The sequence below is a fragment of the Theropithecus gelada genome, chromosome 8 (assembly GCF_003255815.1).
Source record: "Theropithecus gelada isolate Dixy chromosome 8, Tgel_1.0, whole genome shotgun sequence".
Taxonomy (NCBI): domain Eukaryota; kingdom Metazoa; phylum Chordata; class Mammalia; order Primates; family Cercopithecidae; genus Theropithecus; species Theropithecus gelada.
This window is the reverse complement of record NC_037676.1, coordinates 742,416-885,336: the sequence shown is the minus strand read 5'-3', so window position 1 is coordinate 885,336 and position 142,921 is coordinate 742,416. Positions and strand designations below refer to the sequence as shown.

General features: G+C 47.0%; 3 protein-coding genes and 1 pseudogene across 9 annotated transcripts; all 4 read left to right on the top strand.

The window, feature by feature from the left end:
• The first annotated feature begins 52,467 nt into the window (after window positions 1-52,467).
• Window positions 52,468-109,412, top strand: GATA4 (GATA binding protein 4). 2 transcript variants are annotated; one of them, XM_025394014.1, is made up of 7 exons: window positions 52,468-52,816; window positions 56,403-57,499; window positions 98,087-98,253; window positions 99,268-99,393; window positions 104,177-104,264; window positions 106,379-106,527; window positions 107,713-109,412. In XM_025394014.1, exons 2-7 carry the CDS (start codon window positions 56,884-56,886, stop codon window positions 107,893-107,895), a joined length of 1,329 nt encoding a protein of 442 aa, XP_025249799.1. In that variant the 5' UTR covers window positions 52,468-52,816; window positions 56,403-56,883; the 3' UTR covers window positions 107,896-109,412. The 2 variants fall into 2 exon arrangements, with proteins under 2 accessions (XP_025249799.1, XP_025249798.1); XM_025394013.1 differs by having other exon boundaries at window positions 98,084-98,253.
• A 1,725-nt stretch (window positions 109,413-111,137) lies between these two features.
• C8H8orf49 (chromosome 8 C8orf49 homolog) lies at window positions 111,138-119,956 on the top strand. The gene is given in 3 exon segments (XM_025393413.1): window positions 111,138-111,399; window positions 111,402-111,859; window positions 119,681-119,956. Coding segments are annotated over 3 exon segments (996 nt in total).
• On the top strand, window positions 119,580-138,391 carry NEIL2 (nei like DNA glycosylase 2). Of its 5 annotated transcripts, XM_025394992.1 has the most exons (6): window positions 119,580-119,746; window positions 120,458-120,619; window positions 121,731-121,870; window positions 130,927-131,279; window positions 134,266-134,462; window positions 137,007-138,391. In XM_025394992.1, exons 3-6 carry the CDS (start codon window positions 121,733-121,735, stop codon window positions 137,315-137,317), a joined length of 999 nt encoding a protein of 332 aa, XP_025250777.1. In that variant the 5' UTR covers window positions 119,580-119,746; window positions 120,458-120,619; window positions 121,731-121,732; the 3' UTR covers window positions 137,318-138,391. The 5 variants fall into 5 exon arrangements, with proteins under 5 accessions (XP_025250777.1, XP_025250776.1, XP_025250778.1 ...); XM_025394991.1 differs by lacking the exon at window positions 120,458-120,619; XM_025394993.1 differs by lacking the exon at window positions 120,458-120,619 and having other exon boundaries at window positions 121,731-121,875.
• A 2,779-nt stretch (window positions 138,392-141,170) lies between these two features.
• LOC112630496 lies at window positions 141,171-141,816 on the top strand (annotated as a pseudogene). The gene has a single exon (XR_003120883.1). The product of XR_003120883.1 is annotated as an activated RNA polymerase II transcriptional coactivator p15 pseudogene (transcript).
• Window positions 141,817-142,921: the final 1,105 nt, after the last annotated feature.

Sequence of the window (142,921 nt, the reverse complement as noted above, 5' to 3'; positions counted from 1 at the left end):
TTGCACCTTTTGGCCGTTGTGAGTAATGCAGCTGTGAGCCTGGTATCCAAATATCTCTTCAAGACCCTGCTTTCAATTCTTATTGGTATATACCCAGAAGTGGGATTGCTGAATTATATGATAATGCTATTGGAGGAAACTCCATGCTGTTTCTCACAGTGGCTGCACCATTCTGCACTCCCAACAAATGCACAAGGGCTCTGATTTCTCCACATCCTCACCAATACATATTTTCTGTTGACAGTCGCCAAAGATGGAGATAAGGTAATATCTCATTGTGGTTGTGATTTACATTTCCCTAATGATTTGTGATTTTGAGCATCTTTTCATGTGCTTGCTGGACATTTGTATATCTTCTTTGGAGAAATGTGAAACTTAGGGCTTTTAAGTAACTTGCCCAAGGCTATTGAATTAGCAGTGGCAGGACTAAATTTATACCTAAACATCTACCTGCAGGAACTTGCTCCTAACAACTAGCACTGAAATGACACATGTAGAGATCTTGAAACAGTGCCATGGATGTATTTATTAGTAAGTGCCCAATAAATGTGAGTTATTACTACTGTATTAGTTTATTCTCACACTGCTATAAGGAACTACCTGAGACTGGATAATTTATAAAGAAAAGAGGTTTAATTCAGCTCACAGTTCTACAAGCTGAATAGGAAGCATGACTGGGAGGCCTCAGGAAACTTACAATTACGGCAGAAGGCAAAAGGGAAGCAAGCACATCTTATCATGGTGGAGCAGGGGAGAGAGAGCAAAAAGGAAAGTGCTACACACTGTTAAACAATCAGATCTCATGAGAACTCACTCATTATCATGAGAACAGCAAGAGGGAAATCTGCCCCCACAACCCAATCACCTTCTACCAGGTTCCACACCCAACACTGGAGATTACAATTCAACATGAGATTTGGGTGGGAACACAGAGCCAAACCATATCAACTACCACTAACATTACTGCTGTGGAAGTCCTAGCAGCACAGTCAGACAAGAGAAAGCAATAAAATGCATCCAAATTGCAAAGGAAGAAGTCAAATTATCTTTGATTACAGGTGATATGATCTTATATTTAGAAAAACCTAAAGACTGCAGCAAAAAAAAAGCTATTAGAACTGATCAACAAATACAGTAAAGTTGCAGGACACAAAATCAACATACACAAATCAGTAGCATTTTTATATGGCAACAGCAAATAATCTGAAAAAGACAACAAGAAAGTAATTCCATTTGCAATAGCTACAAATAAAATTAAATTCCTAGGAATTAACTTAACCAAAGATATCATAGAGACAGAGAGTAGTTGAGACAACAACAGCAACAACAACAACAACAACAAAACTTAACTGAAGAACTGTAAGATCTCTGCTCTGCAATGAAAATTATAAAACATTAACAAAAGAAATGGAAGAGGACACAAAATATGGAAAGATATTCCACATTCATGGATTGGAAGAATCAATATTGTTAAAATGTACATATTACCAGAATGAATCAACAGATTCAATGCAATCCCTATCAAAACACCAATAACGTTCTTCACAGAAATAGAAGAAACAATCCTAAAATTTGTATTGAACCACAAAAGACCAACCACAAAAGCCAAAGCCATCCTGAGCAAAAAGAACAAAACTGGAGGAATCACATTACCTGACTTCAAATTATACTGCAGAGATATAGTAACAAAAACAGCATGGTACTGGCATAAAACCAGACACACAGACCAATGAAACAGAATATAGCACCCAGAAACAAATTCACACATCTACAGTGAACTCATTTTCAACAAAGGTGCCAATAACAGACATTGGGGAAAGGAGAGTCTCTTCAATAAACAGTGCTGGGAAAACCGAATATTCATACCCAAAAGAATGAAATTGGACCCCATCTCTTGCCATATACAAAAATGAAATCAAAATAATTAAAAACTTAAATCTAAGACCTCAAACTATGAAACTACTACAAGAAAACGTTGGAGAAACTCTCCAGGACATTGGACTGGGCCAAGATTTCTCAAGTAATACCCCATAAGCACAGGCAGCCAAAGCAAAAACAGACAAATGGGATCACATCAATTTAAAAAACTTCTGCACAGCAAAATAAGCAATCAACAAAGTGAAGAGACAACCTGCAGAGTGGGAGAAAATATTTGCAGAATATTTACCTGACAAAGGATTAATAACCAGAATATGTAAGGAGCCCAAAAAACTCTACAGGAAAAAATATAATAATGCAATTAAAAAATGGACAAAAGATCTGAATAAACATTTCTCAAAAGAAGACATACAAATGGCAAACAGGTATATAAAAAGGTGGTCAACAGCATTGATCATCAGAGAAATGCAAATCAAAACTGCAATGACATATCATCTTGCTCCAGTTAAAATGACTTTTGTTCAAAAGACGGGCAGTAACAAGTGCCCGCAAAAATGTGAAGAAAAGGGGACCCTTGTACACTGTTGATTGGAATGTAGGTTAGTACAGTCTCTGTGGAGAACAGTTTTGAGGTTCCTCAAAAAACTGAAAATAGGACTACCATATTATCCAGCAATCCTACTGCTAAGAATATACTCAAGAGAATGGAAATCAATATACTGAAGAAATATCTGCACTTTCATGTTTATTGCAGTACGATTCACAATAGCCAAGATTTGGAAACAACCTAAGTGTTCGTCAACAGACAAATGAATAAACCAAATGGGTACATATAAACAACGAAGTACTATTCAGCCATTAAAAAAAGAATAAGATCCTGTCATTTGCAACAACTGGATGAAACTGAAGGTCATTATGTTAAGTGAAATAAGCCAGGCACAGAAAAACAAACTTCACATGTTCTTATTTATTTGTGGGAGCTAAAAATTAAAACAATTGAACTCATAGAGGTAGAATGATGAAATGAGATAGAGTGTAGAGGCTGGATGTGGCGAGAGGCAGTGTGGGGACAACAGTATAATTAGAATCAATAAGATCTACGGTGACTACAGTCAACAGCAGGAACAGCAGGATAACTACAGTCAACAATTACTTACTGTACATATAAAAATAACTAAAAGAGTATAATGGGATTGTTTGTGACACAAATAAAGGTTAAATGCTTGAGGTGGTAGATACCGCATTTACCCTGATGTGATTATTATGCCTTGCATTCCTGTATCAAAATATCTCATGTACCCCACAAATATATACACCTACTATGTACCCACAAAAATTAAAAAATTTTTAAAATTACTGCTACTATTACTACCATTAATGTTACTACCACCATTACTACTATTAATAATCCTACCAGTTCTGCTGCTGTTACTACAAGACTTCCCAAGACTAGAGCTAGATAGTTCTATCTCAAGACACAGTGGCAACTCCACATCTGTAAACAGGGGGATTTTAGCACGGTTATGACCAAAGGAAAATAGATGAAGGGATTTGTGATTATTCCCTATTTCAGCATTTCTCAAAGAGTGGACTGTGGACTGGCTGGAACAGAATAACATGAGTCACTGGGTTTAAATCAGATTCTGGGTCTCCTTCTCAGACCTGCCACACTGCAATCACTGAGTGGGAGCAGCTGGACATTTGCAGGACACAAGCCCTCAGGGGACTCTGCTCAGTTCGATGAAGCATCTTGGCCCACTGGAGCTGGGACTAGAGTCTTGCTCACTGGTGAGCCCTGGATGTCTTTTTTTATGGTAAAAACGATCCCCCCAACATACACAAAAAACGAAATGAGTGATTGATCTTCTTTTTCCTGCTTTCATAAATTTTTAAATTTCTGATTATCCTGTGTTAGTTTTATGCTTTAGAAACATACACTTTTAAAGCAACTAAAATTTTTGAGGCATCTATATTCTTTTTAACAGCTTTATAGAAGTAAAGCTGATATACAATAAACTGCACCTATTTGAATGTAAAATTTGATAAGTATTGACACATGTAGAAACCCATGAAACCATCACTATGATCACAGGGTAAATATATTAATCACCCTAAATGTTTCAACCTGTCCCTCTGTAGAGATGCTTGTATCTTGTGCCTTCCTGCTGTTCCCTTTACCCATGCACTCTCCACCCTTCCCCCAAGATCTTCAGTATTTGAATTTGTGGATTATAAGGCTGTACCTTTTCCCAGTGAGCACTGCCACCAAAACAACCCTGGTGACACTTCCTAGAACAACAGACTAGGTCTCAGCCAGTGGGAATAAACTAAGCAGGCCCTAGAGAAACTTGGACTGCAGCAAACACAGTACAGTTGTACCAGAAACAGAAAGGATGGGACAGATCACCTGCATGAGCAGGTGCTGGTCTTTGTGCCCAGAACGCCTTCCTCTGGCATCATCAAATTTTCAAACTCCTATTCGTCCTTTATAACTCACTTCCTCCTCTAGGAAGCCTCCCTTGGTCCACCTGCCACAAGCAGCCTTGTCCAAGGTGATATCCAATGGTGAGGGGCATTTTCTGCCAAGCATGAAACAAAATCAGAAGGCTTGGGACATCCTCCCAGCCACTTTCCAGAAACTGTGATTTCCAAACCTGTCCCCAAAAGACAGATGTCTCTCTTCTTTTCTTTAAATCTTCCAAGGAAGAGTCATAAATGCCCACGACAGTGCCTAACAGCCTCCTCAGTTATGCCCAGCTCCGTGCCCACTACAGCCAGTCATTTGCTCGTCTTTCCAACTGATCCCACTTCCCCCCACTCCTGATCATAGTGCTGTTGGAGCCAGGCCAGCAGCCCTTCAGCACCCTACACCTACCTCACCTACCAGTAGGGAGAGGGTACAGGGGAGGGAAGGGAGGCAGGATTGAGGAGAACGGAGTCAGACCTGTTTTCTGAGTATTGTCTGGAAGAGGACAGAAGTGGAGCACAGTGAAGACAAATGGGCTTTTCTTCCTTAATGACATTACATATCTAGCTGTGCACTGGCTATGAGTTCTCCAAGCCAGGGACCATCAGTATAATAGTAGCTAAATTTCGTGGAGCACTCACTATGTAGCGAATTCATTTGCATACAGTATCTCATTTAATCTTCACAACAACCTCGTAAGGTGGGCCATTATTACTGTTACTCTCCACAGGAGGCATAGAGTGGCTAACTCCCCCAAGTCACCGAGCTAATGTGAGGCAGAGCCAGGAGCCATGTGCTGACAGCTTGCCTGCTGAGTCTGGGTCCTTCACCCCAGCAGCATTCTGGCCCCAGAACCAGCGTGTAACCAATGGAAAATCAACGTCTGTCTGCACATTTGGCCGTGGAGCTCTCAGTCCATGACTTCAGCCTCGGTGCTGGGAGTACCATACCCAAGCCTTTGAGAATGAGTCCAGTTCCCGTCCAGTAGCAGAGCTGAGGACAGACGAGAATGCCCTGGGACATCTGGTTACCACTCACAGCTGTCTGGCTACAGCTCCAGGCCCACACAGCCCTGGGAGCAACCCACAGGCAGGTAAACATGAGGATGGCTCCTGTTGGTCCAAGCAGCGCTCTGCGCTCTCCAGGCTTCGCCACATGACCGTCTTTCCTTCTCAGAAGACGCCTGCGTGGGTCTTCCGGGAAGAGAAAGGTGAGTGGCCCCTCCCTCCCTCCCCAGCCGTGACCTGTAGAGGCCAGGCAGCCTGACTCGGAGCTGCCTCGTTATGTTATGCGTGATAAAGTGGAAGGAATGCCGGGTTTCCAGGCAGCCTCAACCAGGGAAGAGAAAAGGTGAGAATAGGAGGAGAGTGGGGAGAGTAAGGGCAGCACATCAGCCCCTGGGGGGTTCTCAGAGCAAAATCCGCTGAGGGGGCGGCCAAGGAACCCCAGGGCAATCATGTCCAATATTCGATTTAGATCCATGTGCTGTGTGGTCCTGAAAGGTGAGTTTCCCTCTCTGTTACCTCCCTAGACTTTAGTAAAGCCGGTCTCACACAGAGCTGGGATGTCCCTGATGCTTTGTGAAGCAAGAGGAATGGCATCGGCAAAGGAGAGCAGAAGAGGGTGGCAGCCATACAGGTTGCAGAGGCACCCCATGGCGTGGGCAGGTGGGGGATGAGAGGGGATTTATGGGAAACGCAGAGAAAATCTGGATCCACTGACGGGAACATAAGCCCCCGAGACTGGGACACATCTGATTGCATCGCACCAAGTCCCCCTGAGGATTATGGAACCAGGGGGTGGAGCCACGTGCCGAAAGACAGGAAGACCAGAGAACTTATGTCATAGGGATAATGGAGAGAAGGATGTCCTACAGCTACCATTCTCCAGATGAGAAAACAGAGGCTTCTGCCCACTTGCTCCAGCCACTCAACCACCGCCGCTCCCACGTCTCCTAAATAAAGGAGACAGGAATCTGGGTCCTCCCTCCCGTGCTTCAATCTGGCTGCTCCGATGACCTGTGGCCACCTGTGTCACCCTGTTGCCTGTCCCCTGGTGGCTGTGGGAGAAGATCCCTCTCTTGGTCATTCCTTGAAGGTAGAGCCATGGTACCCCCCACAAGCCCGGGCTGTCCTGGCTGCACCTTTAGACTGCAAGTGCCACATGGGCAAGGACTCTGCTGTTCGCCTGGGCTCCACCTTCTTAACTGATTCCCTGCCATCCTCATTTACAGCCCCATAAAATGACACAATTCGAAAGAAATAAATAACCAAGTGGCCGTTGGCACTTCCTTTTCAAGAGAGAGGTTGAGCAGGGTTCTACCTTCCAAGTTCAGAAGTGGAAATACTACCTTTCACCCACATAAGAATTGGCATCCAAGATGCCTTGCCAATCTCATAGCACTCTGAGCCCTATCCTGCCTGCTTCCACAGGGCGTCCACCCGAGGGAAGTCATCTTCAGGGCCCTCTACAACCCCCACTCATCCATCTCTACCCTCTGACTCCCGGCCTCCTCGTGACTTGTCCCTATCCAGAGCTGCCCCAAATCCCCAGAACCCTACTATCCCCTGCACCTCCCTGTTTTCCTTCCCTGTGATCCCAGACTAGTGAAGTCCTTCTCCCTTCATCAAAACTCTTTTGCTCCTTTCCCAAGAATTTCCCTCTATGGAGACTCTCTCACCTTCTTTGTAAGTGAAAAAGAATGAAACTAACAGCCCTTTCCCACTTCCCAGAAGCACCTTCCTCATCTCCCCAGAAGCACCAGCTGGCACCCTAGGCCGCCTGCCCCTGCTGCTGCCCGGTGGAAAGCACAGTGGACTTTCTCCCCAGGGCACCTTTGGGGAAGTGGCTGGGTCAGCCTGCTCCTTGGTTCCCTGAGGAGCCTTCCAGACCTGTGGTCCCCACCTCAGCAAATTTGGTCTGCTCCAAAAGACCCACGTGACTCCACCTCACCATCTCTCCGAGTGAAAAATGTACCTTATGAAATAGGAGAAAAGATTTGGAAGCCATATAACATATAAGGGGTAAATATTCATAATATATAAAGAATTCCAACAACTCAACCACAAAAAAAAATCCAATTTTTTTTAAATGGGCAGAGGACTTGAATAGACATTTCTCCAAAAAAGATATACAGATGGCCAGCACACTCGTGAAAAGATGCTCAACATCACTAATCTTTAGGGAAATGCAAATCAAAACTTAGAAAGGGGAGTTTAGACTACGTAGTTGGTGGGAAGACGCGGACAGGCCCATGAAGTTCTGAAGAAGTTACTCAGGGAGAGCGAGGCGCCCATTTCACTGGGGGGCGGGAGGTTGAAGCGTAAGATTAGACACTCCTCTGGGTGGATAGAGGTGACATGCCAGTTCACACAGGATGTTCCACTGGGTGACTGAAAAGCCATCCCCAGGATTTTCACTCTGACCACCTTGTTATTCAACCAAGAGCACCTAGAAGTGAGAGAAATGGCAAATTCAAGGCTGACTAACCGCCTGTGCTCGTCCAGGGTGGGTCCCAGGGACGCGTGGCTCCAGCAGGAGCAAAGAAGGAGTGTGTCGCTGCCTTCCTGCATCCCCGGGACCAGGCAGTGTGGATCACACTCACGGAAGACCAGCTCTGAAGCCTGGAAGTTGGAGGGGCTTGGTCACGGTCTCTCAGCAGGTTAGGAGCAGAGCCTGGCACAGGCCTCTCACTCCACCACACTGCATCCCCTCACAACCCTCAGCCTGATACCAACCATCTCAGAGATGAAAAGTGGTCCCCAAATTTCAGCAACTTCCTCATGTCTCATGTAAACTACTCTCCCTCCTTTGACCTTCATCACCTTTCTGCTTCCATCTTGCCTTATTTCTTTATCATCCAACTGAAGACTTCCTGCCTTACCCAAGGCTCCCCGTGTCACACAATTGTCACTGGCATTATTTTTTTCTGTAGGTGTTTGCAACCGACCTGACGCAGGAACACCCTCCGCTTGGAGTCTGTGCTCTCTCTGCACCACGGCCCTCAAACTGCATGAAACAAGTGCATCACATTATGCACATGTACCCTAGAACTTAAAGTATTAAAAAAAAAAAAAGAGTGTAAAAAAAAAAGAAAAAAAGAAAATCACCTGTTAAAAAAAAAAAAAGAAAAGAAAAAAGAAACAAGTGCATCAGTTTGTGAGACTCCACTTCTTAAAGGCTTATTCCATCTAGAGAGACGGTACCTGTTCTTTTCCCCTGGGTAGTCTAAACAAGCATCTTAAGAAAAAGGCATTTACTGCCAAGACAATTGGAGATAAGGGAAAATCATCTGTCTGCCAAAATGGCTTGGGCTGGGCCTGAGCTGTGGCATTGTCAGAGTGATTTTAGCACAGACCCTGCTAGACATGAGCCTATTACAAACGCTAGATAAGGCCCTCGTTTTTATAGAGCTCGGAGGAGTAGAGGGGAGACGGGGAGTTGCAGTGATAGTCGCCACTGCAGATAAGAAGAATATATATTTTGTTTAACCAAACCTGTCCGTTGGCTAGAGACTCCAATGCACTGGTATCCATCAAATCCTTTTCTGATTTACACGAATACCTGATTCCCCCGATAAGGAAAAGTGTAAGTCAACACTGCTCTGTTGTAATTGGGTGTTACCTGCCCCGATACTGGACTTTTTATCTGCAGCTCCTTTTTCAGGCTCGCTCCAGCTTTATCTGCCTCTTAGGCGTGACCAAATTGTCGTGTGTGTGTGTGCGTGTGTGTGTGTGTGTGTGTCTGTTGGCTCTAAAGGTTTATTCATGAATAGATTCCACAGAAATGTCACAGAGAAATAGTGACTTGAAGTCCAAAGAGGAAAAAAAGGGAGGCGGCAGGCACATGATGGATCTGTGCAATGGTCATACGTAAGCCGCCGTGATGTCCACGCCACGGCGACCCGTCAGCTATGCATCACCCACAGCACCGGCAGCCGAACCCCAGGGCTGCCCTGATAAGAGGCCGAAACTGTGGTAAATCATCCCACACCTCCATCCCACACCTCTGGACTCAGTTTCTCCATCTATGAAAGGGAAAATTCGGTCCACTGCCAAGTATTTATTATGAGGATAAATGAACTGCATTGCGCCAAGTGATCTTGAAACAGGAAGGCTGGCGGATTAAATAAAGATTTACAAAGAATTATGTCCAAATGATCCTTATTTATGATGTGCTTGGTGAAGGTAATAGATGAGAACTCAAAGAGACCCTAAGAGAACCTGCTTCCAGTGCCCTTTTTTCCAGATGGAAACACACACACACACACACACACACATATACACACCAAAATTGAGGCCCAGAGAAAAGAAGGAACTTGCCCAAGATAAACTAACCCCTTCCCCACCTCCATCTTCCTTAGCTGGGTAAGGCAGGGCTCAGGAAAGACAAGCTTGTGCTACAAGCTGTCCTCAAAGCCACCTTCCAGCCCTGAAAAGGATGTGCTCAGAAAGAATTTTTAGCAATGCAAAGAAAAATTGTAGTAAAATGTTAAGGAACACAGCAGAATAAAAAAAATAGCTCACATCCTATGAACTGCAAAAATTGTGTGTGGGGGGGAAACTATTTCAAAAGATGAAAATAGTTGTGTTTGGGGGTGGGTTTTATTTTCAAATTTTGTTTCTATTGTCATTGCTTTGTTACTGGTCTGTTACAAATTATTAATATTACATTCTCTTTGTAAAAGCTTTTGTTTTCAAGCAATGCAGAAGTGAATAAAATGTTTTTAAATAAATAAATAAACAAAAGCACTGCCTTACTCCCACTACCCAACCTCCTAATCTCATTCTCCCAGAGTAACTATTTTTACATTTGCAGGGTCTTTCCAGACCTTTCTTGGATACAAACTTGAACCTAAATGTTTGAATTTCTGTGTTTTGTAATTTAAAGGGGATGGTGGTGGTGCTGGTAGTGGTGGTGGAAGTTCCCTGGTACAATCATTCAACAAACAAGAACAAGCCGTTCTGTGACCCAAGCCATTCGAGGGAGGCGAATGCACTCTTAGAGCCACCAGGAAAACGTGGCTTGTGAGCTGGGTGAGAACAGAGTTCATTCACCTCCCTCAGGAGAGACATTACTCCCAGAAAGACTGACTCAGGCCGGTTCCGGGTGGCCTGGCTCCTTCCCCCTCAGCCCACAAGGCCCCCAAGTTTATTGGCCTCATGGACTCAACTAGTACCATTGTAGTCAGAGGTCAGTTTAATGGGGGTGGCTCTGAGACAGCAGTGAATTGGTGTATTTGAGTGACTCGACAAAAACAAATAATAAGACAAGAATTCTGGAGAGAATAGGTAGAGCTGACATTATGTCCAATATACTGTAATGTGTGTGGATAATATTCCTGGGAAATCCACTGCCTTTCAAATACCATCTTTGTAAAGCATTCACTTATCTTCAACCCTGGGTTGTCCTACTGTGCTAATCCGAGCTTTGGAACAGGACACTTTCATGTTGCCAGTAGCCCTGTGTAGGACCCAACCATTGATACAGCATCCCCATCAACACTTACCCATCCCTTGATCCCAAAACACTTGGAGCAGGCTCTCCATATTCAGGGTTTCTAACTGTAGCAAATAAAAATGCAGGATACCCAATCACATGTGAATTTCAGATAAACACCCAATCATGTTTCTTAACTAGTTAGTGTTGGTATGAAAGTTAATTTTTTCAAATACTTCTTTTATAACCAGCTACCATATAAAACTATCTTATAAGCTGGGGTACCAGCCAGGGACCAGTCAGGAGACAGAAACTACATCAGTATTTTTAACAGATAATTTAATAAAAGGAATTGTTAATTAGGCATGGAAAAACCAATAAAGCAGAAAGATGATCCTAACATATCATGAAGGTAGAGACTGCAGAGGCAGATATTACTTGTAAAGTTGGGCAAGCAGAAGAAAAAGGTTGAAATTATTAACATTTAGACACTTGGAGGAAAGGCCCATGGGGCTGGAAACATATGTCTGAGGAGGGGGTGAGTGACAGACAGTACTGGCATCTCTGACAGAGTCTTGATGAGTTTGTTTCTGCAAGAATAAGAAAAACCAGGCTGGGCATGGTGGCTTATGGCTGTAATCCTAGCACTTTGGAAGGCTGAGGTGGGTGGATCACTTGAGCTCAGGAGTTCCACACCAGCCTGGCCAACATGGCGAAAACCCATCTTTACAAAAAATGCAAAAATTAGCTGGGTGTGGTGGCACATGCCTGTAATCCCAGCTACTCGGGAGGCTGAGGCAGGAGAATCACTTGAACCTAGGAGGCAGAGGTTACAGTGAGTTAGTATCGCACCACTGCACTCCAGCCTGGGTAACAGAGTGAGATTCCATCTCAAAAAAAAAAAAAAAAAGAAAGAAAGAAAAGAAAGGAAAAACTGAAAACTGGAGTCATCTCCTGCCATAAGAATGAACTGTTGCTGCCATGATAGAGAGGCTAAAGAAGGGCATTTATGACTAGGAAGCAAACAGAAGGTGTATTTCCTTCACCTCCACAAGCCTTGTAGTCTCCCTCCATTGTTCTCTATGGGCAGAACCTGACATAGAGCCAGCCAGAAAGACAGAAAGGTGGTTTACAGAATCTCAACCCCACAAGCAAAAGACAGAAAATAGAAAGGTGGGTTTGAGGCAGGAACTACAGCTTAGACTTGCACAGTGTGTAGGTAAAAATGATTTTGCTTCCTCCCTTCCAATTCTTATGTCTCATGTTTTTCTTATATTATTGCATTGGCTAGCATTTCCAGAATACTGATGTTGGGCATCTTCTTTTTGTTCCTAACAAGATTGAGAATATCTCTTCTGGTTTTTCACCATTAAATAATGCTAGTGGTTGGTTTGAGTCAGATTTCAAACTTTTTTTTTATTTCAATAGCTTTTAGGGTACAAGTGGTTTTTTGGTTACATGGATGCATTGTACAGTGGTGAAGTCAGATTTTTATGCACCTGTCACCCAAGTAGTATACATTGTACCCAATAAGTAATTTTTTATCCCTCACCTCCCTTCCTTCCTCTTTCTTCTGAGTCTCCAAGGTCCGTTATACCACTCTGTCTGCCTTTGCATACCCCATAGTTTAGCTCTCACCTATAAGTGAGAACATACAGTGTTTGGTTTTCCACCCTTGAGTTATTTCACTTAGAATAATGGCATCCAGCTCCATTCAAGTTGCTGCAAAAGACATACTTTCCTTTTTATGGCTGAGTAGTATTCCATGGTGTATATATTTGCTTTCTCTACTCATTAGTCAATGGGCACTTAGATTTGTTCTTCATCTTTGCAACTGCAAATTGTATTGTAATAAACATATGCACATGGGTGTCATTTTGATATTACTATTTTTCCTTTGGGTAGTTACCTGGTAGTGAGATTGCTGGGTCAAATCATAGATCTACTTTTACTTCTTTGAGACATCTCCACACAGTTTTCCATAGAGGTTGTACTCATTTACATTTTCACCAGTAGGGTATAATGGTCCCTTTTCACCACGTGCAGCCAACATCTATCGTTTTTTAATTTGTTAGATAATGGCCATTCTTACAGGGGTAAGGTGGTATCTTATTGTGGTTTTAATTTGCATTTTGCTGATAATTAGTGATGTTGAGCATTTTTTCATATGTTGTTTGGCCATTTGTATATCTTCTTTTGAGAATGTCTACTCATGTCATTTGCCCACTTTTTGATGGGATTATTTGTTTCTTTCTTGCTGATTTGTTTGAATTTCTTGTAGATTCTGGATATTAGTCCTTTGTTAAATGCATAGTTTGCAAATATTTTCTCCCACTCTGTGGGTTGTCTGTTTACTCTGATGATTATTTCTTTTGCTGTACAGAAGATTTTAGTTTAATAAGGTCCCATTTCTTTATTTTGTTTGAATGAGATATTTTTATTATGTTATAGGAATATCCTTTTGTTCTAATTTTTAGTAAGAGTTTTATTTGTTTTAATCAAGAAAGGATGCTGCATTTGGTGAAACGCCTTTTCATTCCTATTGGTATAATTGTATAGTTTTTCTTCCTTTGACTGAAACTGTAATAAATTAGATTGCTTCCTAATATTTTGTTTTGTTTCTTAGAGATGAGAGTCTTACTCTGTCATGCAGGCTAGAGTGTAGTGGTACAATCATAGCTCACTGCAGCCTTGAACCCCTGGGCTCAAGAAGTCCTTCTGCCTCAGTCTCCCAAGTGGCTGGGATTACAGGCATGAGCCACAGTGCCTGTCTGTTTCCTAATATTAATGACCTGGCTCCCTAAGGGAAAACCCTATTGAGCATTGATATTTTCTTTTAATATACCGCTGGATTCAGCTTGCTAATATTTTATTCATTTAGAATAGTTGCATCAATATTAAGAAGAATAATTTAATTAAAATGACTCCAAATTTACACCAGTTTTATCCTTCTTTTATCCTAAAAAATTCAGACTGGATGGAGTACAGTCTGAATCCTAAAATTCAGTCCTAAAATCCCAGCATTTTGGGAGGCCAAGGCAGGAGGATCACCTGATATCAGAAGTTCGAGACCAACCTGGACAAAATAGTGAGACTCTGTCACTACAAAAATTTTAAAGAATTAGCCAGGCATGGTGGCACACATCTGTAGTCCCAGCTACTCAGGAAGGGAGGTTGAGGTGCGAGGATCACTTGAGCCAGGGAAGTTGAGGCTGCAGTAAGCCGTGATCACACCACCGCACTCCAGCCAGGGTGACAGAGTGAGAGCCTGTCTCAATTTAAAAAAAAAAAAAAAAAAAAAAAAAGGAAAAGTTTCATATCAGCTATCTAAGCTCTCACCTCAAGAAACTGGAAAAATAAGAGCAAAATAAATCCAAAGCAAATAAAAGGAAGGAAGTAATAAAGACAGGAGCAGATATCAATGAAATAGAAAATATAAAAATCAAAGAAAAAATAAAACAAAAAGCTAAAAAGGCCGGGCGTGGTAGCTCATGCCTCCCAAAGCCGTGGTAGCTCCCAAAGTAATCCCAGCACTTTGGGAGGCTGAGGCAGGTGGATCACCGGAGGTCAGGAGTTTGAGACCAGCCTGACCAACATGGTGAATGAAATTCAATCTCTAATAAAAATACCAGTTATTCAAAAAGTCTAAAGTACAACCACTTACTTAATATGAAGTAGGCCATTTAGCCCCATAACTCCTTTTAAAATTGAAATTGTAATTAAAACTCCAAAAACACACCAATTCAACACATTTTTTTCCAGAAAAAAAAGAAAACATTTTCCAATGCATTTTGTAAGGCCAATATTACTCTAACACTAAAACCAGACTAATATACAAAGAAAACACTACAGCCCAATATCCCTCATTTACATAGATGCAAATCCTTAACAAAATATCAGCAAATAGAAGGCAGCAATATGCAAGAATTACACACCATGACTAGTGAGATTTATTTCAGAGATGTCTAACTGACTGAATAATTTAAAATCAATGCGATCCACCACATTAACACGCTAAAGAAAACAAATCATATGATCATACCAGTTGGTATAGAAAAAAGCTTTTGATGAAATTTGATGCCCATTCATGATAAAAACTCTGAAAATTAGGAATAGAGGGAACTTCCTCAACTTGATAAAGAATACTTACAAAAGACCAACAGCTAACATAATTAATGGTAAAAGACTAAAGCCTTTCCACAAAGGCTGAGAATAAGACAAGAATTTCCACTCTCACTACTTCTATTCAACATAGCAATGGAAGTTTTAGCCAGACAATTAGGCAAGTAAAGAAAATAATAATAAAAGGGCTGGGTGCAGTAGCATGTACTAGTAGTCTTCCAAGCTACTAGGGAGGCTGAGACAACAGGATCACTTGAGCCCAGGAGCTCAGGCTGTAGTACACCATAATTGCACCTGTGAATACACACTGATCTCCAGCCTGGGCAACACAGCAAGACCCTTTCTTTTTAAAAGATGGTACAAAAAATAAAAATACAATAAATACAGGTCAGAAAGGAAGAAATTAAAGTATGTCTGTTTGGAGATAACATGATCATTTACATGGAAAACCTCCAAGAAATATACTAGAAAAGAAAAATAAAACCTCCTAGAACCAACAAATGAGTTCAGCAAGGCTGCAGAAAACAAAATCAACATACAAAGATAAACTATAATTCCATATACTAGCAATGAACATGTGGAAAATGAAATTAAATGTATAATATTACTTACAGTTGCTCAAATAATTAGATTCTAAAGTGTAAATCCAACAAAACATGTATAGGACTTGTACACTGAGTATTACAAAACACTGGTGAAAGAAATTAAGATTTAAATAAATGGAGAGACAAACCACATTCATGGATTGGAAGATTCAACATAGTAAATATGTCAATTCTTTCAAAATTCATATATAGATTTAATGCAATTCCTGTGAAAAATCTCAGCAAGATTTTCATATAGAGACAAGATTATTCTAAAATATATGTAGAAAGGCAAAAAAAAATTATGTAGAAAGCATAGAAAAACCCACCCAACTAGAAAAGCTGAAACAAGTTTGGGAAAGAAGAACAAAGTGGGATTATATAGCTATAGTAATCAAGACTATTGATAGAGAAATAGGCACTACATCAGTAGAACACAGTAGAGAACCCAGAAATAGACCCACACGAGTATAGTTTTTGACAAAGGTGCAAAAGCAATTCAATGGAGAATAGATAGTCCTTTCAACAAATGATGCTGGAACAACTGGACATCTTGAAACTAAATAAATAAACAAACCTTGAACTCAGCTCATACTTTATACAAAAATAACTCAAAGTGGAGCATAGATTTAAATATAAAATGTATAAGTATAAAATTTTTAGAAGAAAATGTAGGAGAAAATCTTCATAACCTAGGGTTTTATGAAGACTGCTCAGACATGACACCAAAAGTACAATTCATTAAAAAATTGAACTTCTTCAAACTGAAAATGTTTGCTATGTGAAAGACCCTTTTAAGAAACTGAAAAGACAAGTTATAGATGGGGAGAAAATATTTGCAAACCAAGGATTCACATCTAGAATATATAAAGAACCCTCAAAGCTCAACAGTAAAATAATAATTTTAATAACAATAGTAAAACCTAACTACTCAGACAATGGGCAAAAGACAGGAGGAGACATTTCCTCAAAGGATATACAGATGGCAAATAAGTATATGGAAAGATTTTCAGTATCACTAGCCACTGGGAAAATGCAAACTCAAACCATGGTAAGTATCACTACACACCTACCAGAACAGCAAATGCTGGCAAGAGTGCAGAAAAACTCTCTCTCTTATATATTACTGATGGAATGTAAAATAGTAGAGCCACTTCAGATGGTAGTTTGACAGTTTCTTTAAAAAAGTAAACATAAGCTTCATCTCATGACCCAGCACTCACATTTCTGAACATTCATCCATAAGAAATGAAAACTTATGTTCACAAAAAAACCTGTACGCAATGGCTCTTAGCAGCTTCATTTGTAATAGCCAAGGACAGAAAACAACAAAAAGATCTTTCAGTAAGTAAATAGTTTAAAAACTGTGGTACATCCATACCATGGGATACTACTCAACGATGGGAAGGAATGAGCTAATGATATTTGCAGCAACTTAGATGAATCTCAAAAACATTAGCAGGCTGAAAAAAAAAAAGCCAGCCTCAAAAGGTCACACACACTGTATAATTCTATTAATATAACATTTTCAAAAATGACCAAATTATAGAGATGGAGAAATTGGTGTTTGCCAGGAATTAGGCATGCTGGGGAAAAGGGGAGGGGTGACTGCAGAGGCATAGCTCAAGGGAAGTTTTTGTAGTGATGGAATATTTCCACATGTTAATTGCAGTCATGGTTCCATGCATCTACATATGGTAAAATGACATGGCATTAGCACACGCATTGCAGCAATGTCAAATTCCTGGTTTGGGTATTGTACTACAATCACATAAGACATAATAATTGGGAAAAATTGGATGAAGTGTACACGAAATGTGTCCACACTATTTTTGCATCTTCTTGTAAATCTAAAATTATTTCATAATTTTTAGTCCCAGCACTTTGGGAGGCCTACACAGGCAGATCACTTGAGGTCAGGAGTTTGAGACCAGCCTGGCCAACATGGTGAAACCCTGTCTCTACTAAAAATACAAAAATTAGCTGGGAGTGGTGGTGCATGCCTGTAATCTCAGCTACTTGGGAGGCTGAGGCTGGAGTATTGCTTGAACCTGGGAGGCAGAAGTTGCAGTGAGCTGAGATCGTGCCACTGTACTCCAGTCTGGGCAAGATTCCATCTCAAAACATAAAAACTAAAATTATTTCAAAATAAAAAGTTTATATATGTATGTATGCTACACATATGAATCATGGTGAATTAGCAGCCAAAACGCTTCCCTGTGAGTAAAGACTGAAGAGGAAAGAGCCTTTGTGCTATAATGAGAGTCTTTTCCTCACATTTTGATAGCACATATCTCTTTTAATGAAACACAGATGATGATTGGGATGAGAACAGTGATGACATCTTCTTCCTTTTACAACACATTTGTAGCGTCAAAGGAAAGCTTGATCACTTAGAATTTGACGTAAATTGTTTGTCGAACCATAAGAAGAGAGGAGATTTGGTTTATCCAATGCCACAGCTTACTCGTTCATACAGGACAATAAGTCAACAGAATGATGGATTATTCTGTGTTTGTGACCCTGTGTCAGTCAGTACTCTTTCAGTTGCAAGTGTCAAAAAATTCAAATTAGCTTAATAAAGACATGGCTGAATCTAGGCGTTCAAAATATGTGAGACCTGAAGACACACATCCTACCAATTTTGGAACCCCAATAGACAAATGCCTTCTTCAACCATTGTGTCTTCAATCATTGTGGAAGACAGTGTGGTGATTCCTCAAAGATCTAAAAGCAGAAATACTGTGTGACCCAACAATCCCATTACTGGGTATATATCCAAAAGAATATAAATCATTTATCATAAAGACACATACACGCCTATGTTTGCTGCAGCACTATTCATAATAGCAAAGACATGGAATCAACCTAAATGCCCATCAATGGTAGACTGGATAAAGAAAATGTGGTATATATACACCATGGAATACTATGCAGCCATTTAAAAAGAATGAGATAATGTGTTTTGCAGGAACATGAATGGAGCTGGAGGCCATTATCCTTAGCAAACTAATGCAGGAAGACAAAACCAAATACTATATATTCTCCCTTAAAAGTGGGAGCCAAATGATGAGAACACATAGAAGGGAACAACACACACTAAGGCCTATCACAGGGTAAAGGGTGGGAGGAGGGAGAGGATAAGCAAAAATAACTAATGGGTACTAGGCTTAATACCTGGGTGACAAAATAATCTGTAAAAAAATCCCATGACACAATTTATATATATATATAAAATATAACAAACCAGTACATGTACCCCTGAACTTTAAAGTTAATTTTTTTAAGTTTTATTTTCACAATAATTACACATATTTATGGGGATAAAATACAATGTTTAGATACATGTATATATTACATAATAATCAAATCAGAGTAATTAGCATATCCATCACCTTAAACATTTATCATTTCTTTGTGGTGAGAACAATGTCCAGTCTTCTAGCTATTCTGAAATATACATTGTTGTTAACTCTAGTCACCGTATTGTGCAGCGGAACACCAAACTACTTCCTCCTATCTTACTGAAACTTTGTACCAGTTGACCAACTTCTCCTTATCCCCCTTCCACCCTCACCTGCCTGCCTCTGGCAACCACCATACTATTCTCTACTTCTATGAGTTCAGCTGTTTTAGATTCCACACATAAGTGAGCTTGTGCAGTATTTGCCTTTCTGTATCTGGCTTATTTCACTTAGTGTAATGTCTTCCTGCTTCCTCCATGTTGCCGCAAATGAGAGAATTTCCTTCTTTTTGTGGCTGAATAGTCTTCCATTGTGTGTATGTGCCACATTTTCTTTATTCATCTGTTAATGGACACTTGGGTTGATTCCACATCTTCACTATTGTGAAAAGTGCGGCAATAAACATGGCAGTGCAGATGTCATTTCTACTTACTGATTTCCTTTTCTTTCCCACTACTCAGTAGTGAGATTACCGGATTACATAGGTAATTCTAGTTTTAAATATTTTTTGAAACCTCTATACTGTTTTCTTAGTGGCAGTACTAATTTACATTCCCATAAACAGTGTGTGAGTTTCCCTTTCTCCACATCCTTGCCAACACTTGTTATCTTTTGTCTGTCTGACCATAGCCATTCTAAATGGAGTGAGGTGATATCTCATTGTCATTTTGAGTTGCATTTCCCTGATGATTACTGATATTGAGCATTTTTTCACATACCTGTTTGCTATTTGTGTGCCTTCTTTTGAGAAATATTTATTCCATCTATTCAGTTATTTTGCTCACTTTTAAATCAGATTTTTTTTGCTATTGAATTATTTGAATTTCTGACATAGTCTAGATATTAACCCTTTGTCAGATGTATAGTTTGCAAATATCTTCTCCCATTCTGTGGGTTGTCTCTTCACTTTGTTGATTGTTTCCTTTGCTATGCAGACTTTTTAGTTTGATGTAATTCCATGTGTCTATTTTTTGCTTTTGTTGCCTGTGCTTTTGAGATCTTATCCAAAAAATCCTTGCCCAGACCAACATCATGAAATATTTTCCCTATGATTTATTCTAGTAGTTTCATAGTTTTGAGTCTAGTCTTCAAGTCTGTAATCCATTTTGAATTGATTTTTGTATTTAGTAAGAGATAGAGGTCTAGTGTCATTCTTCTTCATGTAGCTATCCAATTTTTCCAGCACCACTTGTTGAAGAAAATATCCTTTTCCCCATGTGTTTTCTTGGTCCCTTTGTCAAAAATAAGTTGACTGCAGATGTATTAATTCATTTCTGGGCTTTCTGTTCTGTTCCATTGGTCTATGTGTCTGTTTTTATGCCAGTATCATGCTGTTTTGTTACTATAGCTTTGTAGTGTATTTGGAAATCAAGTAGTGGGATGCCTTTACCTTTGTTCTTTTTGCTTAATATTGCTTTGGTGATTCAGGGGGGTTTTTTGTTGTTGTTGTTCCATGCAAATTTTAGAATTATTTTTGGACAGAGCTTTTTCATCATTAGCCCCGGCTAAAACGTCCCAGGAAAATTCTCAGTGGATCCTCAAATTGGCCAAACTTGGGACACCTGTTGCACCTCAGCCACAGGGAGTGGATGTCCCATAGGAAAGAGGATTTGTCCCTTGAAGAAGGGATGAGAGAGGCCATATGATGGGACAAGCCCTCCAAAAAACCCTCTTGGCCCTTAAAAATGAAATAACCAGATGGCCCTTGGCCCTGTAGACCGTATATCCTTATGTCCCAAGGGGAGCAAGATGAATGCAAATATATAATTAATACATAAACACCAGAGATGGGAGATTGCAAATACGCACACACTCAACTTATGAAAAGACATTGATCTGACTAGGACATTAAAGGCTGAATAATGAAATGTTGAGCTGGTATCCCAAGTGACTGGAGGGTCTGGGATCAGATGAACCTGGTGCAGAGAGACTCCGAGGAGCAGGGTCAAGGGAGGGAAAGTATGAAAACATTCTCCTCGCACACACACAAGGTGGATGGGAGGATCAAATGAAGCAACAGAAGAGAATGCTTTGTAAACTGCAACCTGCTACACAAATTATTGTTGGTATTACTTAGCAAGGAGTGTGAGCTTGAGGGCAGGTATAATGAGTAGATCAGAGTCAGCCTGGCACAGCAAAAATAAAATAATTTTTTTGAGATGAGGTCTTGCTCTGCCACCCAGGATGGAGTGCAGTGGTGTGATCATAGCTCACTGTGACCTCAAACTCTTGGGCTCAAGTGATCCTCCTGCCTCAGCCTTCTGAGTAGCTAGGACTATAGGTGTGTGCCATCATGCCCAGCTAATTTTTGTATTTTTTGTAGAGACAGGATCTCATTATATTGCCCAGGCTGGTCTTGAAGTCCTGGGCTCAAGCGATCCTTCTACTCCGGCCTCCCAAAGTGCTGGGATTACAGGCTTGAGTCACTGTGCCTAGCCACAAGAATATGAGAGTTGAAGCCAGAAGACCTCAGTTCTAGGCTTTCTTGTAAAATTAGATAATAAGAGAGAATGCACACATAGGTCTTAGCACAGTGCCTGGTACCGGGAGAGCCCAAGAAATGGTGGTCATTGATCAAAACCGTCCCGGTTCACCAATGTCCCAGTTCAATGTCAATGTGTAGAAGCCAGAGGGAAAGAGTGTGGCTCAGATGCAGATGTGGACCCAGTAAAGTGAGCCAGCGTGGAGCTGGGCCAGCCAAACTCTAAGGAGCACAGTAACTGCAATACCTGGGATTTTACACAAGAAACTTCCAGTAAACATTTACTGAATCCAATCAAACTGCAGCCTTGGGGGATGAAAATGTTAAGATTTCAATACTGATGATGGTTGCATAACCTTGTGAGATACTAAAAACCACAGACACGTGCATTTTTTAAGGGTAAATTGATGGTATGTGAATTCTATCTCATTTTGTAACAGTGGAAGCCTAACAGGCTGGAACAGAGAGCGTCGCTCATTGCAGGATGGAAATGTGGAGTTCAGTCGGAACCTGGCCCATTAGGCCACTTGATTTCAAATTGTTCTCACTTCTGCCCATGCTGTGGGGACTTCGGGTAACTCCAGGGTCCCTTAGCTCTTCTGGAGACTCCGGTGTGAATAAAGTGCCACCCACCAGCAGTTCATCACTTAGGGCTTCCTAGTCCCTAGGGGACACTCTCTCCAGCAGTTCTGTCACCATGATGGGAGAAGCTGCCTGCTGAGCACTCCATAGCCAGCAGAGGCAATGGGATGTCAGAGGTGAAGGTCAAACACAGGTGCTCTTGTTACTGTACCACAACACTGGAAGTTATGCTTCCTAATTTTTTAATAAAGAAGTGAGTGTTCTCTCTGCTCCACTGCAGTTCTCTAGAGAACTTCATGTTCCACCTTCTTCCTTACTGCACATCACTCACAGAACTTTGGAGCAGACAGGGCAATCTGTCCCTGAATATGACTCCAGCTGCGATAAGCGGATGCTGCTGCTCCCAGTTACCTGCTACATAGACAGGATGATGGAGACCTCCTCTCTAAATTTTGGATCAAAACTCCATGAGAGGTGGAAAATGGTATGGCAATTCCTCGAAAAACTTGCACATAGACAGGTCCTGGTGAGCCGGCAAACCCCCTTCTAAGGATATGCCCAGAAGAATTGAAAGCAGCAACTAAAACAGACATTTGCACACCTATGTTTATGGCGGAATTAATCACAGTAACCAAAAGGTGAAAACAACCCAAACGCCCATCAACAGATGAATGGATAAACACCGTACAGTCTTTGTGTGGCCCCTGCTGCAGCGCAGATGAAGCTTGAGGACATGGTGCTAAGTGAAATAAGCCAGCCACAAAGGAAGACATACTGTATGATTCCATTTATAGGAGGTACCTAGAGGAGTCACATTCAGGGAGGCAGAAAGTTGAATGGGGGTTGCCAGAGGTTAGGGAAAGAGGGGAATGGAGAATTAGTGTCTAATAGGTGCAGGTTTCTGATTGGAAAGGTGAAAATGTTCCAGAGATGGAAGTGGTGATGGTTGTACAACAATGTGAATGCACCTAATACCATGGAGCTGTACACTTAAAAACGGTTAAAGCGGGATCGGGCACAGTGGCTCATGCCTGTAATCCCAGCACTTTGGGAGGCTGAGGAGGGCGGATCATGAGGTCAGGAGTTCAAGACCAGCCTGGCCAACATGGTGAAACCCCATCTCTATTAAAAATACAAAAATTAGCTGGGGATGGTGGCACGTGCCTGTAATCCCAGCTACTCGAGAGGCTGAGGCAGGAGAATTGTTTGAACCGGGACCTGGGAGGCAGAGGTTGCAGTGAGCCAAGATTATACCACTACAGTCCAGCCTGGGCTACAGAGCAAGACGCCGTCTCAAAAAGAAAAAAAAAGAAAAGAAAAAAAAAAAACCACATGGTTAAAGTGTCAGGAGGCTGAGGCAGGAGAACTGGTTGAAACTGGGAGGCAGAAGAGGTTGTAGTGAGCAGACATCAGGCCACTGCACTCCAACCTGGGTGACAAGAGCGAAACTCCGACTCGAAACAAACAACGGTTCAAGTGGCAAATTTTGTATTATGTGTATTTTACCATAATAATCATAAGTAAAAAAAATAACTCCATAAGGGAAAGCTACATGTGAACGAGGCTCCTCCCTGGTGAAAACGGCAGGGCCCCTGGAAAGGCAAAGCCTGGCCCTGGCCTCTGCATCTGTGCCTTGTACTGTTGGGCTCATGCGTCAGGAATTTTAATGATCTGACACCACAGGGAGTTTTACACTAAAATCTTCCTGAGGCATAGTTTCTACGAGTCATTTGGCAGGGGAAGAGTATAAAGCCAGATAACAATAATGGACACTTTATTCATCACTTGCAAAAATATTCAAAACCAAAAATTCTTGGAAGGGAAAAAATATTCATGTTTCCTTCATATTTTTCCTCACTCTTCCCAGCCTGATTCACCTCTCTAGTTCTGTTCCCACCTGATGACCATACATTTACTCTTTGATTTCTGGCAGTTCACTTACCTTTTCCGTTTCAGTTTCCTGGCCTATATTTGTTTTGTTGTTGTTGTTGTTGTTGTTGTTTGTTTGTTTGTTTTGAGATGGGGTCTCGCTCTGTCACCCAGGCTGAAGTACAGTGGCATGATCTCAATCTTGACTCACTGCAACCTCCCCCTCTGGGGTTCAAGCTGTTCTCCTGCCTCAGCCTCCTGAGTAGCTGGGATTACAGGCACCCGCCACCACACTCGGCTAATTTTTGTATTTTTAGTAGAGATAGGGTTTAGCCATGTTGGCCAGGCTGGTCTCGAACTCTCGACCTCAAGTGATCTGCCTGCCTCAGCCTCCCAAAGTGCTGGAATTACAGGCATGAACCGCCAAGCTTGATTTCCTGGCCTACATTTGGAAAAAAATATTAACTTGTCTGGTTTCTCCCTACCTTGCAGAGATTGTTGTAAGGATCCTGGGAGATTGTGAACTGGGAAATATGTTAAAATAGAAAGGTATTGGCTTTCTTCCTTTCCTCCAAACTGCCTTTGGGAGATACCAACTCCCAATAGGGACAACTTCCCTAAATAAAACCAGGCACAAGAGCAGGGAATTCCACAGCAGACCTGTCAAGGGAGATCTGTTTGCCCAGTTCCTCAAATCACATGACAGCGGCAGCTCCCTGTGCCTTTCTGTGTTCCCAGCCCGGCAATGCTGGGTCATTTGGGAAGCAGCAAAGTGTGGTGGTCAGCGGAGCTGCACACGCATGGCACGCAGAGAATGAGCTCCCCATCACCAAGAGTATTCAAGTAGAGTACTGATAATCGCCTTGGAGGGTATTCCTGATTTAAGCAGGAGCTTGGAATTCTGAGGTCTCTTCCTATTCTAAGAAGCCATGGATTTCTTTAATTTGAAATTCAATACCGGCTCCATTTCTTTCTTGCTGTGACTTGGCCACAGGCACATTCCTAACCTCTCTGAGCTGGTCACCTCATCTAGGTTAATAATATAGCATCTGCCTGCTTGACCCTATTGTAAGGAGCTCAGAAACACTGTTATAGCAGTGCTTGCAAAAAAATTGTAATTTGTAATTGCATGCTAGGAGGAATTGCGCTGCTGTTACTATTATTTCCATGCCCAGAGGGCAATCACACAACAGAAGCAATGTCACAAAGCAGTCCTCCCTACCTCAATCTAAAGGCAAGACTAGAGTCTGAGAGGAGTCTTGGGGTGCAGGAAGCACATACAGTGAACTGAGCATTTCTCCCCATGGACGGCGATTCCTCGGGTCCTTCTGAGTGACCTTCCAGAAGCATCTCTGGAACCTTGTGAACGTTGACTTTTTAAAAACTGTCCAGCCAGAACTTCATTCCCTAGCAGAGTTTCCTTCCACTTTAACACACACACACCAAAAAAAAAAAAAAAAAAAAAAAAAAGAGGCTTGCTGAATTAATGAACCACTTCTCTTATCTATTTTTCCTGTTATCTAATTCTGAGAAGGAAGCTGGGAGCTCAGAGGGAGCTGGGAGACAGCTCACAACGTCTCCCTCCCACCCGGCTCAGAACAGCCTGGATTCCCTGGACAGACTTTGCCTCACACCAGGCCTTGAGCAGCCGCAGGGACGCCGCTCCCACCGCGGGTGAGTCCCCTCCTGGCCCTCCTGGTGACCCCTCTGCCGGGGGAGGCTGGGATGATGGGGGAATGGAAGGCTTGGGGAGCTCTCCTTGCTCACCACAGTCTCCAGCTGTGGGGAGAGGGAGGTGGGGGAGGGGAAGGCAAGGCTTCCCCAGCGTGGGGCCGAGGCCGAGGCTGGGTAGAGGCTTTGAGGCCTTTGCGGGACAGGAAGGAAGGATGAGGCTCTGTGCCGGCCGGGCCGCAGACGCCGGGCTTCCCTCCCACTTTCTTTCTGTGTCCCTCCTTCTTACAATTACGTGGCATTTTAGTTTCTCCATTTCCTGATTCAGCTTCCCATTCCCACAACTGGAAAAGGAGAGGGGTGGCTATTCTCTCAGGAAAAACCTAAATAAATACATACACACCAGAAATCCAATGGCTCTGACCAGGTATGCCAGGACCATCTGGCCTCTGCTTCCTCTAGCACACCCAAATCCCCTGGGGTCCCCCGCAGCCGTTGGCGTCCTTTTAAGAACGCACTTGGAAAGTTCAGGCAAACCCTTCCTGGCCCACGTCAGACCCAGCCTAGTTTGCTTTTGGGTCAGCAAGTCTGCATGCTGCTTCCCGTCGGTTGGTTTCATTAGTAGCTAGCTCTCAGAGCCCTCAGGCTGGGATACTTTTCTTTGCCTATTCGCAGATCAAGGGTCGGCGAGGTTTGGTGCAGGGTTTAATTTTCGTTTATTCTGGAGCCAGAGCTGTGATGGGAAAGAGGGGTGGGGGTAGATCTTGCAGGTGGACCGCAGCGATTGTATTTTTCTTCCCCAGGTCCACTGCATGCTTTGCAGAACTTGGTCGCTATGCTTTTGGTTGCACTCTTTTGCATACAAGTCGAACTTACCTCTGCTTCCTATAAAGCCAAAGTCTGGACAAATGAGTCTTGAATCTTATTTGTAGCTGAGAAAAGGACTGAGTCAAAATAATAATAATAATAATAAATAGGAGTGACAGCTTTGAGAAGGAGTGGCTTTGAGAAGGCACCGGTCAGTGTCATAACCAAGGCTCTGAGAGTTTGAAACCTACCAGGTTTCCTGTGCCTCCTCCACATGCTCACAGGTTGAAAGCAGAGAGTGGCATTTGTTCACTCTGTAGCCTCAGGAGGACCCAGCAAGGGCTCTTCTGGAATTGGGTAGGATTGAGGGCAAAGCCGCTCAGTCCTGGTGTACCTACTACAAATATTAGCTTTGCAAAGCAGAGAACAGAAAATTGTTCCCTTTGACTATCTTTCCATTTCCAGCAGCCCCGCCGGCTTCCAGGGGGTGAATTGAAAAGCTCTCACAAAACTTACACTCATCTGCGTTGCTTATCTTTCCCCTGCCCAACTCTCTGGCTTGCTTACCCTTGCTAATGTTTTCCCAGGGCTGATATTCCTGCTCTTCTGTACGCGGTCCAAAAATAAGGGAAATTGAAAGGGTTTTAGCTGGGAAAAGCAGGGACGGGCCAATCTGAGTTGAGGGAAAGCTGTTATTATGTAAGGTTGCTAGAATCCTGTGATTTATCATCACAAAATTGGATTGGCTTTTTAAGTAGTAGTAGCAGTAGTTGTTGTAGTATTTGTAGTACTAAGAAATGTTTTGTTTCTGCTGGTCTCATTTTGATAAATCAATCTAGAGTAAAGGATACTTGAAAGTCCCACTTTATGAACTTCTTTTTACAGAGTTCATTTTTAGTGACATAATCATTGCCACAGATTTCCTTTTTCTTCTAAGAATTTGTCTCTGAAAGTGATTTTGCAGTCACAAGTTCGATTGGAGGGGAGCCTTAAAGACAATTTTGTGTGCTTAGTATTGAGGAAGTGTTTATAAATTACTCTTTCTCCCTGTTCTAGTCTCAAGCCTAATAAAATATCAATTTCAAATAGCTTTCTAATGTCTTGTTATATTTGCCAAGTGATTTATAGGACAGAAAATTAGAGTTTGCGTGTGTAAAGTTCAGAGATATTTTAGAGCTTGGAGCAGAAGAGAGGAGAGGTTTTAGGGTTAAATTCAAGTCATCAATCTCCAGTTGTCTAAACACTGCACGAAGTGGAGGTTCGAGGCAATTATCCGAATAATTGGGGGGGCACTTTCCCCTGAATTATCTAGATAAAAGTGTGACACAGGAGAATGTCCGTGGCCCTGAAGGCCCTGCCTCGAATCTCCCCGGTTGCGTGAATTCGGGCAATTTTTCTGCAGGTTCTCAGACTCGGGGATGGGGGAGGAAGGGGATGTTTCTAGAAGAAGCTTAAAGGGGGCTCGCGCCGCACGACTGGAGGTGGAGGGCGTGCGCGGCGGGACGCCCCAGCCGGGTCTGATAAAGCCCCGAAGCCGATCTAAGGTCAATAAACTACGCGGCGGCAGGCTCGGGCCGAGGGCCGGGAAGGGAGAAGAGTGGAGCCCGCTCAGGCTGGGGGCAGAATGAAAAGGAACCAGGACTGCTGGGGTCCAAGCCCTGGTCCGCTTGCGGGGCGCGCAGCCGGGGAGAGGAGCTGGGCGCTCGGCCTGGGCCCCTCCCCTGCCTGACCCCAGGACAGCCAAGCATCCGCGGCCTTAAAAGTATCCCGGCGAACCCCAAGTGGGCCGGGTCCTGGGCAAACTGCCCTAGCCCTGCACTGAGTTTGGAAAAGCGAACGGAAAGTGACATTTTTACAGGGACGAGGTTGGGGTCTGGACGGAGATGGAGACCCCCGAATAATGGAAACACAGAAGCCTCAGAGACACCACCAACAGGCAGAGAAGTGTCCCTAAGTGGGGAAAATGAGGAAGAGGGTAACAGTATTGTTAATTGGCCATGAATTTTACTCCCTGTTGTGTGTCGCCGAATAGTTTACAAACTCTTTTTGCATTGGGGTTTTGTTTCTCCCACTCCCTGCGTGATGAGAAGAAAGATTGGGACAAGTTAATCGGCTCAAAGTCACGTCGCTGGGGTCTCCTGTCAGGGGGCTTGCACCGGTTGTTAAAGGACTTACAGCCGCAGGTCTTCCCAAGGGAGATTCCCAATCAGAGCGCGCAGCCCGCGGTGAAAACATAACGCGCGCCGGTAAATGACGCCGCTCCCACCTAGGCCGCTCTAGGGCCGCTTAACGTCCCGAATGTCCCGACCCCCGGCTCAATCTTTGGTGGAAAGCCTGAGTGGGCAGGTGGGAGACGAGACGGGGCTGGTGGAGCGGGCTACTTCAGCAGCACGAGGCTGGGAAGATCCTCGCGGACAGGCGCGACAACGCGCCCTGGAGCCCGCGGATCTTTGCAAGTAACTAACCTGGCCCTCGGATTCATTGCGACTTTCCCGCCCTCGGCCCACGAGGCCAAGGAGCTCCCTCTCTTCTCCTCTCCGTTCCTGGCAAGGCCGAAGCCAGATTGCTTTGGATGCATTTCGACCCTTCTGGCGCCACATGGGCCGGGTAACCTTGGACGGGTGTCACGCCCACGTCCTTCGGGTTCGCATGCTGGTGGGCCAGGAAGCCCAGGCCATGCCCAGCAGGGTCCGAGCCGCGGTCGGTGGCGTGACCTCTGGCCAGGCCTGGAGCTTCTAGGAACGTGTCTCTGGTTGCCCTTTACTCCAGAGACCCCCACTTGGGGAGCGCGGAGTCCTCCAGCCGCTGCGCACTGATACCTGGGGCGGCGAGGGGAGCCCGGCTTCTGCGCACTCCTCTCCGGATGCGAGGTGCTCACCCACCCCTCTCCCGGCTCGCCCTGACGCCGCTGTCCCCACGCTCTCGGCAGCGAGACATACAGCGAAGCCCCTGACCCATTTCTTCTCAGTTGCGACTCTCTGTGTGAGACCCCTAAAGAGGCCGAGGATCACAGTCGGTGTTTCATCAAAAAGGCCACTGTGTCCCCAGGTTAGGCTGCTGGTATCTCAATATCACCCTGCGGAGAGACCCCGTACCCTGGAATCCCATACCCCAGTCTGCAAAGCACAGATCTAATGCCTTCTTTCTCTGGCCGGGTTTGGAGGGACATTGAGGGGCATGGGTGGCACCCCAGGCTCCCAGGGTTCGTGGTCCCGAAAACCGAGCCCAGGAAATCGCCAGCTCCGTTGTGTTCGAAGAACCTTCGGGTGTTAGTCACAGGCCCCGGCCCGCGCGGGATCTGGAGGCAGACATTTCTCGACGATTGGGGACTTAGGGTTTGTCTGGGAGCGACTGCATTTCCAGGCCTCTGCACGCTGCGGTTCCGATAAAGAGCACTGTCTTCACCACTTCTCGACCTGCGCCCTAACCCCACACTTTTCCAGCACTCTTCCGCCTGGCAGGAGGTTTCACAAAAACTCCTGGCAGACGCTTCCAGGACCACGCGGGGGCCGTAGCTGCGATCCCCGCGCAGACGCCCAAATCCGGGGCCGGGTCCCCGCGCAGATGCCCGAACCCGGGGCCGGGTCCCCGCACTGGGTGCGGCGCTTGCGGGGGTCGATGAGGCCGGTCCCTCTTGGGAACGGCTGCTGTTGTTTCTTTAGATACTGAGATATAATTTCTCCCTCATCCACCCCACCCGCTGTTCTTAACAATTTTCTTTATTGGTTTGCTATTGTCTTGTTAACGTGTCTTCTCTTCTCCTAGCCTTTTTTCATCCCCTTTCTCTCTTCATTTCTCTGTTTTTCCTTAATTCTGTTGCAAAGTTTCCTTTTCTTGTTTAATCAAAATCCTCCCCGCTTACTTTGTTCTTTGTCCATAGCAGTCGTTCTTCTTTTCTCCTTGCCTGCCTGTCTTCTTTACCGCTGTTCTTGGCCGTGGGCAGACACGGCTGATTTAGGAACTGCAGTTTTTCCCAGGCATACTCTGCGCTTTCAGATTTGGTCCGCGTCTGGCTGCGTCTTTTCCCACCCCAACCTGAGGTCCTTGCCCCTCACAATAAATTCGTTTTTATTCATTCTGATGTTTGCATACAGAAGTTACTCGATAAAGCTGTTTTGTTTGATGAATCAAAGGGCTTCTTGTCTGTGAATTAATTTCTGGATATTAAACTGCACAGTAGCTATTTTATTTGCCTTTAAGAAATTTCTTAAATTTTTATCTCTAACTAATGGCACATTATAAATAATTTTCCAAGCACTAGGTGGTGTCTGACAAGGTTGAGTCACTCAAAAACAATGCAGAATTTCTTAAATGTAGAATCTTTTAAAACGGTGTCAGATGGCTTCTCCTGCTACATCGTTTATTTGTAGCTTTCCACTAACTCTAAAGATTGAACAGGAAACTGATATGGTAGAAATAGATAACTTTTCCCTGTTCACTAGCTAAGATTTGATTTGCTTTCTGTTAGATCACAGTAGTTCTAGCATAATAATGATAGAACAATTAGTCTTTCCTTGTAGATAAATAATGATTTTGAGTGCTTATTATTTGTTTTATGTAGAATTTGTTGTTAGATCACACATGAGAATTTTATTTCACTGAATAGTGCTAATAGTAGATGCTTTTCATTTTCAACAAAACGGAGACAAGATTTTGCTCGTTAGAAGTTTTTTTCCCCTTCAAGAAACTTAAAGCTTTAACTCTTATAAAAAATTCTAACAAAACTTTTCTTGAAGAAACAACATTATTAATAGGTAAAAACTTGACCATGAGAAATTCAGAAGAAAGGAGTGAAAGTCAGCTGTGTCTCCTCTGCTGATTGCAGAACAACAAAAATTAGGAAAGTTACCATCCTACTCGTCAGATGTAGTAGTCCCCGTTTGTGCAAAACACTTCTTGGTCGTGGTGATGTGGGGAGGGGGTGTGATCCAATAGTCCTTCTCACTTCTCAAAGGTTGATACAGAGTCTGTTACCTCTTAGAACTACTCAGTAGGTAGTAGTTAGAATTCAGTAGGTAGTAGCTAGTTTCCACACCGGGGACCTGCTTTGTTAAATGCTGTGAGTGTGGGGACAAGACCCTGGGTTCAGAAAAAGTTCTGGGAAGAGCCTTGAGGTGGAAACAGCCTCGGTGCGCGGGGGTTTCTCGACAGCTCTCTGGTCTCTCTTACCCCCTAGGTTTTCCCAACCTTCCCGCCGGATTGCCTTATAAAGCTCTCGGTGTGGTGGCCACTGCGGTTTGCTCCAGCAAAGATAATGGAGGGGCTCGCTATCTAATCTGGACAGCAGCAAGAACAATCCATTAGACCTCAGCTTTTATCCGGGGCGGGGGAGGACGGAGAGACGGGGCTGGCGTGCTCCACCCGGCCCTGGGAGGCGCAGGTCTGCCCCATAGGTGGCAGGGAGATTAATCAAACAGAGAGTTTAGTGCGAAATCAAAACTCACCACAGCGTATTATGCTTGCTGATGCCGGTAAATGGTAATTCTACCCATTATGACTGTTAGGAAGTAGCAGAATCCCTTTGTGTTGCAGGGGTCTTTTTTTTGTTTTAAGAAGTTCAATGTGCTTTACATTGTCTCATTCAAACTCATCCATCAAGGGGCGCGGTTCGATTCCAACCTTCACCAGTATGCCTTCAGACTAGGGAGACTAAATCCATCCGCCCATTCTTTAATTCATTCATTCAGCAAACATTTACCAAGCTTTCCTCTGCGCTAGGCATTATGCCTTGTACTGACAGGTTAAATTATTTGCCCAAGATGAGGACTAAAGCCGGCGACTGGGGCGGGACGCTAAATCAACTATTTCAGTCCCGCAACTGCTCACTTGTTTGCCCCAAGACACACAAATCGGAGATGTTTGGCGTTGGAAGGGCCCCAGGGGTTATCTAGTCCAGCCTTCCATTCAGTGCAGGAATCCCTCCCCACAATGCCCGGGCCGGGCCCCTACCTGCACTCTCCGCCAGCTCAGGAAACTACAGCTCCCGGGTAGGCTTCCCCTTTGAAAGTGACCCGGTGAACGGGAAATAATTTCCCTGGGAGAAAACGGGCTTAGTCTGCTCACGCCTAAACGTGGACTGCTGAGCCCTTCATGCTGCTGTGACTCCCAGGTCTCCGGATTTATGCACCAAGAGTAAGGGTTCCCCTGCCCAAGGGCAACCCATGTCCTCAACCATAGCTGGCTGGCCTCCACCCGGGCTGCGCCACGGCTCCCATCAGCTTTGCCCTGGTGATGGAGATCCCTGAGTTGCTGAACACTAAAGCCCCTGAAACTTGAAGACGCCGTGGGCCTTAGTCAAGCCAGCCTTCCTCTGTTGCTGTGGTGGGTATTTGCCGTAAGGTGAGAGAAAACACTATAGGCAGTAGCCAAAGAATTGCCAGAGCCTGGATTCTAGATTCTAGTTCCCACATAAACACCTACAAGCTGGGTGACCTTGAGCATGTTATTTCACTTCTATTTCTAGCATAGTCTAAAAATAAGGTGCAGGAATGTGCTTCTCAAAAGTTGAAGATGACATCTTTTTCAAAGATAAAATTTCTCCTTATAATGTGTGCTCACAAAAGGCAATTTCTGAACCATAAACTCATTACAAAGAATGCTCTGGAACCTTTTTATATTTGATAAGATCCTAAATGTACATTGTCCCTAGGTCAGTGTAAGAGTTTAGACTCCAGTGTTAGAATGATGTGATTTGAATTCCATCTCCACCACTCACTGGTTTTCTTGGTCAAATTACTTAACATTTCTGTGTTTCAGTTTCTTATATTTTAAAATCCTTCTAAACCTTAGAAGACAGACAGACTGTCCTAATCCCTGAGATAACCATGTGTTCAGTTGGACACTAATGTTCTCCTTATTTTTGTTTGGCTTTGTGTGTTTTGCTTCTTTACCTATTACTTCAAAACTCTTCAGTAATTAAATACATCTAATAAGAGGTAGAAATTTACCTGACACATTTATAAATATATTTGTTTATTTAGCTTGTCCAAAATTGACTGCTGCTGGTGGTTGTGGAAATTGTGAGTGCAACCTTTCTGAAAGGCAATTTGGCAATAGACATTCAAAACCCAAAAAGTGGTCATATTCTTTGACCCACTTTTTCTGGTAATAGAAATTTACCCTCAGGGAATAATCAGAGGTTTACAAGATGCTTTACTTAGCAAAATTTATGATTTGACAAGGATGCACCAAACATTATTTATTGAGGTGAAAACCAGATAACAACCTAAACTCTAAACAATAAGAGTTTACTTACATAAACTATACTAAATCCATTACATGATCATTAAATTATGTTTTCTTAAGATATTCAATGACATGAAAAGTCTCGATTCTTAAGAAATAAAAAGTAGATTGTGAAACACTTCTATCACAATTGAGAAAGAGAAGAGAGAAGACTAATGTTTCCAATTCTTTCTGCCTAATGTGGCTAAGGATGGATTTGGTTGTCCCCGTTATATTTTTCTGTATTTCCAAATGGACTAGACAAACTCGTGTTTATTTGAAAGTAGAATAAAGAAATATTTTGAGAGAGGTGAGGAAGATTGGCCAGATCCAAGACATGTTAGCCTTCATCAGGCTTCCTACGATGATATGACTGTTGCGTTTTCATAGCAAAGCGTTTGTTCCAGAGGATTCAGTTTTAGGGTCCCCAAAACTCAGTGGACTCAAAACTCCAAGAACAGCCCTGAACTCCTGATTCCAGGCTAGAGATGTTCACAGTTGGTAGGAGTGACTTTTCCACAAGGAAGAGATTCCCCTCCCCATTTAGAAAATGTTTTCAGGTCCAAATTGTCTCAGAATTTCACTTGCAACCTTGAGTGTTTCTGAAATTGAAAACAATCGTCTACGTTCTTGTAACTTTTCCCTCTTCCACGACTCCCTTTTCTGGCAGGAGGATGTGGTGTGATGTGAGGCCAGGTGCAGAGTGGTGGGGGGTGGGGGCGCTGCAAATAGAAGCTGATTATTCAGACCTCAGGGAGGGAGAAAAGGAGACTTGGTGGGGAGGAAAGTTAGACCTTTGGTGGTGGCCAAGAAGCCAGGTGTTCAGAAAGGAAGGCCGTGTGAAGGCAAGAGAGCCAAAGTGAAGGACAGGACTGCAGACTGAATGAATCACAAGACAGCTCTTAACAAATGTCAGGTGCCGGTTTTGAAACTGAAATAGTTTGCGGTTTTGAAACTGAAATAGTTTGCGCTTGTAGAGGAACAAGTAGCAGATGCCTTCCTCCCTCCCGCTTTACAAGCAGGGCGCGGGATGGGGCTGGGTGAGAGTGGTCACAAAAGGAAGTAGAAATTAGGTTCCACCATAAACTTAGGAGACCTTCAAAAGATCTTGTACTGGGTCTTTTTTTTTTTTTTTTTTTAATCTTAATGTAGCACATCCCAGTCAATAGAAGATAAAAGTAACATCAATATAAAGACCAAATTCACTTTTATTAATTAGCAAATAAATATTTAGCAAATAAATTGCATTCTGAATATAGTATGAAATATAAACTTAAAATACCATTTAATAATGGTATTTTCTTTCTCTAAGTCCTACATTTCAAAAAAAAATTTGAGGTTGGCCTTTGTTGGTTGGGTGGGTGGGTGGTTGTTGATAATGGAGTATGAATAGAATTTTTGCAAACCACAGAATTTTCTGACGACTGGATCCAGCTCCTCCTAAGCTCATCTCTCCCCTTCTTCATCTACAAGGCAAGCAGGGTTCAGACAGGCACCACAGCCATCTTCATGTAATTTTCCAGCCCCCTGTACTGCACAGGTATAGTGGTAGGAACTTTCTTGAGGGATGATTCTTGCAGGGGTGAGTTCCAGACACCTTTGTTGACTTAATTCTCTACAAACAAAATCCTCAGGCTGGGCGCGGTAGCTCTAATCCCAGAACTTTGGGAGGCCGAGGCGGTCAGATCACGAGGTCAGGAGTTCGAGACCAACCTGACCAACATGGTGAAACCCTGTCTCTACTAAAAATACAAAAATTACTTGGGCGTGGTGGTGCACACCTGTAATCTCAGCTACTCAGGAGGCTGAGGCAGGAGAATCACTTGAACCCAGGAGGCGGAGGTTGCAGTGAGCTGAGATTGCACTATTGCACTCCAGCCTGGGCGACAGAGTGAGAATCCGTCTCAAAAAAAAAAAAAAAAATCATCAACCACAGTTGTTTTATCTGCCCCTTTTCTAGGAAGGGGATCAACTCCAAAGCCTGAGCAGTGTTCCTGATGTGGAGAGGACGCCTCCCAAAGTAAGGGGTGTGAGAAGCAAGGAGGACACAGCTGGGAGGGAATATTTCCCTTGCTTTTGAAAAATGCTCCATTCTCTGCTACCTAGGGATTCTGGGGTGGGTGGGTCAGTGTGTTGTTGACTGTTTTTCTTATCGCTGTACCATTTAGCATTCCCAGAAATGGCTCCTCAGGCACAGGTTTTTTTAGGCATCCATAGACCAACCCCCCTCCCAGAGAAGTCTCCTAGGTGCTCCATCTTTGTACAATTTTGTAATAATTTCCACCTGTAATCAAAATAGAATGAGGGAGGTCAAGCAATCTTCCTCTTGGCCCTGCTACAAACTGCTGAATCAAACTGCTCTATGCCCTCATCCGTGAGTTGGGGGCAATAAATAATAGTTGTGGTTTATCAAAGTGCTGTCACATATGTCACATTTGAACCTCACAGCAACTCTGTAGGGTAATTGGTGTATTATTAGGGCATTTCCCCCTTTTTATAGATGAGAAAACTGAGACTCAGGGATGTTGTAAAGCCAAAGGTCACAGTACTAATAAGTAACAGAATTAAACTCAAAATGCCTTGCTCTAACTACCAAGTGCTGCCTCCCTCACCCTCCAGAGAAAAGCCAAGGATACAGCAGATTGTCTACATAAGCTGATATATAATGGCTCTGACAAGTTTCAATGGGATCCCTTACTTACCCAAAAATCAAAAAGCAACACAGCTACAAGGCTCCTAGAGCTGATCAAGCCCTGCCCCCGTTTCATTTTGAAGGTGTGGCCCAATGAGGTTAAGTGATTTGCCAAAGGTCACTCCATGAGTTGGTGGGAAAATGACCAATGTCATTTTTTAAAATTAGTTAAAATTACCTTCTACCAAGCCCATTTTTATGGCTTATTTTAAGTGGGTTAATAAGTATACCAGGCACAGCTTAAACCCAACTGAGTAAATGCTGACACCAGTTTATAGATTCGGCAGATAAGTAGCAATAAGGAATTATTCATCTCTCATTTATCATCCAACCTCTCCAAGGTGCAAGTTATAAAGTGAAGCAAATAGCAGTTCAAGAGCCCCCCATACACGTGAGATCAAAACAGTGAAAAGGCAAATTGATTTTCAAAGCTATACATTTATAATGCGTCTATGCCGGAGGTCTCCTGAAATATGAAAAAGAATAATATTTGGGAAAATTTTTTGCATTTCACAAATAGGCACATTTCTTATACAGAGCTCTATATTTGACCTTCAGACATATTCAATCATTAATTCATTCTTTTGAGTATGTATTGGGTACCTACTCTGTGCAGACCACTGTAGGAGATTATAGAATTATTAAATGATATTCCAGCCATCAAGAAATTTTTAAACCTAATGAGGTGACAAAATAAAACACACATGTGTGCATGCATGCACACACACACACACACACACACACACTTGAATCTCAACCCTATAAATCTTTGTGTGGGGACGTTATATGATGCCCAGAGCCAGTGGGTGTCAGGGGGAGTGTGTGCATGGGGACAGGAGGGAATGTGAAGATTGCCTGGTGTGACTAGGGGAGCCACAACTAGGAACACATTGAGGAGGTGGCCTTGCCTCAACCTTCTCCCCAGTGACATATCTTTATCATGAGAAGAGGGTTAGGAAAACTCATAGGCAGAAAATAAGACAAAGAATTGATGGCCCCAATTAAGAACCTAATCCCCAAATCCCCTGAAGCACAAACGGGTGGAGAGATGGATGAGGGACCAATGGGGGCAATAGCAGTTATAATATTTGTAATGTCTGCAGAAAATGAATAAAATCAACTGATGATTTATTTGGGAGGTGAGCGCTAATGAATTCTCATGTGTTATTCAGAAAGGTTGGTTTACCTTATATTTTTATTGCTCCCAGTCGTCTTCCAGTGATGGACCTGAGACCCAAAATTCAATGTCAATAATAAAGCAGCGACAAATCCAAAAAGTGACTTTGCTCTTAGTTGCCCAGACAAGAAGCTGCAAGACGCCTTCTGGAACCTCCCGTGGGTCAATTCACTGTCCCTCCCCAGGGATGAGGCCTGTTTCTTCAGGCCAGTAACCACTTATTTCTGGGCTCTGCATCCATAAAACTGAAGCATTTTCCAGTGTAAAAATAAATGGGAAGACATTTACTCAAGGGGTTTACTCAAAATCCTTTACTTGGGATATTGGGAAACCGAGGCTCAGCAAATTCAAATGACTTATACATAGAGTGACCACATAATTTATGTGAAATTACAGGTGAATGTGTATATCACTGATGATTACCCAGAACAGCAGCATGCACCGGGCCTGTTTCAGGCATCCAGGACATTGGATCACCCCCAATAAACAATGAGAATCAGAACAAGGATCCACCCATTATGCCCCACATACACTTGACTACCTTCTTTTCTTTATTTTGAAGACTGAGTCCACAAGACCATTAGGAAGATATTCAGTCTAGAGATACAATATGTGCCTGGTGCCCATTTTGGCTTGGTTTATCCCCAGTCTAAGTAGGGCATGGAATAACTGTGGCTTTGAATGTCTATGATCTCCCTTTACCTCATCCTCAAGCCCTCACTCACCCCTACCCTTGACTGGGCCAAGGTCACTGTTTCCAGTGCCCTGCAAAGGGCGTGGGCAGCAGCTCTAACCAGGTTGGCAGATTTCTAGGCTCTGCCCCAGAGCCCAGGGCTGCCTTATCTCTGATCTTCTCACCCTAGTGATTGCATCAGGGTGAGGGAAGTTTGGCCTTGGGAGTCAATGTATAGAGGGGAGATATCAATTCCTATAGTAGCAAGTTGAAATGGAAGAACAGAGTATGACCAGGGTGCCAGGGAACCTTGTCCTGGTTGTGCCGCTAAATAGGTGTGTGGCTCTAAAGGGCTCTGTAGCTCTTTCTGGGTACTAATTGCCTCTTCTGCAAAATGAGTGGATTGGACAAGAATCCTTGAAGTCCCTTGCAACTCCAGGGCTCCACATCAGTGTCAGAGAGAGGCTGTCTCAGGACTGATAAACGGGCCAAAGGTACCTGGGGCCGTAATCATCCACCAATGGAGGACGAAGGTGCTGATGAGGTACCACGTGACATCTTCTGCATGTGAGCTTCTGTGTTTGCACACAGTGGAAGAGACCATGGCACCCGCGTCTCAGCCACAGCCATGATACCACATCTTCAGTCATCAAGGATGGGGATTTACACTGTATTAGGACAAAGTGGAAACTCCACTTTTTAAAATTCAATTCAGCAAACTTAAAAAAAAAGTCTACTATAATTAGAAACTGGAAAATACAAAGATGTCAAATATAAGATTTCTGCCTTCAAGGAGATTAAAGTTTTGGGGAAAGAGGTATATACAGAGGCAGATGTGTAGAGAGATTAAACTAAAATACAATATGATAAAGGCTGTAAAAACAGAAGAGGAAAGAGACTAATTCTGGAATAAGGATGGAAGTTAAAAAAAAAAAAAAAAAAAAGGCGGGGGGAAGGGGCTGGCCTAGTGTGGTGGCTCTAGCTCAGGCCTGTAATCCCAGCACTTTGGGAGGCCAAGCAAGAAGGCAGTGGGAGGGTCACTCCAGCCAGGAATTCCGGACCAGCCTGGTCAATATAACGAGACCCCGTCTTTACAAACAAACAAACTAACAAAATAGCCAGGTCTGGTGGTGTGTGCCTGGTCTCCTCACTACTCCGGAGGCCGAGGTGGGAGGATCGCTTGAGCCCAGGAATTCGAGGCTCCAGTGAACAATGATCGCACTACTGCACTCCAACCTGGGTGAAAGAGAAACACCCTGTCTCTCTCTCTTTAAAAAAAAAAAAAAAAAGAAAGAAAGAAAAGAAAAAAAAAGGTTATGTAAGAAGATACCCAGCACAGTACCATTGCCTTGCCCAGAGGAGCAGTTTTTGAGTTCTGCAGTCAACCTACTTGAATTTAAGTCTTGGCTCCACCACCTATTAAGCGGGGCAAGTTACTTAATAGTTTGTGCCTTAGTTTCTTCATCTGTAAAACGGAGGAAATAGAGCGATTGTGTGGATAAGTGATTGTTAATCAATCCATGCAGCATACTTGGCACTGTGCCTGGCGTATAGCAATGCCCAGTGTTACTCAATAAATGTTTGCCTAGTAAATGGATCCCAGTTTTCATCTGCAAACCAAACCTTTTATTTTGCATATTCAAATGGGCCTCCCATTTTTAGTTCCTCACTGAACATATTCATTATGAATGGCTAAGATTGAGTTCAGACTTAGGGTCAGGTGTTCCCACCCTAAGAGATAAGGCCTCATTCCGTTGCCCAGGCCAGAGTGCTGAGGTGCCATCACTGCTCACTGCAGCCTCGACCTCTCAGGCTCAGGTGATCTTCCCACCTCAGTCACTCTGGTAGCTGGGACTACAGGCATGTGCCACCACACCCCGCTACGTTTTTGTATTTTTATTAGAGATGGGGTTTCTCCATGTTGTCCAGGCTGGATTTCGGGAGCTTAAAGTCACAAAATGTTGGGACAGGAAGGAACCTAGGAGACAGTTTAGTAGTCTCTTCATTTTACGGACAGAAAACTAAGGCTTAGAAAGTTAAATGACTTGCCTGTGGGGCATGGCACTCCTCTGGTGGCAGTGGTGGGATTAGAACCCAGGAATCCTGACTCCCAGACCAAGGAGCTCCCTCCAGCCTCAACTAGACCCAGATCCTCCAGGCATAAGCTTCGCTCTACAATGACACTCAGGCCACAGCAACCTGGGGTCCATCCCTCCTCTTTCTATGGCACCCCAAAGAAGAGGCTACCTGTTTCCCAGTTCTTAGGGCACATCTAAGGAAGAATTTAGGACCTTTCCCAGTCCAGGGCGGGCTCTCAATTCATACAGGGAAGAAAAAAACAAATCAAAAACCACTTCAGACCATAAATGCTCCACGTTGTTTCCAGTGTTGACTTTCTCCTTTAATTCTCATTCACGGAGACTGCTTCGCAGGGGATCTGTTCATGACCCTCACCTTAGTGTCACTAACAGAGGTGGCCGTGGGGGCTTTCCGTAGAAAGGGCAGGTGACAGGTGAGGCAGGCAGGAGCTCCGCCCACTTGTTCTCCAGCCTGTCGGCCTCAGGTAACGGCCCAGCGGCCTCGCTCCTCCTTCCCCAAAGGCAAGGGAAGAAAAACGAGGCAATAACCAGAGGGAGGAAGGTGGAACGGGGGGAAACTGAGCGCAGGGGTGGAGAATGAACTAAGCTCCGTCACACCTTTTCAAGCACAGCAATTGACAGTGTGTGTTATTATAAAAGAACACTTGCTCCATGAGAACATTAGAAAAGTACAAAAAAATTCACGCAAGACCTCGCCGTCTTTATAGGCAGGTGTGTTTACGTTGATTTCTCTACCTATCTTATCTATCACTATATAATTCGAATGAACCCTAATAGAATATTGACCAGTGTCCTGAATTTTCTCCTCCCGTGCACAGCGTGAGTAATTCTCCCGAAACTTTGCTCTTGCCGATCTAGATTGAATCCGATCCTTCCGGCCGCGGCGGCTCCGCCTGGGAGGGCGTGGCCCCTGCGCAGGGGCGGGAACCCGCCCCGGTGGGCGCGCGGCCTCTGCGCCTCCGCCTATCTCCGGGTGGGTGCGGGGGTGCGGGGTGCTGGGGTGCGGGGTGCGGGGCTGCCCCGCCGGGAGACTGGGAGGGAGAGCCGGCGCCGGGACCCACGCGAGGGCGCGGACGGGCGGGGGGCGGGAAGCAAGGCTGCCGAAGGGAGGAAGCGGGGCCGGCGCAGCGGGCGCCAGGCCGGGCAGAGGCGGGGGCGGCCGGCCGAGGGCTGACCCCGAGCGCCGCCGAGTCTGCGCCGCCAGCCGCCCCGCGCTCGCCTCCCTCCGCCTGGGGTTCCGCGGCGGCCGTCAGCGCGCACCTCATCAATAAGGCCTGGCAGGCGCCGGCCCCGCGGCCATCCATCACCCCGGCTGCACACCCGGCCGCGCACCGAGGCTTCTGCGAGCGCCTGCGGGGCCTCTGCGTGGAATGGGCGGGGCCCGCGTTCACCCGGGAGCTGGGCCTAACACCCTCGCGTGGATTGCAGGCAGCGTTGTTCTACCCGGCAACAAATATGTGGCTTTATTCCATCTCTTAATCCCAGTGTCTGTTAACGATGTGGTGTTCATTTGTTCCTAAAGAGCTGTAAGGAAGCTTAGAAATGATTCGGCAAGCGGGCGCGGTGGTGCATGTTTGTAATCCCGGCACTTAGTGAGGCCGAGGCGGCAGGATCGCTTGAGCCCAGCAGTTTGAGACCAGCCTGGACAGCAGGCTAAACCCCATCTCTACAGAAAAATAAAATTAGCCAGGCGTGGTGGCGCGCGCCTGTGGTGCTACTGGGGAGGCTGAGGTGAGAGGATCTCCTGAGCGTGGGAAGATAGACGCTGCAGTGAGCTGAGATCGCACCACTGCACTCCAGCCTGGAGACAGAGCCAGACTCTGTGGAGAAACGGAGAAAGGGAGAAAGAAGAGAGAGAGAAAAGAGGATTGATTCACCACACACACACACACACACACACACACACAGAGAGAGAGAGAGAGAGAGAGAGAGAGAGAGAGAGAGAGAGAGAGAGGACTGATTCAGCACAACCAGTGCATTTCACAGATAAGGAGACCGAGGGCCAGAGTGGGCGGCTGGCGTGCCTGAGGCCACACCAGGAGGTGGTGATGAAAACTGGATTGGGGCCTGCATCTCTTGTCCTACCCCTACTCCCAGCCCTTGTGCCCTCCAAATGGGCACTCGGCAGGTCCAGGATCGATATGCATGGTTGGCATCGAATGTGTGAAAAGGGCGAAGTCATGGGTTATGGGTGTGGGTGTCAGTGCATGAACAACACAGAGTCCGCAGGCATTCTGTCCCCCAACTCAGGCCACACCCTCTGTGTGTGTGTGTGGGGGTGGGGGTGAGGTCCAGAAAGAGTACTAGGTAAAAGAGAGGGAGAAACACGTCTGCATTAAAAGCAATGTGTTCCTTGAATTCATTTAAGTCGTCTCGCACCTGCCCTTTTCCCCAAGGAGGCACGGTGGGTCCCCTTCCTGCTGGTGTCTGTGCCAGCATTCACTCCTGCTCCTGTCTGCAGGATGCTTTTGCTCTCTGGTTTGCAGGTAGAAACTTGTGTTCATCCGTGTACCTACAAGTTTGTATGGTGCCTGGCACACAATAAACATTCAAGAAATGTTTGCTTTGTCAATGGTAGCTCTTGTGAGGGAATTCGAGTAATTCTGTATCAGAGGGCATGTAGGCTGAAAGAACTCACAGATCAGGTGTTCAGTCTCATTTCATAAGAGAGAGACTGAGGCTCCCAGCATTGCCCCGTTGAACCATTGCCTGGTTCACTCAAGGCCTTCCTCTGTAAAGTCAGAGCCGGCATAGCCCTCAGGGATCCCTTTCTTTTCTCCCTGCAGAACATTGTCCTGCCACCAGCTCTCCCAGCCATGGACTGCATCCTCATCACTTCTTTCCCTTGCCACCTTTTGGTTCCTCTGCTGCTTAATTAGCAAGCTCTCCCAGGGTGAGGGACAGAGAAGATCATGGAAGCCAAACTGTCTGCTTTGTTCTTAGGAGGAAACACAATATTTTGTGGGGGATTGTTTTGTTTTTGTTCATGGTATTGTTTTCTTAGTGTTGGTGGTGTTGGATTTTAAATTCAAATTCGAATGACGAAATTAAAATCAGTGGCCAGTGGGTGTCTGCTAATCTTAACATCCATTTTTCTTCCCTGATCGCAGAGGTATGACTGGAGTTAGAAACAATGATATTATCAAGAACTCTGGGAAGAGGTAGAAACAACCAATCTCTCTCTCTCTCTCTCTCTCTCTCTCTCTCTCTCTCTCTCTGTCACACACACACAAACACACACCCCTCACTTTTATTGAAGAGCAAAGGTAGCAAAGACATCTTGTAGCCCAGGCAGTCAGTGGTTTTGGGCTCTCATGTGATGTCCACTAGACTATAATTGCTGTAAATACAAGCCTAGAGTGTGATTTTATCTGGCACAGAGCACTTTCATCTGGCTACCTTGCACCCTGATGGTAGCCCATCCATGTGAACATCATGACCTGCAACTGAGCATGATGGAAATTGACTTAAGAATCAGAGCCAGAGGCCAGGCACGGTGGCTCACACCTATAATCTCAGCATTTTGGGAGGCCGAGACTGGTGGATCACCGGAGGTTGGGAGTTCGAAACCAGCCTGACCAACATGGAGAAACCCTGTCTCTCCTAAAAATACAAAAAGTAGCTGGGCATGGTGGCACATGCCTGTAATCCCAGCAACTTGGGAGGCTGAGGCAGGAGAATCGCTTGAACCCGGGAGGCAGAGGTTGCGGTGAGCCAAGATTGCGCCATTGCACTCCAGCCTGGGCACCAAGAGTGAAACTCCATCTCAAAAAAAAAAAAAAAAAAAAAAAATCAGAGCCAGAGTAATAGGTTCTGCAGAATGATATCGTCTTGTACAGAAAAGACCACATTTCATTGACTGCTTTTCCCTTAGTCCATTCAGAAATACAGTCCTACTCTCAAGGGGCCAAAGTGTTTCTCCTTCAAGGCCAGTCCTTGGCTTACTCTTGTCTCAGAGGACCAGCTGGACCAAACTCAGTTTCCAAGGACTGATTGGTTCTCTCTGCTTCCCATCACTCTCTCCCAGGCAGCCATCAGGTTGTTGAAAGGGATTTAGCAATCCCCGAGCTTCTGCTGTTTGGCTTCAAGACCTTCAGGATGTGAGAGGAGGATAACCCTCACTCTGACGTCACCCTTCCAGCAGCCTGCCCAAAAACCTGAGTGCACCGGTGCTTGTGTGTTTGTGCCATACGTGCTCAAGATAGGCACTGGAGCTGTACCCAGGATGGACCACTGTGGCCATTCCTGTGGACCAAGGATGAGCAATAGGGAGGACCAACCTTGAAAAATGATCCTTTAAAAAGAAATGCAAGGCTTTCTTTTGTATATAAATCACTCTTCTAGCATATTTTAGGTGGGAGTCAAAAGTGTACCAGAGATGCGGACTCGCACTAAAGACAGGATGGGGCTGGAGAGAATGGGAGCTAAAGAGTCTTATTCTGCTCCACCTGTGCTCTTTGTCCTTCTGCCTTTTTCAAAGCCAGATTTATTGAAGTGCAACTTGTATAAGTAAATTCACTCCTTTTAGTGTGCAGTTTTCTGAGTCTTGACAAACACACAAATCATGTGACCACCATCACAAGATATGAGAATAGTCCCAGCGCCCCTCCAAATTTCTTCCTCCCCCTCTGTAGTCAACTCTTCCCTCTCCCCAGCCCCTGGCAACCTCTGATCTGTTTTCAGCCCCTATTGTTCTGTCTTCTTCAGAATGTCATAGAAAATGGATTTTGTCTATAATCTTTTGAATGTTCTTTCACTTAGCTGAATGCATTCAGGATTCATTAGTGGTGTTGGGTGTTTGTTATTCATTCCTTTTTGTTACTGAGTAGTATTCCATTGTATGGATGTACCTCAGTTTACCTATTCCCCCGCTTAAGGATCATTTGGGTGGTTTCCCGTTTGGGGCAATTATGAATAAAGCTGTAGGTTTTGAAGATACCAACAATACTTATTTTATAGTTTTAAACACAACTTACATTTAGTTCTTCTTGTCCTGCAGCTCATTGCAAATAGTATATCTGCTGGGGCATGTTCAAAGACTAGGGTGGGGACGTCACAGTCCCTGACAAAAGGTGGTGTATGGAGGGGGTGTGTGCGTCTCCATTCGATGTATGGAAAGAGAGAGATGAATTCAGAGTTTGGGAAGTGCAGTAAAGACAAAGCGCTCACAGGGTGATTGAGAAACTGAGGTGGCGAGTAAGTCTTTTATTTACTCCACGTGTTCTGAGCCCACCAGCCCCTGAGCCCAAGAGTGTGGGTCCCTGGAACTGGGCATCTGCAGAGACTTCCTAGGGGAGGGGTGGCGTTTGCCCCTCACTGGGGGAGGCCCCCCGGGGAGATGGTGTGAAATAGGGGAGGGAGGAGGAGATGAAGTCGGGATAGCTCTCCACCTTCCTGAGTGACATCCTGCCAGTCCCCTCCACCTAGGTGCGGAGAGCTCCGTTTCACTGCGCCCCTTTGCACCTTGGATTTTCTCTCTTCACTTCCTTGCCCTTTGGCAATTTGCTGTTCATTAGCACCTCTGCTGCAGACCAGGGGGCAGCCCCAGAAGTCCCACTTTAACCGGAGAGCCCCTGTCCTTCTGTCAAACACACGGACACGCACAAGACTAAAGAGGGGGATGAGTGGAAACCAGCCGCAAAGAAATGGAGTGGGAGGTTCTTCTTTAAAATCCACTCCGTTCAGAACACAGTGAAACACCCTTTGACAGAAGAAGGACTATCTAGCTATTCCAAGCTCCGTGCCTCCCCTTTCTTGAGACTGTTGTTACAAGAAACCAATGATTTCTAACAATAGGAACTTCCCAGCTCGGAAGCGGTGTTCGGAGGGGAGCAGCGCTCTCGGTGGGCACCTGCCGCGGTTGGGGTGGGAGGAGTGGTCGTGGAGGCCACTTTCCCGTCCACCGCCAGGGAAGCCCGGCCTGTCTGAAGGGGTCCTCGCCTGCGCCGAGGACGGCCGGGCCTCCGGTCCTAGCACAGCCCCCCTTTCAGAGGACCCCGGGTCTCTGCGCCTGCGGACCAGAGGCTGTTTTCGCACTTGGGCTTCGCGCTTCCTTGACACTTTCCTGTCTCTGCTCGCCGCGCCAGGTCGCGGCGCCTGCCTGGGCGTCTTCCCCAACTCCGGGTCACCTCGGGGCGAGGGCAAGGGTGCCGGGCCGGTGGGGTGTTCCGGCCACTACCGGGCGGGGGAGGGGGCGGCCTTTGCGGAAACTGGCCGAGCTGGCTCAGGGAATGCCAGATATCTGGGGGACCCACCAGTCCCCTGCTGTGCGCGTGGAGGTCTTGGGCCTGGCGGCGCTCCAGCCGCGGGTGTCCGTACCGTCACCACTGTCCTCCCTGGGAGCTGGGCAAGGGGAGCCCTGGACTCTGGGTTGACCTCGTCCCAGTCGGGTTCTTTCTCCTCCCACCCAGGCCCGGCCGCTTTCTGGCGTCCTTCCTCTCCCAGGAGGTCCTGGCCTGTCTCCCTCTCCAAGTCTCTTGACTCCCAGCTCGCCTTACTTCCCAGAGTCTGTGGTCTCTCTCCTTTCTCTGTCTCTGCTCTCTCTGCCGGTCCATTCCCTGCTTTGGTTTTTCCATAATATTTCGTCATTCAACACTCTGTATTTGGCTTATTTATTGTGCGTTTTTCTCTTGTAGCATGTAAGTTCCTTAGGATAGAATTCTTCTCTACTTTGTTCCATGCTGAGTACTCATGCCTGTAGTGTTCCTGGTACAGAGTAAGTGCTCAGTCAATGTGAAATGAATGAGTGGGTGAGTGAGTGGATGCATGAGTGGATGAATCGCCACCTCTCCCTCTCCGCTGCTGGCCAGTCATTTCTCTCTGTCCTGGTCTCTGCCTGTCTTCCCCTCTCTCTCCCGCTTTTCTCTCCCTCCTCTTGCTTCTCCTCCTCCACTCCTGCATTTTTTCTCTATCCTGCTGACTTGGTCCCTCCATCCTTCCAGGATTTATGGGTTGGGCTCCCTATGCCTCAGAAAGGGTGCACCTGGCTCCTGGTCAGCCTTCATCCCCGGAGCCTTGAGGCCTCCCTCGCCAGTCTAACAGCCTAAGCATCTAGCCAGGTTCCCAGCTCAACTTCCCAAATCCTCTCTGCACACAGGGAAGTCCCTTCTTCCTGCAGTCCCCAGGACCTGGGGACCCTGAGGTGTCCTTAGGAGCAGCCTAGATTTGTGCTGGTGGTTTGTGGGAAGTAGCAGCTCCACTGGCAGATGAAGCCACCAGGGGGATTTGTGCCACCCAGGGTGGGCCACTCCTTCCACTTCTGGTCAGTGTTCTACTCTGAGAAATGGCAGTCCTGCCCATCAGTGCTCAGGTCCCTTGAGGGGAATGTTTCATTCTCCATCTCCCAGCAACTTTGATGGATGCTATTAGCAGCCCTTTTTACAATTTTAATCATTCACCCAACACTTATTGACCACCTACTGTAATCCTTGCTCTGGGCAGACCAGGATTTTGGTCACTGCCTTCACAGAGCATACCTTTTGGGGTGTGTAGAGGGGAGGTGAGTGGTGCATGTGTGTGGACAGCCAAGCCCATATAAATTACTTTATGACTTCAGGGGGCATGGACACATGAATAAAGTGCAAGATCATTTTACTAGTCCAAGGATGTTAACCATGCTCTTGCTCTGGGCTCACCACAAACAGCTCTGTGACTTCAAAAGTCTCTAATTGGGGGGTAGCGAGGCCCCACATGTGAAAGAATTGGGGCCTGTGTCACCAAGAGAGATCCCAGAGGAGGCAATCCCCGAAGGAAAGGGCCCCTTACAGACTCAAAGAACCTGCAGTCTGGGAACCAGACTCCCTATGGTCTGGGTGGTGGGTGGCCTGGGCAGTAGGTGTTAGCAGCTCTTTCGGGCTGCTGTTTTCTCCAGGTCCTTGGATGGGGAGGGAGAGAGGGAACCAAGTTGGCAGCAAGAAAGGCAGCATACATGGTGGCACCCACATGGCCACTACGCCTCCAGCTGGTGCTCCCCAACCTAGTGGGGCCCCTGCCTGGACTTGCCTGCACTGGACTGGGCTTCAGTCCTAGCCTCAGCTATGCTGGACCTGAAGAGGCCCTTCCTATTCCAAAAGGCTATGGTGTCCATCCTGAACTCGGCAAAAATGTTCAGAGATTCCTTTTCACTTTTTCTCCTCTTCCTGTGGGCTCTTAGATTATGAGATATAAACTATTTAAAACGTCGATTTTATTTTTTAAATGTTAAACATGCTCATTAAAGGAAACTTAGAAAAGTTTTTAAAAGATCGTTTTTAAAAATAGGTTTTCATGGTAGAAAGTCGATATTTAATAAAATGGGGGAAAAAAAGAACTAAGATTCAGGAATCCAGGTTCTAGATCTGCAGTTCCGCCCTTGCTTTGCCACCTCACACAAGTACCTTAACCTTTCTGAGCCTCCATGTGCTGGTTTGTAAGGTGAGGGCGGTAACACCGTTTCTCCCTCCCTCTTGCTAATGATATTGTTGTTCCCCAGAGAAAAATGAGATTTGAAAGTGTTCTCTAATCCGGAAGTGACTATAAAATATGAGGGGGTGTGCCACAAACTCTGGTCCTCAGGGCTGGAAGCACCAGGAAGCACTTGCGGAGGTCTACGAGGGAGAACATGTATTCGCTTTGCAACCCAGAGTAGTAATTTCGAAAGCAAGACCATTAATAAGAGTTGCTGCTTCCTCTCCTCTCGTCTGTAACAGGCTGCAGAGCTCGGTTCCGGGGGAACAGGGCGGGGCCTCTACGTCCACTCCGTATCCCCAAGAATTCTGAGTGTCCGAGGCACGGACCATAGGAAGTGAAGGAAGGTAGGTCGACGTGGCCTTGCAGCTGAATTCGTTCTCCATTTTTCCTTCAGCAGGGACGCATCCTGCTCCGCACCCTGGTTCTCCGCGCTGCACCCGCGGGGGCTCGTGCAGGGCACGGCGGGCAGCGTCGGTGAGGACCGAGTGCTGCGCAGGGAAGGAGAATCGCAGACCGGCGCCCAGGCCTAGTGGGGGAATTCGAGGGCCGTGTGGGGGCAGGACTTGGCATTCGTTTTGCGCGGGTCACCTTGAATGTCTGTCCGCAACCCTCGCGAGCTGCCGCAGCGGTGCGTCCATATCTTGGAGGAATTCGTTCCATAGAAGGAGGGTTGATTCTCTCTGGGGTTTCTTGTTTTCCATTATAAGACTCTGGCGAACTTGGTGGCGCCAAATTTTTTTCAGACGTTGCTTTTGTTTCGGGTGTAGCAGCCAAGATCATGGTCCCTGGCGTTGCACTTGGTTTAAAGCAAACTCGGACACGTCCCACCAAAAACTCGCGGGAACTCGACACTGGGAAACCATCAGTGGTTTCACTGTGAATTCCAGCATCCACCGTTTATGTTTATTTTTTGGTGGAACCAGTGTTTAAATTCCTCTGTACACGATACGCAGCCTATAATTTGCCTCTTCTAGGGTATGGACCAGCTCAAGTCCCAGGAACCTTAATGGAACAGGGCAAAGCAATTTATTCTTGCTTTGGAGATATTTTCTAAAAGAGTACAGTACACCTAAGTAATTCTTATTTGTCTAAAATCTGACGACCTGACGCTGGGTCATTAGACCCAGGCTCTTAGAAAAAAAAAAAAAAAAAAAAAGTCAAAGACGTTCACAGTGTTAAATTCTCCTCCGAGATTATGGGAAAGGAAACCCGAGAGAGGACTTGAATGGGGATTGGGCCGCTCTACCCAGGCCAGCCCAGGCATATCTTCCTTAAAAATAGCCAAGAGGCCGGACCTGAGAGCACCCATCCGCTGCCCCCCTTCCCAGCGGCCTCTGCAGCGAGAGAGAAGCCTGGGAACCTAGAGAGGCGCCGATAAACCTCCTCCAGCCGGCGGCCCAGCGAGGCCTTGAAATGCTCCCCGCTCCTGGCAACGCGCAGCCAACCTGCAGGCTCCCGCTTGGCCCAAGGGAGGGAGGGGGCGAGCCAAGGAGGAAAGGAGGGAAAAGGAAACATCCCCCCAAAAAGCAGCCCATTTGCCAACCACTCCTGGTTTGTCCTTGAGCTGAGGCCTTGGGGAGAAAGTTGGGGCGCTGGACCTAGAGGAAAAAGCCACAAGAAACATAATTTTCTCTGTCCCAGGCGCCTTCCAGAGACAGCGAATATTCCTGGGTCAGGGGATCCCAGGTTTCAGTCCACTAGGAGCGCCAGCGGAAGGTGTGGGTAAAGGACCGGGGTGGTAGGGGGTGGTGGGAGGTGGTAGGGGGAGCCCAGGGCTGGCAGAAAGTGGCGGCTCAGGGAATCTGGGGTTCCTAGCAAGCAAGCACCCAGCAAAATCAAGCGATCCCACCCAGGGATGTGGCAGCGGCCATCCACAGCGCAGCCTGTTATAGCCCCACCAGTGTACAGAGCAGGGGATTGAAGCTTAGGGAGGATGGGGAGGGCGAGGGTGAAGGATCGCCGCAAGGCACCGCACCTCCCGCTGCGGCCCATCCCGCACAACTGAGAGAAGCCGACGTAGGAGCGACGCCTGTTTCTTTGGCTGTGGGGAGAACGCTCAGATGGCACCCCGCCAGACACTAAGCCCCAAGCCCCTGGCTTGTTGCTAAGAAAATTCACTGCCTGGTCCAGACTCAGCCTTTTTCGCCCTTTGAGGGTCGCGCGTGGGAGGCAGCTGTGAGACCCCAGGCAGCGCTGGAGCCACAGATTTCCTCGGAGAAAAGAGAGGCCGGAGCACCTTCCCGCTCGCCCAAGCCCAGAATTTCCACTCTCCAGAAAGGCCTTGCAGGCCCCTGCCGCGGGCCTTCGCTTCGCGCCTCTCTCGCTCACCCCCGCGAGGATGATTGCCGGTTTCAAACCGCGAGCAGGGAGTCTGCTTCCTTCTCCGCTGCGTCCGAAGGATCGCAGATTGGAGCGTGCTCCAGAGACCGCTTTTCCCCAGCACCGGCCTCCGAGATCCCCAGGACCCCTTCAGCCTAAGTTCCCACGTCTCGGGTCCATGGCGCCAATTCTGCTAAGGAGCAGGCTAGGAGTTGGGAGAAGTCGGAGAAGAAATCCTAAGTGTGCGCCCCCAGCTTCCGGGGTGCAGGCCGGCCGGGGTCTGAAGGAGCGGCTGCAGTGCGTCCAGCCTGTGCTCAGGCCTTTCGCGGCTCGTGGCCCCACGCAGCCTCTGTTTGGGCCCCCGTGAACCTCCGCACCTCTCATTCAGGGAAGAGAATTCCCCGCGCAGCCGCGCTCGTTTCTTCCTCTGGGATTTTCCTGAGAATCCCCAGGAGTTGGCCACGATCCCATGGGGGGTTTCCTTCTACCCAGCCCCGCGTCCTGGCCTCGTCCTTAACACCCGGGTTGCCTTCACTCACGCTGGGAATCCATGACTGATTTCCTACTGCCGAAGCGGGTGGCGTCCCCAGCCTGATTTCGGAGCAGCACGGGTTTCGTGCAGGGCGATATCCCGACCCCTTCCCCCATCCCTTTAATCTGGTTTGAGAAGCCTGTGCTGGGGAAAAAAACGCGGCCTAAAAAGAAAAAAAAAAAAAGGTTTAACCGAAAGCGTGAGAGCCACCCGCCGGCTGTTATCTGGGGCTGAAGGCTGCGGTAATCGATGGGTTATTTTTACGCGGTAATAGGGCCCTGTGATTGCTCTATTAACCTTTAGACCTGTCTGAGGGACTCTCCGGCTCGCAGCCCCGCTGCGCTGGGGCCTCCAGGCCCTGACGCCGACTCCCAACTCAGGCCTGACACATTCCCCTCCCCCATTCCCTGGAAGAGCCCCCTCCACGGAGAAGCTCCCCTGGACCGCCGGGCTCCCCAGTCCTTGCCACATCCCTTGGATTGGTGCTGCGGCCGCCGCAGGCTGCAGAAAAAACGGGGAATGATTAGAAGAGAGGAGGCAACGGGAGATGGGAAGCGTCGCCAGGAAGGGATGCAGACTTTGCTTAAATACATGAAATTGAGGGTGAGGCAAGGGCTCCCGACAGTCTCCCTGGGCTTTTGGGAAGGTAAAAGGGAGGCTTCAGTCTGTATGCTCTGATTTTAGGAGGCAGTCTGGGTGTCTCCTGAACCTCCCCGGAATCCGGGCAGGATACCCCTGCCCAGAAACTAGCATCCAGCCGGGCACTCCGGGTGACCCAGTGCCCCACACAAGATGGGGAGTTGAGCCCAAGAGGTCACCTTCTTCTCTACTGGCCCCGCCCCTCGCCCACCACCGCGGGATGAGGACCACGGGAAGGGGGGCGGGGAGGGAGAAAGGAAATTCATTAATAAAGCTGACCCTAGGCACCACAGCGAACCCAATCGACCTCCGGCTGGGCTGCGGGCGATTCCCCGCGCCCTGCCTGTAGCACTTGGGCGTTTTCCGCGGAGACCCCAGAGCCTGGACTTTGCCTGCTGGAGGAGCTTTCCGCACAGCCCCGCTGCCGGCGCCCGGCGGAGGTGTAGCCGGGGCCGCGCACCCCCGCCCCGCCCTTGCACGTGACTCCCACAGGCCAGTCAGCGCCCGCGGGCCGAGTCGCAGGGCCAGGGACCAGAGCCGCGAGCAGGGGACTCGGAGGCTACAGGCGCAGGGGCCGCGAGAGGCTTCGTCGCCGCTCCAGCTCCGGGGGCGCCCAGGGGAGCGCGCGCGGAACCTCCAGGCCCAGCAGGTAGGGCTTTTTTCTTCCCTTTCTTTGCTCCTTGCCACGGTCCCCCAAACTCGGAGTTTCTCCGCCCTTGCTTGTCTGGAGGTAGAGAGGTAGCTAGTGGGAGGAAAAGAGACGTGCGCTCCTCCCTTCCCCGAAATTGGCCAACCCCGCTCTGCTTTTGACTTTGCCTTAGCAACATCTTTAAGTCAAAGTAAGACTTGGAGGCAAAACAGAGAAATATTGGAAGCGCTTTTGGATTCTTTCCGTGTGAACTTGAACGCTTTCAATCCCTGCCCCCGTGTGCACTTTCTTCAGCCCTTGTTTGCACATCGCAGGCCGGGGCCTGGGTGGTCATGGTTGCCGTGTGAAGTTACCGGGACTGACGGACCCGAGACAGGCCGCACGGCAGCTCGCACATGGAGGGAAGTAGACGGAGGCGTGTCGCCCACCAGCGACTCCGGGGACGCAGGGTGGCGGTGCCAGGCAGCGCCGCTGGGCCTCAGGGGCCCCCGGGAGACACTCCGAGGTGCGGGAAGGCTGCTGAGTGGCGGAACTGTTCATGCCCTTTCTGGCCAGCCTCCTCGGCCTCGGGGCTGGGGTCCAGGGACTGAATGTTCCTCTGGAAGCTCACCACCCCACCTACCCGCGCTGCTTCTGCCTGAAACTGGCCGAGGGCCCGAGCCCGGACCGGAGCCGTGACTTCCCTCCGCCGGCCACGGCGCTGCCAGGATCCGCCGGGTTATGTCGCTTGGCTTTGGGCTCAGGGGTCACCGTGGGCAGAGGGGGGTGCCGGGGTGGCGGACTGCCACCAGGTTGAGGAAAGGAGGGGCCTTTTGGCTGGGGAAAGAGCGTGGTGAGGGACCCGCGGCCGATGGAAGCCCTGGGGTAGCGCGGCCCGCACCGCGGAGTTTGGGGAAGCCCCTCGGGGAAAGTGTTTCCTGTATTCCCAGAAAAGGAAGACAACCAAGAGCAGGTTTCAGGCTTTTTAAGAAAGCCTGGAGTGAGGAGGTGATGCTCCGCACATTGCTGTGTCTCCTCCCCGGCTGCGGCCGACTTGGTTGTGCCGGCTAGAGTGTGACCGTCCTCCTCGCTGCAGGCCCAGAGCGGAGGCGTAAGCCCAGGCCAGCGATGAGTCTCCTGTAAAGGAACGGGTATATTTGGGCGCTTGCAATTCTCCCATTCTCAAAAACAGATCGGAAGAGGGCTGTTGGTTGATTCTTGAAAGGAGAGCGCATTTCCTGTTGGCCTGCGAATTTGGGGTGAACTGGGACAAGTGATCAGAAGGAGAGCAAAAACTCCCCGATTCTGGCAGCCTCAGGAGCTGCTGGGCTTTCTCCGGAGGTGCTGGGCTTTCTCCACCAACTGCAGGATCCAGGTTCAATTTCAGCAACTAGCCAGAGGCGTTTTCAAAGAGTAGCTAATTTCTTGTCTTTCCAGAAAGTTATAGAGGGGTATTTTCTCCACCTTCTATTGTTGTAGTAATTCAACTCAGGCAATGTATCAGCCATTTGAAAAGGCAGAGAATGTGATAAAGACAAATATTAGATTCATGACATTTTTTGCGTCTACATTTTAAAGTCTGCAAGTTGCTACCTATGTGTATACTGGAAGTTGGATTATAAAATTCTAAATCTCCTTTCTTTGCCAACGTTATGAGAGAAAAAATATTACATTATCTTGAAGAACTGCAGGAGTTGAGTATTCCAGAAAATGCAATGAAATAGGTCAGCTACTTGATTTAAAAGTCAAATACTGGATCTTTTATTAAGATAAACTCATAATTCTTTAACTTTATTTTCAAAGGGAAAAGTTGGTGACCTCAGGTCAATTTTTTATCTATTCTCTAACCAAACTTGCTGGAATGAACTATTCGCCAAACCAATAGTTTACTGCGTATTTTGAAAGCAAATAAGCTTTTAGGAGTTACCATGTGACTGTATAATACAATACAGTACTATTAATTCCATTATTATTACTAGTGATGTTTCAAACAAGGTGAAAAGCATTATGTGGTGTGTATTAAAGATTCCATTTCCAGATTTTACAGTAATAAAGATGATCATTTATTATAGTACATACATCTGAGGTACTTTCTTGTGTTACATTAGAAATATGTATAATAGTCAACTGTGTTTTAGAACTTTCTTTTTGCCTGTTAGGACAGTTTTATAAAAATCTGTTATAAGTGTTTTACAAATATTAATTTATAATCCTCACTCCTAAGCTTCATGGTGACTCTACAAAATAGGTGCCTTTAATATTTGCATTTTGCAGATGAGGAAACTGAGGCACAGAGAGGCCAAGTAATTTGTCTAAGGGTATTTATTCCATAAGTGTCAGAGCCTGGATTCAGTATATAGTTAATATTCTTGTAAATCTACTATTGAAATAAAAAAGAAATATTTGTAGGGAGTAGTTGCCTTTTCTTAAAGAGAGAAATGGAGTGTGCTGGACAGCTTCAAGCCCCTGGAGCCCTGCTGATCCCATCCCCTTCCCCCACCCCTTCTGATTGTACTTTGATCTTAGACAAGTTTCAGAACTTTCCAGTGCTTCAGTTCCCTCTTGTAAAATGAGGAGAGACACCTGTACAATGAGTAGAGTTGTAGAGAAAAAGACCTGGAGGTAATTCAGACAGCAGGTAATTCAGAAAGTGGAGCTCTTGTTTTATCAGAAAAATTGCCTGATAGCAAAACGCAGGATGCTGGGAAGTATATAATCAAGTTCCACAAACTGCTCTTTCCCCAAGTGTCCACCTTGGTGTTAGGATTCTGCTTATGGGTGGACTTGTGATTCTATATGAAGAACCCATTCAGTGAATTAGAATGGTACAGTGCGTTATTCTGTAGAGCGACATTGTACATTCTTCTCACTTTTCTGGTTCTGATATACAACTTGCAAAACGACTAAATTATAACCATTTGCAAGAAACCTGTAACTTGTCCGATTTGACGTCCACATGGTATAGTGTATGGATGAGGGTTTCACAACCCTCTTCATGAGGCTTAGCAGATACCGTTGTTCATTTATAAACATTTGGACTCTACTTCTGTTTTGTCTTTTGTGTTTGTTTTTTTGTTTTGTTTTAATTACAAACAAAAGTTTGTTAGGTTGTTGTTTTGTATAAAGTTTGTCCTTGTCCCCTCAAGGACAATCTAAAGTTCTTTCTAGGTCAGTAATGCTTGGGGAGAGATGGGGGAAGGGGGAAGATGAGAGATTTCTTGGGTCCCAGGCACTCTGCATGAACTCCAAACTTTTGGGCTTACACTTACAAAAGCATGCTTGCAGAATAAGGTAACATTAAAGTCCTTCCTGACAAGCAATACAAAAATAATTGACCAAGATCACAACCAATAACTGCACGCCCAAGACCGGGGAAGCCCCTAGTCCCCGGGGCGCCTCTCCCCAGGCTTGCCTGGGCCGCCTGACCCAACGCCTGGACAAAACAAAGGCCCGTGCTTCCCGGCACCGCGGGGCCTCCGGAGCTGGACCCCCAAACCCCCATGGCGACTTCGATTGCAGCGTGGAAGAAGCAACCACGCAAGTGGAGAGTGGGTTCTGAAAGCTCTGGGATGAACCGCCCTCTCTCTTTTTCTCATTCCTCCTTTAGGACCCTGGCTGCAGCGAGGAGGAAGGAGCCAGCCTGGCCCTCTGCCTTGGAGCCAGCCTAGCAGCTTCTGCGCCCGTGGCCGCAGGTGTCCTGGAGTCCTCTCGGCTTGACGAGTGGGGGACCCGAAGGCCCGTGCGCCACCTCCAGGCTTGGACGCTGCCCTCCATCTTCTGCCCCCAATAAGTGCTCCGGACCTCCAGGCCCTGGGGTGAATTCAGCTGCTCCTGCATCACCTTCCGGAACCACCAAAAATTCAAATTGGGATTTTCCGGAGTAAACAAGAACCTAGAGTCTTTTGCTCAATGCTGGATTTAATACGTATATATTTTTAAGCGATTTGGTTTTTTCCCCTTTGATTTTTGATCTTCGTGACAGTTCCTCCCACGCATATTATTGTTGTTGCCGTCGTTTTTTCTCCCCGCGTGGCTCCTTGACCTGCGAGGGAGAAGGAGGACCCCGAAGCCGGGAGCTCTCAGGGGCGATGTACCAGAGCCTGGCGATGGCCGCCAACCACGGGCCGCCCCCCGGTGCCTACGAGGCGGGCGGCCCCGGCGCCTTCATGCACGGCGCGGGCGCGGCGTCCTCGCCGGTCTACGTGCCAACGCCCCGGGTGCCCTCCTCTGTGCTGGGCCTGTCCTACCTCCAGGGCGGAGGCGCAGGATCTGCATCCGGAGGCGCCGCGGGCGGCAGCTCTGGTGCGGCCGCGTCTGGTGCGGGGCCAGGGACCCAGCAGGGCAGCCCAGGCTGGAGCCAGGCGGGAGCCGACGGAGCCGCCTACACCCCGCCGCCGGTGTCGCCGCGCTTCTCCTTCCCGGGGACCACCGGGTCCCTGGCGGCCGCCGCTGCCGCCGCCGCGGCCCGGGAAGCTGCGGCCTACAGCAGTGGCGGCGGAGCGGCTGGCGCGGGCCTGGCTGGCCGCGAGCAGTACGGGCGCGCCGGCTTCGCGGGCTCCTACTCCAGCCCCTACCCGGCCTACATGGCCGACGTGGGCGCGTCCTGGGCCGCGGCCGCCGCCGCCTCCGCCGGCCCCTTCGACAGCCCGGTTCTGCACAGCCTGCCAGGCCGGGCCAACCCCGCCGCCCGGCACCCCAATCTCGGTGAGTAGGAGCGCGAGGGCTGGGGCGCGTGGGAGCCGGGGCAGAGGCCGTCTTGAGCCCGGTCTAGGGCCTCTTGTTTTTCCACGAACGCCTTCGTTGGGCTGGGGATGGTGCTTGACTACCTCGAGTTTCGAGGGAAGGCAGAAGCCAGTGCGGGGCTGGCGACATCACAGCCCCAGGAGATCGGCTTCTGTGCAGTGGGCCGGACCTGCCAGCTGGGGCCTCTTCTGAGAAGGTGGCAGGGTCGGAGTGCGGCCTGCCCGCCATCCCGGGCATCGGCCGTGGCCACGCCGCGCTGTGGGTGACGCGGGAGGACAGCGGGCTCCTTGGAGAGCCGGGGGCAGCGGCCTGAGATCCCCTCGTGGATGGTGCTGTCGATTGCTGGGTTTCTGCGCCCATTTCCTCCCCACCCGCCCTCGGGCCTCCGCAGGGAACTGATTACAACGGTTTGGACCTTAGACCTTCTGGGCCATTTGGCGGCCCAGTTGGAGGATCCCTCGAGGTGGCTGATGATTTTCCCGTCGGGGGTCTCACACCCAGAACAAAGGAGGGATGGACAAAGGAGACGCCGGGGAGATGCGCGGAACTGGAGTGGGCACCTTGCGGGTGGCACTGGCCCGGTGCGTGGGAGCATCATGCCGGCGGCCGGGGGGGAACACAGGGACCCCAAATGGGCTTGTTTATGACGCCCGAGTTAAATGGAGACTTTGCAGTCGCTTGCACGCGTGGAGCCTTCTCTTCTCGAGTGGGCCAGGGTTGGAAATAACCATTGTGGTAGGTTCCATACAGTATTTGCATCGGATGTCAGACGGGGAGGGACGGCAAACGTGTCTCAACGTCCACCGATTCACAAATAATCCCAGGGGCAGCGGGATCTGAGAAGGGGCCTGGGTACACAGGCTAGGGAAGAAAGGGAAGTGGCAATCCCTAGTTCAAAATGCAAACGACCTCTGGAATTTCGGGAAAGGACGGAGGAGGGAGTTTGAATTGAGCCCACCCTGTGGGGGAGGGGAAGCCCGGACTTGAGAAGCAAAGCTCGCGTTTATTGACCACCTACTAAGTGCTAAATCCTTCTGCATTTGTTCTCACTTTGAAGAGTAAAGGCTGCCCCTGCCAGGTTTCCAATCTTGGGCTGGCTCCGATAAGGGCCCGGGCTTTGAAGGGCTTTTAAATTATTCTCTGGCTCTGGGTGGCCAGGGAAGGTCCCCGGGGGTGCAGCAGAATACACATCGCCGGCAAACTGATTAACCCTGGAAGTGGCGCCGAGGCCCGGTCTGTGGCTCTTGGTGTTCCCCTCCCCCTCATCCCTCTTGGGGGAGCCAGACGGCAACCCCCAGGGGAGGAGGGGCCCGGCCGAGCCTCGCAGCGACCTTTGCGAGATTGGGCGGCGACATCTCCACACAATGGCGCCCGCAGGCGGGAGTGCGGGGCGGGGCACTTACGGGGTCCTCTCCAGGGCCCTCTGGGGTCTCTGACTTAAAATAGGGAGGACTGGGTCAGGAGATCGAGACCATCCTGGCCAATATGTTGAAACCCCGCCTCTACTAAAATTAAAAAAAAAAAAAAAAAAAAAAAAAGCCGGTAGTGGTGGCACGCGCCTGTAGTCCCAGCTACTTGGGAGGCTGAGGCAGGAGAGTCGCCAGAACCCGGGAGGCGGAAGTTGCAGTGAGCCGAGATCGCGCCACTGCACTCCAGCCTGGCGACAGAGCAAGACTCCGTCTCAAAAAAAAAAAAAAAAAAAAAAAAGGAGGACTGGTCCAGGGAGAGTTTGCTTTGTAACCCCGATAATCCTGGAGGGGATTTGGTGTTTGGTTAAGCAAAAGAGAGTTCAAAATCGTGAGTTACATCCAGCAGTGTAAAAACGAAATATCGGCAGGGCGCGGTGGCTCACACCTGTAATCTCAGCACTTTGGGAGGCCCAGGCGGGAGGATCACGAGGTCAGGAGTTTCTGGCCAATGTGGTGAAACCCCATCTCTACTAAAAATACAAAAATTAGCTAGGTGTGGTGGCGCTTGCCTGTAGTCCCAATTACTTCGGAGGCTGAGGTAGGAGAGTCGCTTGAACCCCGGAGGTGGAGGTTGCAGTGAGCCGAGATTGCTCCACTGCACTCCAGGCCTGGCGACAGAGGGAGACTCCGTCCATCTCAAAACAAACAAACCCAAAAAAAAAAAAAAATCCCGAAATACCATGTGAGTGTGCACACAGGATTGAGATTTTAAAATGTCAGTCATGCCATGTGTCATGCCATGTAGAGGCTGCTGCTGAAGTGATGTTTCCCAAATTCCTGTGTCAGCAAATGGCAAGCTGACCTCCCGGAGCGTCTCTCTGCCAAGAACTGCCACCTGCCTTCTCTGGGCTCTTCCCGGATAGTTTATGAAGTCCACAGCCTTTGAGTCTGGCCTAGAGGGTGGATTTTCTCTTCCGCACGCAGCCAAGTGTTTTAGGAGAGGTGTAACTCTGTGAGGGAACACAGGGCATGTTGAACTTGTTGGCATTCATAGCTTCAGCGTGTTCTGCAGGTGGCACTTACATAAAAGCAACTGAAGTTAAAAGCAATGCATGTGGTCAGGCGCCGAGGCTCATGCCTGTAATCCCAGCACTTTGGGAGGCTGAGGGGGGAGGATCATTTGAGGCCAAGAGCTCGAGGTGAGCCTGGGCAACATAGTGAGACCCCATCCCTACAAAACATTTTTAAAAATTAGTCAGGCATGGGGTTGTGTGCCTGTAGTCCCGGCCTCGGAAGCTGAGGTAGGAGGATCACATGAGCTCGAGGCCACTGCACTCCAGCCTGAGTGACAGAGTGAGACCTGTCTCAAAAAAAAAAAAAAGCCAGTGCAAGTGAATGTGCTTTTTATATGTTCTTCCCATCACTTGGGCTCTCCTACCTGCCTGGCAGCTTTAGTGAGGTCCAGCATCACGTACTAGCTGACCCTGAGTGATGGAGGGAAGATGAGAATCGACCCCAGCATTCTAAGGAGTTGCCACTGAGCCCTAAGATGGCCAGACAGTGCGGTGGGAGGAGCACAGGGTTTTAAAGTTGGGCAAACCTAGATTCAGTTCCAGGAGCCTTGTGTCATCTTGGGCAAGTTACTTACCTCTCTCGGTCTCACCTCTTTTTCTGTAAAATGGGATCATCGTAACTTTTTTTAGTGTTGCCTTAAATTAGAAAAATAAGGTAATACTTGTGAAGAATTTGGCTTTGGCCCTTCATAAATGATGGTTATTTTATTGAATAGCCACTCACTATCATGCAGAGTTACCAATTTTGCTGGTGTACCCAGGACTGAGGGTTTTCCCGGAATGTGGGTTTGTTAGTGGTAAACCTGGGACAGTCCCCAGTGAACACAGACTGTTGGACACTCAATAAAATGGTGCATGACCCATCGTTGCAGTTTAGTAATGAGCTGACGACAAAGGAGAAACAGCAGAGGAGAAGCAGCTGAGAGCAAAGGAGAAGCAGCATTCTTCTTCCCTCTGCTGAGACTCCAGAAGTTGTCACTTAAGTGCTGCCATCTGCATTTGGTATTGAAGGGTGAGGAAGAGATTGTCAGGAATTTTTTTAAAAAAGAAATATTGGGCCGGGCGCGGTGGCTCACACCTGTAATCCCAGCACTTTGGGAGGCCGAGGTGGATGGATCACGAAGTCAGGAGATGGAGACCATCCTGGCAAACACGGTGAAACCCCGTCTCTACTAAAACATACAAAAAATCAACAGGGCGTGGTAGCCAGCGCCTGTAGTCCCAGCTACTTGGGATGCTGAGGCAGGAGAATGGCATGAACCCGAGAGGCGGAGCTTGCAGTGAGCCCAGATGGCGCCACTGCACTCCAGCCTGGGTGGCAGAGTGAGATTCCGTCTCAAAATATATATATATATATTGACCATTTTATAAGGAAAAAAAAGAAAAAGAAAAAGAGGCCAGGCACAGTGGCTCACACCCGTAATCCCACCCTTTGGGAGGCTGAGGTGGGAGGATTGCTTGAGCTCAGGAGCTTGAGATAAGCCTGGACAACATAGTGAGAGCACATCTCTAAAAAAAAAAAGAAAAAAAAAATTAGCTGGGCATGGTAATGCATGCATGTAACTCCAGCAACTCAGGAGGCTGAGGTGGGAGGATCATTTGAGTCAGGGAGGTTGATTGAGGCTGCAGTGAGCCGTGATCACACCACTGTACTCCTACCTAGAGAACAGAGCAAAGATCCTGTCTCGAAAAAAGAAAAAGAAAGGATATACTCTACTTTACTAATATGTTGTGTAGCACCATGAAATAATACAATGCAACCTGGCCTTTGGTTTAAATAATATACTTGTCACTATAAGTAAAACTATACAGACTAATTCACCCTTAACTCAGAATCTGTTTTTAATTTCAATGAGGAGAAATAAGAGAACGTTTTTATTTTTCTATGTAACTGCTGTAGTTTTAACAGTATCTTGCCATAGTTCTTATGTTGGTTATTTGAATAGGGCAAAAATCAAAATAATAAAAGTTAACAGGGGCCTCTGTAAAGCCCTGAACTTAGGTTGGAAGAAGTAAGTGTGGCCTGATTGCAATGTACGTGAACTTTAATTCACTCCAAGTTCCATATGAGCTATGACCCTAAAACAACTGTTAAAATCATTAATTAGACTGCATGAATGGAATTAGGTGACCTTACTGAGGGCAGGTACAGAGTCTTGCTCATATATAAGTGCCTGGCACATGTTGGGCACTTAGCAAATATTTGCGTAGGGATCTTGGTGGTAATTGCCGCAGGACTCTGCCCTGCCTGCCTCCAACCACAGAGAACGGCTGCGGGAGTCCATTAAGAAGCAAACTGGAGAGCCCTAGGGGAAGGGTGGGCAGGATGGAAGCGGGTTCTGGAAACTTCAGGGAACCCCTGGTGGAAAGTAGGGCTTTTAGGCTGGAGAAGTCACTGAGTGGATAAAAGTAAGATGGAGTATGACTGTGTCCAAATTTCTAAAAATAAAAAATAAAATAAAATAAAAAGACCATGGCCTTTTACCTCTGTGTTACTGAAGGTGAGCGGTTTTAGATGCGAGAACACTCCTAGATGATTGTGGTTGTGTGGAAATGCAATATGGAATATGACTTGTGTTCATCATAAACTCCTGGGCGCTGGAAGCACCGTGGTGGAGGTCGGCGGACAGTTCTTGCCTTGCAGGGGCTAGGATCTGCATGCCTGTGAAACAGACGCAGCCGGAGAATGTAGCTGTTGCCTTTTAAAGAACCCAGTCACGGCGGTTACACTTGTATCTCCATATGGCAATGTTGTGGAGCTGTGCTCTTAAAATGGGATCTTTTATTGCGTGTACATTACACCTCAGTGAAGCTGATTTTTGTACCAGTTAATGCTTATGAGTACTTAAGGCTGAAAAGGAGACCGAAATGGAAATAGATTGTAAATATGGCTTGACGGATATACGGTGGTAGGTGTTACTGGAAAGGCTAGGAAAATAGATTTTACTATGGAATAACAATTGTTTTGTGTAATGGAGAAATAAGCAATTATGATATTCTCCCAGGATTTCAAAAATTTTGAATCATTTTTAGAGTCGATAAAAATAACAACACAATGAAATACATGTACAGTATATCACTGTGTTACCCAAACAATTTATTTAAAAGCAGTTTTGCCCCATTAGGGATGGAATGGGGGCATTCAAAGTGTTCTCAGAGTTTGTTTATGGTACAGGTCAGTGAAAAACCCTGAAGTGTTTTCTGGATCTTTTGGGACCTGCTTATCAAGTACGCTAGTGGCTTTCAGAGTCGGCTCATTTGTGTGGGGAACTTTGTGAAACTGGAGAATGATTTGTCAGTCTTCAGGAAAACCAAAGTTGTTTAACTTTCTGGTTACCACCCTGAGCAGGTCAGTCAGAGTTGGGGTTGGTCTGTGGTGCTAAGCTGGGAACGAATTAAATAAGGAAGGCGTGTTGGGGTAGCCAGGGGTGTGTCACTACCTCTAGTGAGCCCAATTGTGTCCCATCAAAAGGTCAGGCCACATTTGCTAGGCACTTTCTAAGCACTCAGGTGGAATGATGCCCGGGAGACAGTTCTAGATAACGTTTTATTCTGTATCCCTTCCCATTTCTTTTCTTACTTAAATGCACTAAGAAAACAAACATACTGAGGTGTGGGGAAACAGGAACTCTGATACCTGTGGGTGGGAGTGTAAATCGCTCTGACCTTTATGGAGAGTCTTTGGTGTAGTAGCCATAAAATTGCAGAGTAGACAGCCCTGACTCCGGAATTTTCATTTCTAGGGATTTGTTCCACAAATACACCAGCACATATTAATTTCAGTATTGCTCGTAATAACAAAATTGGAAATAATCTACACTTGCATCCTCAGGGGACTGTTTGTATGCACGTGGCACATAGAAACCATAAGCTATGTGGGCATAAAAATAATGAAGTTCGTTATCTAATGTATGGAATCCTCACAAAGACATTTATAAATGCAGGAAGTGTATATAGCACTTTATTCTTTGTGTTAAAAAAAAAGGAAGAAAAAGATTATATTCACTTGAAAATACAAAATCTCACAAGAAAGTTGTAACACAGATTTGCCTTTGGGGAGGAAAGCCGGTAGATGAGGGATACTGGTAGAAAAGGGACTTTCACTATGCATGCCTTGGAACTCTTTGAATTTTTTAACCACCTTAATCATTTTTATAGTCATTTCTGTGCTTCATTAATCCATTTAATAACAAGAAAACACATGTAACATACAGGGAAGTTAAAGTTAAGTTTAATCTAAAAATTTCAAATCATTGGCTGGGTGCAGTGGCTCATGCCTGTAATCCCAGCACTTTGGGAGGCCAAGGCGGGCGGATCATGAGATCAGGAGTTCAAGACCAGCCTGGCCAACGTGGTGAAACCCTGTCTCTACTAAAAATACAAAAATTAGCTGGACATGGTGGCACGTGCCTGTAATCCCAGCTGCTCAGGAGACTGAGGCAGGAGAACTGCTTGAACCCGGGAGTCAGAGGTTGCAGTGAGCCAAGATCACACCACTGCATTCCAGCCTGGGCAACAGAGCAAGACTCCATCTCGGGAAAAAAATTTCAAATCATCTTAGCCATTTTTAAGTATACAGTTCAGTAGTGTTAAGTATATTCGCATTGCTGTCTATCAGACCTTTAGAACTTAAACTCTGCCCATTAAAATACGACTCCCATTCCTCTCCACACCAGCCCCTGGTAACCCCCATTCTATTTTCTTTTTCTTATGAATTTGACCACTCTAGGGACCTCATACAAGTAGAATCATACAGTATTTGACCTTTTGTTTCTGGCTAATTTCACTTAACATAATGTCTTCATGATTCATCTGTGTTGTATCATGTGCCAGAATTTCCTTCCTTTTTAAGGCTGGATAATATTCCATTGTATGTGTAGACCACGTTTCGTTTATCCATTCTTCCATGGATGGACACCTGACTTGCTTCTCCCTCTTGGCTCTTGTGAATAATGCTGCTATGAACATGAGTATGCAAATGGAACCTTTTGAATATTGAAGGATGTGACTATATTACCTATTTTTAAAAACATGTTAAACTAATGAAGTTTTTAAAAACAGATACATGGTATTCATGAATCAACTTCCTGAAAGCAGAGTTTTTTTAAAAAAAGAAGATTCTGTATTGAGTGTTTATGGATGTACAGGAAAACTGCTTTAAGGTATAGGCTGTTTTTTATTACATTTGTCTTTTGCCCATTCTTTTACAATTTTGGGGGTTTTCCTTTGTGCTCAAGCTTCCTCAAGATTCTTAAAGGTAGATCAAAACCATCCTCAGTGACAATCCTGTATTTGGCTTTTGATTTTGCTTCTCTCACAGGAGGTTGCTTTACTAAGAGGGGGGAGTCTCTCCTCCTGGTCTCGGTACTGGTAGTAGATCGAAGTCAGCAATGGGTAGACACCCCAGCCCCACACTACTGTGGCTTCCCCACTCGTGGGCACAAACACTCACATACTAGGCAACGGTGACCTCTCCAGGTAGGCCGTTTTCCCTCAGGTTATATTGGAGTCAGAACCTGCCTGAAAACCACTAACCGGCTGCAGTGGTGGGATTGTGTGAAGAACAAGTTACCTTCCTCCAGGGCAAAGTGATTCTTTTCAACAAATTTTAAGACAATTTAGTTGTACTGAATTTAGAGCTGAAGCCAGTTGCAAGTGTAGCTGCTTGTGTTTGCCTAAGAAAGAGGAAGTATGCTGGTTTTCCTTTCCTCGTTCCAGAAGGGGGCAATTCTTGCCGATGAGAGCTGCTGCTTTAAGAACTTGAAGCAACTTTTCTGACATCTGAGACTATTTGTCTTTTGGAAACTTATTTGTCCTAGTCTGCTTGCAGAACCAGCTGATAAGGCTCTCTTGGGAAGGAATATCGCTCTGCTCTATTGACCTCTGGTAGACCATGACATGGCCCCATGTACCATACAACATAAACCGGTTACTAAGACTAATTTAATGGCTATCTCTAGAGCTACTCTTTTGTCACCTTCTAAAGAAGACAGGGAAGAGAATATGAATGGGGTTATAATAGGAATAATCTTGAATCTGTTTTGATTTATACAAAGTACATTTATAAATTTTGGTACATTCATGTTTGGATACTGGCTAACAACTTTTTAGGGAGAGTAGCCTGTATCTTGCATGACATTCCATTGAACAGTAAGGTGGATCCCCGTCAATGAAGAAATCATCTGATGCCAGGGACTTTGACGTCTTTCTCCAAGAGGTAGATATGATGATCTCTGTTTTGCTGAAAAGGAAGCTGATACCCAGGAAGAGGCTGTAATCTCAGGTCCCCGTGGGTAGTAACAGCCCTGGTTTGGAACCCAGTAAGTCCAACCTGCAGGATTGTACTTTCCCCCTTTCGCCACATTTTGCATTTGCCAGATCTGATATGAGGGCACTTAGCTCTTCAGAACCAGAAGCTATGTGTGATTGAAGAGCTCTATTAAAACCTTAGGATTTTCCATGACTTGTCGCTCCCATCCGCTTCCTCTCCCCAGGGTAGCTTCTTGTCTGAGTTTCCGTTTGCTTCCCACCAATCACTGTCTCTCTAGGGCCAATGTCGTCCTAAGGTCCCTTCTGTATCAAACTGCAGAGCCTGCAGTTGAGGAATGCAATGTTAGGAATCCCAGTGTTGCACAAACTTCCTTTTTAGCCCTTGGATTCTGGTGTGCAGAGAACGAAAGACTTCCCGGGATTCAGACCCTTCCAATGAGAGGATTCTCCTAACTCTGGGGGAACTGTTGACTGCTTAAGAGCAAAACCATATGGCTCACTCAAAAATCCCTTTCCAGAGAGAAATCTATAACTGACCTCTCTGTCTTCCCTTTTCTCTGAAGATTTCAAATAGATTTGTGGTAAAAGCAGAGAAAGAAAAGGAGAAAAGCACAATAAAAGCACAATAATGATGATTTTAGTAAAGATGAGAATAGGGGCATGGATGAAGACAGTGACTTAAACCCCAGGCAGGAAAAGTCCCGTGGAATTGGTCTGAACTGAACTCAGCAGCCCATCAGTGGAAGTTTTCTTCTTTCTGGCAGGTGGCCTATGCTTTTATCTGTTACTGCTCTGTAATCAGAATTGAGCCACGATATTCAAGCTTCTTATCTGAATGATGGGAATTTGGTTTTCTGGCCTTCTGCATTTTGCAGGAGCCCAAGAATTGACTTGATGTTTTAAAATACATTTTTCCTCCAAAGGAGGAGTATAATCCAGACAGGTGGGCCATTCTGTGTGTTTAAAGGCACTGAAAAGCCTCTGCAAGTAAAATTTGAGGCTGTCTGTAACCCACATTGAATAGTTACATATATGTTTTATTTTGGAGGATGAAAAATCAAGAAGTTACTACCACAGTTTGGTGGGAATTTTGAATTTTGAAGTTTTCCTTTGTACTCAAGCTTCCTCAAGATTCTTCCATGCAGATCAAAGCCATGGGTTTGGGGATCCCCTAATCGCAAATCCAGTTTTGCTTCTTAAAATCTAATTCAGTCCTTAAGTTATTTTTTAAATTTTCCTTTCTACTCCCCAGTTTAAATCTCCATTTCTACTTCTAGAAATCCAGTCAAACCTTATCACCTCCATTTAGAACTGATCAATAGCAACTGGTGAGCAGGTTAATTATAATCGCAGAATAAACGCTGAAGTCTCAAAGTTCACCACTTTTGCAATGTTTCCAAACCCCTCGGGACCATGCCAGGCGGCGCTCATTGACCCATTCCGAGCAGGTGTGGGAGTTTGAACCAGGGGCAGACAATCGGATCTGATTCAAACAACTCAATTTGGTTTCTTATCTAGAGGTTTTCCTATCTTACGATGTCTGTCATTTCAGATAAAAAAGAGTTCATCAATTGAGCTAGGAAATGGCAAGTTACATTTTATTCTGATAAAAGTTTTCTAGTTGTTGTTTTATCAGCTTGGGTTGAAATCGTGTCTCTGTCAAGGTCTGCAATGACCTTTTCAGATATTTTATCAGGTATTAGGTGGGGGAGTCCTGTTTTTTTCTTTCTTTGACCTAGAAAAGAATGACCTGACTTCCAAGATCATAAATCAAACCAGGTAAAGAGAGGCAATAATACAGGTTGCCCCTCAAAATTGAGTAGGCGGGGAAAACAAACAACAAATAAAACCTTTCCCTAGCATTTAGGGAGAACTTAACTTGACCCTAAATAAAGAATGTGGTTCCCACGGAGTGCACAGATATAGGAAAATACTGCTTATTTTAAAAAAGAAAATGTTTTCCAGGCCAAAAATGGCTTCAGAAAAACACGTAGTATTTTTTTTTCAAGTAGTATCAGGGAAACTTCTTTCTTTTATTAAACTCAATGAATATTTATTACAGAAAAATGAAAAACTCACATAAACCAATGTGAAAATAATTGGTAATCTTACCATCCAAAGATAACCACTGTTAGGCATTAATCCTTGACTTTTAGTTATCATACATATACAGGCATGTGTATAACTACATTATTAAGTAGTCATAAAAGTTACTGTTTAAAGTCATTTCAACACTGATGGCAGTTTCTGTAAAATTAGTGACCCAGACTGGATCCTTAAACCCTGAAGACATTTTTAAATAAAGCAGAAATGAGAAATTGACCAGCGCTGTCAATAACAGCGGAATGGAAGAGATGGGTGTAAAAATATGTTTTTCAATCTTATGGTATATCATTTATAGCCACTTTAAAACTAAAGCATATTTGTAAGTTTTAAATTAGGGTCCTTGAAGCGAGGTGTCCCCAGGATGTGTCATTTAGAAGTCCTCACTGGGGAACGGGAGTTGCAGCGCTCAATTTGCCATTTGAAAAGGGGTGACCCGAGATCCCAGCAGCCGCAGGGAGGTGAAAGCACGTTGGTCTGGCGCGGAGAAACCTTGGGCTCCTCTCCCAGACCCTTGTCTTCCTGCCATGTGACTCACTGTGCCTCTCTCTGCTTGTGTGGCCATTTGTAAGGTGAAGAAATCAGGCCAGGTACAGCAGTGGTGAGGACTGCTCTACTGCCCTTTGGAGATGTTTAAAATCCAGTGTCTTCCCGCATGCCCTGTGATAGCCGTTCAGGCTGACTTTGTCTTTCCCGGTACCACAGAGAGTCACATTAACAGTAAGCCTTCCTGCGCCTGCATGGACATCAAACTCGAATTCATCCTTGCCTGTGTCAGGCAGGTTTCCATGGCTGCCTGCCTCGTTTTAAGCAACTCTGTGAAATCTTGGGTTTGATAGACTCATCTTTTCTTTTTACCTTTTATTTTAGGTTTGGGGGTGCATGTACAGGTTTATTACATAAGTTAACTCGTGTCACGGGGGTTTGTTGTACAGATTATTTCATCACCCAGGTATTAAGCCCCAGTACCCAATGCTTACCTTTTCTACTCCTCTCCCTCCTCCCACCCTCCACCCTCAGTTAGACACCAGCATCTGCTGTTTCCTTCTTTTGTTCATAAGTTCTCATTATTCAACTCCCACTTATATGTGAGAACATGTGAGTTGGTTTCCTTTCCTGCATTAGTTTGCTAAGGATAATAGCCTCCAGCTCCATGTATGTTCCCTCAAGAGACATGATCTGGTTCTTTTTTATGGCTGCATTGTTTTTCTTATGCAAAGTGACCTCAGTTGCTCTTGAGTTTCCTGCTGCTTGGGCTTTGCTTTTCTGTTAATAAACCCACTCAGTCTTGTCTGCAGGTTTAGGCAGTGGTGGAGATTTCATGGAAGGTCAGCTCCCTTCACACCCCAGCTCCACATGCGTGATTTTGCTTCATCCATCCACCAGCCAATAAATACTTCTCCCCGCTCCCTGTGAGCCTGGCACTGGCCAGGCTGTAAAGATAGAAAATGAACAGAAGTGTCTCGGAATCCCGGCAGCTTAGAGCTTGCTAGGGGAGGGAACACGTGGATGTGCACTCTTAGGTCAGGGGATGAAGCGCAAGGGGGCAAAACTGGGTTCTACGGAGCCCTTAGGATACTGAAACTGGTCTCAGTGCCTGAAGTCAAGGCCAGGCTTCCTAGGCAAGGCAGACTTGTGGAATCCTAAAGGATGAGTAGGAGTTTGCTGCCTATGGGAAAGTCATTCTGAGCCCAGGACTTAGCTTGAATCAGGCTGTTCTGCAGTCCCGAGTAGAGGGCGCAAGGCAGGAATGCAAGCAGAGGCATGGCGTTGAGGGATGTTAGAAGGTTGGAAAGGTGAGCAGGATTCGAGCAGCACTTCAGATACAGCGCATTGGTTATGGTATAGAAAGGCGCAAGCTCCTGGCTCTTGGTTTTGTTTTGCACCCATGCAGGGTGATGAACGCCTCCCGCTGAGTCACCCATTTCCCATCGGAGAAGGAACTCTGGTTAAAATGAAGCCACACCCTACAGGCCTGTTTTGGAGGATTTATGTGATGTGCTTCGGCAGTAGGGCATGGCGGCTGTGTGGTTTGAGTTCAAGTTGAGGGCCAAAAGGGGACAAAACTCAAGCCAATTTTAGTCCCCAAATCTGGATCCCTGCCCTGGGAAGGAAGAGGAGTGTTACTCTGACCCAGGAGGACAAACATCTTGTAATTCTGCCCTCTTGTACTTCTCTAAAGGTGGTGGGATCAAATAGGAATACAATATAGATAATTACAGGGGACAATACTATGATGCAAGGATGGATTGCCAGACCCTGTAGGGTGGATTCACCTATCTCCCAGGAGGTGTAGAGGTGAAGAGGAAGGGCTCAGATTAACCAGTCTTTCTTTCTCATTTGAACCTCTCTCACTTTGATCCACCGCCCTGCCTTTAAGTTCAATTTATACCGTTTAAATAAGTTTTAAAAAAAACTTTTTTATTGAGACAGACTCTCACTTTGTTGCCCAGGCTGGTCTCTAACTCCTGGGCTCAAGTGATCCTCCCACCTCAGCCTCCCAAAGTGGTAGGATTACTGGTGTGAGCCACCACACCCCACCTAAATAAGTTTTTTAATGTGAAAAATTTCAAACATAATAAAAATAGAGAGTAGAATATTCATCCCTCAGCTTTGACAAATATAAATTCATGACCAACTGTTTATATATTACTCACTTTCCCCCATACAGTGTTATTTTGAAGCATATTCCATACAGCATGTCATTTCACCCACAAATACTTTTGTATATATCTCTGAAAAGTACAAGGACTCTTTTATTTAAAAAAAAAAAAATACAGCCCCAGTACCATGTTATCACCCTGAAACAAACTGTCACTCTTTAATGTCATTAAATATCCAGTCACTGTTCAAATTTCCCAGTTTGTCTAATTGTCTTTTAACACCTTGTTCCAATCAGGATCTAAATGAGGTCTAAGCGTTGCCTGTGTTATGCCTCTTAAGTTTCTTTTAATCTATGCGTTTCTCTTTCATCTCCTTTTCTTCTCCTTGCATTCTGTTTGCTAAAGAAACGAGACTTTTCCCAGAGGACTGCTGCAGACTGGATTTTGTTGACTGCATTCTCTTGATGACACTGAACATGTGCCTCTGTCCCCTGTTGCTCATGTAAGTCTGTGGTGGGAAAAATAGGCATAGTCAGATTCAAGTTTGTGATGGCAGCAGCCCTGGATGCTCATCGCCTAGACCCTTTGCTTTGTTAGGCGTTGCTAATGGTGATATTCTAATGCCATCATTCCTTCTTCATTTGTTAGCTGGAATTCTTCTATAGCAACAAGCACATTTTTAGCTTATGGAATATTTGGTTACCTTGAGGTACAGTTTGTCTAGGAAAGGCAGGATACATGCCTACTACTGTCACTTTATTTTTCATTATTCAAAAGAACAAATTAGTTCTCTAGCATCCTTCAACGATTACCAATGAAATTAAGTTGTTTTCAGCATGATTAAGAACTCATGGACTTCTGCTGAGTGTAGAGGCTCATGCCTGTAATCCCAGTACTTTGGGAGGCTGAGGCTGGAGGATCGTTTGAACCTAGGAGTTTGAAGCCAGCCTGAGCAACATAGTGAGAGCCTGTCTCTACCAAAATAATAATAATAATAATAATAATAATAATAATAATAATTAGGCAGAGGTGGTAGCATGTGCCTGTAGTTCCAGACACTTGGGAGGCCGAGGTGGGAGGATCACTTGAGCCTGGGAGTTTGAGGCTGCAGTGACCTGTGGTCCAACCACTGCAATCAGCAAGACCCTGTCTTTTTTAAAAAAAACAAAACAAAACAAAAAACCCTCATTGGTTTAAACAAGTATGATGTTTTTCTATCCATGTATCCTGATTGATGCTCAGATTGTCCTATCTTTGCTAGAGGGAACTTGCTCAAACTGAGCTCTTTTGGCAAAATCTTAGTTTAATAGTTTCTTGCTTTCCATCCTATAAAATGTCCTAATCTCTTTTTATGAGTTTTCCCTTGTCAGGCCTGGATTTGGCCATTTCCCCCAAGAAACCTGGTTCCTGTTAGTGAGGAATGGCATTTGGAGATCAATCTCAGAGCTAGTTCTGCCAGCTGGGCTTATTGCTACTGGGTTAGTCATTCAACATGCAGAGTTAGGAAATACGTACCCCTCCTGCCCCAGAGATAAGATAAAACACAGCATATCTTCATACTGATGCTTTCAATTCAAATTTAGGGCTAAAAGGCTTTTACTTGCTTTATTCATCTTTTAAAAAAATTATCGTAAACTATACATAAGATAAATGTACCATTTTAGTCATTATTAAGTGTACAGTTGGGTGGCATTAAGTACATCCACAGTGTTGTGCAACCATCACCCCCATCAGTCTCCGGAACTCTTGCATCTTCCCAAGCGAAACTCTGTACCCATTAAATAATGTCTCCATACCCGCTTCTCTCCAGCCTCAGGCAGCCCCCATTCTGCTTTCTGTCTGTCTGAGTGTAACTACTTTAGTTACGTGGAAGGACACAGTATTCTCTTGTGACGGGCTCATTTCCTTTGGCATAGTGTCTTCAAGGTACTCTCTGTTTTGCAGCATGTCAGAACGCAGCATGTCTTTTTTTTTTTTTTTTGAAGGCTGAATAATATTCCATTGTATGGATTGATACTGTATTTTGTTTATCCATTCATCCCTCCACAGACACTTGAGTTGCATCTGCCTTTGACCAAAGTGAATAATGCTGTCATTTTTACATGGGTGAACAAATATCCATTCAACTCCTGCTTTTACTTCTTCAGGGTATATACCCAAAAGCGGCATTGCTGAATCCTAGGGTAATTCTATGTGGTTTTTAGGGACCATCATCCCGTTTTCCAGAGACTGCACCATTTTATATCCTTCACGGCATCTTTACATCTGTCAATCTTTCCATCCACACCAAAAATCCCATTCTCAACATCTCCAACATAATTCTTCATTTTCTTTATGTCATAACATCCACATCTCTGAGTAATCATAGCAACACTTCACCAGCAGTACCAGTTCTGAAACCCACCCTGTGTGGCTTGCCTTTTGACTCTGGGTTCACCTCCAGTGTTTCTAGCTCTTGGCTGTGGGCTTCTCATCACCTTCGTGAGCTGGTGGTACATGGGCAGGGATGATTAAATAAGTGCCTTAGGGACACATGCACACAGAAGTGTGTGTGTGTGTGTGTGTGTGTGTATCAAATGCATTGCTCACATGGAGGCTGAAGGCAGAGGCTTGAGAGAGGAGGCGATCACAGGCCTAACCCAGCCTTGGGAGTGAGTGGGTGATGGCAGAGGACGTGGAAGGAGGAAAAGTCACAGGCCAAAGAGGGAAGGAAATCCATGCGGGAGCCAGTGGCCATCGTCTTTCTCTTGAGCTCCTGTAGCCACAGTGTGAAGGGAAGAGCTGCGCAGTGTACACCGGCTGGAGGTGGGTCATCCTGACGTGGCCCCGCCCAGGGGTGTCCTGTGCCCTGTACACCGGCTGGGGGTGGGTCATCCTGACGTGGCCCCGCCCAGGGGTGTCCTGCGCCCTGTACACCGGCGGGGGGTGGGTCATCCTGACGTGGCCCGCCCAGGGGTGTCATGCGCCCTGTATACCGGCGGGGGGCGGGTCATCCTGACGTGGCCCGCCCAGGGGTGGCCTTCGCGTTTGCTTCACCGCCTTCATTCTCTGCTGTCCTTCTGTGTTGTCATGGAAGGAGTCATGCTTTGTCCTTGGAGCCTGGTGCGCAGCCCACGCATTCCCTGTGGGGCTGGGGTGGAGATGAGGGAGGAGGGATACCCTGTAGTAGTAAATGGGATCCGGTCATCTGGCCCAGGCCAATGTCCTCGCACTCCCCATCAGGGATTTAGATCCGTATTTTCCCAGTAGCTTCATTTGCTGGGTTGAGAAAGTCTGGAGGAACTTTTGAATAGGGAGTTGAGTACATTTTGAGTAGGTTGTGAAAGTTACAAAAGACTGTCTCACCGCCAGTCCCGTTGAAGCTTCCTGCATCACGCAAGGGCTGGGGAATCTGATCCCACACTGGCCCCCACCCTCAGCAGCCTACGGCTCCGGGCACATGCGGGGAAGTGGATGCCACCGCCAGGGAGGGAACTTGCAGAACCGAAGGCCTCTTTGTGACTGGTTTCCTGTTGGGAGAAGAGCAAATCCTACAGTATTTCTGGAGAGTGCTTGGGTTTCACTGCGTAGGCTGGGGTGAGTCTTGGTCTTACTGGGCATGGCCAAGGTTCGTGAAGCTCCTGCCCCTCGCTCTTGACTCTGGAGGTCAGACTTGCTGCTGCCTGCCTGTCGTGGCAGGGAAGAGCGCGGACCCAGCAGCCTTGGCTCACAGCGAGTGCTGACCCTGAGCCATTATTACTCCGCGCCTTAGCAATCCGTCAGGTACTGATGGCCTCAGAGGGAAGCAGAAGGTGCATCTTGCAAGTGCATGAAAGCCAGTGGCGTGAAGGGGGTTCAGAGGCAGGGGGGCGGCCTCTGGCCTCTGCATCTCTGTGTGGCTTGTCTCTGCAAGCAGCTTTTGACTCATCTCCAGGCACAATTCCTGAGCATCAGCCTGTGGCCTCTGTTCTCACTATACCTTCTGGTACCGTCCTTTTATTTGGATTATAGTTCCACTACTCTGGAAGTATTTGCAGGGAAAGAATTATGCCATTTTCTTTTGGGGTCCGGAATACAATCACCTGGAACATACCAGACACGTGCACGTGTTCCTTCACTGAAAAAATGCAACCGGGAATTCATCCCGAAGCGTTTGATAACTTTGGCTCACATATTCAGATCTCCGTGAATGGCTCTGCTGAGACATCGCCAGCGGGGAGCAGAGCCATCCTTATAAAAGGAACCTGAGAAACAGGAGCCCAGGGATGAGCCCGTGTGGATCCCTGGCCAGTTTTACAGGGAGAAGGAGCCTGAGAGACATCGGAGGAGATTGAGGGAGCAAAGGCGCCCAAAACCTAAAAGGCCAGGAGGCGAGAGGAGAGTGCAGAAAGTTCTAACATTATGTTCTCAAAGGTAGTAACACGGCAACAGGGCAGTGAGGTGTGGCCAACACCGGGGACCTCCTGGGTCTGAGGCAGGGAGAAAGGTGCAGGTGGAGATGTCCCGGGGACAGTGGCACAGGTGGTAGTGGCTGGAGTCTGAGGGCTAAGGGCTGGTGCACATGTGGGACCCTCCAGCCTCCGTTTGAACCCTTGAGAGTAGGAGAGAGCCCCCAGGGGAGTGGGGGCGGTGCAGAGGGCTGGAGGATGAGCCCTGCAGAGCTGGCTTCTGATGCAGTTGGAGGCCTTGGGAGCCCCAGAGCCAGGCAAGGGGGATGAGGAAGTGGACAGGCAGTGTGCCCTTGCGTTTGCCTATAAACACCCCTGGCCTCCTCACTTGATCCCTTGGTGCTCTGCTGGGCCCTGATGGTGCCCTCCTGGCTTCCAAAGTTCCCCCACCATCTTCACATTCCCTCAGTGTTCTGGACCCGGAGCAGATGACTCACAATCTTTCCCTGCCAGCTCAAAGGGACTTCTGGACTTTTCACTCATCCAGTTTATCCTTTCCCATCTTGGGTGCCTCAGCCCACTGTTTTTCCCTCCAACTCACTCTGAGTAGATTCCCCAGGATCCTTCCTGGAGAGCCCCTTGAGGCACCAGAAGAGCTGTGTGTGCCAGCCACGTTCTCAGCCTCATCATAACAAACGCCACGGGGAAAGAAGCTCCCTTCAGACCCTGTTTAAAGGCGTTTAAAGGCGGTAAGTGCCTGTCAATCTTGGAGGATAGTGACTCCCTGCCTGAAAAGCTTCACAGAAGTGACAAGACACTTTCCTTCGGGGAATGTTGATATTGAGTTTCCTTCGCTGTGTAAACACATCTCCAGGAGTGGCATAAATAATGGGGACCCTTTCCCCAGCACAAAGCAGAGGATGGGAGGAGAAGGAAGAGGAGAATGGACCCGCCTGCTGGGAAGGGGAGAGCTGGCCATATAAGCAGCTGTTCCTGGTGAAGGGGGAGCCCGTTAGCCAGACCCCTTTTTCCTTTGTTTTCAGGAATTTTGCTTATAATCCTTATGGGGACCTCCAACTTTTTATTTGGCAGTTGATAAGGAGAGGCAGTAGAGTCTAGTAAGTGGTTAAAGAAGCTGGAGTCAGGAACCTGATTTAAAATTCCGGCTAGCCTGGGTGTGGTGGCTCATGCCTGCAGCACTTTGGGAGGCCAAGGCAGGCATATTGCTTGAGCTCAGGAGTTCAAGACCAGACTGGGCAACATGGTGAAACCCCTTCTCTACCAAAAATACAAAAAATTTGCCTGGCATGATAGTGTGTGTCTGTGGCCCCAGCTTAGGGAGGCTGCGGTGGGAGGATCGCTTGAGTCTGGGAGATGGAGACTGCAGCGAGCCATGATCTAGCCTGGGTGACAGAGTGAGACTGTCTCAAAAAAAAAAGTAAAAAAAAATTTCATCTTTACCCTATATAATGTCACCCAGTTTTCATGCCCATAAAATTGAAATAGAAACTACTCCACAGAAGCTAACAAATAATATTCATAAAGCATAGTACTTGGCATGTAGTAAGTATCTATAAATGTTAGTCTGTATTTATTTGTTATTTATGGATGGAGTTTCATTCTTGTTGCCCAGGCTGGAGTGCAGTGGTGCGATCTCGGCTCACTGTGACCTCCACCTCCCAGTTTCAAGCGATTCTCCTGCCTCAGCCTCCCGAGTAGCTGGGATTACAGGCCCCCGCCACCACGCCCAGCTAATCTTGTATTTTTAGTAGAGATGGGGTTTCACTGTGTTGGCCAAGCTGGTCTCAAACTCCTTATGTCAGGTGATTCACCCACCTCAACCTCCCAGAGTGCTGGGAATACAGGTGTGAGCCACTGCACCCAGCCAAATATTAGTCATTAAGCCAACCATTAATAAATGCTAGCTATTATCATTAAAGGAAATATTTAAAATAGGATCTTTTTTGTTTTACTTTTATTTTTGAAACAGGGTCTTACCCTGTTGCTCAGGCTGGAGTGCGGCGCTGCAATCATAGCTCACTGCAGCCTCGAACTTCTGGACTCAAGCACTCCTCCTGCCTCTGCCTCCTAAGTAGCTGGGACTACAGGTGTGCGCCACTATACCCAGCTTTTTAATTTTTTTTAATTATCATTTTACTTTCTGTAGAGGCAGGGTCTTGCTCTGTTGCCCAGGCTGGAGTACCGTGGCATGGTCATGGCTCACTGTAGCCTTCAACTCGTGGGCTCAAGCAATCCTCCTTCCTTAGCCTCCAAAAATGCTGAGATTATGGATTTGAGCCACTATGCCCAGCCCTGGATTCAATAACATAAAGGGTTAGATTGCATAGGAGGCTGCCAAGTTGAATTAAGTGGGGTTTTATATTAGTGAGAATTTGCTTTCTTTCTCAGTATTAACCTACATTTAGGTCGTAGATCCCATATCCAACTTACTGTCTATAATTTATCTTACATAGGGGAGCACATTTAGGTAAGCAGAGACTAATGGGGTTATAGTCATAGTTTTAGAATATTTTAAAGATCTAGCTGAGGGCTGGGCATGGTGGCTCACGCCTGTAATCCCAGCACTTCAGGAGGTTGAGGCAGGAGGGCTCACTTGAGGTCAGGAATTCGAGACCAGCCTGGCCAACATGGTGAAACCCCGTCTCTCTAAAAATAGAAAAATAAGCCATGTGTGGTGGCAGGTGCCTATAATCCCAACTACTCAGGAGACTGAAGCAGGAGAATCACTTGAACCCGGTTGTGGTGAGCCATGATTGTGCCACTGCACTCCAGCCTGGGTGACAGAACAAGAAAAAAAAGAAAAGATCTAGCTGAGGAAGTTGGGACCAGATGACTTTCTCCAGTGATGTCTGAACAAAAAGAAAAAATGCAGAAGCCAGGCATGGTGGCTCACGGCTGTAATCCCAACACTTTGGGGAACCAAGGCGGGTGGGTCACGAGGTCAGGAGTTCAGGACAAGCCTGGCCAACATAGTGAAACCCCATCTTTATTAAAAATACAAAAAATTAGCCAGGCACGGTGGCATGCACCTGTAATCCCAGCTACTCGGGAGGCTGAGGCAGGAGAATCGCTTGAACCCGGGAAGCGGAGGTTGCAGTGAGCCGAGATTGTGCCACTGCCCTCCAGCCTGGGCAACAGTATGAGACTGCATCTCAAAAAAAATTTAAAAATGCAGAAGCTACTTAGGTTGAACTCAGAAAGGAAGAAGGACTGTGTGGTTCAATAGTGTGTGTTCTGAGAAAGCCCTCACGGGGTTGGTCTCTAGTAATCTCTAGAAATAAGTGAATCATTCCAGCTTGAATTATCATGGTATAAAATTTGTTCGCTGAAAAGCAGGGGTTAAGTCCGCTGCCCTGTGAGTTTCTGCCTGGAAATGCATCTGACCTATGGTGGCTGCTCAATTCTGAGTGAGTGTGGAGAAGAAAGGAAAATGAGGAGTTACTTATTAGTTAGTTATGCATTTTTGGTTTTTAAACCCAGTGTATAATTCCTGGATATTCCTGCCACTTACTATTTGTTATTGTTGTTTTTATTGTTTTTGAGATAAGATCTTGCTCCATTGCCCAGGCTGCAGTGCAGTGGCGTGATCATGGCTCACTGCAGCCTTTACCTCCAGGGTTCAAGGAATCCTCACACCTCAGCCTCCTGAGTAGCTGGAATTACTACCATGCCCAGCTAACTTCTATATTTTTTGGAGATAGGGTTTTGCCATGTTGCGAAGGCTGGTCTTGAACTCCTGAGCTGAAGTGATACTCCTTCCTCAGTCTCCCAGTGTGCTGGGATTACAGGCACAAGCCACTGTGCCTGGCCTCACTGAGTGGTTTTATGGGCTGGAGTCAGGATCCAAATTTCCTGTGCTTCCATCTTCACTGCAGGAGTGACATGGACGTGGTGTCCATCTCAGAGGAGCCAAACGGGCTTGCCTAGGCTTTTGATTCTTGTGAAGATGAGTGAATTGAAACCAGATACCTCTTAGATCTGTGAGCCCTTCCACCTCTGATGACCTGTGAGATTCAGTGAAGGTGAACACTCACTGTCGGGATGTTTTAACGATTTTATTAAAATTCTGAATAGAATGTGAAACAAGGGGAATTGAAGGGTGATTATTTGTACCGTTCTGATCAGGAGCTGGGGGCTTTGTCTGGCCTCCATGTAGGGGCCAGAGGACAAGAACTAGGCAGAGGTGTAGACAGCAAAGAGGAGGATGGATCCTGGGTCTTCAGGCCGCAGCCAGCCTGCTCAGCAGAGCAGTTGTGGGGAAAGGTGTGATATTTGGTGGTGGCATTGAGGCCCAGCAAACACTGAGCGCTTATGATGTTCCCTGCTGTCCTGGTATTGTTTTGTTATTTATTCCAGCGACTTCCTGTGGGCAGGAACTGTAATGTCGATGGGCAGGAGAAGAAACCCAGGTCACGGGGACCTGCCCAAGGCCACAGAGGGCCCGAGGCTGGCGGGACCTAGGTCAGCCTGACTTCCCTGGCCAGTGCCCTCTCTGTTTGTCTCGTGTCATCTGCCCCAGGAACTCCCGTTTCAGGGCATGTGGCCCAATGCCCACTGAGGTGCAGCCCGTGTGCCTGGATGGCTCTGCCAGGGCGAGCTTCTCGGACAGCCTTCCTTCCCTCTCGATTTGTTGCTGTAGGATTCTCCTTTGGTCCTGACTTTCTTGGTTTTTCATTTCCTTACCTGTAATCTGTTCACTCTTGGTCAGCAAGAGAATAATATTGCAGCTACCACTGCCTCTGAGTTTCTTCCTGAAAGACTGAGTCTTATGAAGACCCGGTCTTGAGGAGTTTCCTAGCTGGATCAGCAAAGCCACAGTGATCCACATTTGATTGATTTTTTTTTGAGGCGACATTTATTCCCAATGTTTATTTTCTTGTAAAAATGAGCGCATTATTGATTAAAAGAGAGAGACACAATATCCAAAAAGTAGAAGCAGCCTAGGTGTCCATCCATGGAGGAATGAATAAACACATGTGGTCTGTGTGCACAGTGGAGTATTACTCAGCCTTGAGAAGGAAGTCTTGCACTACCACGACATAGATGAATCCCGAAGACATTATGCTAAGTGATACAAGCCAGTCACCAAAGGGCAAATACTGTATGATCCCACTTCTGTGGAGCCCCCAGAGCAGTCAAATTCACGAAGACAGAAAGTAGAATGGGGCTTGCCAGGTGGTGGGGGAGAGAGGGGAGCAGGAGGATGGGCAGTTAGTGTTTAATGGGTGCAGAGTTTCAGTTTTGCAAGATGAAAACAGTTGTAGAGATTAGTTTCACAACAGTGTGAACACATTTACTATCACTGAACTGTACGATTAAAAATTGTTAAGATGGTTAATTTTATATGTATTTTATCACAATTTAAAATAAAGAAGAGAAAAATGGAGAGGCAGTGTGCAAGCTTAGCTAGTAGAAAGTAAATTGTGCAAACCTTTTTCCTAACACCTCATTCTGTTTCCTTCTTTGGCCAAAGGTGTAAGTAGCATTAATGGAAGATTAGGTAGAACTATCCATCCAGAATTTGTTCTATAAGATTGCCTTTTTGGCTCGTCAGTGTTTCTGTTTGCCCAAGTCTCAGTGTTATCCTGCTGTCAGAACAGGGCTGATCAATAAGGAGAAGGTTATCTTTGGTGAGGAGGTAGAAAATGGTGATTTTTAAATGTTGTACTACAAGCAACTAGTCTGATTTTGATCTGCAAATTTATCATGTTTATAATCTGCATTAAAATTTTAAGTTACATTCATAAAATATAGCAGTGAATGCACTTTTATAATTTCCTTTGGAATGCAAATCAGATTGGATTAAAACTATTAACCACACATAATAAAAGACTGTAGATTTTTGTAGCAGCTTCATGCTCCACCTAAGATGTCTGCCAAGTAAGTGAAATTTATTTGTAAAAAGGCAGATTGAACTACTAGACGTTTTGTCATCGAACTATGCTCCAGGAGCACTGATTTCAGCGCAGGTGCTTTAGATGGAAGGAAGGCTGAGAGCAGGGTCTGTGGGGCCCCTATTGCAGAGAAGCTCCGTTTCATCTACTTTATATTTGATTTGTAAATGTTTGCTTGGCTAAAGAATTCCGAGGCTAGAGCAACAAAACAAAACAGAGAGAAGTTGGGAAGAAAAAGTAAAGTAACACCAAAAAACGAACGGCTGTTGCAAAATAAATAATTCAAGATAAAATAGAAAATTCAAGATAGATGCGATTGATTGCCATAAAGATTCATGAACACGTCAGGTGAACCTGAATCTGAAGGCTAGAGGAAGAGGAGCTGACGGAATTTGAGAAGGGTGTATGTTTGGTCTGAAGAACAGGTGGAGACTTCCTGCGAAGGCTGGCAGAGTAAAGGTTTGCTTTCTCCCCCTCCTCCCTGAAGACCAGCACATCGGATGAAAAGAAACCCCAAATCAAGTAAAACTTTTATCTGCAGTGAAATTAAGAGACAACTCATATCCCCAACTATAGAAAACTGCCAAATATAATATAAATCCAGACCACATTTAAGGAAAGACTTCAAGAGCTGGTCCATACCTTTCAGCTCTCCAGCCAGGAGTAAATTTCCCTGTTAAAATAAATGGCATAGGAAGAAAAGTGGCTATGTTTTCATTATTTGCAATGAAAGACTGGTCAACTTCAGTAAACAAATGTAAGTTCCCTGTGGAGAAAGCTATAAAGCTTTACTGAAGGGCATAAAAGAAGACATGAATAAATGGAGAAAGATACTAGATGCTTGGATTGGAAAAGTTGGCAGCATTCTTTATTCCAAACTCCCTCAAACAAACCTATAAATTTAACACAGTCCCAGGAAACATCCCAACAAGATTTCTTAAATACGACGTGTCCAGCTGATTATAAAATTTATATGAAAGAGTTATTGTACAAGAATAGCCAAGATAATTTTTTAAAAGGAGACTTAAGAAAGGGGAACTTGCCTTATCATAAATCAAAACAAACTAGAGACACGCTGGCACAGAAGCTAAAGCAGTGATGTTCATTGCAGCCCTGTTGTGTGTAGCAGTGAAAAATCACTTGCTGAAGTGCAGCCAAGGTATTAGGAATGGGGAGGCTGTGGTATAAAAAGATTGGCATGAGCACTGAATCCTTTCAAATATCATCTACAGCTAAACAGCTGTGAGAATTATGGAGTAGAATGTAAACGTTATGTGTCTTAACAAAACAAAACTAATAAATCCTCTTCAAAGAGAGACGTAGATCTGTGCTGATATGGAAAAATGTCTAAACAGATATGCTTCCCTGCAGAAACAGCGTGTGTTCAGCACACTGCTCTGTTCTTCCCATACTGAGGGAGCCCATATCTGGTGAGGATTATTTCCACCACCCTGATGACACAGGCTTGGCTATGAGACTTGCTTTGATCAAGAACATGTGACTCAAAGTCACTATGCAACTTCCACAAAGAGGCATTAAGAGCCATTACATGGTTCTGTCATGACTTTTTGCCCCCTGCCACAAGGCTGGCATGGACCACATAGAGATTTTGCCTTCAACTTGCATGTCCGAGTGAAATACACATACAGAATTTCAGCCAACTTGTAGCTGACATGTAATCTGTACAGCAAACAAATAAATATTTGTTTGTTACAGCATAACAACTTAAACAGCACCAAACCAAGCTTAAGTGTTTTATGCATATACATTTGAACATGGCTAAAATAAATCTCCTATATCCTACTTTTCTCATGTATATAAACAGACATGTATAAGGATGCCTGATGAAGCATTGCTATTACACCAAAAAACTGAAAACAAGCTGAATATATATCAGTAAGTGTCTTAGTCAGTTTAGGTTGCTGTAACAGAGTACCATAGAATGTGTGGCTTTAATAACACTTATTTCTCAAAGTTCTGGAAGCCAGGAAGTTTAAGATCAAGGCACTGGCAGATTGGTGTCTGATGAGAGTCCCAAGCTTGCTTTGCAGAAAACCATCATCTCGCTGCATCTACACATGGGGTGGGTGTAGGGAGATATCTCTTCTGTCTTTTCTTTTCTTTTTTTCTTTTTCTTTTTTGAGGCGGAATTTTGCTCGTCATCCAGGCTGGAATGCAATGGTGCAATCTCGGCTCACTGCAACCTCCGCCTCTTGGGTTCAAGCAATTCTCCTGCCTCAGCCTCTCCTGAGTTGCTGGGATTATAGGCACGCACCACTATGCCTGGCTAATTTTTGTATGTTTAGTAGAGATGGGGGGGGTTTCACCATACTGGTCAGGCTGGTCTCGAACTCTTGACCCTGAGGTGATCCACCTGCCTCGGCCTCTGAAAGTGCTGGGATTACAGGAGTGTGCCACTGCACCCAGCCTCCTTCTCTTCTTATAAGGGTAATAATCCCATTCATGAGGGCTCCATCTGATGGCCTGTTCACCTTCCAAATGCCCAACCTCCAAATACCATCACATGTGAGTTAGGATTGCAAGATCTAAATTTGGGGTATTCACAGACATTTAGTCCATAACCATAAAGAAATGAACAAGTAAAATGTGATTTGTTAATATAATAGAAAACTATAAATCAACTCAAATAAAGCAGATCCATATGTATAATTAAAACTGGGAAACATAATGGGCAAAAAAGAGACTGGAATTGTGGGTTACACAGAGGCATCTACTGTATCTGCAGTGTTGTATTTCTTTAAAAACATCTGAAGCAAATATGGTAAAATATAAAGATTTGAAAAAGCTGGTGGTGGGTTTAAGAGTGTTTGCTATATATTTTTTTTCTCAGTGATTGAAATATTTCATATTTTTTAAAGAAAGCATTCATGTAAATCTTTAAAATTGCAAAGCAATGCTTATGTTCTTCAGAGGAACATTTATACCTGTGTGTAGAAGTATATAGACTAATTAGAAGGATATACACTAAATTCAATATAGTGATTGGATAGCAGATGGTGGGGGAATAAACAGAATTGTTACAGTGTCCTTTGTGTTTTTATGTAATTTGAAAATTTCTAAAAATAAAAATGTTCATTAATGAAGTAGAAGATATCTGGAAAAACAGAAAAATTGTTAGCCACCTCTGCCCCTGGGGATGGGATAATGGTGATGGTGGAGACCTTTTGTTTCTTTTTTTTCTTTTTCTTTTTAGACTGAGTTTCACTCTTATTGCCCAGGCTGGAGTGCAATGGTGCGATCTCGGCTCACTGCAACCTCCTTCTGGGTTCAAGCAATTCTCCTGTCTCAGCCTCCCGAGTAGCTGGGATCACAGGCATGCGCCACCACGCTGACTAATTTTGTATTTTTAGTACAGATAGGGTTTATCCATGTTATTCAGGCTGGTCTCCAACTCCCGACTTAAGGTCATCCGCCCGCCTCGGCCTCCCAAAATGCTGGGATTACAGGCGTGAACCACCGCGCCTAGTTGGGACCTTTTGTTTCTATGTGACATTCTTCTGTACTGTTTGTTTGAAATTTTTTTTTTTAATTTTTAAGATAGGGTTTTGCTTTGTCACCCAGGTTGGAGTGCGGTGGTGCGATCATAACTCGCTTGCAGGCTTGCAGTCCCGCAGTCCCAGGCTCAAGTGATCCTCCTACCTCAGCCTCTGGAGTAGCTGGGACTACAGACGAGGGCCACCACGCCCAGCTAATTATTTTTTTTTAAGAGAGTTACTATGTTGCCAGGCTGGTATTGAACTCCTGAGCTCAAGCCATACTCCGGCCTCACAAAGGGGTGGGATTACAGACCAGAGCCACCATGCCTGGCCTGTTTGAATTTTTGTAGCAATTAAAAATTGTATAATTTAAACACAAATTGAAGGGGACAGGGACTAAAAACATAAATGAGAATTAGAATGCAGTGCCACCTTGAATGCTTTCACAAGTAGGAGCCTAGAAATCATCTTTTCCGACCGGGGGTGGATCACGAGGTTAGGGGATCGGGACCATCCTGGCTAACACGGTGAAACCCCTGTCTCTGCTAAAAAAAAATACAAAAAATTAGCCGGGCATGGTGGTGGGCGCCTGTAGTCCCAGCTACTTGGGAGGCTGAGGCAGGAGAACGGCGTGATCCCGGAAGGCGGAGCTGGCAGTGAGCCGAGGTGGCACCACCGCACTCCAGCCTGGGCGACAGAGCGAGACTCTGTCTCGAAAAGAAAAAAGAAATCATCTTTTCCAACCACTGCACTTTTGAGTTGTGGAGACCAGACCAAGAGAGGGGAAACGACTGTTGGCCAAGGCGTCCACCTCTGCTTGCGTCTGGAATTGCCCCAGCCCCTGCCTTTATGTCTGGTCTGCCAGGCTTCTGATAGTGAAGCCGGGGGCGGACCCCGTTCACCGCATCAGGCGAGCCCTGAACAGCGCTTGGCGGGAACTCTGCAGCGCAGGGCGCCCTCTAGAGGCTGGAGGACCTTCCTCAAGGCCCCGGGAAGTGTGGATGTGGACCTGAAGGAGTGCTGGGTAGAAGACGGAGCCACCCTTTCGCCCAGTCAACTGCATTCCTCTGTCTTTAATGTTGGGCTTCCTCAGATTACATTTTCTTTGAAGAAAGAGTTCTGCAGCTTAAAAAAAAAAAAAGTGACGGAAAAATCACTGGTGCAGAGTAAGGTATAGCATTAGCATTTGATCTGATATTATCTATATTATTTTCACACTAGGAAGGACCTAAGTCATCTGGTCTAACACCTTCCTTTCACAAAGAAGATCTGAGGCCTATATAAGCAAAACGTGTGCTGCCCAGGTCCATGGCTGCAGGGCACTGTCTCCCGGCCCTGGAAATCTGGTCTTCATTCTTATTTTTTGTTTTGTTTTGTGTTAAATGAACTCAGAACTTAACAGATCCCTTGCAACTTGGCTTAGACTCCGCATTTCATGTAAAAAGCTTTCAGGGTAGCAGGGTAACTGGGTGGATTAGCAGGAGAAGAAGATGTAAAGTGATGGCGATTGGAGCTTAACCTTGGTTTGATTAAGTAATCCCCCAGAAACCCCCGAGAGGGGAAAACAGTCCCCACGTATAAATTTCTACACCCTTGCTCGCCTCCTCTTGTGAAAGGCGTAAATCTCCCCTGAAATGCCTCCCTAGCATTCAGGGCAATAAAGAGGTCACATTATATCTCCATAAATCTCCCAGCTGGCTGCTGCTGCTGCCATTCCAGGGGCGAAGGGGAAGTTGTTTCCTCCTGACGGCAGGCCGTGGGCCTGGAAGGAAAAGCCTCTCCCTGCAGACCCATTGTCTCGGTCCCTGCGGGAGCTGCCCTGGCAATTTGTTCACTATTCCTTTTCCGTCCTGCCAGCTCCTAACTAGGGTTGCAGAGTCAAACGGCCCAGACTAGCCCAGCTTAAGTCTCCTCTGGCCAAAGCTCCATTGCAGTCTTCCTAATAAATAAAAGGAACCAGGACCATATTACTGAGCATTAGAAGCCAGGCCAGGGTTCCCCGGGGCTGAGTCTGGGGCTCCCTGGGGCAGGAGCTAGGGTACTGTGAGAGATGACAGCGGGTCAACAGCTTTAGGAGTGCAGCAAAGCTAAGGACCCATTTGGGAAATGGGTTCCATTTTCTCATTAGGGAATTAAGATGCTTTTGTAGGAAAGTAAGGTGAGAGAAAAGATGCTTTTGTGGAAAAATCTGAAAATGGAACCTGCCCAACTTTAAATTAAAAATGTTACTGCATGAGTGATGATGCTAGCCCATGACATATTTCTGTACTTTATTTAACATGCAAAAGAATCACAGGCCAGGTGCGGTGGCTCATGCCTGTAATCCCAGCACTTTGGGAGCCCAACCCTGGCGAATCACCTAAGGTCAGGAGTTCAAGACCAGCCTGACCAACATGGTGAAACCCCATCTCTGCTAAAAATACAAAAATTAGCCAGGCATAGTGGTATATACCTGTAATCCCAGCTTTTGGGGAGGCTGAGGCAGGAGAATTGCTTGAGCCCAGAAAATGGAGGTTCCAGTGAGCCAAGATCATGCCACTGCACTCCAGCCTGGGTGACAGAGCAAGACTCTGTCTCAAAAAAAAAAAAAAAAAAAAATCACTGTCACAAATAAGAAATACATTAACATTAAAATAGTTGAGTATTTAAAAGGTACACAACAGCAAACAATGAGAAGTACCTCCATGAGCCACCAAGACGCCTCCCTGGAAGCAACCAGTATGATCAGTTTCTTGTCTGTCCTCCTAAAAATGTTCATTGTATATATAAACAAATCCATGTACAGATTCTTCTCCCCTTCTTTTTGTAAGAGAATATCAATGTATTGTCCATGCCTTCTAATATTGCACAGCATATACTGGCAAGAATTCCATATCAGTACCTCAAGACCATTGTTTATGGCTACATAGTATGCCTTCACTGAATTAACCGGTCCTGTATTCATGAACCTAAGAGTGGTTTTTCCAGTCCTCTGCTATGGAAAAACATGCCATAGTGAATCTCCTTGTATATAAACCATTTTACACAAAAGTAATCTGGAGGATACATTCCTGGAAGTGGAGTTTCTGGATCAAGTGACACATGCATTTATACTTTTGATAAGATATCGCCAAATTGCTTTCCCCACTGGCTGTGGGGCTGTACCATGTCACGCTTCCCATGAAGACCCAGAGTGTCTGCTTCCCCACATCCCCCAACCCCAAGGCACACTAAATGACTGAGGCAAGCTGGGAGGAGCCTGGAGAGGGGCATCATCACAACACAGTGACTTGGAGGAACCAGGACCAGTGCCAGACTTTGTCCACAGCGTGACTGGCAAGCTCTTCATGTACATTCTACCCTGGCTGGGACTCTACCCTGAAGGGAGGGGTTCTCCCTTTCTTTCTGTAGGGTGGGAGGAATAGTTGGTGCCATAGCAATGCCTGAGCCCAGATGGGGCTGCCACTGTGGTGGGAAGGCAGCTGGGCCCATAGTGGAAAAAGTACTTTGTATTTTTTCTTTCAGACTAGGAGGATCCCAGGAAATTGAAGAAAATAAACATCTCCGATCCTGCAGTGCCTAGGCAGCGATGCTTGTTTAATTAACTGCATATTTAACTAATTTAAACCATGTTACAGAAAGAGAAAATCTGAAGAACATAGTCTATCCAGTTGTCATTTAATAAACCAACTCCAATTCCCGTATGGCTTTACTGAAACTTTGTTTTTGTATTCATTCTTCTACCGTTGGGCATCTTGGTTGTTTCCAGTATTTGGCAGGAACATCTGAAAAATAGACATTTTCCCTCTAAAAACAGTTTATTCCAGTGAATTGATTAGAGCAGTTTTATTGCTAGCAAGAGTGGGCTGGCTTTCAGTGCAACGTGGTGTAATTTTCCATATACATCCATTATATATGATTTTACATACACACATATATACACACATGTATGTGTACACACACACACACGGAAACTTCTGGCCCTGCACAGATGATTCTCACAGCTGAATTATGGTGTGTGTCCAGGAACATGGCATCTCAGTGGCCAGGCAGCCCAGCCGGCCGGAAGCCCAGCCCTGTCGCATCGTCATTTCGGCCACCTCACGGGACTCTCTAGGCACTGGGTTTGTTGAAACTCGATGGCTCTGTGTGCAGAGCTTCCGTCGTGCGCGCAGCTTCTGTCGTGTGTGCGGAGTTTCTGTTGTGTCTGGAGCTTCTGCTGTGTGCAGGGTGCTACAGGTGGCGGGGTCCAGCGGAGAGCAGTGTGGTACTGTGGAAGGCTAGGACTGGGAGCTCAGATGAGGCACTTGACCGGCCTGCTCTGCACCTTGGTGTCCTCTTCTGAATGTTCACGGAATAGCCCAGACCCAGCTTGCAGGTTTTAAGACTGTACCACTGTGCCAACTGCCCCTTGCTCCGGGACCTCACAGCCTCTCCCACAGAAGGACTGGGGATGTGCAGAGTGAGCCAACTCAACAAGGCAGTGGACAGGGTAGCGGCGGCGGGGGCGCCCTTTGCATGCAGTCCCCAGAGGCCAGGAAGGAGTAAATATTTTCAAGTGCTGATCCCCAGCCAGGGCTACCCGGCTGTATCTGAGCTTGAAGCCGGAAGTCCCAGGAGCTGCAGGACCCAGCGCCCAATGCGGTGTCCTGGCCTCTTTCCTGGCTTGTCTGGGAGGGGGCAAGTAAGCCATATTACCTGTCAGCTGGGACACTAGGGAGACACGGAGAGGAGGGATCAGCATGTCAGGGATGCAGGTCTGACAGTGAGGTCTGCAGAGGGTTGCCACACACCCTGGTGTTAAGACTGTGCTTTAAGAATAATTAGTAATGTGCCCCCTCCCCTCAGAAGTGTCCCATTTTGTATGGTGAGTCACAGGGCTCCCAGATTAACCCGGGGAGGGGGACAGCACAAAGAGGAGAATATTGTCCCAGGTTTCGGCGTGAGGACTGCCGGGCAGGGTCTCTGCAGACACAGCAGCTGGGAGGCCCAGGCCCCTCCACTCTGGGACTGATCGTAGCTTCCCACACGGAGGCCCCCAGGAAAACTCCACAGCTCTTTCACCTGAAGGTGACAGCTGGCAAGACAGTCTTTGTAAAAAATGTATTGGTATAGGGGCAAAATGCCAGCACTGGGGAGAGTTTTCAAATAGAAATGTAGAGCTCACTGCAGTCTTTCAGTGTCCCCTTCTTTTCTTTGTTCCTTTTCCATTTTGTTGGAGACAGGGTCTCACTGTGTCTCCCAGACTGTATGTAGTACAGTGGCATGATCACGGCTCACTGCAACCTCTGCCTCCTGGGTTCGAGCAATTCTCTTGCCTCAGCCTCCCGAGTAGCTGGAATTACGGGGGTGCACCAACATGCCCACCTATTTTTTATATTTTTGGTAGAGACAGGCTTTCACCATGTTGGCCAGGCTGGCCTTGAACTCTTGACCTCAAGTGTTCCACCGGCTTCGGCCTCCCAAAGTGCTGGGATTACAGGCATGAGCCACCATACCTGGCCCTTTACCTGTTTTTAAAATAGTGTCCCAGCCTGCGGTTCTCTGGTGGGAAGGGGCCATGGTGACCATTTTCTGGGAGTCTGCATGTTTAGTGTCGAGATGCAGCAAATGAAGTCACATTCACCACAATACTTTTGTTTCATTTGTTTCAAGAAAGTGCTTGTGGCCAGAAGTGGTGGCTCATGCCTGTAATACCAATACTTTGGGAGGCTGAGGCGGGAGGATTGCTTGAACTCAGGAGTTCAAGATCAGCCTGGGCAACATAGTGAGACCCTATGTCTACAAAATGCTACAAAAACTAGCTGAGCGTGGTGGTGTGTACCTGGAGTCCCAGCTACTCAGGAGGTTCAGGCACGAGGATTGCTTGAGGCCAGGAAGTCGAGGCTGCAATTAGCTGTGACTGAGCTACTGGACTCCAGCCTGGGTGACAGAGCAAGACCCCATTGCCAAAAAAAAAAAAAGGTCCTGTGAGAGTAATGCAACAGTCCGCAAGTTCACGGACTTAGCTCTGTGGCATTGTCATTGCAGAGGCTCAAATTTGAATTCAGAAGCACCCTACATTTCTCCTGGAGCCAACAACTGATCCTGCATTTTATGGGGAAATCTTTATGCCATAATTATAGACCCACGTGTAGGGGTTCTCGAAGGTCTCAAAATCTAATCTTGACAATGATGAAGGCCAGGAAGCATTTCCCAAGTGGGTGAGCTGAGCAGCATTGAAACAGAGATGCTAGGAAGTTTCTGGGATCAGACACGCTGGGAAAACACAGCATGCTTGGGCTCTGGACTCCTACAGCCCTTGCTGCTCACAGGTCAAATTGAGACTGATTTTCTCTCTGCTGCCAGCTACTGCCGCTGGGGAAAGGGTCAGGGATGGCCAAGACATCTGTGGGCAGAGCTGGTGGGATGCTGGCCTGTGGTTAAGAGACTGACTGGCCAACCTGGGTTTGATCCCATCTCTGCTGTTGATTAGCTCTGTGGCCCTGGGCAGAATCTGTTTTCTAAAGCACATGAACATTCCTCCATTGCCATTCCTCTCCTGGACCAGCCTCCCACGCTGACCCGACTATGAGCACAGACCAGGCAGGTGCGGAGGTGCTGGGAGTTCTTAGACCTCTAGGGAGGAGCCGCTGGGGCCCAGGGCTTTGGAGCTGGAGTCTTTCCACAGTTCCTCCAGTGACAGGTGTGGTTGCACGTTACAGCCTTCAAGCTCATCTTTCTCTTTGTCATCTGTAAAGCCTCTTTGCATATGAGCAGGTGTATTTTCCTCTATCATTTGATCTTCAACCTCTTCCTCCTCTGTCTCTCTGTACATTCCCCCCTCCCTCCGTTCTTGTTTTTGTTTTGTTTGATTTTGTTTTTTTCCTTTCACAGTGTCCTTGTCTGTTTGTGATTGAGGAAGAAAAACAAAACAAAACTGAGTCACATTCCGTCACTCCAGCCAGCCGGCGTCCCGGGGTCTTGTCCTTTATAAGGGTCAGAAGCAGAGGCCTTGGACTCCGTGGGGTGACTCTGCAAGGTGGGCGGTAACTGGTAACCTCCTCTGTTCAGCAGCTGCGGGAGCTTCCAAAATAGGTGATTTCATCCCCTTGCCGGAGCCCGCTGGAGCTGTGTGGGCCTCCCCGTGACAGCCTCCTGTCACAGGCATCTGCCGAGCCTGACGAAGCCCAGAAGACCCAGGGCTCGAGAGCTGCCAGGAAAACCTCAGGCTTTGTTTGGGCCTCGTGCCCCACACCCAGGCGCCAGCCGCAGGGACAGATCCGGGCCTGTCGGGAAATCCAGGCTCCATCTCTAGTGAACTCTGGATGGGACGTGGGCCTGGGGTTCAGCAAGGGACCTTTGGGTGGGGCTGAGACTTTGCTCTGAAGCCCTTTTAGTTCCCAGGGAGCGGTCTCTGGGCAGGTCCCTCCCGTCCTGCCCAGTCTGGGCTGGGGTCTGGCCTTTTCCAAGAAGGCTTCTGGGTTGCGTCTCCCTGGCCCCCGGCCCTTCTTGTGTGGCACTGCCCAGCTGCCGGGCACGGGCCCTTTCCACTGGTGATGTGTCTCTCCCTGAACGTCCATTATGCTGAAGATCTGACGCTGGAGGTGGTGGACTGGGCACCGGTGTGACGCCCAGGCCCACTGCAGTTTGTCACCTCAAAGGTAGCGATTAGTTTTGAGTTGTGCATCCCCAGCTAGACCAAAACAACTTAGGGCAAGGAGTTAGCGTGGGTTTTTCCACCACGTTCGTTATGTCTAGCACTCGTACAGGGGTGCCTATGCAGACACATGGCAAATGTTTGAGCTTCAGACATTGCAGTGAAGGGGCTGAGACCCATCACCTCTGCCTCCAGGCGTGAGGGTGAGGCTCTTTCCAGCGCAAGCTGGGGCTCAACACCAGCTCTCCCCAGCAGGTAGAGGTCTAAGGGGCGCATCTGCAGGAGAGCAGACCAGGCTCTGTGGCGCCGTTGGGGCGGCAGCAGTGGCCTGAGCTGTCTCCCCAGCAGCCAGCAGCGCCCAGGGGAGGGAGTGGAGAGCGGAACCGTGACCCTGGCCTCTGATTCCTCTCCCTTTCTTCCTCCCATGCCTTCCCTCTCCCGGCCCTGATTGGCTTCCCCTTGTTGGGGTGGGTGGGTTCCCCAAGATGGATGGAGCAGGTCAGAGGAGAGGAGAGGTCGCAGTCTTTGCCTCTGGTGGTGTCAGTTCTTTGTAGGGAAGTCGGGATGGGATGTTTCCACCTCCTGGCCTACATTCTTCTTTCAGGCACTAGGGTGGGAGTAGTTTGCCTTAATTCATAGGAACATCCATATGGCACTGGATGTCTGAGAAATCGGACTATCAGACTTTGCTTCCTCTTTAAAAAAACTGTTTTAGCAGGGTATGGATGGAAGTGAGGAGTGAGATCCCCATCCTTGGAGTTAGGACATAGTTTATTTTGTGCTTTTCATTGCTAAACTAATCATTAATCATACTTCCACGAGCAACAACTTGGAGACCGAGTAAGTGTACACGGTCAGCCTTGCCGTCAGTTGGTTCCCGGGTTGCAGTCTCAAACCTGACGGCTGAGAGCGACAGACATTCTGAGCATAGCCCCAGTGGTTTAAGAAAGGTCAGATTCCCCAATCTCCTAGCTCTTTTATCTGTCCTCCCCTCCTCCAATAACCAGCGCCAAGGTTTGTCCTGGTCGCTCCCCTTCCCTCCTGACCCCTCCAACTTCAGCCTCCTAACAATAATCCATCATTGTTATCTCATTTGATGTTTGCAAAGCACTTTACAGCCATTGTTGTAAGTTTTTCCTCTCATTTGCAAAGTACTTTACAACTATTATTACAAGTCTTTCCTCCAAACGTGGGTGATGCCTTCCAAGTGGCTGGAGCAGTTCCCGGGATGCCAGCACTGGGTGGGAGGGGCTGCATCCGAGGCCCCAGCTGTGCCCCCTGGCTTCAGAATCATTCTTGCCTCTCAGTACCTCTCCTAAGAAGGAATGAGAAGTGGTGCTTACCGAGGTTCATACCAGATGTGAGTGCTAGTTTGGGACTTAGTGCTGTGTTTGTCATTTAACATTATAGGGTCAACATTTTCCTCTATGATTACCTTGTTTTTAAAGTAATTGTTTAAAAATGTGTGTAACATTTCATTGACCGGGTTGGATGGCAAGATTTTGTGGTCAGAAATATGGAAACTTCTGCAGATTTGGAGGTGTTGCGGGTTGTCTATTGGGTGTCTTTAGGAAGCATAGCCTTTACTTTGGCTGTTTTGGTGATCCTGACCCTTCTATCACAATGGGACTTTTATGTTGGTGGGGATTCCACACTTTCTGCCCTAGACAATTGGGTCTGCCATGAGTCCCCCACTCTGCTGAGGGTATGTTCTAAAAACGAACCGAGTAATATTATTACTCATTATTGATATTCAAATCCAAGTTGTCCAAATAGATCATTAGCATTCCGAGACCTGGGTTCCCTCCTAGCTCCTGTGACATCTATCAGAGTGATTAAATAGCAGATGCTTAGTAAATATTTGTTGGTGACGAATACGTATTTGGCAACCTCCAGTGACTTTACCTGGACAGTAAAATAGTTGCTTGAATGCATAACCCAACTTTGAGGTGAGCCTGCAGGAGCTTCCGAGGCAGACCTATGTGTTGGGTTCTCAAGGCAGCCAAAGGTGAGTCAGCAGCTGAGAGGACGCTCCAGGAATTCCTGGGTCCTTTAATAAGATTCTGGGGTGGGCACGGTGGCTCATGCCCATAATCCCAGCACTTTGGGAGGCTGAGGTGGGAGAATCGCTTGAGCTTAGGAGTTCAAGACCAGTCTGTACAACATAGTGAGAGCTTGTCTCTACCAAAAATACAAAAAAAAAAAAAAAAAAAAAAATTAGCAAGGCATGGTGGCATGCACCTGTAGTCCCAGATACTTGGGAGGCTGAGGCGGGAGGAGTGCTTGAGCCCAGGAGGTTGAGGCTGCAGTAAGCCAAGATCGCAGCACTGTACTCCAGCCTGGGGGACCGAGTGAGACCCTGTCTCAAAAAAAGTTTTTCTTTACATCAGTGTAGTATGGGAAGAAGAAAAAAAACACTCCGATATTCCTGCATATAAAACAATAATTGTGAGAAGAAAAGAGAATCTCCCCTCCGAACAAGAGGAACACATTATGAGATGTTTTTGACTTAAATGAACCAGAATGTAGGAGAGAAGCCAGTTTGCTTATTTTTAAGAGTGTGATTCTTTATCTGTTAGAGCAACATACTGAGATATTTGTGAATGAAGTAATAGAAGTCTGGGATTTTCTTCAGTAGCACAATATGGGGGAAAGTGAATGGAGGTATAGATAAAACAAGATTGACCACAAATGATCGGCAACTGGATGATGGTTAAGTCAGAGTTCTCTTTCATATTCTGTCTACTTCTGAATGTTTACATTTTTTCATAATAAAGAAAAATAGGGCTGGGTGCAGTGGCTCATGCCTGTAATCCCAGCATTTGGGGAGGCCAAGGCAGGAGGATCACTTGAGCCTAGGAATTTGAGACCAGCCTGGGCAACATGGTGAAACCTTGTCTCTACAAAAATTAGCTGGGGATGGTAGCGTGTGCCTATAATCCCAGGTACTAAGGAAGCTTGAGGTTGCAGGGCCCACTGCACTCCAGCCTGGGTAACAGAGTGAGACCCTGTCTCAAAAAAAAAAAAAAAGATAGAAAAAGAAAAATAGGCTGAGGCAGGAGGACCTCTTGAGGCCAGGAGTTGGTGGCTGCAGTGAGCTACTATTGCACCACTGCACTCCAGCTTGGGTGACAGAGTGAGTCCTGTCTCTAAAGAGAAAAATAAAATTAAAAAGGAAACCAGAATGAGAGAGTTGTGCTAGGTTTGGACTGGAAAGGTGATCTTACAAGGCCTCTATGTCCAAGTGTCATTCAGGCCAGACTGGGTGTCTTGGTTCAATTTTGAGATGGTAGTGCCACCTAGTGTTTATTGCGGACACCCAACAAAATGACGACATTGCCTGTGCCCACCTCCTGCTGTGGAGTTGGCTTGGTCTAATGTCCTTCTGTAAATTCCTGGCCTCTCGAATCCCCTCATGAGCAGGCCTGGATGAAAGAAGTGAGGCTGACAGGCCATAGGCACCGACTGTAGAGGTGGCAACAGTAGTGTTAATTGTGGTGGTCCAGCTGGGAGCAAGTCATAGGCGGGAGTGGCCGCATCTCATGTATGGCTCTGAGGGCAGGCGACCTTGGTAGAGGCTGTCAGTGTGACCCAGGTGTAAAAATAGCCTCTGCTGTGACGCCTGTGCTCCGCTCCCTGGCCTGAGCAAATAGCCCCTCACACCTGCACACTGTTTACTTGGTGTGGACACACAGCTACCTGTTTGCAGGTGCAAATGACTGTTTGTGTACCCAGAGTTGGGGGGAGGGCCCCCCACCATGCTTTTCTCTGGCCCACATTCCCTTTGAGCAAGTAGCTGGGCCACAGAACTAGCAAAATGTACAACCTTGACCCCCTCCCGGGCTGGGTCCTGTTGGAAAGAGAGCTCTTCACCACCTGTCCTCCCAACTCAATGAAAGCGCCCCTCTTCACTAGAGAAGAATCTGCCCTCGCCTCCGGCAGCGGCATAGGAAGAGTCTGGAGACCAAGGTAGATGTGTTTAGGGACAGCAAATTAGGAAACCATGAAGTCAGAGGGACTTCCGGAGATTGTGAGCCAGGCTTTATATAGACTGCAGGGAGTAAGAAAACTGGCCTGGCCTGTCTCATCAGGGTGAGGAGAATGGACACAAGTGGAACCTGTCAGTTTAACGTTCTGTAGACATGGACGATAAAGGTGATGGCGGGGAGGAGTGAGCGAGTGAAGGGAGCGACAGACCCAGCAGCCTTGTGGTAGTCGGGGAGATGCTCCACTCATGTGAGCAGCTCTAAGGTGCCATGGCTTATAATATGCACCTTTATTTTATATACCAATAAGCAAGAAAAATGTCAAACTATGATACAGCAGCCCATACAGGTATATTAAAACAGAAAAAATGAATGAATGAAGCATTTTTTTGCTGGACAGTTAGAAAATTCCAAAAACTTAAAAGAAATCTAGTGCCTTTGACTCAGAAATTTTACTTCTCGGAGAGTATCCTAAGGAATAACTAGAAATGCACAGATTCATGCACAAAACAAGCAGTGTTTATGAAACAAGAATCCAAAACTGGATGAAAATTAATAGTTGAATGATACTAGTTAAATGATGGCACGTTTATATGATGGAATAATGATATAAGTTTAAAAAGAATTTTATACAATGAGTTTATAAAGAATTTCTCATTGGGAAAATGTTTTGATATTAAGCAAAAGACCCACACAGACTCAGAATTATATAGCTTGGCAAAAATACATATCAACATATGAAAGTTTCACAAGGTTGGGTGTGGAGTACTCAGTACTTTGGGAGACCAAGGCGTGCGGACCACATGAGGTCAGGAGTTCGAGACCAGCCTGACCAACATGGTGAAACCCCATCTCTACTAAAAGCACAAAATTAGCTGTGTGTGGTGGTGCATGCCTGTAATTCTAACTACTTGGGAGGCTGAGGCAGGAGAATCGCGTGAACCCGGGAGGCAGAGGTTGCAGTGAGCCAAGATTGCGCCATTGCACTCCAACCTGGACAACAAGAGTGAAACTCCATCTCAAAAAAAGAAGTCTCACAAAGGGCTGGGCACAGTGGCTCAGGCAGGTAGTCTCAGCACTTTGGGAGGCTGAGGCTGGAGGATCACTTGAGCCCAGGGGTTCAAGGCTGGACTGAGTTATGATTGCACCACTGTACTCCAGCCTGGGTGACAGAGTGACCCTGTCTCTGATTAAAAAAAAAAAATAGTCTTACAAAGGATACAATAGAACCAAATGCTGAAAACATTAGTGACAATCTGAATTTTCCTTATATATTTTGGCACTGATTTTCATAAGGTAAATATTTATATCTTTATGCAAAGGGAAAAGTAATCTTACTAACTTTGAAAAGGAAAAAGAGAGCGCAAGAAGGTTTGCGTGGACCTCAGTGGGAGGTGAGAGGCCTAGAGCTGGAGGCTCTGAATGTGACATCTGGACTGAAATCCAGGTGTCCCGCCTCCCAGCCCAGGACACGGGTGATCACTGCAACCTTTCCTCTTCTCATGCTCAGGGGAGCTCGCAGTGTCTGGGATTAGGGGGCAGGGGCTGAAGTCGGAGTGAGGAAGAGCAAGAGCAGCCCAAGGTGGTCTTCTCCTTCCGAGGAAAGGGCATTGTTTCTGCGCGCTCTAGATTCTCAGAGGTAAGAGATGGGCATAAACAAAGAATTCATCCTCTGTCTTTTCTTGTCTGTTCTCCCCAACTCAGTAGATATGTTTGACGACTTCTCAGAAGGCAGAGAGTGTGTCAACTGTGGGGCTATGTCCACCCCACTCTGGAGGCGAGATGGGACGGGTCACTATCTGTGCAACGCCTGCGGCCTCTACCACAAGATGAACGGCATCAACCGGCCGCTCATCAAGCCCCAGCGCCGGCTGGTAAGCACCTGCCTCACGGCCTCCTCTCGGCACCTGGCTGCAGGGCTCTCGCCTTGGTGGGACATCCTCTAGTTTTGAATTTTGGAACTTGAGGGTGTGGATCAGGGGATTAGATGGGTGAGAGCTCCACCATAATTGTCACAACTTTAGAGTCAGCTGGAGCCACCAGAATGATCCAGGCTGTCCAGTTCAACCTCTTCAGCACACAGAAACGGAAAGTGAGGCTCAGAGAAGCTAGTGGCCTTGCCCACAGTCACTGAGGTACTGAGTCTCCCATCTGGAACTCTGGAACCGGAATCCAGGTTTCCTGGTTGCCACTCTGGTGTTGACTGGAGTGTCTCCTCCATCCACACCAACCCTGCAAGGAAGGTCACCTCAGAGGCTGGTCTCTATCCTGACCTCAGTTGATCAGTTGATAAATCCCAAAGCCCAGAAGTGCAAGCAGCTTGTGTTGGGCCCCAGGGCTGGGGAAGAGTTTGGGCCTGGGGCTTGGCTTCTGGCTTCATGCTCCTTTTTAATATAATTTGATTCTGATCAACACCAACCAGATTGCACTATATTAAGGAGGGAAGAACAGAGGGGATAAACCCTGGTGCCTCCCTTTCTTGAGGTCCCAGGGCCATTCAGACTTTGATACTATTTGGACACCATGATTCCTCACTCTCCGTCTGTGCCTGGCACCTGCAGCTTCTTTCAGGAGAAGCTTTCCTTCCAGCAGTGTCCGGCGCTCACTGGTTATTTGCCTGATGGTGAATGATGGTTAGGACTGGAAACCAGGTCTCCAGTGCCCACGTTCGCTCTCCTCGTGCAGCAGAAACCTTGTTCTGATTTACTCCTCGCAGTGGCTCAGGTGACAGGAGAGTTAGGTGCTGTCACAGGTCAGAGATCTCATGCAGGGTCATTAGGGCCCAGCCCTGCCTCCCATTAGGGAAGCCCAATCCGCAGCCGCGCGCGAGGTGGAAGGCAGTGCCCCCTTTTTACTTGGACATGAAGGGTCTGTTTCCTGTCTTGCAGTCTGCCTCCCGCCGAGTGGGCCTCTCCTGTGCCAACTGCCAGACCACCACCACCACGCTGTGGCGCCGCAATGCGGAGGGCGAGCCCGTGTGCAATGCCTGTGGCCTCTACATGAAGCTCCATGGGGTACGTGGGTCCCACACCCACGCGGCATCCTTGCCTTCTGATGCCCATCTCTCAGTCCTCCCTTGTCTTCTTCCTTTGGACTAGCATCCATTTTCCCTTCTTAACAAAGATACTTAGATTTGGAAGGGACTTTCAACAACTTTGCTGGCCTCTTCCATCCTTTACATTGCATAAGTGAATTTTCCATTTTACAGATGAGCAGGCCATATTTATATACAGCACCTTGATATGCAACAAAGGTGACATTTCGATTCAGTGGATAAGAAGCTTAAGGATAGTTGCATTGACAAAATTGGCTGTTCATTTGGAAAACAAAAGGAAAGCATGACCTCCACCTCCTACTTAAACAAAAATAAACTTAGGTGAATTAAAGATATTAGATGTAAAATATCTTTGAAATAAACTAAAAGTAAGGCCAGGCATCATGACCCATGCCTGTAATCCCAGCACTTTGGGAGGCCGAGGCAGGAGGATTGCATGAGCTCAGGAGTTCAAGACCAACCTGGAAACTTTGTCTCTACTGAAAAAAAAAAAAGAAAAAAAAAACTAGCTGGGCATGGTGGTGCATGCCTCTAGTCCCAGCTACTTAGGAGGCTGAGGTAGGAGGATGGCTTGAGCTTAGGAGTTTGAGGCTGCAGTGAGCTCTGATTGTGCCACTGCACTCCAGCCTGAGTTACAAAGTGAGACCCTGTCTCCAAAAAATAAAAATATTAGACAATAAAATACTACAAAAAAAATCAGATGATAAAAACACTGGAAGAAAATATAAGGGGAAGTATTTATGTAACTTTGGGGATGGGAGAACTTCTTAAACAAGATTTTAAAACTTTTTAGCCATATAAAAATAGTTAGATAGATTTGATTTTGTAAATATTTACTATTAGTGCCTGGAAATGATACCTAGGGAAAGTAAAGGCCAATACACACAGTACCAGAAAAAGGGTTAGTATTTCCAGAATTACAAGGAGCTTCTACAAAGCTCTTTACATTTTTATTGGAACATTCTCCATTATACAGTGTTAACAAAAAGGCAAGGTGCGGAACACTACTTACTACGGCACTATTTTTATAAATATGAGGAAGAACATAATTTATACATGGTTGTTTCCATGTACACAGAACACCTCTGGTAGGATATGTAGAGGTTGGTCACATGGTCACATGTATGCATATATATGTACATGGGGTGCCTCCAGGAGAAAAACTGGGGTCCTGGGGAGAAGGGATTGGAAAGACACTCTTTTTGCTGTGTACCCCCTTGGTACCTTAGACGGTACATTTGCAAGTCTTAATTGTTCAAATACAAGTTAAATTAAAACCAAACCAGAAACAGATAGACCTTATAGCCTAATAAGAAAAGAACAATTGATTTTTCCCCCACTTCCCCCAAATGGGCAAAAGATACGAACTGACATCTCACAGAAGCTGTCCAGATAGCCATGAAACATGTGCAGACATGCTGAATCTCACTGAAAATCAGGGAAATGTACCTGAAAATGACCACGAAAGTCCCTATTTTGCCCACATATTTGGCAAAAATTAAAATGTGTGCTGCTGTGGATTTGGGGAATTAGATACTCTCATGTATTATTGATTTGTATTTGAATAACTGCATCTATTAACTTAGTGGTATTTTTAAGGGTTAAAACCATAAACACCTTTATATCTGGCAGGTCTACTGTTGGGAAACTAGCCTATAAAAAATAACCAGTACATGATGACCTTTGAACCATTTATTGCTGCATTGTTTGTGGTGGCAAAAACTAGAAACCACCTTAAAATCCCATAAAGGAATGGTTGAAAAAATTCTGGTATATCCCAAAATGTGGAATATTGAGGAGAAATTTAAAAATAATAATCTAGAGCCATGTATCTTGATCTAGAAAATGAAAAAGCACATTGCAAAGAAATATATGTAGCATGACCGCATACTACGAGTGTTGAAGGTGCAGTAAACACACATACATATGGGATGAGTGGACAGACCAGTGGATGGGTGAATACATACACACACATATACATGTATAGGTGTATTAGTCTGTTTTCACACTGCTGATAAAGACATACTCAAAATAAAAAAGTGTTTTAGTGGACTCACAGTTCCACATTGCTGGGGAGACCTCAAAATCATGGTGGAAGGTGAAAGGCACGTCTTACATGGCAGCAGGCAAGAGAGAATGAGAGCCAAGCAAAAGGAGTTTCCCCTTATAAAACCATTAGCTCTCATGAGACTTCCTCACTACAGTTAGAACAGTATGGGAGAAACCACCCTGTGACTCAATTATCTCCCCTCAGGTCCCTCCCACAACACGTGGGATTTATGGGAGCTACAATTCAAGATGAGATTTTGGTGGGGACACAGCCAAACCACGTCAATAGATATATATGTGTACATGTGTTTGAGAATTTTTTTTAAATGTAAGAATATATAACAGGCTGTTAAATCCAGTTGCCTCATTGGGATAGGATTTATGGTAGTGGAGTGAGAGGGCTGTTATTAACTTAATCTCGTGTATCTTTTCATAATTTCTTGTTATAATGAACAAACAAATAGCTAAAGTTATGAAAATTCATAAGAAAACATTTCTTTCTGCAAAGAATATATATAAGGGTGTTTGTTAATCACTGTAATAGCAAAAATGGAGGGGAAAAAACCTTTGGAAGGAAAATGGTTAAACTATTATTCTTCAATATGGGAATGGTACAAGAAACTTATTGGGAAATATTATGTAGGTATTCAAAAGATTATATTCTCAGAAAATAAAAAAAATAAAATTACCACATGATCCAGCATACTATTTCTGGATATATACCCAAAAGAATTAAAGGCAGGGTCTCAGAGCTATTTGTACACTCCCGTTTACAGCAGCATGATTCACAAATGCAGAAAGATGGAAACAACCTGAGTGTCCATGGGGAAATGAACAGATAAACAAAGTGTGATATATATACACGTAGGATATTATTCAGCCTTAAAAAGGAAGGGAATTCTGGCCCCTGACACCATGTGTCAAATCCATGGAGGCAGAAAGTAGAATGGAGACTGTCAGGGGCTGAGGAAAGGGGGAATGAGGAGTGATGTTTAATGGGTATGGAGTTTGAGTTTTGCAAGATGAGAAGAGTTCTGGGGATGGTGGTGAGAGCTGCAGAACAGTGTGAATGAGCTTAACACTACAGAACAATATACTTAAAAATGGTTAAGATGGTAAATCTTAAGTTACATGTATTTTATTTTACTGCAACTGAAAAAAAAAAGCATACCTAAGTGAATGGAGATTAACATGAGGGGAAGATTCTTCTGAGGCTAGAATGGGCTTGAACATTTGAGGCATAGCTAGGGGGATGGGGTGGGGGAGGACACCCTCCCACAAGGTGGAAAATAGGGGTCTGGGTATAGAGTCACAGACAGATAGGCAGATGGTGGGGTAGGGGTGTGCAAATGCTGCCCCATCTACCCACAGTTAAATAGGAGGCAATTCAAGTTCACATATGCTGGTGTATTTCTCGCTTAACCATTCCATGTTCATGTCTCTGAAGCAGTAATTGCTTTTCTTTCTGTATTTGCAGGTGTGGTCTTTATCGATCCCACATGGTAGACAAGCATAGCATAGAACAGGGGCTAAAAGACTTGGCTCAGCCTAAGAGAAACGAGATGTGGGGAAGGCACCCTGCAGTCCTGCTCCCCAGGACTGGCTTAGGCATCTGTGAATGGCTCTGGGGCCTGCCTCCCAACAGAACTGTGGTCAAAGTATTGTCCAGGGACATTTTATCTCAGAAGCTGGTCACAGGGCAGTTTCTAGAATAGTCTCTTACTGTTCCCCACCGTTCATAGACGCACCAGTGGCTCCAGCCAGACCCAATGCAGTACAGAGCTGCTATAAGTAGAGTAATGTTACATCTCAACTCGCTGGGGCTGTTACTGTTGAGGCCAATTTTCCCAGCACAATTATTGATAGCACCCCCGCACTCTCGCCCCTTTTTGAGACAGGGCCTTGCTCTGCCCAGGCTGGAGTGCAGTGGCACAATCCCGGCTTGCTGCAGCCTTGACTTCCTGGGTTCAAGTGATCCTCCCATCTCAACCTTCTAAGTAGCTGCAACTACAGGCATGTACCACCATGCCCAGCTAATTTTAAAACTTTTTTGTAGAGATAGGGTCTCACTATGTTGCCAAGGATGGTCTTGAACTCCTGGACTCAAGTAATCCTCCCACCTCGGCCACCCAAAGTGCTGGGATTACAGGCATGAGCCACTGCGCCTGGCCTAGCACCCACTTTTTGTTTTCAGGGTCCTTGTGTGGATGATAAAGGCTTTTGAACATTCTCTCTGCTGCCTGAAACGCCTGCCTCTGTCTACTCAAAACCTTTTACAAACTCAGGTGTCACCTCCACACTGAAGCCTTCCTTGATATCCTCATGTGCCCCTCCTTCCCACTCCTCACCCCAGGACAGTTTCGTGTTTCTCTCTTTTTATATCACCTACCAGAGTCCGGTTATTTCTGCTTGTCTATGAATTTCTGAGGGTAGGAACTGTGTGTCTTTAGTTCCCTATTCTCCAGGCTCTAGTAAAGTCCCCATCACATCACATAGGTGCTCGATAAGTTTTTTAAAAACAGAATTGATTTCTTTCTTGCTGAATTCCAGGGGCCTGTGCACACCGTCTGAGCCCCAGCCTTTGTGGAGAGATTGCTTAGGTGTTGCCTTCTCACAGCAGCTGTGTGTCTTTCAGTGCTGTAGCAGATTATGTAGAAATGGAAAACCATATATATTGACTTGTGACCCTCCAGGTTCCCAGGCCTCTTGCAATGCGGAAAGAGGGGATTCAAACCAGAAAACGGAAGCCCAAGAACCTGAATAAATCTAAGACACCAGCAGGTGAGGAAAAGATCTGTGAGTGATTATGTGAATACGTCAGAAGCCCTCAGAGTGCACAAGAATCATATCTTCTGGGTTAGGCAGGTCAGCCCAGGCTGCCAGGGTGTGGTGACAGCGTTGTACATCCCTGGCCTTTCAGGACAGGATGAAGAGCCCAGCAAAAAAGTTAACAATTGCCATGGAACATATTGGGAGCTTTTGAAGCAGGCTCAACTCAGGCTGGGGTCTGATCATTGCCAACTGCAAAGATCCCAGTGGGCAGGCTGGACCAGTCGAGGGCCTGCAGGAAAGAGGAACTTTACTCGGTCCCTTCATCTTTGGTGCTGCAGCCACCCAAAAGCTCAGTTCCTTTCAATTTTCTTTGGGCTAACGGGGATCCAGGAGGACAGGGTCCAATTAATCATGTTCCTAACAGATTGATCTCTAAGCCAGTGGATAATGAACATCATGCAGTGCTTTGTGCTTTAGAAAGCCCCTTCAGAAACATTATCTCCATGAACAAAAGACTCCATGAGAACCAGTTTATGACGCCATTTTACTAACAAGCAAACTGAGGCTCATAGAGGACAATGATTTAACGAGGGTCATACAGCTGTTAATGGGTAGAGAATTAAAACCCAAGCTTTTATGCTTCCGGGTCAATGTTCTCTTCAATCTACCACTCTGCCTTCTGAATTTCTGGATTAAGAATAAGGGCTGCTGGCCGGGCGCGGTGGCTCAAGCCTGTAATCCCAGCACTTTGGGAGGCCGAGACGGGCGGATCACGAGGTCAGGAGATCGAGACCATCCTGGCTGACACGGTGAAACCCTGTCTCTACTAAAAAATACAAAAAACTAGCCGGGCGAGGTGGCGGGCGCCTGTAGTCCCAGCTACTCGGGAGGCTGAGGCAGGAGAATGGCGTGAACCCGGGAGGCGGAGCTTGCAGTGAGCTGAGATCCGGCCACTGCACTCCAGCCTGGGTGGCAGAGCGAGACTCCGTCTCAAAAAAAAAAAAAAAAAAAGAATAAGGGCTGCTCAAAAGTTGGAGGCTGCAGTGACCTGTGATCGTGCCACTGTACTCCAACCTGGAGAGCAGAGCAAGACCCCGTCTCTAAAAAAAAAAAAACATAAAAAAGAACAGAGGCTGTTCTTTTAAAATTTATTTTTAGTAAATAAATTTATCAAATATTTATTAAATTTAAATTATATTTATTTGTATTTATTAAATTATATATAAATTTATGAAAGAACAAGGGCTGTTCTTTAATACATTTGTGTTCCCTACCAAAACACTCCCCACTCAGTACGGCTACCCAGTTAGAGATTGGACTGGTCAGTGCTGCAGTCACAGAGAAAATCAATTGGCTGATCTGATGGAAGATGTATCTTCTAACCTAAGGCATGACAGAGTCAGATAAATTGGCCCTTTCCACTACCAAGGGCATGATCAAAGTTCTACTTTTCTAGATTCAACCATGGCTTGCCCCTTCTGGCAAGCATATTTCCTACCGGAATTTTCAATGTCTCACACCTGTGGTCTTCCACCTCTCCTCCTGCTTCCCTACTGCTGCCAAGAACCCTACGTGCCCTGGGTAACCTTATTTCCTCTCACGTAGCAATCACAGGTAGAGAAGACATTCGGCTCCAGTGCACCATCCCCGGTCCAAAATTCCAAATCCGGGAAGCTAGATTTGGCAGCAAAACCTATTTTGAACAGACACAAGGCTGTTGATGGTCTCTGTTTACCCCATTCAGTATGATATTCACATGTTTTGCTGTGGGGATATTAATGTATTTAATTATAGGGTATTATCTCAGGCCCTGCGGGAGGTATTCTATAATACACAGTATTTGGACTTTTAAAAATTTGAATCTTCAAGTTGAATGAAGAAGAATTGTTTTTAAAAGTTTTGAATCCTGAAACCCATGTGGCCTCAAGGGTTTGCAATGAGCTAGAGGGAAGAAGCCATCCCTGTGAGAACTGTAACTGTCCACTGATAAGGACCCCTGCTGCTCTCCCTGACAAATGTAGATAAAGCCATTAGCTCAGACCCATCCCTGCTGTCTCACAGGCTGCCGGCTGTTCATTTGTCCCTGCCGCTGATTTGGGTGTGCTGACTCTGCTTCATTCCAGGTCCTGCAGGCAGTGAGAGCCTTCCTCCCACCAGCGGTGCTTCCAGCAACTCCAGCAGCGCCACCACCAGCAGCAGCGAGGAGATGCGCCCCATCAAGACAGAGCCTGGCCTGTCATCTCACTATGGGCACAGCAGCTCCGTGTCCCAGGTACACGCCACGGGTGGGGCGCCAGGGCTGTTTGTGGGGAGGCCGATTGCAGAGTCCCAGGGGCCAGCCTAGTCTTGGGTGGGACTTGCAGCCAGGCCTCACAGGTGCAAGCAGTGAGCTACCCTCTGGGCTAGGAAGCTCCAGCCTTTGAGCTGCATGGTGCCCTCAGGGCCCCTCGAGGCTAGGGGCATCTGCATCCGGCTGTATTTCAGGACATCTTGTCAAGCTATGGTGGTGTGGACACGATTATGACTCACAATTTTTTAACAGCTCCTCTATGCCACTATCTTTGGAAACAAAGAGAGGGGAGTCCGGGGCTGGCATACAGCATGGGTGGCAGGGGAGGAAAACAACACACAAGGACAGCCTGAATGAGACTGCCTGCTGGGGCGAGGGGAGGCGTGGTCCCGCTGTGGGAGGCAGAGCAGGGGTTCTCTAGGCAATGTCTCCTATGTGCAGGGAGGTGAGACTTCAACAGGAGAGGGTGGGGAAGGAGGAGGAAGCTGGCATGGGGAAAGGCCTGCATCCTGCAGAGGGGGCAGGCTGGTGGGAGGTCACAGGCAGGATGCCACTTTCATGAGGCCCAGCTCTGCACGTGTGTCAGGGGACACCCGGGGCAACCCAGGTTCCCTCTTGTGGAGGATGATGGCATCTCAGCTTCCCTGCCTCGTCCCCTCTGCAGTTCCCTCTCTTGGGACCAGGACGCACCAAGCTTGACCACAGTCTCCTCTGACCAGCCCCTGCTGCTAATCTTGCCTCTGCTCTTAACTGAGAGAGGCCGTGTCTTAATGAGCTTCTTATTGCCTGGGAGAATCTGATCCCACAGAACCAGGGGCAGCAGGAGCCCCTTCTGGGCCTGGTGGACGGCTTCTCTGTTGGAAAGTGGACGTGGTAGTGATAGGATGGTAGAAAGTGTCTCCTGTAACCATCAGAGCCTTCTGGGCAACCACAGTATCCACAGGCCCACCGGGTTCTCACCCTGGTTGTATACTGTGCTCAGAAGCAGCTGATGCATCACCCAGACCCTTTGTGCCCAGATCACCGGGATCAGGAGAAACAGAGAGACGTGCTCCTTGGTCCCTTCCTGAGGGCGGGAGCCATCCTGGCGACATCTGCATAGTAGGGCACCCTCCCCTACCTCAGGAGTGTCTCCATGGGCCTCATCGTGTGCTTTCTGCTTTTCAGACGTTCTCGGTCAGCGCGATGTCTGGCCACGGGCCCTCCCTCCACCCGGTCCTCTCGGCCCTGAAGCTCTCCCCACAAGGCTATGTGTCTCCCGTCAGCCAGTCTCCACAGACCAGCTCCAAGCAGGACTCTTGGAACAGCCTGGTCTTGGCTGACAGTCACGGGGACATAATCACTGCGTAATCTTCCCTCTTCCCTCCTCAAATTCCTGCACGGACCTGGGACGTGGAGGACTGGGAAGAAGGAGGCCCTGGGCTCCCAGGGGCCAGCCTCCTCTGCCTGGGAATGACTCCAGAACAACAACTGGGAAGAAACTTGAAGTTGACGATCTGGTCAGGGGAAGCGGGTGTTGGATTTTCTCGGATGCCTGTATACGGTGGTGGGACTGGAGGGAGCCCAGCCTGCAGCACGAGCACACTGCATCTCCCTGTGAGTTGGAGACTTCTTTCCCAAGATGTCCTTGTCCCCTGTGTTCACCGCTGTGGCCTAGACGGTGGGTTTCGCATTGTGTTTCCAGCACCGGAGATCTGAGAACAAGCGGAGGGCTGGGCCCTGGGACCCCTGCTCCAGCCCGAATGACGGCATCTGTTTGCCATGTACCTGGATGGACGGTCCCCTGGGGAGAGGCCCCTGCCCTATCCATCCGCTTGAGAAACGGCACCGCCCTGCATCCCCAATACCAAATCTGACTCCACAACTGTGGGATGTGACAGAAGTGACCGAACACTTCCCTGGGGAGCTAGAGGAGCACTGCACCCGCCACAGAGCGCAGCCCCATCCACTGCAGCTGGCAACTTCTCCCCCAGGCACCTTCCCCTGCTGCGGGCCTTTGCTCCTTCACTTCCAACATCTCTCAAAATAAAAGTCCCTCTTCCTGCTCTGAGTGATTCAGCTCTGCCTGCAGCTTGTACATGTCCCTCCCCTGGCAAAACCAGAGCTGGGGAGCTTAGCCAAACGGCCCCCCTCGAGTTCCCTGCAGGCCCTTCATTCACCCTGTCACACACAGAGGGGTTCTGAGTAAGAACAAAACGTTCTGCTGCTCAAGCCAGTCTGGCAAACATCAGCCGAGCCTCGAGGTCCTTCTGGGAGAGTGTAAGTGGACAGAGTCCTGCTCAGGGGGCAGGAGTGTCCCAAAGGCCGACCCACCTGCTGTCTGCTCCTCCTGGCCCTTGGTCCGATGGCAGCCGGAGTCCCTCCGGACCTGCAGCCTCGCCTTGGCAGAAGTCTTTTGTCCAGGAGGCGAAAAGCCAGAGATTCTGCAACGCGACTTCAAAGCAAACAAACACAACACGACACAAGTCACGGAAAGAAGATGACTGCTAAGACATGGCAGGGGGCCTGGAGGGAGCCTCCGACTCTGAGCTGCTCCGGGATCCGCTGCCTTCTCCTCTGCACATTGCTCAGTTTCCGCCCCTGACGCTGGAGCTCATGGAGACTCCTTCCTCTTTCTCAGCAGAGCTGTAGCTGACTGTGGCATTACTACGCCTCCCCACACGCCCAGCCCCCTCACTCCAAAATCCTACTGGCTATAGCAGAGAATACCTTTGAACCAAGATTCTGTTTTAATCATCATTTACATTGTTTTCTTCCAAAGGCCCCCTCGTGTACCCTCCCTAACCCACAAACCTGTTAACATTGTCTTAAGGTGAAATGGCTGTAAAATCAGTATTTAACTAATAAATTTATCTGTATTCCTCTTTCCCTCCTCTTCCCTCAGTGGTCTTCACCGGGAGGCTCAGCACTGCTGTTCTCTCCTGGGGAATCTTGAGGCCATGGATCCACTGACCCACTCACGGCTGCTTCCTTTATTTTTGGTCATTGGCTAAGGCTCCCTCTTTTGGTAGCAGTGGATCCTGAAAAGAACACTCATCCCAGCCCTGCTAATGTCAGACATTAGATGGGTGTCACTGCTGGGCTTTAATTTCCTAGGAGACAGTTGTACCTATCCATAAACAAAGTTCCTTGTGGTCCAACAAAAGTCGCTCAATGTATTTATTGATTTATTGAGACAGGGCCTTGCTCTGTTGCTCAGGCTGGAGTGCTGTGTGCCATCATGGACCTACTTGGCTCGAACGATCCACCTGCCTGTCTCTTCAGTAGCTGGGACCACAGATGCACACCACCATGCCCAGCTAATTTTTATTTTGTAGAGATGGGATCTTGCTTTGTTGCCGAGGCTGGTCTTAAACTCCTGGGCTCAAGCAATTCTCCCGCCTCAGCCTCCCAAAATCCTGGGATTAGAGGCATGGGTCACCACTCCCAACCATCTGAGGGCATTTTTAGAGCCCTCCAGACAACAGGGTCTGGAGCATGAGGCTCCGCCTACCTGGAAGAAAATGTTCTCTTTAGCCACTTCTGACTTAAAACTGGGTCCCTCTAGGACAAGGAGCTCTTGCCATTTTATGGTTTGATCTGAACAGGCTAAGGGGCAAATGATGCCTCACAAGAATGAGAGAGAAGGCGGCACTTCCTCTCCTTTATCCATTTGTCTTCACCTCCTTAGGCCACAGGGGTGCTTAACCACTTCATCTTAAAAGTATGTGGAGTGGGGCCGGGCGCGGTGGCTCACCCCTGTAATCCCAGCATTTTGGGAGGCCAAGGCAGGAGGATTGCTTGAGCCTGAGAAGTTGAGACAAACCTGGGCAATGTAGGGGGACCCCATCTCTACAAAAAATTAGAAAATTAACCAGGTATGGTGGCATGCCCCTGTGATCCCAGCTACTCAGAAGGTTGTGGGAGGATCACTTGAGCCCAGGAGGTGAAGACTGCAGTGAGCTGAGCTCATGCCACTTACACTTAAGCTTGGGTAACAGAGCAAGACTCTGTCTCAAACAACAAACAAAACCTTTTGAAACCCATATCAAGTCTTTTAACAATTAAGGAGCGCATTTATCTTTTTTTTTTTTTTTTTTTTGAGACGGAGTCTCGCTGTGCTCCCAGGCTGGAGTGCAGTGGCGTGATCTCGGCTCACTGCAAGCTCCGCCTCCCGGGTTCATGCCATTCTCCCGCCTCAGCCTCCCAAGTAGCTGAGACTACAGGCGCCCGCCACCACGCCCGGCTAGTTTTTTTTTTTTTTTTTGTATTTTTAGTAGAGACGGGGTTTCACCATGTTAACCAGGATAGTCTCGATCTCCTGACCTCGTGATCCACCCGCCTCGGCCTCCCAAAGTGCTGGGATTACAGGCTTGAGCCACCGCGCCCGGCCCGCATTTATCTTTAAAATTAGACTTTTAAATGCCTCTAAGATAGGTGAGCAGTAACAAAGTTAATTTTAGCTGTGATTATGCTGTGATTGTGTTTGGCTTAACAGTAATGAAAATAAGTTTAGGCCCGGTGCAGTGGCTCATGCCTGTAATCCCAGCACTTTAGGAGGCTGGGGTGGGTGGATCACCTGAGGTTGGGGGTTTGAGACCAACCTGACCAACATGGAGAAACCCCATCTCTACTAAAAATACAAAATTAGCCAGGCATGGTGGTGCATGCCTGTAATCCAGCTACTCAGGAAGCTGAGGGAGGAGAATCGCTTGAACCCAGGAGGCAGAGGGTGCAGTGAACCGAGATCTCACCATTGCACTCCAGCCTGGGCAACAAGAGCGAAACTTCATCTCAAAATAATAAGTTTACAGTCTCTGAATATGTACCAAATGGAGCCAGGGGTGGGGAGTATTAGGACAAGCCACCCACTGCAGAGCCCCCAGCTCTCACTCGTGGACTGAGTGCATGGGACACAGCCATTCGGAAAGCTCTTTCTTTCGGAGTGGGACTGGGTGTTCTGGTTTTGGTTTAATTGTTTTATCATTTTGTAACATTGGCACCTATTCTTTAGACTGCATCCTTGCCTTGCTTGCTTGAAGCTGGAGCACAAATGTTCCATCACCCTGTAACAACACAAGTATGCGTCATCCCTGTGAGGCTTAGCTTGAGAAGCGGCATCTCCAGGAACCTCCTTCTGTGGTCTGTCTGCCACTTTACACTGTTGCTCTCATTTCAGTCACTGAGGCCCTTTCCCTTATCCTCCAGGGACATGGTGCTGCTCTATAAGCTCTGACTCCAGTGTGACTTTCATATTGCTCCTCCAGATAGCAGTGGCAGTGGCATTTGCAAAAAGGCTGAGAACAAGAATAAAATCATCAAAGTGAAGATGATAGTAAAACAGACCTCATTTTTCAAAGTCCATTCTTTTTTCTGGTCTATGCACTGCCAGCTCACTCCTCTGGCAAAAACCGGGGGGTGGCGGGGGTGGGGGGGGCGGGAGTTAGTTTTGCAGAAAGCACTGATGGCACAGGTGTGCTCCAAGTTAACCAGAATACAAGAACCAAAAAAGCCTGTGAGACACTGGTGCTCATGACCGCAAGCTCCAGGTCGGGGGTTTTCAGATGAACACAAAAAGGGGGCTTCTCCCATCCCAAGATGAGTGATAAATGAGGCACTTCTCATACACTCACACTCACTCCATTCCCTCTGGGATGACTGTCTTCCATCCTACAGCTGTGGCTGCCGTTCTCTGCCTGATAAACTTCTTTCCCTCTCCCTCCCTCTGACAGAGAAACACACACAGACACACACACACACACACACACACACACCCCACTGGATCTATAAGCAGTTTGCAACAGGATGCACCAGTTCTAATCAGTTTTCAAGTCAACGGAACCAGTCACAGCTTCCTAATCAGTGAATGACTGACATAAGGAGTTAATTCAGAAGCAGCTCAATACTATGGACAATACTAGTGAACAATATTAGCATAATGTTTGTACAAGAAAGATACCATAGTCTCTTGTGCTCCCTCTTCAAGATGAATTTGCTGAAAGTGAGTTGTAATTAGAGATGTTTTTAAAAACAACAACAAAAAAAAAACCAATGGCTGGGCGTGTGGCTCACTCCTGTAATCCCGGCACTTTTGGAGGCGGAGGCGGGTGGATCACCTGAGGTCAGGAGTTTGGTACCCGCCTGGCTAACATGGCGAAAGCCCGTCTCTACTAAGAAAACAAAAAATTAGCCGGGTGCAGTGCTGGGCACCTGTAATCCAGCTACTTGGGAGGCTGAGGCCGAAGAATTTCCTGAACCCAGGAGGCAGAGGTTGCAGTGACCCGAGATTGCGCCATTGCACTCCAGCCTGGGCAATAAGACTGAAACTCCATCTCAAAAAATAAATAATAATAATAATAAAAACTGAGATTTATTGTTCCTCCTCTGTCCTTTTCCTTGAGAACTTAATAAAAATGGAAAATATCCATTACTTCTAGGGTTCTTGATGATCTAAAATGGTTAAGCCGGGATGGAGGATAGATGTCAGTAAACACTGAAATCACGGAACCCTAACGAGGCCAGGGCTCTGCTGAGCAAATCAATGGGTCCAGAGTGCCCCTAACATGCTTTTCCGCTATAGCCTCTGAGGGGCCCGGGCCCTGCTGAAGACTCTGGGCTGGAATCCTCTGGGATATCCTCCACAGTCATCCATTGTATACCTTTCCTTGGGGTTCCTCAGAGTGGCTTCCAATCTTCCCACCAGCAGAGTCCCCTTTACCCACTCTCACCCCTGCCATGGGCCCCATTTTTGGTTTTGTTTTTATTTTTGAGAGTCTTGCTCTGTCCTCCAGGCTGGAGTGCAGTGGTGCAATCACAGCTCAGTGCAGCCTCCACCTCCCAGGCTCAAGTGATCCTCCCACCTCAGCCTCCTGAGCAGCTGGGACTACAGATGTGTGCCACCACCACATTTGGCTAATGTTTTTGTATTTTTAGTAGAGACAGGGTTTCACTATGTTGCCCAGGCTGGCCTCAAATTCCTGGGCTTAAGTGGTCTGCCCACCTCGGCCTCCCAAAGTGCTGGGATTAGAGGTGTGAGCCACCACACCCAGCACAGGTCTCATGTTTTGAAGTAGTTTTAACTAATCATTTGGGGTTTTCCTCATTTTTCATAGATCAAAAACAACCGCATGAAAATTATACCTCAATTTAAAAATGAACAAGCCAGGCGCAGTGGCTCACGCCTGTAATCCCAGCACTTTAGGAGGCCGAGGCAGGGGGATCATTTGAGATCAGGAGTTTGAGACCAGCCTGGCCAGTGTGATGAGACCTCATCTCTACCAAAAATACAAAAATTAGCTGGGGATGGTGGCGGGCGCCTAGAATCCCAGCTACTTGGGAGGCTGAGGCAGGAGAATCCTTTGAACTTGGGAGATGGAGGTTGCAGTGAGCCGAGATTCCTTCACTGCATTCCAGCATGGCTGACAGAAAGAAACTCCATCTCAAAACAAACAAACAAACAAACAAACAAAAACCATAACTGTTCATCTCTGCTAACAAGTACCAGAGAGTCAGTACACCAAGCTGGGTTCCCGCCGAAGGCAAAGACATTCCATTTAGTTTCCTTTGTGGCCTTGTGACAGATACTAAATGGATGGTTACTTAGATGCTTTCTGACTGGTTTTCAATGGCTTGTGGGTTCCTCTGGGTCCTGGGGCCTCCAGAAGGGGCCACTGCCACACACACACACCTGGAAGGACCCTGTATCAATAGACACCTGCGCTTCTGCCTCCTCAAAAAAAAGGAGGGGACTGGAAGTGCCCACAATGGAGAATTCTGAGACCTGCCTTCCGGCTCAAATTTGGTCATGCACTGGCTGCATGCTGTTGGGCCATTCACCCAACTGCTCTGACCTCAGCATCCTCATCTGTAAAATGGTTTGGCCTGGGCAGCTTCAGGTGTCCAAGACTGGACCAGCAGCTATGGAATCACAAATTGTAGGAAAATGACTCACCTCTCTCTCTGGGCCTCACACACTCTCATTGGTACAGATGACAGCTCAGGGCCCCAAGATTTGAAACTGCTCTTTCTGGAGACTCAAGATTGATGTCTTGGCCGAGTGCGGTGGCTCACACCTGTAATCCCAGCACTTTGGGAGGCTGAGGCGGGTGGATCACCTGCGGTCAGGAGTTTGAGACCAGTCATGGCCAACATGGTGGAACCCCATCTCTACTAAAAATACAAAAAATTAGCCGGGCGTGGTGGCGGGCGCCTGTAATCCCAGCTCCTTGGGAGGCCGAGGCAGGGGAATTGTTTGAACCCAGGAGGCAGAGGTTGCAGTGAGCCAAGATCACGCCATTGCACTCCAACCTGGGCAACAGTGCGAGACTCTGTCTCAAAAACAATAAATAAAATAAATAAATAAATAAATAAATAAATAAACAAACATTGATGTCTTGAGTCTCAAATGGAAAGCAGTGTCGTCATTGTGTCCCAATTAATAAGGTTTTTAAAAAAATGGTTCCAAGAGGCTGGGTGCGGTGGCTCATGCCTGTAATCCTAGCACTTTGGGAGGCCGAGGCAGGCAGATCACGAGGTCAGGAGTTCAACACCAGCCTGGCTAACATGGTGAAACCCCATCTTTACTAAAAATACAAAAATCAGCTTGGGCCTGGTGGCGCGTGCCTGTAATCCCAGCTACTTGGGAGGCTGAGGCAGGAGAATTGCTTGAACTCAGGAGGCGGAGGTTGCAGTGAGCAGAGGCTGCACCACTGCACTCCAGCCTGGCAACAGAGTGAGACTCTGTCTCAAAAAAAAAAGGTTCCAGAATTATACATCCAAAGAGCATTGTTCCTCAAAGTAGCCTTGGAAACTAAACTTCTTCCAGAAGACAAACTGCTAATGAGTGGGAAGTTAGCACCCCTAAGTTTCCAACAGCTGGCCTGAGAGACTGAATGGAACAAAGAAAACTGAACTCTGCTAAGGAAAGGAAGCCCAGATTGAGATACCGTGCCTGGCTCATTTACAAATCATGTCGGGTCTGGAGACCATCTGGTTCAAACCCTTTTGTCTCTCAGTCAAGGGAACTTGCCCAAATCCACAGAGCTGGTGTGAGGAAGAGCAACATTCACTGACCACCCACCCTCACTGGAAGGCCATGGGACCGACCTAGGGTACGCCCTTGCAGTTAATGCGCCTACCATGTGGGGGCGCACGTGTTCTCCCTTTCAGCTTCCACTGCAACCTGAGTTTTCCAACCGTCAATCCGTAAGCAGCCCCGAAATGCTGCCAGCAAAAATCACCTGCTGCTTATTGAACACGACTGCATGTCAAACGCTGCTAGTAGCTTTCGACAGCCGCAGGAAACACTTCCATACCCCCCCACTCACGTTTTGCACACAAAAAAGATATGACCCACGGATTTTAAGTCACTTGTTGAAGGTCACAGAGCTAGTAAGTGCTAATCAGGGTTCAAACAACAGCTATTTCACTCCAGAATCTGGGCTTTTACACCCCACTCTTGTGTCTCCTAAACAGTGGAAATCTACAAGCCGGGAAGCCCTGCCCAGTCTGGGATTAGAAGGCAATCCAAGAGGAAGTCTTTCAGTGTCTTTCTAGAAGTTGAGGAGAATCCTTGGTTCCAAATTCTCCCAACTTATACCTAATGAAAGAAAGACCTAGAGACATCGGGGAATAGGGCTTACTGTCCACGTCCACATACCCCTAAAGCGGGGCAACTGGAAGAGCCTCCAGAATCTCGCTCAGCCCCTGCTCCCGTGGTGCTCCTAGAGCCATACGGATCCTCCCCGTGTGCTTCAGAATCCCCAAACTCTCAGCAGCAGTTCAGTCCCTTACAGGATCCCAGTGTTTTTTCTCTTTCACTCCCTTCCTTGCATTCTTTGGGGCGGCTGTATTTTAATCTGTTTTCATGTGCATTACAACTCTAGCTCTGTTGGAAAAAAACAAGGACACAAAGGCAGGGGGAGCAACGGGTTCTACGCCTCTTAGAAAGCTGGGCGCCGATCCTTTCGGAGCTGAGGCCCACTTCAGTGGGCTTGGAGGTTGCCCCACTCCAGGAGGCAGACAAATACTACTACTACTACTACTACTACTACTACTACTACTACTACTACTACTACTACTACTACTACTACTACTACTACTACTAATAGAATACTACTACTACTAATAATAATAGAATACAAAGAATAATTACTAAAACACTTAGTGATTGCTATCCACCAGATCCAGTGCTGGAGACCCAGTGCAGTGACCAGACCCAGTGCAGTGATGGAGGTGAATCATTTCAAGAAATCCCACAGGGGCCAGGTGTGGTGGCTCAGGTCTGTAATCCTAGCACTTTGGGCGCCTGAGGAGGGGGCATATCACCTGAGATCAGGAGTTCGAGACCAGTCTGGCCAACATGATGAAACCCCATCTCTACTAAAAATACAAAAATTAGCAGCATGTGGTAGCAGGCGCCTGTAATCCCAGCTACTCGGGAGGCAGAGGCAGAAGAATCGCTTGAACCTGGGAGACGGAGGTTGCAGTAAGCCGAGATCGCAACACTATACTCTGGCCTGGGCGACAGACTGAGACTCTGCCTCAATAAATAAATAAATAAATAAATAATAAATCAGTGAAGTCATTATTTGCAGATGAAGAAACTGAGATACAGAAAGGGTGAGTTACTTGGCCAGGCTCTCCCAGCTGAGTGGTGGGTTGTGGACCCAGGCAGCCTGGTATGGGGCAGGTTTCTAGCCACTCCTCTGTGGAGTCACTCTTCCAGGCTGGCCTTTTCCAGGCAGATTATTCAGCCTTTTTGCCTTAGAATGATGATTGGATATGCTTGCACAACACTTGCATGTACTTAGAGTATGTGTGTGTTTCCTAGCTAATATCTCATTTAATCATTCACTCAACATGGATGAATTGAATCATTCACTCAATTTGTTGAGTGTCTACCAACTGTCAATCGCTGTGCTCTAAATTCTTGCTGCTTGTCAAAATGTAGCCCCTAGGGCCGGGCGCGGCGGCTCAAGCCTGTAATCCCAACACTGTGGGAGGATCACCTGAGGTCAGGAGTTCGAGACCAGCCTGGCCAACCTGGAGAAACCCCGTCTCTACTAAAAATACAAAAATTAGCTGGGCATGCTTGTACGCACCTGTAATCCTAGCTACCTGGGAGGCTGAGGCAGGAGAATCCCTTGAACCCAGGAGGCAGAGGTTGCAGTGAGATGGGATCACACCATTGCATTCCAGCCTGGGCAATAAGAGTGAAACTCCATCACAGGAAAAAAAAAAAAATGTGGCCCCTAGATCAACAGCATCAGCATTACCCAGCAGCTTGCTGAAAAGGCAACATCTTGGGCCCTGGTATAGACTTTAGAATCTGCATTTAAACAAGGTTCCCAGGGGATTCATAGGCACATTGAAGTTTGAGAAGTGTGGCTTTGTAATATTTCTATAATACCATTTAATAGATATCCCATTTAATGAATAAAGTCAGAGATACTGTGACTTGCTTGTATCCCTACAACTAATAATGAAGCAATATATGCAAAGCGCTCACAACAGTGTTTTGCACATAGTATGTGCTCAATGAACAATAATAATCAATGACACAGCCAAGCTGTGAACCATCTGCTTTTCAATTGCATAGCCCCTTGGCCTCAAAAGAACCCCTTTAGGTACCAGGCATTCATTCCACCAGGTGAGGTGAGAATTATGGCTATGGCTTCCCTCCCAGTTCAGCCAGTCTACAGAAAGGGAAGCTAGGGGTTCCAGAAGCTACCATTGTGGTGAGCCTGATCTATAGCAGGGACGTCCTGGAAGGGGTGGGGACGTTATTCTCCAGAAAAGGCCAGATATAGAAAGAGGGGGACAAGAGGCTCTCTGAGGGATGCCTCCTGCAAACCCCATACCCTCCAACCTCATCCCCTCTGCCTCCAGATGCCTTTCTAGATGAGAACCTTATGCCCTAGGCCTCCCCAGGCCTCCCTCTCCTCACCTCCTGCCCTAATCTGTTCAGTAGGTGACCACTGTGGGAAGGCCACTTGTACCGTCCCTCTCAGTCAGTAGGACACAACTATGTCTCTGACGGTGGTGGGCTGGGCTTGTCTCTTTGTGCTGACCAAGTCCTTCCCCAGGGCCCTCTCAGCTATGGTCCATGGTGACTTCACCCCAGCCTACTTCCTGAACACCTGCTGGGGAGTTCCTCAAACTTTCCTCCCAACTTCCTGGAAAGCGCTGGGGAGTTCTCCTTCGAGAACTAAAGACAAGAAAACATGTATCTTTAAACAGCCTATTGTTTTATCTTTTATTCTTTGAAATAAAAAATTTAATACACAAATATTTTAAGCAAAATTTGCTTATAGTAAAAATTCAAGTAATAATATCCAAATAATAGAAAGCAAAAAAATCCCACCCGTTCAACATTTCAAGAGTCTTGACCACCTGTTTCCCTTGCAACATACTTCATTAGGCTCGGAGGCAAAGCAGAACCCACCGAAAGGCTTGCCATTGTGGGAACACCCAGGCTGTCCCATTCCGACCCATTGGCTAAGAGGGTTAACTTTTCCCTACAACTGTCTCCTTGAGACAAGAAATGTTCCAAAAGGGCCGGGTGCGGTGGCTCACGCCTGTAATCCCAGCACTTTGGGAGGCCGAGGCGGGCGGATCACCTGAGATTAGGAGTTCAAGACTAGCCTGGCCAACATGGTGAAACCCGGTCTCTACTAAAAATATAAAAATTAGCCGGGCGCCAGTAAGCCCAGCTACTCGGGAGGCTGACGCAGGAGAATCGCTTAAGCCCAGGAGGCCGAGGTTGCTGTGAGCCGAGATCGCGCCATTGCACTCCAGCCTGGGCGACAGAGCGAGACTGTCTCCTCCGCCAGAGTATCTCTTCAATGTTAGTCTCAGCCTGCACCCTTCTTCCACCGCGGCTTTCACTTCCGACCCTGTAACGCAGCTCCGCCTCCAGCGACCCCCGGGACAGAACCCCTCGCCCACCCGCAAGTGAGCAGCCTCGACCCGGGTTCCAGGGGATAAGCCCCGCGCCTGCGCGCACCCCGGGGTGTAGCTACGAGCCCAGCCACTGCCTCCAGGCCGGAGTCCACGCCCACTTAGGGGAGGAGCCCCGCAGCCTCCACCTACAGGGGCGTCCCCTAGGAGGACGTATCCTTTGTGGGCCGCTTCCCCGGGAAATCTCCGCCCCCAGCTGGAGCGGCTGTGCGGGCTGCGCAGCGGTGCTGGGTCAGGCCGAGGTGCCACCCACCCGGAGCCGGTGAGTGCAGCTGTCCGCTCTCCGGTAGATCTGCGGCCTCGCGGAGTAGTCGGGAGGGGACAGGAAGGGAGGGCGGGCGCGGGGCCCTCCTCCGTCTCGGCAGCCTGCGGAGGTGCTGCCCACGTCTGGAGGACCCCAGTGACCCTCAGGCCCGCGTTTGCGCCCCTCTCCCCACACACCGAGTCAGAGCTGGGAAAGCAGTGGTCTTAGACCCCCCTCGGGCACCCGGAAGAGAACGGCGAAGACACCTCTCCCCTTCCCTGGCTGGCGCAGTGCCAGCCTCGAGCTCCTCGGTAGCCCGCGGGCAGGGAGGGCCCGAGGATGGGGCGCGGCATCCGCAGAGACTCTTCGAAGCCCCTTCCGCGTCTCATCTGGTTTGTTTTTTTTGTTTTTTGTTTTTTTTTTTTTGATGCGGAGTGTTGCTCTGTCGCGCAGGCTGGAGTGCAGTGGCGCGATCTCTGCTCACTGCAAGCTCCGCCTCCCAGGTTCACGCCATTCTCCTGCCTCAGCCTCCCGAGTAGCTGGGACTACAGGTGCCCGCTACCACGCCCGGCTAATTTTTTGTATTTTTTTAAGTAGAGACGGTGTTTCACCGTCTTAGCCGGGATGGTCTCGATCTCCTGACCTCGTGATCCGCCCGCCTCGGCCTCCCAAAGTGCTGGGATTACAGCCGTGAGCCACCACTTCCGGCCCCGCGTTTCATCTTTCAAGGCTGTTGCAGAGGCGGCTTGCTTCCCACCTGTCCATCTCCATAAAAATCCCTACAGGAAACATGCCCACGTGTCCAGAGCTTTTAAGGACTTGGTGCATTTCAGATGAAGGCTTTTCCAGAAGCTTCCGCGTAGGAGAGGATCAGGCTTCCAACTGGTTATGGTCAGCAGCGTTTAGCACGTCTCCTTCCAGCCTGGAGGTTGTGTGAGGATTCCCTGTAGAGTGTCTCGAAAGCCTGATGAGGGGAAATAGAACCTCTCAGTGAATCGGCACCAGCGAGTGTAAGATGCACGTTATTGAATGTGTTGCTGCCGAAACTATGAGAATGCTCAGATTGTGAGCCATCCCCCTTTCTGAGATTTTAAAAGTATTCTAAACTGTTTTTTAGGATCACTGAAATATAATAGCTACCATGTGCCCGATATCTACTTAGTTCTTTTCGATTTTCATCATAACTTATAGAGAGGCTGGTACAGGAACAGGTGGTTAGGCAGCTGCCCTGGGTGAGACTGGGAGTCTCCTCTGCCCTAGCAGCCCAGGTGTAGACCACTCAGACTCTTATGTAGGCAGCTCTCAGTGGACGGGGATGATTTGGGGCAGGGAGAGTAGAGGTGGCCCTGGGAGCCCTGCATGGGCATTAAAACAGAACCACAGCTTTTCTCAGTGATCAGAGATAACTGTCTGAAGTTAAGCTGGGCTTAACTACATGGCTGGGAGTCTCACTTATGATTCTGAGCTCTGTCCGCATATTGGTCGTCCCGTGCACACCTCCCCCATGTGAGTGGTCAGTGGTCCTGGAGGGCAGTATCCAGTCCCTTCAAAAGTGGGAAATCAGGCAGCAGGAGTGGGTCAGAATGGCTGTTTTTTTTGAGAGCGGGAGGAGGGGGCGCAGAGAAAGTCAGTAGGTGTTAGAGGCTCACAGTCCAGGCGAAAAGTAACAAGGGCCAGCTCCTGGTGTGGCAGTGGCCACTCAGGAATAAAGTGGATGGTGCCCATGATGTGCTGCCTAGCACACTGTTGGTGCTTAATAAGTGTTTGCTGCATGAAGAAGGGTAAGAGGGGCTGCCTTTACTGCTAAGTTTGCTACACCCTGCCACAGCTGGTCTTCTCTATGATCTGACCCCCTCGCAGCCACACTCCCTTTTTGGCCATATTTGCTCTTAAAGTTAGTTGGCAGCAAAAATGGCGGCGTGGAGGTTGCTTAGCACTTGTTAGAGATGCTAGAGATAAATGAGCTAAATCCATGGCCTCTTTTGCCCATTTCTGCCCACAGGGATGCCAGAAGGGCCGTTGGTGAGGAAATTTCACCATTTGATCTCCCCCTTTGTGGGCCAGCAGGTGGTCAAGACAGGGGGCAGCAGTAAGAAGCTACAGCCCGCCGGCCTGCAGTCTCTGTGGCTCCAGGACACCCAGGTGAGGCAGTCCTCCTCTGAAGAGCCGGCTCTGTCGCACATCCTGCGCCTCCCCTAGGATCTATCCCCACATGTCTCAGGGTGTCACTTCCCTGGGTCCGGAACCACCAAGCTCGGACTCCATGCAGCTCGGTCTTTCAATCTCATGTGTCTCAGCCAGAAGTAGATCTTGCTGCGGACCGTAGAACTGTAAAGAACATGTGTCCATGAGCTGGAGACCCTGATTCCAGAGGGTCTGGAATGCTTCTGTTCTCTCCAGCCACAGCTGATGGGCACCTTTGGCTGGGAACTGTGTTCGATTCCCCTGAGCCAGCGGAGAATTAAGGAAAGACCAGAACCGGCTAGGTGTGGTGACTCACGCCTGTAATCCCAGCACTTTGGGAGGCTGAGGCAGGCGGATCACGAGGTCAGGAGTTCAAGACCATCCTGGCCAACATGGTGAAACCCCATCTCTATTAAAAATACAAAAATTGGCTGGGTGTGGTGGTGGGCGCCTGTAATCCCAACTACTCGGGAGGCTGAGGCAGGAGAATTGCTTGAACCCGGGAGGCGGAGGTTGCAGTGAGCCGAGATTGTGCCATTGTACTTCAGCCTGGGTGACAGAGTGAGACTCTGTCAAAAAAAAAAAAAAAAAGAAAGAAAAGAGCAGAACCTTCAGATCTAGGTTCAAAGCAGCTCATCCTTCCAGGGGCTCACGGGGCTCCCTGTTTTCTGACCCCTGCCTCCCTCTCTAGCCTTCTTATCCTGCCCCAAACCTGTCTTCTGATCAATGGAACTGCCTGTGGCTCTTGTTAGTCTTTCTGTCCGTGGTTTTGACTTGCTGCCTCCTGCTCAAGCACTTCTTCCTTTTTCTCCCAACTCTGCCCCTGTCCCCTCAGTTTATAATGGTTATTCCTGGTCTTCCAGCTTCCACTTGGCCACTGCATCCTCAGAGAAGCCTGCCCTGTCTGCCTTACGTGGGGAGGAAACTCCATCTCTGTGCTTCCAGGATATCGTGTACTTCCTCCCTGTTCTGCTTGTTGAAGGGCGAGGACAGATGCAGAGGGCAGGGGCTGCTCCTTGCCTGTATTGTGCCCCTAGCACCTAGCTGAGTGCTGGCACATAGGAAGCACAGGGCGGTGCCTGCAGATGAACTCATGAGCTCTGCTGCTGCTTAGCCGTGTGCTCTTAAGCACGGTCATCTCTTAGCTCTTTCTTCTATTGTAGAATGGAGATAAGCCATTGACCTCTTAAAATTGTTGTTTTAAGTAGACTTTATGCCTGGCACATAATGGGCACACCATAAGTACTAGTTCCCTTTCTTCCATCTTGCCCTCACCCCCCACCCCTGCAACACATACACACAGAGGTTTTAAAACTGTCTTTTGTTAGAACTGGAAGAGATCTTTACCCATAGTTGATTCCTTTGGAGACTGAGGCTGGGAGAAGGGAGTACTTAGCACAAACTTAGGTGGCTGGCAAGGAAAAGGTGAGATCCCAGGACCCCATGGCCTCCAGGACTGTGGCCTGTTTGTACACACTGTCCTGCGAGGTTTGCAGGGGCAGGATTATGTCTCTTGTCTCTGGATCCCCAGCAATTACCAGGGTGTCTGCTGCAGAGCTGGCTGTAAGAGAATATATCGCAAGTGGGTGGGTGGACAGATGGATGTGCAGTGAAGGAACCTGTAGACGGGACTGGGAGCTTCTTTCCCAGTAAACCAAGCAAAAGCCCATGTTGCAGGGAACCTAAGGTTGCAGGGAACCTTGGGTGCTGCCTGGCAGTGCTTTGAAGTGAGCGCCCTTCCCTGCTTCTCCCTGTCGGTGGATCCCTGACGCTAGAAACTTAGAATTGCATTGAGAACATAGGGCCTGTGTCGACGCAGGCCACACTATTAAGCTACACTAAATGGGGAGGGCAGAGCACATGATGAAGGCCCAGGTAATGGCCCTGATAGGAAGAGGTCCCAGTGGCCTGGAGATGATGCGCGGGAGGTAGGACTTGAGTTGGGCCTTGAAGGCTGAAGGATTTCGGTGGACTGAAGAGGGAGGAAAGGGCATTTCAGGCTTGAGAAGCAGTTACAGGCAGGCTGATGGAGGTAGAGTGAGCAGGACAAGTTGATGAGGCAGGAGAGAGCTTGGCTCCACCCTGTGCCATCTGTTTGTCTGGCACATCCTTTCCTTGTCAGCTCTCCATTTTCTGTATCAGGAGTCATATTGGATTACTCATAACAGACTGAAAAAAACGACTACTACAACTCAGGGTTTCCCCCTCCACTCCGGTAATGGAACAGTCCAGGGTGGTATAGGAAACATTGGAAAACTCAGGGTTTCCCCCTCCACTCCGGTAATGGAACAGTCCAGGGTGGTATAGGAAACATTGGAAAACAAGCTCCTTCCACTCTCCCCCTCCAAGACTGGGTAATTTATTAAGGAAAGAGGTTTAATGGACTCACAGTTCTGCATTGCTGGGGAGGCCTTGCAATTATGGCAGAAGGCGAAGGGGAAACAAAGGCACATCCTACATATTGGAAGGCAGGAGAGCTTGTGCAGGGGAATTACCATTTATAAAACCATCAGGCCAGGTGCAGTGGCTCATGCCTGTAATCCCAGCACTTTGGAAGGCAGAGGTGGGCAGATTGCCTGAGGTCAGGAGTTTGAGACCAGAGTGGCCAACATGTTGAAACCCCATCTCTACTAAAGATGCACAAATTAGCTGGGCATGGTGGCAGGCACCTGTAATCCCAGCTACTTGGGAGGCTGAGGCAGGAGAATTGCTTGAACCCAGGTGACAGAGGTTGCAGTGAGCTGAGATCGCACCACTGCACTCGAGCCTCGGCAACAGAGCGAGACTCCATCTTAAAAATAAAAACAAAAACAAAAACAAAAAAAAACCATCAGATCTCGAGACTTATTTACTATCACGAGAACAGCCCCCATGATTCAGTTACCTCCCACTAGGTACCTCCCACCGGGTCCGTCTCATAACACATGGGAATCACGGGAGTTATAATGAGATTTGGGGACACAGCCAAACCATATTATTCCACCCCCAGCCCCTTCCAGAGCATATGTCCTCACACTTTAAAACCAATCGTGCCTTCCCAGCAGTCCCCAAAAGTCTTAATTCATTTCAGCATCAATTTAAAAGGCCACAGTCCAAAGTCTCATCTGAGAAAAGGCAAGTTCCTTTCACCTATGGGCCTGTAAAATCAAAAGCAAGTTAGTTACTTCCTAGATACAATGGGGGTACAGGCATTGGGTAAATACACCTGTTTCAAATGGGAGAAATTGGCCAAAACAAAGGGGCTACAGGCCCCATGCGAGTCTGAAATCCAGCAAGGCAGTCAAATCTTAAAGCTTCAAAATGATCTTTGACTCCATGTCTCTCATCCAGGGCACGCTGATGTAAGAGGTAGACTCCCACGACCTTGGGCAGCTCTGCCTCTGTGGCTTTGTAGGGTACAGTCCCTCATCCTGGCTGCTTTCACAGGCTGGCATTGAGGGTCTGTGGGTTTTCCAGAGCAGGCTGCAAGCTGTCAGTGGATCTACCATTCTGAGGTCTGGAGGACAGTGGCCCTCTTCTCATAGCTTTACTAGGCAGTGCCCCAGTGGGAACTCTGCACCGGGGCTCTAACCCCACATTTCCCTTCTGCACTGCCCTAGCAGACGTTCTCAATGAGGGTTCCACCCCTATAATACACCTCTGCCTGGACATCCAGGCGTTTCCATACACCCTCAGAAATCTAGGTGGAGGTTCCCAAACCTCCATTCTTAATTTCTGTGCACCTGCAGGCTCAACACCACATGTACACCACCAAGGCTTGGGGCTTGTACCCTCTGAAGCAGCAGCCTGAGTTGTACATTGGCCCCTTTTACATTGGCACCATTCTGGGGTCTGGAGCACAGTCGCCCTCTTCTCACAGCTCTACTAGGCAGTGCCCCAGTGGGAACTCTGCCCTGGGGCTCTAACCCTGTATTTTCCTTCTGCACTGCCCTAGCAGAGGTTCTCAGTGGGGGCACACCTCTGCCTGGACATTCCCTTGTTTCCAACATCCTCAGAAATCTAGGTGAAGGTTTCCAAACCTCTATTCTTAACTTCTGAGCACCCGCAGGCTCAACACCACATGTAAACCACCAAGGCTTGGGGCTTGTACCCGCTGAAGCAGCAGCCTGGGTTGTGCATTGGCCCTTTTTAGCCATGGCTGGGGGGGCTGGGACACAGGGCACCAAGCCTCTAGGCTGCATACAGCAATGAGGCCTGGACCTGCCCCAGGAAACCAATTTTTTCCTTCTAGGCATCTGGACCTGTGATGGGAGGGGCTGCCATGAAGGTCTCTGACATGCTGTGGAGACATTTTCTTTGTTGGCTTGGTGATTAGCATTTGACTTCTAGTTCCTTATGCAAATTTCTGCAGCCAGCTTGAATTTCTCCCCAGAAAACGGGTTTTTCTTTTCTACTGCATCATCAGGCTGTAAATTTTTCAAACTTTTATGCTCTGCTTCCTCTTGAATGCTTTGCCACTTAGAAATTTCTTTCACCAGCTGGGTGTGGTGGCTCATGCCTATAATCCCAGCACTTTGGGAGCCCGAGGCGGGTAGATCACAAGGTCAGGAGTTTGAGACCAGCCTGGCCAATATGGTGAAACCCTGTCTCTACTAAAAATACAAAAATTAGCCAGGCATGGTGGCAGTCACCTGTAGTCCCAGCTACTCAGGAGGCTGAGGCAGGAGAATCACTTGAATCTGGGAGGCAGAGGATGCCGTGAGCCCAGATCATGCCACTGCACTCCAGCCTGGGTGACAGGGTAAGACTCTGTCTCAAAAAAAAAAAAAAAAAAAAAGAAATTTCTTTTACCAGATACCATAATCATGTCTCTCAAGTTCAAAGTTCCATAGATCTCTAGGGCAGGGGCAAAATGCCACCAGTCTCTTAGCACAGCAAGAGTCACCTTTACTCTAGTTCCCAACAAGTTTCTCATCTCTGTCTGAAACCACCTCAGCCTGTGCCTTATTGTCCATATCACTGTCAGCATTTTGATCAAAACCATTCAACAAGTCTCTAGGAAGTTCCAAACTTTCCCACATTTTCCTGTCTTCTTCTGAGCCCTCCAGACTGTTCCAGCCTCTGCCTGTTACCCAGTTCCAAAATTGCTTCCACATTTTGGGGTGTCTTTACAACAGTGCCCCACTCCAGATACCAGTTTACAGTATTAGTCTGTTCTCATGCTGCTGATAAAGACATAACCAAGACTGGGTAATTTATAAAGGGAAGAGTTTTAATGGAATCACAGTTCCACATGTCTGGGGAGTCCTCACAATCATGGTGGAAGGCAAAGGAGAAGCAAAGGCATGTCTTACATGGCAGCAGGCAAGAGAGAGCATGTGCAGGGGAACTGCCCTTTATAAAACCATCAGATCTTGTGAGATTTACTATCATGGGAACAGCATGGGAAAAAACCCACCCCCATGATTCAGTTACCTCCCATCGGGTCCCCCCAACAACACACGGGAATTATAGGAGCTAAAATTCAAGATGAGATTTGGGTGGGGACACAGCCAAACCATATCATACATTTTATAGTCAGTGATGTCCAGTCATCAGTTGATGGACATTCGGATTGTTTCGACTCTTTGACTTCTATGGATAATGCTGTGGTGGGCATTCATGTGCAAGTATTGGTGTAGACATATGTTTCCATTTCTCTTGAGACTATTCCTAGGAGTGAAATTGCTGGACCATATAGTACGTTTAACTTTTTTAGTGTCTTCCGTAGTGTTTTCCAAAGCAGCTGCACCATTTTATCGTCCCTCCAGCAGTGTATGAGGACCAATCCTTCCATTTTTAACCTCTTGCCATAGCACTGGGGCCTGTCTCCAGCTCACCTGGGTTCAGGGTGGGTAGGTTCCCTGGGTTGCCTCTTCCTTGGGGTCCCCCTCTGCTGCAGCAGGGGTCTCTGCTCTGCCTCGTCAGTTACCCTTCCTGTGCCTGTTCCTCATCTTCTGGAGGGAATTTGTATCTCCTGTCTGCTCCTCCTCTTGATTTAAACCCTCTAAACCTCCGAGGGTTTAGAGCTCTTTGGTTCCTATAGCGGGTTTGTTGGGAGCAGTGCTAACAGCGCATGCCCTAGCTACTGTGTCTGACCAGGAGCTCCCCCTCCCAGTATGGGGTTTCCGCCTCTGCGTTCAGGCGTGTCCCCTCAGCTGGGGACTCCCTGTCTCCTCTGCCTTCCACTCTTCTTGTGACGCCCAGCCCAGGTAACTGCCAGCTTCCCCTCATGCTGTAGACTTCTTCTGTGTGCTACCTCTGCTTCTACCCACACTTTTCTTTTCTTTTTTTTTTTTTTTTGTACAGATGGGGGTTTCACTTTGTTACCCAGGCTGGTCTCGAACTCCTGGGCTCAAGCAATCCTCTTATCTTGGCCTCCAGAGTGCAGGGATTACAGGCATGAGCCACTGTGCCTGGCCTACCCACACTTTTCTCCATGCTCTTGTAGTATCTGTTTTCATACTTGTCCCCCTCCCCCCCCCCCCGCCTTTTAAATTTTTTTTTTTTTTTTTTTTTTTTGAGATGGAGTCTCGCTCTGTCACCCAGGCTGGAGTGCCTTGGTGCAATCTCGGCTCACTGCAAGCTCCATCTCCCGGATTCACACCATTCTCCTGGCTCAGCCTCCCGAATAGCTGGGACTACAGGCGCCCGCCACAGCGCCCGGCTAATTTTTTTGTATTTTTAGTAGAGACGGGCTTTCACCATGGTCTCGATCTACTGACCTCGTGATCCGCCAGCCTTGGCCTCCCAAAGTGCTGAGATTACAGGCGTGAGCCACTGTGCCCGCCCGCCTTTTAAATTTTTTTTAAAATTGTGATGAAAAACACATAACAAAATTTACTGTCTTAACCATTTTAAAGTATATAGTTCAGTAATGTTAAGTATATTCACGTTGTGTAACAGTTTGCCTAAACTTTTTTATCTCCCCAAGCTGAAACGCCATACCTGCTGAACAGTAACTCTCCCTTTCCTCCCTTCCTGCAGCTCCTGGCAATCGCCTTTCTGCTTTCTGTCTCTATGAATTTTACTCCCCCAGCTACCTCGTATCAGTGGAATTATACAGTTATACAGTATTTGGAGTTTTTTTGACTGGCTTATTTCACTTGGTATAAAGTCCTCAAAGTTCACCCATGTTACAGATAAGGGAACACTGGAGATTGTTGTAATCTATTTTTGCTGCTATTACAGAATACTTGAGACTGGGTAATTTATAAACAATAGAAGTCTATAGAGCTCACAGTTCTGGAATCTGCAAAGTCCAAGGGCATGGCATTGGCATCTTGCCGTGTCATTTGCAATTGGCATTATTCCATTCGGGAGCTCAGAGCCCTATGGCCTAATTTCAAAGGGGCCATCTCTTACCACTGTTCCATTGGGGATGAAGTTTCTGACACATACTTTTTGGGGAACACATTCAAACCATTGCAGAGCCTTACTCATCTGTTTGCCCTTGGAGCCTAGCACACTGCCAGGCACATTGAATAAGCTTAATTAATGATTAGCGAACTGAAGTGGCTGCAATGTCACAGGAACCTAAAAGAGGGACAGTAGAAATTGCCATAGTTGGAGAGGGTATGAGGACATCTTGACCTAGATATTTTTGACCTAGTAAATGTTTTGATCATCATGGGCATTTGACAGTTATTTTCATCAGAATTATATCAACATTGGTGAATTTACACCAAGAAATATTTTCTGCAGCAGATTCTATTATGCCCACTTAAATCCTTGCTCAATTTTTTTTTTAATGTAGGTCAGTTAAACCATTTCTAATATGTGGCAAATAACAATCTGTGCTCAGACTTACAGATAAGCTATTCTGGGATTATTTCGAAAGGTAATGCTCTTTTGTGTAGAGGATTTCAAGATTAATTTGTATGCTAATTAACAAGTAAAGATCATATCAGAACAGTGATCTTTAAGCACAGACCTGTAGCGGTCAAAAAGTAACACAGGCATTTCCAGTATTAATGCCAGATGCTTTGGCTTATACTCTTTGAAAGACTGCCTGAATTTCAGGCTGTGTAGAACCGACACATCCTGGAATCTAGACATACATACTGCATATCAGGAGGTGTAACATGAAAACAAACTCAAAGCAAGGGCCAGGTGTGGTGGCTCATGCCTGGAATCCCAACACTTTGGGAGGCCAAGACAGGCAGATCACTTGAGGTCAGGAGTTTGAGACCAACCTTACTAATGCGGTGAGACCCGGTCTGTACTAAATAAATAAAAATTAGCTGAGTGTGGTGGTGTTCACCTATAGTCCCAGCTACTTGGGAAGCTGAGGCAAGAGAATCGCTTGAACCCAGGAGATGGGGGCTACAGTGAGCCAAGATGGTGCCACTGCACTCCAGTCTAGGCAAGACTCCATCTGGAAAAAAAAAAAAGAAAAGAAACTCAAAGCAGCCAGAACATCCTTTAACACACATTTTCTGTGTTTATTTTCTTCTACTGAAATCCTCTTCAGTGAGGTAAGGTGGGTCCTTTGCCTTGTACATTTTACAGTGGTGATTTGATTCATTGGTCAATTTTTGTTTCACTATGTAATTTTTATTGATTACAGTTTTCTTATCAAGTCCAATGCACTGGTGGAGGGGGTAGCGTGGGGTACCCAGGCTTATAGTGTGTTGTCTTTAGCTGCTCTGTGTGTGCATTCCCATGCACTGCTTATTTCTGGCATAGAAAATGTATTATGAATGGAATGAAGGAATGACAACTTATGTTCATTTCTTAGCTACTGCATGGAAAAATTGGGAGCGATTCCCCTCAGGTTGTCCAGGGTGGTCCTGCCATCTAGCATGGGTCAGTTTCCTGCCAACCAAGTCTACTTGCTCCCAGTCACTTTGAAAACCACATGCGAACTGCTCACACCACTGGAGCAAAAGAGCAAAAGGCAGAACCCCAAGACTCCATTTGGGAAGGCTCCCCGCGAGGGCCGAGAAGGAACACCTTTGCAATAGGATAAATATCTGCATTCGCCCGTTCCCCTCTGGGTCTGTAAGGCTTAGATCTCTGTTCATTTTTTCTAGGTCCATGGAAAGAAATTATTCCTTAGATTTGATCCAGATGAAGAAATGGAGGCCCCTGGCAGCAGCCCACTGCCAGAGCCTCCACAAAAAGAAGCGCAGAAGGAAGGGGCTGTGGACCCAAAGCAGGCCAGGGAGCCCAGCGGGCAGAAGACGCCTGATGGATCCTCACAGTCTGCAGAGCTCAACCCCCAGGGAGAGGATGAATCTGAGTGTTTGGAGGGAGACGCCCCTGCAGGAGATGCTGGGAGGTGGCTGCGCGTCAGCTTTGGTTTATTTGGCAGCGTTTGGGTGAACGAGTTCTCCAGAGCCAAGAAAGCCAACAAGAGGGGGGACTGGAGAGACCCTTCCCCGAGGTAATGGTGTGGCCATCTGATTCTCAGGGGCTCTGATAGTCATAGGGCCCTGCTTGATGGGGTTTGGGACTTAAGCAGTGGGGTCACACTGAGGACGTCCAGGCTGCCCCCCATGGCCCTGCTGTCTTGGGGAGAGAGGCCACCTCTGTATCTACCAGTGACAGGAAGTAGACCGTGGTCTGCACGCAGGAGAGGTGGCTGGGAGATGGGGAGAATTTTCCCAAAAAATGTGGCACTTGAGAGTGGACTGTCCCTGAAGAACATTTTACTGCCTGACTCCTGACTTGTGTGCTTTGAGTTTAGGGACAAGATTTTCCCAGTTTTAAGTATACTGTTTGTGTGTTTATGTTTTATTGAGATATAATTAACATACAATAGAATGCCGATCTTAAGTGTTCAGCTTGATGAGTTTTTTTAGTTTGTTTTGAGACGGAGTCTTGTTCTGTTGGCCCAGGCTGGAGTGCAGTGGCATGATGTTGGACAGGCTGGCTGGTCTGGAACTCCTGGTCTCAAGTGATCCGCCTGCCTCCGCCTCCCAAAATGCTGGGATTGCAGGCGTGAGCCACCATGCTTGGCCCCAGTTTTTAATCTATGAATGTTGAGATCAACATTTTGTGCATAAAACTCTAGGTTTAGGATCATATGCTCAGTGTCAATTCCCAGAGGAGTAATTGCTGCTCAGAGGGAATGCACATGCTTAGGGCTCTACATTTGATGGCCTTAGGAAAGTGCTAGTGAGCTGAAATCTCATGAATGTTAGGTTGTTTGTGTACTTCTTATCAATTTATCGAAGCCTTTGGACCGAAAGTCTGTTTTTGTGACATGTGTTGCCAGCATTGTTTGAAGTCTGTCCTCTGTCCTTTGAGCTTCTGATGCCTGTTGGCATTTGGGATTTGAAATTTGTATGTCGTCAATGGTGGGTATTTTTCTTGGTTGCTCATAGGCTTCCCCTTTTACTAAAAAAAAGGTCCCTTCTACCCCCAGAGAAAGTCACATGACTTCTATTTTCTGAAGTTTTATAACTTGTAAAAATGTTTAGAACTGTAGTCTTTTTTTGTGGCATGATGTAGGTACCATAGGATGCTTTGGGCTTCTGTGGTCCGGAGATTTTGGGCTCACATGACTGGAAGTTCAGAAGGAGGGTGGGCTTTGGGGTTGCAGTTCCGAGGTTCTCACTTCATGTGATTCTCCTGGCTTTGCACTTTCCACACATTGGTTTTGTCCTTAGACCAGCAGCAAAAGGCTACTGCAGCTCCAGGATTTTATTCATACCGAAAAATCCAGAAGATGAGAAGATCATTTTTAGAAGTTCAGATGAGGAAACTTTTCTTAGAACCTCCAGCAAACCTCTCATCATCAGGAGCCTGCCCTTTGCTGAGTCCTGGATTAGTCACCACCTGGAGGCATTGAAACGCTCTCCACGAAGCAGGCTCACCCCTAGGTTTTCAGATATATTGCCATAGAGTGAATGTGTGTCATGCCATTATTTTTAAATCTCTGTTTACCTGGTTATGTCTCTTTTCTCATTTACATGTTTTATATTTATTTTGCTTTGTCTCTTTTTTTCTTTAATAGGCTGGCCTGAGTTTTATCTACTTTGTTGGTCTTTGAAATAAATAATATTAGCTTGCCAGGCATAGTGACTCCTGTCTGTAATCCCAGCACTTTGGGAGGCTGAGACAGGAGGATCACTCGTGCCCAGGAGTAAGAGACCAGCCTGGGCAACATAGTGAAGACCCTGTTTCTACAAAAAATAAAAACAAAATTAACCGGGTATGGTGGTGCATACCTGTAGTCCCAGCTACTTGGGAGGCTGAAGTGGGAGGGTAGTTTAAGCCAGGGAGGTTGAGACTGCAGTGGGCTGTGATTGTGCCACTACACTCCAGCCTCAGCAACAGAGCGAGACCCTGTCTCCAAATAAATAAATAAATAAATAAATAAATAAAAATTAGCTTTATATATCCTTTCTATATGGAAAGGGTATATGGAGTATTGAAAATATTAGGTCAGGTGTGGTGGCTCACACCTGTAATCCCAGCACTTTAGAGGCCGAGGTGGGTGGATCACCTGAGGTTAGGAGTTTGAGACCAGCCTGGCCAACATGATGAAACCCCATCTCTACTAAAAGTACAAAAAATTAGCCAGGTATGGTGGTATACACCTGTAATCCCAGCTACTCGGGAGGCTGAGGCAGGAGAATCGCCTGAACCCAGGAGGCAGAGATTGCAGTGAGCCAAGATAGTGCCACTGCACTCCAGCCTGGTGACAAGAATGAAACTCCATCTCAAAAAAAAAAATTATAAGTAAAAAATGCATCTAATATGCCTAGCCTACCAAACATCCTGGCTTAGCCTAACCTACCTTATATGTGCTCAGAACAATTACATTAGCCTACAGTTGGGCAAAATCATCTAACACAAAGCTTGTTTTATAAAATGTTGAATATCTCACGTAATTTATTGAATACTGTACTGAAAAGAAAGGTGTTATAGGTACTCAAAGTATGGCTTTTACTGAGCGTGCATTGATTTTGTACCATTATAAAATCAAAAATTAAAAGTGAACCATTGTAAGTCAGGGATGTGTGTATGTGTGTATGATCCGACCACAGAGTGTGCTCTGACTGTATCGTGGTAACAGTGTGGGGATGTGTGTATGATCCGACCACAGAGTGTGCTCTGACTACATTGTGGTAACGATGTGGGGATGTGTGTATGTATGTATGATCCGACCACAGTGTGCTCTGACTATATTGTGGTAACAGTGTGGGGATGTGTGTATGTGTGTATGATCCGACCACAGTGTGCTCTGACTGTATCATGGTAACAATGTGGGGATGTGTGTATGTGTGTATGATCCGACCACAGAGTGTGCTCTGACTGTATCATGGTAACAATGCAGGGATGTGTGTATGATCCGACCACAGAGTGTGCTCTGACTATGTTGTGGTAGCGATGTGTACATATGACCTGTTCTTTCTTCCCAGGTTGGTCCTGTACTTTGGTGGTGGTGGCTTCCTGGCATTTTATAATTGTCAGATGTCTTGGAGCTCTTCCCCCGTGGTCACACCCGCCTGTGACATCCTGTCTGAGAAGTTCCATCGAGGACAAGCCTTAGAAGCTCTAGGCCAGGCGCAGCCTGTCTGCTATACACTGCTGGACCAGAGATACTTCTCAGGGCTAGGTATGACTCGTGGGAAAGGGGTGAGTCCACAGACTTGCTTCATGGAAAAGTCGCTCCTGTGGGAGTCACAAGGCCTGAGGCCCACCCTAGTTGTGCCAGTGCTGTTGGTCTTGAGGCGCCACTTGCTTAATCTCCTTTGTTTTACTTCCCTTGTTTTTAGACTGAGGGCATTAGATCAGGCAGTTTTTAGCTTGTCTCTCGGCTTCAGAATCCACACCCTAACTGTGTTATCAGTTGTGAGCCTTCTGCCAGCAGCGCTGGAACATCGCCTCCTAAAGGGCAGGGTCATGTCTCGGGCACCTCTGTACCCTCCACAGCACAGTGCAGTGCCTGGCACACAGGAGGTGCCTGACCTGTGTCCGTAGGAACTGAAGTCGTGCAGGCTGCTACCAGAGGAGTGAGTGCGTGCTCTAAGGGATGCTGCTCTTGGGTGGATGCACAGAGATGACTCAGTCTACACTGGGTTCTTACAAGACACGAGTGAAGAAGAGTTTCCCTCTCTCTATTGCAGTGGCATGAGCAGTGAAACCGTGAGCATTTCAGGATAGGGAGAAGAGCGGAACAATTTCAAAAATACATGTAACAGCTAATTAGCTGGACTATGAGAGCGTGCCATTCTTATTACCCACAGCAGGGGAATAATTGTGCCCAAAATTGGCTGCTGAAGCAATCAGGCAAGTTGGTGGTGACAGAGTCACCTCCATATCCAACATGTGGCTTTGCTGCCTGCTCACCTCCCCTCACGAGAGTCGGAGAAGGCCCGGTGGTGCACCAGGCACTAGCCTTGCATTTTCATGTTAGGACCATGGGAGTCCCTGTGCCCTCAGGAGCAAAGAGCCATCGGAAGTAGCTTTTTGGGTATATGTGGCAAGAGCTAATAAAGTAACAGTAGTAATTAGTAATGGCCAGTGTTTTCCAAGCAGCTCGGATGTGCCAGGCACACGTTTTTGTCCTTAGTGCTGTTCCATAGGATGGTTATAGTGGGTTTCCCTTCCTTCAGATGAGGAAACTGAAGCAGAGAACACATCTCTAGTACACGGTGCAGCTGAGATGTGAATCCAGGTATTCTGTCAAAGAATTCTGGAGAGATCGATGTGTGTAATGAGGAGTGTGACTATGAGGCTCTTGGAAAAAGCAAGAATTTCCTTCACCCGCTCACTCCAAACACACAGACGCTCACTTGACCTCTGTCACGCTCACCATCTCTCCTTAAGGAGATCATTGTTTAATGTCCCAGCAAGCACAGACTCAGTCCACTGCGAGTTAGGAAAGATTGCTATGAATGCCTGGTGGAGCTGAAAGAGTATGGTTGGAACATTCCAACGAGAGTTACTGATTCTGGAAGGAGGGATCGAGGCTGGCTTCACAGAGAATGAGGCAGGAGTAGAAAAATCATAAGATAACACCTCCCCAAACACTTTCTACATAACGAGCATTATGCTTGGTATTTAATTTTATTTTATTTTTTGACACAGGGTCTCTCTCTGTCGCCCAGGCCGGAGTGCAGTGGCATAGACACAACCCACTGCAGCCTCAACCTCTGTGGCTCAAGCGATCCTCCCACCTCAGCCTCCTGAGTAGCTGGGACTACAGGTGCATGACACCAAGTCTCACTAACTTTTAAAATTTTTGTAGAGACAGGCTCTCACTATGTTGCCCAGGCTGGTCTTGAACTTGTGGACTCAAGCGATCCTCCTGCCTCTGCCTCCCGAAGTGCTGGGATAACAGGCTTGAACCACTGTGCCTAGCTATGCTTGACATTTTGTTTTTAATTAAAAAAAATTTTTTTTGAGACAGTCTCGCCCTGTTGCCCAGGCTGGAGTACAGTGGCACAATCTCAGATTACTGCAACCTCTGCCTCCCAGTTCAAGCGATTCTCATACCTCAGCCACCTGAGTAGCTGGGATTACAGGCAGGTGCTACCATGCCTGGCTAATTTTTGTATTTTTGGTAGAGATGGGGTTCACGATGTTGTCGAGGCTGGTCTTGAACTCCTGGCCTCAAGTGATTCACCCGCCTCTGCCTCTCAAAGTGCTGGGATTACAGACATGAGCTACGGCACCAGGCCGACATTTTAAATAATAACAACAGTTAATATTTATTGAGTACTCCACATACCAGCCACTGTGCTCAGGCGTTTTTTAGTGAATTCTCATTTACTGCTCACAAAAACCAGGTGAGCCATCCCTGCCTTACAGATAAGGAAACTGCAGCTAATTGAGACTGAGGAGCTTGCCAGGGTCATGTGGGTAGGATCTGCTTGAGCTGGGATTCAAGTGCAGGCAGTCAGATGCCCGACCCCTTTTTGATAGCCTATTTGCCATGACGGGCCATGCATGAGTTTCATTTCATCTTCACAGCAACCTTAAAGGTAGGAATTGTCAACTCCAATTTAGAGACAGAGAAGCGGAGTCAGAGATCGCGGACCCGCCCAGGGTCCCACAGGACGTGGAAGAGCTGACTTCTGCCGTGCTAACTTTGTGGGTGGTTTCATCGTGCCATGTGTCCTTTCTCCTTCGCTTACCCTCCCCTGCTTTATTTCAGGGAACATCATTAAGAATGAAGTCTTGTACAGAGCTGGGATCCATCCCCTTTCTCTTGGTTCAGCCCTGAGTGCCCCGCGTCGGGAGGCCCTGGTGGATCACGTGGTGGAGTTCAGTACAGCCTGGCTGCAGGGCAAGTTCCAGGGCAGACCGCAGCACACGCAGGTCTACCAGAAAGAACAGTGCCCTGCTGGCCACCAGGTCATGAAGGAGGCGTTTGGGCCCCCAGGTGGGTTCCAGAGGGTCACCTGGTGGTGCCCACAGTGCCAGCCCCAGTTGTCAGAGGAGCCGGAGCAGCGCCAGTTCTCCTAAGGAACTCGTGGTGCTCTTCCTGGAACCTGGCCCTTGGGGAACCTGACGTCTAAGTGTCCAGAAAGGAGGATGTGGGCAGGAATGGGGTGCAGAGGATAGTGTATGTCGGGGTGCCAGGATTATAATATTCACCTCCCTGGAGTTATGTTGAAAGCAGAGTTTTCATAGGATTAGATTCTTTTTATCCTTTTCTAGTTCAGTGAATTCATCCTATTGAATTGCATCATAGTGAAAGATGAGAGAAATCGTGATGATGGGGAAGGGGAGAACCTCCCAGAAGGCACTGGGGCAAGGAAAAAGAAAGCCTGTGGGAAATGGCTGAGCTCCCAGCACGGCTTTGCAGGTGATGTGGGGTTTTGTTTTTGTTTTTGTTTTGAGACAGGGTCTTGCCTGTCTCCCAGGCTAGGGTGCAGTGGCGTGAGCTTGGCTCACCGCAGCCTTGCCCTCCTAGGCTCAAGCAGTCTTCACCTCAGCCTCCAGAGCAGATGGGACTACGGGCATGTGCTATGATGCCTGGCTGATTTTTGTTTACTTTTTATAGAGATGAGGTCTTGCCATATTGGCCAGGCTGCTTTTGAACTCCTGCAACTCAGGCAGTCCTCCCACTTTGGCCTCCCGAAATGTTGGGACCACAGGTGTAAGCCACCGCGCCCAGCCAGCTCCTGTGTTTTGCTTTTGTTTTGTAACTTTGGTTGATGTTAAGGCCCTCCATTTTGGAAAGCAGGAAAACAGGTTGTTCTTTGTTTTTTTGGTTTTTTTCCTCTTCCCCTGGAGGATCCAGGGATGAGGATAGAGTGACCTGAGAGCAGTGCTTGGATTCAGCCTCCTGCCGGGTCCTTCCTGCTGGACACAGACACCAAGAGGCAGGGGTGGAGCAGGGAGCTGCGCCTTCCTGGGGTGCCCAGTGGTCTGTAGAGAAGAGCTGCTTGTTTCTCCTTAAGTCAGTGTGTTTGTGACTGTTGACATGTTGAACAGTTCAGGAATCAAGGGCTGTGGGGAAACTCCCTCCGGTTGTTGGCAACAGGTGAATGAAGCTACAGCAGTGACATGAAAATAAAGCTCTCTGTTACTTGCTGTTGTCATCTTTCTTTGGTAGTAAAAGGTCTTTAAATAACACAACTATTCATGGAGGTGGCCTCCAGGGCTTACTGGATTCGCTGAGGAATCTACATAAAAGGAGCAGTGACAGGAGGTGAGGGCACACCTGCTCTTCTGCCCCAGGCGAGCAGAGATGGATTGAAGCTCTGTCACCGTGATGTCTGCACAGAGATTTGTGAGAGTGAAACAGAAAACACTGGCTGATGATTCTGGCTTTCCTTTATTCTCACACATGCACGTTCTTTTTTTTCTTTTTCTTTTTCTTTGTTTTTTTTGAGACAGGGTCTCACTCTGTTGCCCAGGCTGGAATACAGTGGTGTGACCATGGCTCACTCCCGGGCTCAGGTGATCCTTCCACCTCAGCCTCCCCGGTAGCGGGACTACAGGTGTGCACCACTATGCCCGGCTAATTTTTGTATTTTTGTATAGACAGAGACTCGCCATGTTGCCCCGGCTGGTCTCAAACTGCAGGCCTCAAGTGATCTGCTTGCTTCGGCCTCCCAAAGTGCTGGGATAACAGGCATGAGTCACCGTGCCCCACCTCCTCTGTCTTCAATGATTGAGAACGGTCAACAGTGCAGAGAGCCACTTGATGGCAGACTGAATCTCTTGTACTGAAGGCTCCCCCTGCAACCAGGTGCTCTCCCTGTGTTGAGGGCTCTCTCTCCCTCACCCAGTCCTCACCACTTCGCTTACTTCTTGCACATGATCTACAAAACAACTCATGAAGACAGGTACTCACCCTTGTCCTTATGTTATAGATGAGAAAACAAAAGAGTCTAGAGAGGCTGAGGGCCTTGCCTAAGCTCACACAATTACCAAGGGCCAGAGCCACCCGAGTCAGCTCCGGCTGCCGTAGTGTGCCATAGGTGGGTGACTGAAACAGCAGACTGTTATTTCTCATAGTTCTGGAGCCTGGGAAGCCCAAGATCAAGGGCTGGCTGACTCGGTCCTCAACGAGGTCACACTGGGAATTAGAGCTTTATATGTGAATTTTAAGGGAACAGAATTCAGTCTGTTGCAGGCTACAAAAGAATTTGGGAGAAAATCCTCAACTTCTCAAAGGCCATCTCCTCCCACTCTTTAAAAAAAGGTACATACAATAGCTTATAAAAACTTCACTTTCCCTTCATGAAGCCCTGGATTTAAGAAAAAATGAATGAAACCTCAATTCCAGAATAGACGACGGGAAAATATTGAATAATGGATTTATTTGTATTTAGAAGAGTGAAGAGCATACTCATGCATTCGTGTATATATATGCACATATATAAAACATGTAACATTACAGAATGTGGGCCGGGCATGGTATCTCATGCCTGTAATCCCAGCACTTTGGGAGGCAAGGCAGGTGGATCACCTGAGATCAGGAGTTCAAGACCAGCCTGGCCAACATGGTGAAACCCTGTGTCTACTAAAAATACAAAAATCAGCCTGGTATGGTGGTGGGCACCTGTAATCCCAGCTACTTGGGAGGCTGAGGCAAGATAATCATTTTAACCGGGGAGGCAGAGGTTGCAGTGAGCCGAGATCATGCCACTGCACTCCAGCCTGGGCCACAGAGTGGGACTCTTATCTCAAAAAAAAAAAAAAAAAAAGAGAGAGAGAGTGTGTGTGTGTGTGTGTGTGTGTGTGTGTGTGTGCTGAAATGCACCTTTCTAACCCATATGGATAGGACAAGACTAGGACTCCAGGCATGAGCTGCGGCAAATGAGGCTGAGACCATTTCCTGTGAGTTGGTGTCTACAGGACAGTGGGTCCAGGGGCTCCCCAGACCTGGCGGGGACTGGACGCCACGGCCTGCGTGTGGTCTGCTCCAACTGGGATTGGTAGAAAGGAAAAGGCTGTTGTGGTGCCGAGAAGGAAGTTGTTGACAAGCCATGGGGCGGCTGTAGCTGTAGGAGTGGAGAGGGTGAGAGGCGCGGGCCATGGCGTCAGTGGCTCTGTTGGTGTCACCTGGCCAACAGTGTGGGCACCAGGGCGAGAAGGGAACACTGGAGGGGCTCAGCCAGCACTGAGCTGAGCGCTGGCAGAGGCCACCGCCTGGCAGATGGGGAAAGGCAGAGCGGGTGAGCGGGCACTGTGTATCAGCCCCTGAGGCGTGTTGAGCTCGAGCCTGCGACCACCTGTGCTGTGGAGATGGAGACAACCTAATTGGGGAGCAGGCCTGGCCCCCCACAAGCATAGGCTGGTCTTAGAGGCACCGATGGAGCAGCTTTCCTAGTAGGAGTCGTGATGAGCTAGAGGGGCTCACAGTGTGTCACGGAGTATGAGGAAAGGTGCAGGGAATCCTAGAGAAAGTCTTGCAAGTTTAAGGAGCAAGAGAGGAAGGAGAAACCAATCAGTGAGATGGGTCAAAGGTAAATGGAGAAAGGAATGTCCAGGGAGAAGCGGGCAGTCGACATCGTCAATCATGCAGAGATGAAGGCGGAACGATGGAGCAGTGGCCCCTTGGGCTTGGCAGGTGATCAGATTCGAGGTCATGGTGACCTTCAGGAGAGCACTGTGTGCAGAGTGCCAGCAGTGGGAAGGGACCGGGTGGGAGGGAGGACGTGGAATGTGAGGGTGGTCTCCTGTGCAGGAAGTTTGGCCTTGGAGGGGATGAAAATGAAGGGCAGGGATGTTGTGCACATGTACCCTAGAACTTAAAGTATAATAATAATAGTAATAAATAAATTTTAAAAAGGAAAAAAAAAAGAAAATGAAGGGCAGGGAGGAATCGTGAGCGAACAAGAAGGAGGGTGTTTGACTGCTAGAGCTGAGTGAAGCGATGCCTCAATCAAAGGAACTTGTTTCTTCAAGCTCTTCCGGCAGTGATTCTGACAGTGAGGTTGACAAAAAGTTAAAGAGGAAAAAGCAAGTTGCTCCAGAAAAATCTATAAAGAAGCAAAAGACAGGTGAAACTTCAAGAGCTCTGTCATCTTCTAAACAGCGGAAGCAGCAGAGATGATAACAAGTTTCAGATTGGGAAAATGAGGTACCTTAGCGTTCAAGGTTTTAAAGGGAAAGTGCTAATGGATATTAGAGAATATTGGATGGATCCTGATGGTGAAATGAAACCCGGAAGAAAAGATATTTCTTTAAATCCAGAACAATGGAGCCAGCTGAAGGAACAGATTTCTGTCATTGATGATGCAGTAAGAAAACTGTAAAATCCGAGCCATATAAATAAAACCTGTACCGTTCTAGTTGTTTTAATCTGTCTTTTTACATTGGCTTTTGTTTTCTAAATGTTGTTCTCCAAGCTATTGTATGTTTGGATTGCAGAAGAATTTGTAAGATGAATACTTTTTTTTAATGTGCATTATTAAAAACGTTGAGTGAAGCTAATTGTCAACTTTATTAAGAAGGATTGCTTTATGTCCACCACCTAGTGCAAAATAAAATCAAGCAATACAATCTTAACTGTTGTGGGCTTTTTTGACCATAAGAGTTGGTACTGTTTAAGGCCAAAAATAATAGTTTTTATACATCTTTTAGTTTCAACTCAGCTTTTACAATAAAAAGGATTTGTATTGTATTGAGTTTATAAACTTTTGGTTTGTGAAATCCGTATTTGATCTGTTATCTTCCAATCAAAAGTCTAGGCTTGTTTGACTTCCACCTCAGTGATTTTTCACTCTTTTTATTTTGTTTACTTCATTTTTCTTTAATAAGTTAATATCTTCATGTTCAGTTTTTACTTCACTCTTTATTCTTTTCTTTGAGTATGTTATGCTTATTTGGAAAGTCAGTGAAACTGTCAAAATGTTATCTTAATATGATACTTATAATTATATGAGAACTACAATCACCAAATCGACTGTATTCAATATTAGCAGATCTAGTTTGATAACACGGCTTGTGTGGAAACTGAGAAGGTGTTTGTCGTTACCCATAGTGTTCTGTGTAGTTATTGCCTAGTCTGCAGAAAATAAAGACCTAGATGAGATGTCTGACTTGCTTTCACTTATTAAACATGTTCACCATGGGATGATGTCTGTAACATCAGATATTGTTAAACTAGAGTAGGATTTAATAAAAATTGTGAAAGCTTACTGGCCTAACACTTTATTTCATAATATTGAGTATGAACTATATGTAGCCAGAGACGTCATTAAGCTTTACTGTTATGGTAGGTAATATGGTTAGTTTGTAGGGAAAAGAGCATATGAGTACATGTTTGTGTATTTTGGCCTTTGCCCCAGTAGAACAGACAATGGCATTCTAGGCTTGGTGTTACTAAGTTTCAGCAGACACTAGCAAGTGGTTTGTATTTAACCATACCCATGAAGCAGACAGATGGAGGCACAGATTTTAGTGGCTTTGTGGCAATAAATAGGGCACGGTGTGCCTTAGGAAAAGAATGTTTATAAAGGGAATTATAACTGAAATTAAAGGAGGCAGCAGTGAAGAGGAAATAATTATCTTCTATATAAATGATATACACATATTTTGAGATTTTTATAACAGCAGTGGAATACAATTCTAGGTAGAGTAGAAAAAGGAAAGGTTTAAAGACATATA

What these genes read in the sequence shown, in the direction of transcription:
- GATA4 (XM_025394013.1), top strand. Translation starts at nt 56,884, where the DNA reads ATGTACCAGAGCCTGGCGATGGCCGCCAACCACGGGCCGCCCCCCGGT. An exon ending in CGCCCGGCACCCCAATCTCG is followed by an intron (nt 57,500 to 98,083) that starts GTGAGTAGGAGC and finishes TCCCCAACTCAG; the next exon opens with TAGATATGTTTGACGACTTC. An exon ending in TCAAGCCCCAGCGCCGGCTG is followed by an intron (nt 98,254 to 99,267) that starts GTAAGCACCTGC and finishes CCTGTCTTGCAG; the next exon opens with TCTGCCTCCCGCCGAGTGGG.
- NEIL2 (XM_025394991.1), top strand. Translation starts at nt 121,733, where the DNA reads ATGCCAGAAGGGCCGTTGGTGAGGAAATTTCACCATTTGATCTCCCCC. An exon ending in TGTGGCTCCAGGACACCCAG is followed by an intron (nt 121,871 to 130,926) that starts GTGAGGCAGTCC and finishes CATTTTTTCTAG; the next exon opens with GTCCATGGAAAGAAATTATT. An exon ending in TGGAGAGACCCTTCCCCGAG is followed by an intron (nt 131,280 to 134,265) that starts GTAATGGTGTGG and finishes CTTTCTTCCCAG; the next exon opens with GTTGGTCCTGTACTTTGGTG.